Consider the following 126303-nt stretch of genomic DNA (forward strand, 5'->3'; position numbering starts at 1 on the left):
GGCCGTGCCCCTCCGATGGGGACGGCGGGCTTTCGCAGCGCGGAGCGCGCTCTGCCGGCGCCGCGGTTTTTGTTCTGCTGGTGATATTTTGACACAGAGTTGCTGCTAGGAGGTACAAGAGGGCCTTGTCACCGGCCTAGCAGCACGCCGTGCTTTCCTGAAGTGGGATCTGTGTGACGCTGAAGGACGCCCAGTACGAATCGTTCAGCTGATGTTAAGAGGTTTCACACCGCCAGCGGCACGCAGCCCTGGGAACGGCTTCACATCAGAGCTGCGGAGGCCACAACCCTGATGTTATCATGGAGCAGCGCTGGTTTGTGAAGGCACGGGAGGATGCTTCCAGTCTGGGGCTGTTAGAGGAAATCATGCTGCTTCCAGGGCTCTTCTTTTCTATAAATTCCATGCTGGAAAAATTGAGTCAGAATCATAACAATTCCAAACCAGGAAAACAAATCAAGAGAACCTTGCATTAATTGTTTGAACTCTCATGATTTCCAGGGTTTCACTGAGATTTCTGGATGGAGTTCAGAATTTCTAAGAGCTCGCTTTGGCTGGCTGCCAAGGGGTGCATTAAAACCTAAGAATAATATGCACCAGTTGAAGTTTCTCCTTATCTCTGCCACCCTCTTGAAAATCGTTTAATGTGAAGAAGATAATGCAGATGCTGTGTCAGGTAACACAGCTTGCTGGCCTGGCAGAGGACTGCTACATAGCCGTGCAGCTGTTCTCTGTGAAACTGCAGATCTGCACGTTGAGCGCTGGTTGAGGGCCGCTCTGTCCCGCTGCAGTTGGTCCTTACAATATGCAGGCTGCCGCAGGAACTTGTAATTCAAATCCATAATGTTCTCAAAGACTCAAAGGCAGAAAATAGCATGATAAAAAATCAAAGGCTGTCCACTGTACTTCATACGTGAGTTGTCTCTTAACTTCCTTGCAAGAGCACTGATTTTGCAGGTTTATATGTCCCCAGGTAGCTGTATGGGGGCCTAGCGATACACTTGCACCAGACAAAGCAGACTTTCAAAGGCTAGCAGACGTGTTTCATCTTAAGTGTACCAGGTAAAGTGTTTGTTAAGATCTGAATTTACTGTTCCTTGTTGATAAAAAGACCTCTCCCTAAAGGTACAGAGAGAGGTAAGATCCTTTTAGTTTAGGAAGACTTAAAAAAAAAAAAAAAAAAAAAAAAAAAAAAAAAAAACCAACCAAAGAATCAAACAACCGTGGTTACTCTGCACAAAAGCGAAAAAATCAGTAACAAAGGAAAACAGGCTTCCTTATCAGGAGATGAACTTCACTCAGTACTGAAGAGCATATCATAAAATAATTCCATTGTTGGATGAATTTGGTGGGATGGATGTTTTCACAGTTTTCCTTAGAACAGTAGTAGCGAGTCTTGGTTTGCTTCTATAAACAGCCAAAATATCCAGTTGGTTATGGCAGCAAATTGGAAGGAAGGAAGAGAGAAAGGTTGATACAAACACCACAACTGTGGCCCTGCCTGGCTGCTCTCACTGCTGCCAGCCAGCAGGTAACAGCATTGCATGGGGGACCCTCTGCACCACCAGTTTTCCCCACCTTTGCTCCCTTTCCAGCTTCTCTCTCTTTCACCTGCTTTCTGTTACAGCCGTGAGCTTGAGTACACAAAATTAACCTTTGCCTACAATTCTGAGAGGCTTTCAGCCAGCTTAAATGTGAGCGTATGAGTATAGGCTCAGATCCACAAATAGACTGGGGTGATGCAGCATGTGACTCCCACAGCAAAATCCAGCACTGAAAACGAGGCTTTAAAAACACCCAAATACGTGGAGCACTGCAGTGGCTGACAGAAGTTCAAAGCCTCCCTGGGCTACCAAGTGAGGAGCCACCACAACTTACCCACAAGTACTGAGGCTCGGAAAGTCTGGACTCCAGCAGCTGTGCAGGGCTTTGTCAGATCTTGCCTGTCGGATTAAACATCAGGTCAGGCTGTCTAGGATGCGGTTTGTGGTACAGCTTGGATGTTAGACTAGGGGGAGGCCTACACTCCACACTCCAAGTCTCTTCTATGGATTTCATCATCTGTTGTTTTTTTTTTTTTTTTTTGTTTGTTTTTTTGTTTTTTTTTCAATATGCTGTTAGAATATGTAAACAATAGGTAGCATGCTGGCATTGGTATCATGAATGTCTGTCAGCAATCTTTATTTATTTTCAGGCGAGCATTAGGTGTTCCTATTGTATGTGTGGCACTGGAAACTCACGTTTAGATGTTCACACAGCTACAGATAAAAGCATTAGAAAGAGATTGTCGTTCCATTAGAGGTCCCAGCCAGCTGCAAGATCTTACTCAGAAGTAGCAGACAGTTCAGTTTCAACATAGCTTGGAAGGAAAGATGGCAAGGAATTCTTTAACAGAAGCGTAGTAATAGAACAAGAGATACAAGCTTTAAAACAAAAGAGGGGAGATTTCAATTAGATAATGTGGAGAAATTCTTTATACTCAGAGGGCAGTGAGGCAGTGGCACTGCTGCCCAGAGCTGTGAGTGCCCCATTTCTGGAGGCACTCAAGGCTGGGTTGGATGGGCCTTGGGCAGCTGAGCTGGTGGGGGCAGCCCTGCCCACAGCACAGGTTGGGGCTGGGAGGGCTTTGAGGTTCCCTCTGACCCAAGCCATTCTGTGGTTCTGTGATTAACTACAACCCAGTGAACAAATTACATACAGCATATACTCAGAGTAGTGGCATCATCTGATCATTTGGTGTTCTGAGTATTAAACGCTGCAGAAGTATCTGAAATTTTCATGCAGTTGTAGGATTGCTTCTACCTCTATCTATCACATTGAAATATTCATTGCCTTTATAATTTAAAATGAATTTGATAATGAAAATAATCTTGTAAATTGGAAGCAAAACTGATCCTTTTTGAAAATTTGTTAGTAGTTGCATGTTTCTTCTATTGTCCTAATTTTTTTACTTTTTTTTTTTTTAAGACAGCAAACAAATGTTTAGACTTTGCTTCACATGAATGGCTGTGGTACCACCTCACAACTACTTTTTATTGGCTGCTCTTTATGCTGAGGACTTACACACCACCTTCTTCAGTCCTGAACGAGATGCAAGGCTGGGAGATCAGAAAGTCAAACTACACTTAACAAATGCATTGAAAGCATATTTGTAGTCTTGTAAAAGCAAACATCAGAATAGAATGAAATGGCTGGGCAGTGAGCATGTGATCCAGCGTGCTGCATGCTTGTATCCATGTGAACTCATGGCCCTGATGATTTGCCTCTCCCACTCTGCACCCGTTCCGCCTGCCTGTCTGCCATACATGGCGAGCTGCAGCCCTGCTCGTTTCCCTGTGCTGCTGGGGGACGAGTGCTGCCAGAATGGCCCATCTCCCTCCTGCAAATTCACCCATGTTCTATAACACAGCTCATACCACACCTCTTCCATGTTACCCATTTGCTTTTGCAATGAAGAAGCTACTGGTGCCTGTATTAGCAAGGGCTGCTGCCTACACGGCATTAAATAGGGGTTAGGCATTTACTGCACAGTGAAAACAAGTTATAGCATTTAAAATGTGTACAATAAATAGAAAACCTCATCCTGAAGGGCATAAGTGATAAGGATAGAAAGACTTTTATCCCATGGGGGTTGTTATCACTGGTAGAGATCTCTTCCCCAGGTTTCTGACACACCTGTTTTTAATGATGGTGGGAGCAGAATACAAGGCTCAGATCAAACACAGGTTTAGACCGGTTCCAGAGCAATTCCTCTGTTGCTCTGCTCTCTATCCTTAAAAGATAAAAAACAAAAAAACAAATAATGGTTTACATACAAAAATACTCAAATAACTGCAATTGGCTCTTACTGATTATTACAGACTTATGCACTTACCTTTTGCATTTTTGCATCTAATCTTTTTTTTCTAACCCTTTCAGGCTCTTCTCAAACTGTGAATGAGAATTAGTGGTGACAGATTTATTGATAAGGATGGAATTGACACTGATCAGGAGCTTCAGGAGCTCTGACCACTACTTGGCAATTACTTCTGCACATCCATCTCCAAATCAATCCAATTTACTCCCATCCACTCCCAAATCAGTCCTTCTGTCAGCCTCTTGCAATTCCCCCTCAATCAGACACCTGGTCTTTCTCCTCTCTGCTGGGAGGCTGCAGGTACAGCTGAGATCCTTTCCCTGGCTCTGAGCGGTGGGAGTGGAGAAACACAAATGACTCTTCATTCCCTGACCATTCCAGTGTAAGTTTCCAAAAATGAAAGTTTTCAGAATTTTCTGTCATTCTGACAGTTCTTCATCCCAAAGCAGAATGGGACTCTTTCTTAAGATAGATGGAAATTTTTCCTGATAGAGCAAAGAGGCTGCAGCCTCACTATAACTCCCAAGTCAGAGCACTTGTGAAAGTCTGGGACTATTGGGATTCTCCTACATATCTGGTTTGCCCCAGGTGTTCAACAGTTTTAGACACCTTGTAACAGGGATTAGAAAATGGAAGGGAAACCTTGATGAATAGATTGGAATAGTTTCTGAAGTTCAGGGCCAGAGAAGAAGACGTGGATATCTTGCTATCCCCAACCCTCAGGTTGTTTCTATCAGGTGCTGTGGTATTGTTACCTATTTCCTTTACCATAAACCAACAGACACTTCTATTTGGAAAGGAGCTCGTCCAGTCTTGGGATACTGCAGCCCAAAGACAAGTGGACCTTGGGTGAGAACTGTATATGATGATAAGCAGAACGCTCCTGGGGTGGCACCTTGCTCAGGGTGCTGACACTTCTGGGTATTTCCCACATTTCCGTGACAGCTGACAGAAAATCATTTTCAGTATCCGTTAGGTTGCCCAGACTGCAGGCATCCCATTAAAGTACAAATCAGATAATCAGATAATGGTAACAAAGGTTCCTCGTACCTCCTGGGTGGTCAGAAGCAGATTAACAGTGTTGTTCAAGATGTGTATCCACTGCTTGGAGAACTGCAATGAATTAAGAGGTGCCTCACGGTCACAGAATTTTCTCCGTGAAGAAACTAAGAAATCAGGCTCTATTGCAATTCTTCAATTTCTATGCAAAATTTTTGGAGATTTTTCAGCGAGAATTTCCCCTTGAGAATTTTACAGCTTTTATAACAAAAAGAAAATTTTCCACCTAATGTTCTAACAATTGCAGAGTAAATTGCTTAAAGACATTAGAGAAGCTTTAATAACAAAGAACATTTAAGCATCGTGTCTAGACTAGTAGGCAAATGTGAATAAATCTCACTGAAGTCGGGGGCATAAGCACAGCCCAGCATCAAGTATGGCTTTAACTGCAATCTCAGACCACAGGAACAATTAAGCTAATTAATGCAAACCTTGATGAGCTCTTGTGCTGGTTTTTCCAGTCAGCCTGGATGAACAACATTTACTTTGGCATTGCTTGATCTCCAAATGCTTAAGCTTGCATTTAAGCCAACTTTTATATTAAATACATTTATGTATGTACACATGCATGTGCATGCACACACACACATTTATATAGGCTGAGTTTGCTGATTTCAAGGGCTGAAGCACCAATCCAGCTCTCACAAGGCAATTAACACTCATGTGGGAACCTGGCTGCCACACTGTGCTTGTCTCATAGTTTTTGGACAGAGGATTAGGAGGCATTACAATCAAGGTAAAGCTAGTGGCGCAGAGAGGCAGAGAGCTTTCTCAATCTCACCCTCACTGACGCCTAAAAATAACATTACTGAAATGTCATTATGGTGTCACAGTTTGAGTCAGACTCACAACACAGCACAAAGCTAAAAAGTAGAGGCAGGGGCCGAGTTCATAAAATGGGCTGAAGACAGAGAAGGCCAGACACAGAGCATCTCTCACCTCCGCAGGCAGGGGATGCCAGCTGGGAGGACCTGCCCCGATCGTGTGTGTAAGGGTGATATGTGGGCAAATCTACTGTGTTGCTTTCTTTTCATGGAGATTTTCCAGTTGAAGAGTTTGTGATGTGCTCTTGGTGCACGCATGCTGCTGCCAGACCCGTAGCCCATGGCACAAAAGTAGGACGATGACGGGCTTGTACCCAGGAAGAGAAGCTTCAGGAGGCAACACTTGTGGGAACGTGCTTGAGAAAACCGTGTGCAAGCAGGGAAGAAGGCAGTCCTGAAGCAATAACAGTATGGTTTTTACAGACTCCTCACAATTGCTCAATCACCAAAAGCCTTTAAAAACAATGCTTAAAAAAGGAGCTCATTGGAATGAGCTTTGATGCTTCAAATCTCTTGCAGCAGGACCAGGCAAGTCTTTTAAAGTGGGATTTCTCATCCCACAGCAGTATTTTGAGCACCATCTCTCCTTTCTAATGTAAAACTGGCATAACCATTCCTCAATTGGGTTAATTTAGCAGTCTGCATTTCCCATTATTTGAACCCCACAATTACAAAAATAAACTGTAAATATGTATCTCCTCTGTAGCTCCCTAACGTCATCACACTTTCCATTCCAGTGTCTGTAAGCTTCCAAGGCAGAAGAGCAATTTAATTATCAAATAGACTAACTGGCACTGCTTATTCCTAGAAGAAATGCACATCAATGCAAAATACTTCAGTTAAGTGAAGAGAGACCGGGTGCCACACTTTGCAAACAGATCGCCTGTGGGTACTACAGGATTACTGCCAAAAAGAACAAGATGCTCTGTTTTCACTGTCCAACAGAAATCAGTACCAGGTGTCAGTTTATCAGCTGGAATTATACGAGTAAGGAAAAAATGCTCCTCTGGTCTGATGGTGGCACTTGGCTGCTGCCTACTCTCCTACCCAAAGGTTCAGTTCCAACTGGTGTGCAGCCAGGCTGTGAGCATACCAGACACCTGTAATGGTGGTGTGGGACCCGCCAGATCACCACTGGTTCTAACAGGAGAGTTAGGAAAGAATAATAACAGTGATGCCCTTACTTTCCTCAGCTTCTGAAACAATTAGCAGTTGCAATTGTTTTATTTGTAATCTAAATCCACTTTGGCATTAATGAGCTGAGAGAAAACAAGCACATACACACTCTAACACACCACAGCAGTGCTGATACACTTTTGCTTGCACGTTCTAAACAGAGATGTTATAAGCAGAGAAGCACTGCAGTTATGGTGCGGGCAAGGGCTCTCAAGCAGACAATCTCTGCACTTGGACCGAGAGGTCCAAGCAACGACTGATGATCCTGTGCCAGCTGCCTGCTGCTGTTATTGAAGTTATAACTGTGTTTATATTTAAGCCATAAACTGTGCTTTATACACAGTCATAAAAATACCGTCTGTATTTATCTCCTAAATTAATTCCAAAAATGCCTTTCAGCTCTGGCTCCAGTAGCTAAGCAGCTCACCACCAGGTGGCACATAGGTATTTGACTGTAAGGATCTCAAATGCTTTAGAGACACAAACGACAGCACGGATTCATGAAACAATCTGGTGTCCACGCATTTCAGAAAACCAAAGTGACAGCTTCGTGTTTGATGCTGCCGAGCGCCTATGGATGGATGCCACCGTGCCACACAGCCCAGCTTGTGCTCCACATGACAGTTCACAAGGCACAGTGTTGTCACACGTCTTAATCCTCAGGTGAATTCTCATTGGTTAAGAGAAAAATATCTTTTTTGGGTAACTGGAGGCCTTCCTAGAGAAAGAATAAACACTAATTGAACACTTGCTCATTTACACCTGCAATAGTCTACAGGCTAAAACCTGCTTGGGATGTGTTGTTTCTTAGCACCCAATTATTTTGGTTTGGAGTATCAGCGTACAATTGGTCTCCTGAAGCACTCATGGTTAGAATGAAAGGCAGAAAATGAAACCACCATCCAGGTTATTCATCCAGGAGTGCTCAATTCACTGAAGTTACAGTACAAACTGCAGAAGAGCAAAGCAGTGGGAGCAATTTCCACATTGGAGCTTTGAGAAGCGTGCCAGCAGGAACCAAGTAGGTGCAGGGGAAACCATTAAGTCAGTGGGCTCTTAGTGTGTGCATTAAGTCCCAACTGTCATAATTTTTCATAGGTCCTATGACATAAATGTCCTTTGGATAACACAATCTAAGATTTAGAAATTATTCTGTCACTCACTGCTGCTTCAAAAACCCTCAAGGTTGTCACAGTAATTCAAGACCTGCTCCTAATAGTTTTTGGAGTCCAGTATGCTTACACTATTTTTGTAAGCTTTGTCATTACAATTCTTTGCATTTCCCCCTGTTAATACTTGCCATGAAAAAAATATATACATATATATATATATATATATATATATATATATATATGAAGACAACTGCTGTTTTAGATTAGCTTCTGCTTGGACTGAGAGCACCCGGAACTGTTGATGCTGAGATTTATCAAATTGTACTTTGTTCCATATGTTTTAGAACCTACATTGATACTTTTTTCACTGGGCAATTGTGAAATACAAACAACAACAAAAAAGTCTTCGTATATTTCCAAAGCATGCCTCAATACGTGTTTGAAAATCAAATCAAGGAACTTCAAGATTAGACAAAGTGTGTACAAGGGATGCACTGATCTCACCCTATAACCTGACTGATGTCACTGTTCTGATTTAACACATGGCTCAGATGGGTGCCACATCGAGGCTCTCATTTCCCATGCTTTCTGTTCTGCAGAATCAAATTCAAACTGTTACACAGCCAGTGATAATACAGCAATAAAAAAAATGTTATTTTTAAGACTTACCAGATATCCACATTGAGTTTGTTTGAACACATTTGCCGTAGTAGGGCCACAAATGATCAAACCATCAAAATACATTTTTGAACATAAAACTGACACGATTAAAGGAAGAAACCACTGCAATTTAATAGCAACAATTTCACTTCACAACATAATAAAGATGGAAAATTTGCAAAGGAATCTGTAAAAAGAGAATATAATTAAAAATTGCAGATTTAAGAGAACATAAAGTTGAAAATTAAATAGCACAGTAATTGGAGTAGGTTGGAATTGTAACCAAATGTTCATTTGATACAGCATTCTGATTAGTAAGTGACACTGTATTACCAGCACTGACTGAAATCCGATAAATACCATCCCTTTGAAGCAGGCAGGATTTGGTGTTCGATGACCTTGCACAGACGGACAGAAGTTACCCGTAGCACAGAGCCAGTTCACATGTGGTCAGTAGCAAAGCTCCTGAACAGAACAAAAAGACCTGGAACGCACACAACCACCAGAAGGTAACTTACTGCCACTACGGAGATCTCAATATCTAACGCACTCCACAAATACAAATATTTTAGATTTCCTTCAGACATATACCACTGTCAAACATGAACCAAAACTAAGCGGAGGTGATGTAGTTTTGTGGATGGAGAGGAGTGCTGGACTGGGACCTATGAAATTTGGATTCAGCTCCTGGGTTGAGCCCAGACTCCCAGACTAATACATTCAGTAAGATGGAAATTACAAATTACACTGGCTTTGACATCTACAGAGAAAAAAAAAAAACAACAGTGAAGGCTTACTATTAAAAATTAAATAGGAACTATACAACACTTTCTCTAATCACCTTATAGATTACATTATAATTAACTTTATTAAGTGTGGCTGCTGGTAATGCTGAGTAAAAATAATGGAATGAAACATGCCTGAATGTAAATGAAGGACTCCACATGAGTAGAAGTCACACATAGTTTCTCTTCTTTGAACCTGATTCATGCCAAAGTCAGCAGTGCCCACTGAATGCAGGCACCCACAGGAATCTCAGAACAAAAACCGGCCCCACGAGAAGCAGATCCTACACAGAAGCCTGGTGACACCGGGATTTCACTTCCAAAGTCTGCCCTGATACTTAAGCAGTAGTGAAGGATTTATCAAGACGGAGGGTGGTGCTGTTATGAAAAGAGGTCTACGTTTCAGAATTGGCTGAAGCCCACTGGAACTGCTTAAGGAAGTTTAAGTGTTTATAAGTCACATAAGCATAAGAGAAACCAAAGCCTTTTGCTCATTAAATAATACAAAATAATGTGATGAACATAAACAGAGGAAAAAGCCCACAAAGATTTCTTTTTGCGGTTTATTTTCAATTATAATTTTTGGATAACCAAGCAGCTCTGTATGGAGAAAGCACAGAAGAGTAATTCTGGCACTTTAGGACAGTACATTTTTTTTTTCCCAAAAAGTTTTCTAGACACATTCAGTCCACTTGCTCGGCCTATAGTCCATTTAATGAGCATGATTAGCTCAGACGATTCCAGAGGAAGCTAACAATATATACAGTCAATGAAACTATCTTCTTGGCTACTCTGGGCCCTTTAAAATGTCTTCTAAGTCTACCCTGGCTAAACAGAATCCACAATATACATGATAGCTACAGAATACACTGTACTGAAATGAGAAATGCTCAGCACAAAAGGGACTCTTGGCATGCAGCTTAAAATAAAAGGTAGAAGTTCAGAAGTTTATAAAATCCCAAACGGGGTCAATTAAAAGGAGTTAGCAAAAGAAGGGACTGTTCATTGTTACTGTAAAAAAGGCACTTTGAGTAAATGGGACCAGAATTGGAGGAATCTTAGTCGACACAAAGTTCAGTTTGGTTTCATAAAAAGGCTTCAATGCTAAGGGATGCTACTCAAGTTTCCTGCAGTTTTACATTAAAATAAATTGCTGAGTAGTTTATAATAAAGGACATAAAATGTTTACAACCAACTTGTGAAATTAAGAAAAGCATAGTATAAGCAAAATATTACTAAAAGCAGCAATGCATAGCCTTTCATTGAGATAATGCACAATTTTGGACACCATGTGTCAAACTCTTGTTTTTAAGATACTTTCAGTAGCATTATCAACATAGAATTAGCCTACAAAACAAAAGCTTTACCAGCTCCCATTCTTAAGGAGATTGAGGTCATAAACCAACCAAAACGATTTGTCAGTATTTTCAACATCCTGGATGACCAATATCAAGTATATGAAATAACAATCACACTCTTTGTTCAGCTATCTCACCGGAGGCAGCTGCTAAATCAGAGGAATGATTTTAATTCTTTTTCTAACATTTACACAGTAATGCGTTTAAGTTCTTTCAAATGTTGCTCACCAGTTTATTTTTCTCTTTTCTCTCCACAAAAAAAAAAAAAAAGAAAAAAAAAAAAAAAAGGGAGAAAAAAAAAATCAAGCACTTCCACAGAAAGAATATTTGGCAATTTTATACTCCACTGAATGGTGGATTTTCACAATAGCTTACTTCAGGTTGAAAGTCATTAGTGGTCTTTCCTCTCGTTTCTGCCAAGGACTCTTCTTATCTTCACCTTGGTCATCTTCCTCATCCTCCTCATCCTCCTCCTCATCTTGACCTGACGTTCCATGCTCAGGACTAGTTAATGGCTCTGGTTTGGTATCCACAGTTCTCGTTTCCTCCTGCAGACTGGGCAGCTGCACACCACTTCTCTTACTCGTGCCTTCCAGTAGGCATCGCAGAGCATTGTCCTCAGGGCTACAAACCGCCGTTCCGCACTCGCTGCCACTTTGGTCCATATCATCCAAATACACAAGTTGGGTGTAAGCTGTGCTATCCGAAACCTTCCGCTCTCTCTGCTGGTGCTCTTGCACTGGTGGGTGACTCTGTGGTGCAGACAGATGATCTCCTCTTCCCTTTCGTGCAGATTTTGGTTCGTTCATGTCGACGCCAGAGTCCAAACTGGCATCGTTACTCCCATTCCTCCCAGCTCTTTGGAGATCGATGTACGAATGTCTAACGTGAGCATTTGAGCGTCCATCTAGAGAAACGAACCACGCTCGAGGATGAGGCAATGGCTTTCCTCCTCCTAATTCCATCAACGCCTTTTCTGTAAGAAGCTGCACTTCGCTGTTCATTTGAGCCAGGGATGCGTCATTAAGTGAGGCGGGGATGGAAATAGATTCAGACATGGAAGCGTTTTGTTGACTCCACTCAGCTGCACCTGCATCTTGCAAATGTTGTTGAGATATTGCTTGTGATGTCAACTGTTGGGGCTGCAACTGTTGAGGGGGGTGTGGAAAAAGCCGTGCATGAGGATTGGGAAGCTCAGCCTGAAGTCTTTCTAGATCAATGGGCTGGTCAGCGGGGACAACCAGCGGCTGGCTAACGAAAGAGTGCTCTGGTAATTTCATGTAATGACCCGGGATCACCAGTGCAGGCAAAACTTTTCTGTAAACACTGTCATTAACTTGGTCAACAGAATTGCAGCAGATTAACTGACCTGGTCGAGGGAAAGATGTAGGTCTTTCAAGGTGATCGACCGAACGAGACATCATACATTCAGTAGGTCTGCAGTCCAGCAGCTCTTTTTCAGGAGCCGAAGGTGTGGGGTATATTTGTTCCTGAATATTGTATTTACTTCCAGTAGCAATATGGTTCATAGATACTTGAATTTCTCTCTCTTGCTTTTCAAATAAAGGCTGAGATAGCATAGCATTGTAACTTCTCCTATATTCATCTTTGACGGGGGACTCATAGCCTTCACCTGTTTCTGTAGATTTTCTTGTCTTTAAAGGAAAACTATCTGCTGATTTGTGGTAGTCTTTTCTCAGAGACCCGCTGGGAGTCAGGTCATCCAAGGAAATTCTGCTCTTGTCTTTCTCCTTGTCAGAGAGCAGTTCCTCTCGGGAGCTGAACTCCTGGGAAGTACTGAAGGAGTGTTTGAGCATAGGTGTATGCATATCTGCTTCTCCACTAGGTGACACCATCTCCATGTGGACAGCACTGATTAATTCCTTCGCACCTGAGTTTTCAGTGTGTCCATTGCTAGCAACAGAGAGCCCGCCAGGAAATTCTGACTCACGGCGTGAAAATATTAAATTTATATGGGACATAGAGGTTGCTTGATCCTTCTTAGAAGTGTCCAGTGCTGTGGGAAGTTGCAGTTTCTTATGATGCTGACGAGGTCTTAAACATTTTCTTCTATAAAAGCCAGTAACAAAAGAGTTACACAGTTAGGACTATTGTATGCAGAAACAAGTACAGCAGGTGTGTGTCAAGGGGAGGCTTTCAGGCAGTGATTAGCGATGGGGGGAACTGAGCTTCTATTACTTAACCTACCAATTAAAACCTTATCTGAGCAGCAAGGATAAAATTACAGAGCAACTTATGTCAGTTGCAAGCATCTCAAGCATCAATTACAAATTGGAGCAAAATGCCTGCAGGAGGCATATACAAAATCAGTCGTTAACATAGACTTGCTGATAAAAGTTGAACATTCTTTTTAATGCAGGACTGATTTTAAAAGGTCAGTTGGCAAGTGCAAAACAGGTACAATTGCAGAGATCTTGGACCAATACCTGTTTTTGGATATGAAGTTTTAGAAAACACAGGTATAGATGTGCACATTCAGCTTTCAGATTCCTTTAGCTACCATGCTACCAGAGACAGGGACTGTATGTGCTGTAAGTAGCCAGGAACACATGAAATCTGATTTCAATATTTCTTTCCTTTTCAAAAATGCTTTCTTTCTTTTTTTATTCTAAGTACAAAAGTTTAAGCTTTTAATTTAATGAGTACAAAAAGAGCTTAATTTCCAACATGACCTAAGTAACCAGGACGTGAATCTTACCTGCAATAATACAAAAGGAGACACAGTAAGACTAGAAGTATGAGAGCCATCCCTCCTAAAATTGCCAAAAGAAACATGGTGTGATAGCTGGTAATGTCGTGTGTTACAACGGGACCTGGAAGGCCAGAAAAGAGAGTTTAGATGCGCAACAGCCTGCAAACAAGAAAAGGAACAATATAAACAGAGAGGGACAGCTTCCCTGGTTATCAGGATGCTAAGCGAGCAACACTGCCGCTCATAGCCCTGGTGCCTATTGAGCAAACCACCTCTGAAGAAGGGAGCAAGTTGTGGAGAAAGCGTGTGCTGGTTTTCATGACTGCAAGTCCAAATAGATCATTCTGTGGAAAAGCAGTTAGTTTAAATGGGAGCATGCATCAGTGAATGCTGCCTTCCAGGTCCTGATGCTGACACAGTGCACTAAAGCTCTCATCACTGGAGAGAAGTCATCACTGCATCTTCCAGCACTGTAATGCACATAGCAGCACTGTAGCTAACAACTTCTCTCCAACGTTTGTGTTGCTTTGCACTGATGAGTATGTACATTGCAGTACAGGATTCACTGGAAGATGTGTTGGTGCTCTTTAGTCTAGATCAAGCCAGCCACGTGGATCTTCAGTAGCTTAAAAAAGCAAGCCACTTGCAAACCAGTGTTGTAACTCCAGGTTTCAATAATGCTTAGCAAACATTCTGGCATACAAAGAAATGCACACGCGTGGACAGCATCTCTTCACAATTATGCATGTGTAACTCTGTTGGTTTGTAAAATCCTCCTCATGATTTTGAAATAAAAGCCCAAATTTCCATCTGTTGTTAATGAGGTACAGCACCAGCTGACAGAGTAACATGCATGTACTGTGGAAGACAGCAAAACTGAAAAACATTAAGGTTCTAGATCATGAGGTTTCTAAAACCTCATTTGTGGATCTTGAGTGGTCTGTAGAGCCACTGCTAGGAACACAAACCTCATTTTTGTCCATTTTTTCAGATAAGAAATCCAAACAGATTCAACAAGGAGACAAAATAAGTGAAAATACATTAGCCTAATTAAAAGAACATCAACTAGCTTACGGTTGGAAAACCTAAATATTTGTATGTGCTATGCCACTACTACCCTTACATAATTGATTGTTAATGTGGCTTCAGGAGATTAAGTAAAAGGGAGAAGAGAAAAATCATTTGAATTTTTCATGAAAACGTTGCTTTCGTTGGAACAAAGTGTTAGGAACTCTGATCTAACTGTCAGAAAGAAGGAAATGGAGAATACGAGCTGAAATTCTGCCATACAAGATAAACTGCAAGGACAAATGTAGGCCTTCTCCCGTCATGAGTTACAGGCTGCCTTCTAATTAAAGAATTAGGGGGCAAATGTCATGACTGGTAACTTCCTTACAAGCTGTGGCATTTGCTCAGAGCAGCTACCTTTTCTTTATGTACAGTTATTTTGCAAAATTCCATTACATTCAATGTGATAGTGCAGTGCAGATCAGGATAAGCTATCTAACCTCTGATCTACAGTATATCAGCTGAATATTCCATCAGTTTCATTTAATATAATCTTAAATAACACAGCTAAAGTCCCAAATCCTCTACATAGCATGTACCGACTACATGGAACATGCAAGCAGATTTTAGAAACAGAGTTTGTTTCATTGGTTAGATATAGTTTATTTAGTTCTGCACAGCCAAGACAAGAACGTTTTCATTTCTACTGCTTGGCTTTCATCCAGAAAACCTAACGCAGAAAATCTCTAAGAAGAAGAGTATTTTGTTGGATTGATTTATACAGAAGTTATCTCTGACTTGTCATGGCTGAAGGCAAGAAACTTAAGGCTGCCTCAGACAGGGAAAGGGAAGAGCAAACTGCAACATTAATCATCTCTGTGGGCACAGAAATACATGTAAAACACAGTTCAAAAGTTCTAACGTTATGCAAAGAGGCCTGCAGATGGCAACCAGTAAGCCCATCTACCAGTGTCACTCTGCTAATACACTTTCTGCAGCTTCTACCCTATGTTATTCATGGCATAAATTAACTAGTCATCAAGGTGATGCAAAACCTAAGTCATGGCAACCAGCATCTCCAGTATATTAAAAAAAAAAAAAATTACAATCAATTAAAGAGTAAACTTCTGACCCAGGATGATGTTGGTTTTGGGTGAACGCATTAATTTGGGAATTTTTGTACAGAAACTTCATAACAATTATTTTTCTGTCTGCTGGATGCACCAATGCACTGATGTTGCACTTCCCCTCGTTTTCTAGCAATGGCTCTACCAGGCAGTGGTGACAAACACATCAAAGCAGGAACACTTTAAAAAGCTTTCCATTGAAATGATTCAGAGATTAGCATACTCAAAACAATTCTGGAGCACAATGTTTGCCCCCCACATTCCCCAAAAGATTTTAGCCCTTTACTTTCAGATTTCTGCTTTCTAATAATCCATTATTGATCAAGCTGGGGCATCTCAGATGAGGTCATTCTGAAAAATATAAACATTATATATAAATAAATAATTACTCAACGTTGGACATACCAGTGAAATTCAATTCCTTCTTACCTGGGATAGTAGGTGACATGGCTGCAACCCAGTAGCCCAGCTGAGGGGCAATGTAAGTCCAAGTCAACTGATTTCCTTCCTGTTGCACAAGTCCCAAACTACTCTTCAGCCACGTCCCTGTAAATATAAAGGTTGTAGAAAGGCATTGCACATGTATCCATACCTTCCTCTGCAAACAAGAGGAAAACCAAATGGTAACCTATGGATGTGCTTTAGGAATTGCATGCATTGCTGTCTAGTTGGAGATCACAGCTTTCTGCCACTGGCACTTGAAGACTCCCTGTGGCCTTTTCAGAAGGTCTGTACACAAAAAAGCACTTGAAATTAAATAAAATTCAAAGTTTCCAAAAGAAGTTACGGAATATCATCATTATTAGATTCCACTTCTTTGAAGAATTATATTCCTGGAGCTGATTATATGTGAACAGCAGATTTAAAAACTATGCCAAGAGACAGCACAACTTAGACCACACATGAGTTCTTCACACCACCTTTCTATGTTGTGCACTGGCAAGAGATCAAGAGATGGAAAGACAAAAGAAAATTCCTCCCCAAAATGCCAGTTTTCTTGTACTGAAAACAGGCTTATGCGTGGCACTTGCAGTATATGTACAATGAGGTTTCATCTCTTTGACTTGGTGACGTTAGTCATTCCAAGCATGTATACATCAGAAAATAGTTTGCTTAGTAATGGATGATGAGTTTTCTAAAATACGTTTCTCAAAGGAAATACAATCGATTTTTTAGAATTAGCAAATGTATTAATCATGATGTTTAGTCAGCAGACAGCTTTACAGCAGTGTGTTCAAGTTAACAAAACTCTTAAATAATCCAGACTGAAGACCTGTACTAGTTAAGATAAATTATGTTCCAATCATTGAGCTACAAAAAACTTTATGACAAAATCAGCCGTTAATCTCTTCTTGTAATTGATTAAGACTTTTGATTCTGGGGCAATGAGAGAAAGAATCACTTTGGGCACCGGCACAGGCTGCCCAGGGCAGTGGTCACTGCCCAAAGCGCCAGAGTTTAAGGAGTGTTTGGACAGTGCTCTGTCATTAGGTTGGAATTTTGGATGGTTCTGTGTGGAACCAGGAGTTGGACTCAATCCTTGTGGGTCCTTTCTGACTTTGGACACTATAGCTCTACAATATTAAACATCCCTTATGGCTGTGCACTGCTAGGAGTTAAAGAATCAGACTGCAGATAACAGACAAGCTACCCACATGGGTATGTGTGACAAGTTTGCCCAGCTGCAAGAAAACAGGACTGAGTGTAGGAAAGATCTGAGGCATTTTCCAAAGCTGCAGTCCTGGCAGTGAGCATTGCACTCATGCTATTAATGCAAGTGAGATAAGGAGGTTCTCTGCATGCTTTGGTGGCCACTACCACTACTGCTATCTAATCTGCATGCAGAGAACCAATGCCTCAGCACTTCTGTAGGATCAGCTGTGTACTGCTGTCTGAAGGGAAGGCAGTGCCTTTACCTTACTCAGCTTCAAATGCTCGCTGTAAAGACGAGCTGCATCTTGCACTCACAATCACCTTTCTTTTAAATAGTCTCCTGTCTGGAGCTCCTGAGTTTTTTTTTTTAATCAACTGTCACTCAGGACTGAGCACAAGCATTAGGTGTGTGTCATCTCTACATCTAGCAGTGAATGCAAACGCATGGAGGAATTATATTTTTTTTAATACCACTGAGATCTTGATTATTTCCTCCATGGAAATAATTTCTTGGATTACCATCTGTGCAAACCCTGTACATGTGAGAATGACTTTTCTGATTATTTCTTCTTCACTGTTGATTTGTCCTGTATAAGTATACCTTTAAAGACAGCCATCTTTGGCTAATATTAAACCCATCTGAATATAGTGAAAGGCTGTTCGAAAAATAAGCATTTAAGAGGATTTCTAGATCTATGTGACTATCACTGCCACATACTGACTCTGCATTTGAAACCAAGCTGAATCTGTGACCAGCAGGACAAAGAAATTACTGACAATCTTCTGTTTTTCAAGTATCATTTTCAGTCAGTACACAGTAGTAATGACTTGTTACTTCATCCAGAAAGTCATGCAAGACATGTCATGCTGATTCACAGAGACCAAAATCTATATGCAGTTTTGCTTATATGGCATCCATAAACATTGTATGAGAACACCCTGACACAGCTGTTATTTCACCAAAAACAGAACTGAACTATCCACAGTTGTTTGTGGGATTTTATAGAAAAACTAGGAACATGAGATTCATGTTCTTCCCCTGGATGGCCACTTTCCCTGCAGATCTTCTACCAGTGCACTTTTACACAATGTGTCATACCAACAGCCCTGAACACAGCTGAAAAATAGCCCATAGGGTCACTTCTATCTTGTGCTTAAATGCTGTTTGGGAAGAAAACGCCTCTAAACTTCAACTCCCCCCCCCCCATAAATTCTGTGGACCAAATAATCCAGACTGAAATAGTGAGAAAACTGCTACTCCAGACACAGAATAGGCACCAACTATTCAAATACACAGCTATGCGGAAGAAACATTAAGAGATTCAAAAGTGCTGACTGAAAAGAAGAATGCAAGGACCCAGCTGATGCTCATCGTGCTACCTCCACTTCTTTTACAGTCTCCAAACCCTTCCGATTCACACACAAAGACATGCATATGTAGCACTGCAAAGTTCACTATCTTTGTAGTCCCTTTTTACAGTTACCTCTTTCAGCAGAAGCTATTACCGATTTCTTCACTAGGGGGAACTGGTGTCCAGCTTGCCTTACTCACATCACACAGCGTTCCAACGAACAGAATCCCTGTAATGCCTCTTTAAAAGTCTTTTGCTCAGTAATTCCCTGCCTGCATAATGCAGCGATCAAGGAGCTATCACAGGCTGCACTCTTATCGCAGGGAGCAGGGCTCAGCTGCCATCCTGCCAAGCAGCAGCAGCTCAGATTGCTCATATTTTAGAAACAAAAGGAATCCCAGTATTTGCAATGGAAACAAACAACAAAGTCAACTGCACAAGGTCAGCTGGGTTTCATGTTTGTCTCCTGCTCACTTAGATCACTTGTTTTTGTTAACCACTGGATACACTCAAGGAAATGTAATGGTTGTTATAGCACTTGCGAGAAAACTAGTTGCTTCCCTCTGTACACATAACTAAGTTTTAAAATCCTAAGAGATACATCCAGTATTGGATACCCTCAGAAAGTTGTACGAGGTTTCTGTTGATCATACCCTACAGGTTAGCATGTGAGGACAGCCAGAAGAGATTGATTTTTCAAGTGGCACTGACACAAGTTCCTTCACCTGGGCAATGCCAAGGGTGGGCGCCTGGGTGACACGGGTAAACAATTTCATCATCTGCCTTTCTTAATACTTTCCTTGTACAACGGTTTGCTAATAAGCTAGCCTCATGCTTCTGCCATCTCTCACCTACAGTTCACTAATAAAATAGCATCCTCTCACATGGTAGGATGAGGAAAATGAGGAACTCCATCTTCACAGTGGCAGCAGCAGAACAAGACGGAATGGAAGCAGCTGAAACACTGTATTGTTTCTGTGTGTGCTGCGCTGTATCGTTTCTTATATGATCAAATAGCTGGAAGCCAACACAGTATTATTGGAGGGAAATGACTTCCAGTATTGTGCAGTATTCTGCAGGTCCCTCAGGGCATTTCCAGGTCTCTCTCACATTTCATCCCTCATAGGTTTCTAATATCCTGGTCACTTTTCAGCTATCAGTAAACACCAAGCAGTGTTCTTGTAACTCCACGTGCAATACCTCATCATAATGGTTAACCTGGCACCTTCTACCAAGGCAAACACAATCACTCTGTACTAGTCATACTTGTAGCATTTCAAGCTGCTTTGATGAAGCACCCATTCACTGCTTTGCAGTGACAAGAATCAGTTCTTTACTGTATCCTGGATTCCTCCACACAGCAGGAAACACAATGTTCTCCTTCTCCAAAAGCACAGCTAACTGTCCTCTGTGTCCTCCTGTACTTTCTGGTATGCAGGAGCGAAAATTGAGAGGCAGAGAATAAAGAACTTCCATTTTGTCCTCTCCTACTCACTGGCTTGCAAAGAGAGCCGTATCCTACAGGTAGGACTACAGTTGCCAAAGAGTTAAGCAGAAACATTTAGGAGGGAAGAGAGGTCTTATCTCCCTGCATGGCTAAGTGTTAGGATATTTTAATTCATTATTCTCCAAACATTCTATACCATCTACTTCCTTTTTTCCCACAAGTCAGAACAACAGATTAGCTCTACTGCTTGCTCAGTTAAATACAATTTGTAGCAGTTGTTAAGTAGTAAACAATATGTGATTATAAACAAAAAACAGTACAAATGTAATGGAACTGATAATCTTTGTTCAAGATTGATCCTGTAGTTCCAAAGAAAACATACCAATGTATCTTTGGAGCAGAAAGAGCAACGTTAGTATGATTTGTCAGTGCTGCATGCCTTGGGCGAATTTGCCATCAATTCTTAAAGAGTGTCTGGTGCTTCATGGAAAATTTCTATATATAGACACATTCCTCCTTATAGATCATTTTTACATTTCTCTTCCACTTTTTCCTCTATTACTGCTCAGAGTAGCCAACATGCTGATCCAGGACTCAAGTCAGGGGAGCTGTCTACTGGCTCAAACTAATGGTAGGGGGAGAACAGAGAAGTTCAGTTTTTTGATTTTAACTCTTTCCTCACACAAACACAATATATACATATATATATACACACATATATGCATATAAATTGCATTTAGTATTACTGACACTGGAATTCATGTTATCATTTAACAAATTTGTTCTTAAAAATCTTTTAAAACAGCTGCCAGCACTCCTTCCTACATTTAACTTAAAATGAAGGCAAGAAAAGTACTACCATAGCATAATTCATTTATCATAGAATGGGCTGGGTTGAAAAGGACCACAATGTTACTCTAGTTTCAACCCCCCTGCTATGTGCAGGGTTGCCAGCCATCAGACCAGGCTGCCCAGAGCCACATCCAGCCTGGCCTTGAATGCCTGCAGGGATGGGGCATCCACAACCTCCTTGGGCAACCTGTTCCAGTGCTTCACCACTCTGTGTGAAAAACTTCCTCCTAATATCTAACCTAAACCTCCCCTGTCTCAGTTTAAAACCATTCCCCCTTGTCCTGTCACTATCCACCCTCATAAGCAGTTGCTCCCCCTCCTGTTTATATGCTCTCTGTTGGAAGGCCACAATGAAGTCTCCCCAGAGCCTTTTCTTTTCCAAGCATCATTAACCATCATCAGTACTACCAAGAATATAAAAAATGAGAGGACTTTAAGAGAAAAACAAATTTAAAAAAAATAATCAAATAAAGCTGATATTCTTCTGGCTGAAAAAATACCCAAATATCAGAGACAGGTTGAAGATTTCAGCAGAACAGCAGAAATAGGTTCTGCTAGAGAGAAGTATTACTTTGCAGCAACTTTGATTCTTCTGTTTGGCTCAGACCACTTTCCAATGGGAGCAAGAGATTCCTATCCAGAATAACTTCAACATCAAAAGGTTTTACATTAGATCTGCATTTTAACAAACATTCTGCGCTAAAAAATGTCTTTTTGTAATTTAATTTAGCTTACTTCCAAATAAGATTGAAAAACAGCACAGCCTGCCCCAGACAGGCAGCTATTGCAGAAAATCCTTTACAGAAAAGCTCTTCTGGACTATTTCTTTACTCAATCAGGTCACTGCACGTACGGCCAGTCCGCCCAGAAAAGAGATGTCCTATTGTCTTCAAAGACTCTATTCAGTGTGACAGCTTGCTGGCTCCTGACAGCACGAATGGGTCTGCTTTTGTAGTCTAGATGCATGATGCCTCCGAACAAGACACTACTTTCATAGATTTAAAGCTCGACCCTATTATTTTACATTAATCTGTAGTGAAATCCATGGAAACTCTGGCTTCCATGTGTGTGACCGTGCACGCAGATGATCACACGCTGCTCCATCTCAAGTAAATGGCAAACTTCCTAATGGCTTACGTGAGGCAGGACTGTGCTTAATGCAGGCAGAACTGCCACACACGGCCATCTGCTCTAGAGAGACACATGTGACTCCCATTAAAGTCAAGAATAAAGGAGACAAATGCCCCTCTTAGTCCTGTGTGCTGACTTCAATGGGAGTTTGCACACTGGCATCTGAGCACAGAACTCAGCCCTCTGGGGGAATGTGCAGCATTGCTTGCTTCGCACTAACCTTACTAAGCTGAGCGACTCAGAGCCTTCCAGATCGTTACTGCTGACTTCTCCTTACTTTGACTGTGTACTCTTCCTATCAGTGATCAAAATGATTCTGGTAAATGACAGAGTGCTGTAGTCAGCAGTTCCTCCTAAGGACAGTCATAAAGTCGGAACACCACCAGTCTTTCAATTTACGGTAGCTATGGTTTCTTCTCCATAAATTACTTTTCCATGTGAGCATTTGCTAGGAGCATTTCCACTGACAGAATACTGTTAGCTTTTTACTTTGCTGCTTTTAAACACCAAAAGGTATCAAGCAGGGAACCAAAACCGCGCCACTTACAGCACAAATTATTTCCTTCCAAGAGGTCTGACAAATCAGAGGATTTAATTAGCTGGAGAGCAAATTAAGTATAATCCCATTATATAAATTCATTTTTATTCACAAGATTATCTTCCACGGATAAAAGATTCTTGGAAAAAAAATACAGATGCTTTTAACAGTTCTATTTAATAGTATAGATGTTTTAAACATTTTCTAATGAGAAATGTTTTTCTTTCAGCATGGATCCCCTCTGTGATGTCTGTGCTGTCTGGTAGAAACGCCCTCCTTAAGCAAAGATTCATGGTGAAAGGGAGGTGTATGTGTCAAAAGGAATGAACCAGGTTATTATCAGACTGTCTGTGGGACTGCAAAGGATATTCAGAACACACTACCAGTGTTTCTAGAAGTAATTGATTTAGACGCTTCCAATGGCAATGTTATTATGGAGAGTTAATCAAGGTCAAGTTTGTGAAAACAAATTCTTGAAGTACGTTCTGACATTCATAAATTGTAGCTTTTCATTCTACCAGTTGAAAGCTGCTTATCGTGTTTCTTTTCCTGGCAGAAGATCACCTCTAGTCTGCATCTGCATAGCAAGTTTAACTACAAAAGGAGTTGTTTGGTTTTACTTTTGTTCTTCTAAGAAGCTAAAAATCAAGGAAATGGGCTGAAAACGTCATTCTTGAATATTGGCAGAGATTACTCTCCTCCTCTCCCTCCCCCCAATACATATGAGCTTAAAAATTCTTAGTATTTCAGTTAATATTACAATTTTGTTTTTGGAGTTGCTAGGCAACATCAAAAAATAAATGTCCCTGCTCTAAGCTCATGCCTTCGTTATTCTTCCACTGCTACAGAATTTGTAACTCAAGCCTTCCATTGCTCAGTTCTGCTATTGATTTAGCAGCACCATCTTTATTTGGTGTAAAGAAAACACACTTCCAACATATCTGGAAGATTTTTGCAAAGCCTAACAGTTTGATTTGTTAACTAATGGCTGTGAAGCTTTGTAATTTTTGCAACCTCTACTCATTTTTGCATTAAATCACCTGTCAAGTATTTAACAAAAGAACACGCAGTTTTCATTATCTAATAATTTTAATTGTGTCAGGGGAGAAGGCAGGTACACTGCACTCTCACTTCAAGAACTGCTTGAAGTGCTTTGGTCCTCTCGATATTTCCTTCCAGAATGCCAGAACAGAAGTGACTTGTTAAATAAAATACTTCCATACATTATTATTGCTTAGTAATTGTATTCCAAAAGGGAAAGCTTGGTCATGTTTGCCAGACCACCATCCTAGACCAATACAGTACCTGAAAGACGCTGCCTTTAATTCTCACTTTCTCACATTATTAATCACTTTCAGTCAGCTACTGACAAAATTACTAAAGCAATAACTAAGGATGAGTCAATTCAAAATAGTACATGCCTTTTCTTTCACTCAGCCACACACCACACTCACATTTTCAGGCTGGCAGTGGAAGCAGAAGCACCTTGAGATTTGATTTGCCATCCCTAGGCTGCAGAGGAGGGCTGCCCCACGTCTTCCTCAGCTTCTTCCAGTCCCACTGAGACACTTCTCTCCTGATGTTCCCTCCTGCTCTGCACTCCTGCCACTGTTTCAATTCTTCTCTAGCTCAAAATTGCTTACTTGTGCAATTGCTATTCTCCACTAAATGAATTCTGATGTCTATCTTGTCCCACCTTCTACTGCATGACTTCCATAGGTGGAGCTACAGAGCTATCTGTATGATACAACATCCACCATTAAAACCTGTTCCCAGAAGCAATGCTTCAAGTTTTATTTCCTTGACAACACAGAGGTTGATTATTTGCACATACCAAATTTTGGCACCACCGTCTGCTTCATCACCACAAAATGCCATACTATGTCTGCTCTGCCGCCACACACACAACTCAGACTGCACAAGAGGTGGGAAGAGGACCAAATAATCCCTTCACATCACCTGTACACTTAAAAACACCACATTCATTTAAAAACAATGTACGCATCAACAAACAAACTCAACCGCCTCCTCTGTTGTGCTGCACCTCTCCAAAAGGCACAGTGAGAACATACCTCAGTGAGCAATGCTGTGAAGCACTGGGGGAAAAGCTTCTTTTCCTTTCGCTGCTGAGCACTCTCTACCACTCTGTAATTATATCTGCACCTATTATGTAGACACTGTATATGGTGTAAAGCTGGTTTGGTAGCTGCCATTTCTATGGCAACACGAGATACAAAGTTCTTTGAAAGCAGTTAAAAATCTGTATTCCTCAGTGGATTTAATTTTTAAGAATAATCAAACCTTGGCAGTTGAGATAGAAAGGAATTCAAAATCAAATTGTCAGGAAACTTGCACACTATGCAAACAGTATAAATGCCTACTTTGTGGAGGCTTAGTTTTTTCCATGCAGTTTGCAAATGGATCTCTGTTATCAGTGAATATGATCTAGAACCAAATGTTCTGGATCTGGTTCTACTGCTTGTATTAAATCCTGACTTTTGGGGGCAGGGAACACATTCACTGTGTTCATAATAATAATGCATTTTTTTGGTGGGACTCAGGACAACACAAATGATAATTACAGTAATGGAGTTATGCACATTTCTCATGTAACAAACCCAGCAGAACCCACTCAGAGCACATGAAATCCCAGATGGCACAAGCAGCCATACGTAGTCCAAATGCAGTCCATCCAAGCCCAGTTCAGATTCTGCTCTCATACCCAGCATCAGATAGCCCACCAAACAAGACTGCACATATTTCTGTTAAATTATCCTATGTCTGTTGTGCAGTGTATGAATGTGGTGGCAGTGAGAAGTTAAGTCCATCTACAACAAAAAGGAATGCATTGTATTTTTATGAAAATGCAAGTCATCCTGTTCTTTGGGAGGATTCCTTTTACCACCAATGCAAAATTTAAATGACCTTTATGAGTCATCTTATTTACAAATAATAGACAGGTAGATGTACAGATGCTTACATTTTCTCCCTGACTGTAGCTGTTCCTCTTCCCTATGAGTGCTATGAACAAAAAGCAAGCATCACTTCACCTACATGATATGCAGCAAAACTATATTCCAGTCAAAAGGTTCTGGCAGTGTTTATACATTCATGCAACTTCTTTTGAGCACAAAAAATATTATCTTCATTTTGCTAAGGAACAAGCAGGAAACTTTGACTCTACAAAAATCAATGGAAATTTTACCACTGAAAGCAGTACGTCACCCACAAAACAAAAGTATCAGACTTTCCAGTGTATTTAGACATCTATTACAACATTAAATGCAGTCAGAAACCACTGACAAAGCACAGCAAGAGTACATGAAGTATTGTTCTTTATAAAACTAGTAAGAGCTCCCCAAGATACTCTTCTCCACATTCTGTAATCACTTTACATAAAACATGGTTGAGCTTTCAGGCACTGGAGAAAACCTCCTCCTCTGTGAAGAAGCTAACAACTTAAACACAACAAGGTCATGTCAAAGACTTACACCAAGAGTTTGGGGAGGAGCAGAAACAGAGAAATAGTATTCTGAACTTCCCTTACACATTAGTACACAAAAAGGAACACAAATTAAGGAAGGAGGAGACAAAGGATGGAGGTTTAACCCCTTCACACCACGAGTCCTTTGCATCCACTGTTGGAAACAGCGTTGAAAATATTGTCCTGTTTCTTGGTAGGATTAAGAATCAACCAAATGCATCAGAATTGTCACTGAATAACTAATGAACCTTATTTCTGTATTACACGCTCTGCATTATTTGGTAATATTTTTAAGTCCTTCCTACAGCTCCAGACATGCATCTACATGCAACATAATGCCTCCATACCACGTAGCATGAACTTGAGAACTTAAAACAAGGAGTCTTACAGTGTTGCTTAATGTTTCACATGAAAAAGCAGCACCTTAGCATAAAACAAAAACCATTCATATGGTGACAGAGGAGAACACAGCTGAACGACTGCCATGTTACCCGGCCTAGATGGTGGGAGCTGGAAAACACACAGGAGGTACCAACTTTCATTCCTACTCAGACCTGTGGTATTCATTCCAGTACTCACAAACGGACAAGGCTAGAAAGAAGTTCTGGACAACAATCTTGTGTCCGGGAACAAGAAGATTAATTACATTGCCATAAGTCCTACTGACGTCATGGCAAATGTACAAAATCACAATTCCAGCTATCCGTTTATGGATAAAGAAAAAATAAAAGCTTTTCATCCTCTTCAGATTTTGAGAGACATAAGACAGCACTAAGAAAATGAAAAACAAAAGCTTCACTGAACAACTCTGATGATAAAAATGAGAATCTGCATCTGTTCCGTTCAAAACTTTGCGTGAATGATGAAATAAAAGCACTCTTTCAGAGCTGCATGGAATACGAGAGAGAGGGGGCATACCACAGTGCAGAAAGATGAAGTTGTATTTTAGTGTATGTCTTCACAACACCAGTGCACCTACGCCTGGCATTACCAACACCAACACTTGCAGCAGAGAAAAGTGGCAGAGTACTTCCAACACAAGAACAAGGTTGTTAGGGTCAATACCACTTATTTATCCTAAAACTTCTCCATAGCATAGTTAATCGCTGTTTATGTCATTAATTATTCAAAAAGGTACTACTGCTTTAATTCCCGCTATGCACACAAGGCACTGCTAGGCAGTAAGTTTGTTTTGTAGTGAAACATCTCATCTGGAACAGCGTAAAGTAGATGCAGCACCTTGTCTTATTTTGATGTCAGCTTGCTTTTTCTGGCTGTTTCACCAGTGACAGTGGAGACACCGTCAGCCTCAAGCCCCTCTCTATAGCCCTTTCTCAGTGAAAAACTGGGAATCACAATTCAGATTGTTTATGGCAAACATCCTAAGAAGGTATTAATTATATTTAGCTACTGTAATATGAAAATATGCATAGTTTCTGTAGAAACCATGAAAACCTCTGCGCTTCCAGTCAGACACCACTGCGTTTATATCAAGTGCACCATGAGCTCAGCATAATGTATGTGATTATAAGAATTCAGACCCATTCCTATTACTTCTGTCCCTTTCTCCGCTCTCTTCTCCTAAAAGTGAAAAAAAATCTGCTTTCTAGAGCAGAAATTATACTTGATACAGTAATGATGACAACCACATGGATTCCGAACAAAAACAATGGCTTGCACGAACAAACGCCCACTGTACTGCAAATACGCCAGAGAGAAGCACTGCATTATTGTCTGGCAATACATTCATGGTTTTCCATCTCTGGCATTTACTCAATTTTCAGATACAAGTGTGAAAATTTAAGCCGCTGAAAAGCTATTAAGGACAGACCACAATGTAATTAGCTCTGAAAAAAACAGCTCCTGAAATGAAAGGCAAAAATCAGAATAATGAGGTTAGAGGGCCTATCCCTGACAAGGCACAGAGCTGGCAGTGCAAAAGGGTTGCAACAACTTACTTGCCTGGTAAGCATTTCTCCAGTATGAAGCCATCCCAGTCACAATCCAGCCTCTGCGCTTCAGATTCCAAGCACAAGAGGCACAGAGTATGACAGGGTACCCCCTGTCAGTGCTACATATGGCTAGTTTGACAGCCCTTAGGGTGCTAATGCAGCCCATACAAGATAGAGTAGCTGCTCTACTTATTAAATCAGTCTGTTCTAATTTAAATTGGTTGGGATGTGGCCAAAATTCTGCTAGAACTGGCATGCTGCAATCAGGGCTTAAATAAGTCTTTGTTTATCATCTTTGGTTGCATGGAAAGATGCTTACTTCAGCTGAAGTGTGAGCTGGAGCCTAAGGATAATGTCTTCTATACCTTCCTCTCCATGAGTTTGTGAAGTTAAGTGGCCTGACAAAAAACTTGTTTTGTTCAGTAGTCCTCATGCCTTCTCCTCCCTACAACACAAGTGATCCGTTAGTTTATCATGAACTTGTGTCCAGACCAGGAGCCTCAAGCTGCAGCAGTAATTAATTAACCCATATTGATCTACACTACATACTAAACACTGCACACTGTAGGGTAACTAGCTCTTTATATGCAACAGTAAAATACATCCATAGTAAGAGAGAACTTTTGTGGCCCACCGCAGGGGCATGGAAATTTGGCTGTAAATGAGAAAGCTCCATAATCAAAATCAGAGGGTTTTGACCAGCAGTGAGTAACTTGCAGTGAGGCAAGATTCAGATGTAACACAGCTGGCAGGAAGGATTAGGGATGGACTGTTTCTTATGGAGAAAGTAAACGTGAGCCAGTCTTACCAGCCTTGCCTTTAACAAGGGAAAACTTTCTAGATACTCTAGATACTAGAAATACTTTCTAGAATCACAAATCAAAATCAGTGTTAAGCAGAAGGTAAGTGAAATGTACTGCTAGGGCACCACAAGAAAACCAACATTTCCACTGTTAAGGGAAACTGTGAATCCATTTATCACACACTTTTTCTACTACCCAATTTTGTGCTGTATTCAAAACTACTCTTTATTAAATCCTACTGCTTTACTCTCTAATACAACTGATTCCCGACAAGTGATTTATCAGGCATGGTATTTGAAAAAAAGCCACCTATTTCAGCAAACAGAGGCAGGAAGGAAGCAATAACGTTATTTCCCCTTTCACCTCTCTCTTCCCCCCTCCCCTCCCCTTCCTCCAGCACAATGGTTTCAGGCTGGTTGTTCCACTTCTGGACGTGATCACACACTGGCTCAAAACCCGTGCCTTGCAGGGACAAAGCCCCATTGATTATCTGCACAACCCCACATTATCTGTTTCCTTTTTCTTCCTCTCTGCCTCACGTCCTCTGCCGTTCTACCTTCCAGTGTTCTTTCTTAACTCCTTTTTTGTAACAATCGTCTGGTATTACTTCAGAGGACGCAGTGAAATAACTGTGGAAGTGGAATTACCAGGACAAGACTTAAATGCTTGGTCCTTTACACTTTGAAGGTATAAAGAAGGCCAGCATAGGATACTAGCTAGCAATGGAAAAACAAACCCTTATTTAAAAAAAAAAAAAAAGAGAAAGACTAAAACACAGATTTCAGGAGAAATCCAGCTCACAATAGCAAGTTACCCTGCAGTGTAAAAACTGGACAGCATTTTACAGATTATACCAATTAGGTATTTTGTCATATCAAAGTGTTTTAATTCACCTACACGTACTTTCCTGATGGTATTAGTCAATCTCAAAGGGATTTAGAAAAGAAGTCACTATTATATTTCCTGTGTCAGACAGGAAACTGAGTGACAAAACAAGAGATGGACCAAAGGTCAAATAGCTGACTGGTGGCAAAGATAAGACTAGTTTCCATTTCTCCAGACTTCCAGTTCAATACTGCAGCTGATACAGTTCTCTGTTTCTCAGTGTCTGCCTGAAATCAAGTCTCTCAGGATAGTTTTATGTAAAACATTTAATAATTTCAAAATGCTACGTTTATGAATTTTTTTGTCAAGAAGTGGCACAGAATGCTACTCAAGTATATTTGCACAAATACTACATATTGCTTGAATAAAACAACTCCATCTTCTCTTCTTTTAGACAGAAAGCATACTTTTTTGTACACTCCAGTGAAGACTTTACTATGTAACATAACATAAGACAATAAATGTTAGTGAGACATTAGTTTCAGATAAATGAAGCCTTCTAGGGAATCATAATTAAATGTGACCTACCAAATTTTTGGTCAAACCTCCAGGCTGGAACGTGTGCATTGTGCTTCAAGTTGCTGTTTGTTGGCAGAGGCACTGTTACGTAGATGGGGCCATTCACTGGGACTGGAGTACCATCACTGCTGAGAAGATGGACGCTGACTGCAGCGACAGGGGTGAGGTCATACCTGGTGCTGTTTCCTGTACCAAGAGAATGAACGAAAATTATGACTACAGACTTTTCCAAAGTTTAAGACATATCCATTCGGCTCAGCAGCACAGCACCAAATGGATATATTTCTCGAGGGAAAGTAGCATTAATCTTCCCCACATTACAAAACTCAGAACCAACAAGATGCATATACTTCACAATTTTCCAAAATCAAGTGAAAAATACAGAAGATTAAAAAATCACAACACAAAATCTCCTGAATATACTTTTGAATCTTCATTTGCTGTAAAATAATAAATACAAGCATCACAGCCACAATTACAGGAAAAAAAAATCTCAGCACCTTATTTGTATAAACCTACATTACAACACTCATATATGCAAAGACACTGCAAACATGATTGCTCATGTTTAAGAATGCCACAATATATTTTGTCTGGGCTTCCACTGAGATAAACCAAGATAAATGGATTATTAGGACATTACTTTATGTATACAAGATAATAATTATTCTTTATGTTTCAACTGTATGCCAGTGGAAATTACTTCCCCACACATGATTTAAAGAAATATTATAACCCTGCAGGTATGTAACCAAATGAATCGATGACAGGAAAAAAATAAGGAAGATGTATGTATGTATTCAGGGGAAAAAAGGTTTCTGGTACTGTTTAACCAAGATCTGGAGCTCAAAGCAATAGCAGCGAAGACACAGACCGTTCAGTTCTGCAAGGGCTTGAGCCCATTTGAGCTCACACTGCTGCTAAAGCTGCTGCCTGCCCACAAGTGCTGCACGCTTTGGTTGTGCAGCTGCTGATCCTGGCACAAGGCGAATCTTTGTCTGCAGGTAAGGAAAGGAATGGGGGCGTTTGGTTGACAGTGAGAGATGACACCCTGCCTGTAACCCTGCCACTTTATGCCAGTAAACTGCCCGTAAAAGCACATTTTTGCCCAACACTCATCTGTCCATCAGCTACACCAAGTCACAACAAGGGGTCCTCAGGAACATACAGCATCTCACTGCCAGTCCTCATCAGGCCAAACACATTCTAGACACCAGTGGGAAAGCAGTAAGACATTTACAAGACCTCGTAACAGACGGCTTGTAGAAATGGTCCCTACCCAAACTGGATGTCCCCAGTGACAGCCAGCTCAACGAAGTTAAGACACCACCAGCAAAGGGCAGAAAGAGTGGAGGTGGCAAAAAGAAAAAAAGACAGAACTCCTCAAAACCCCCCAAAATCTTCAATTCTTTGAATTATTCTAGAGACACCAAGCTCAAGACATGGAAAATAACCACAAGTAACTCTGCCTGTGGCTTATTTACTACAGCATCTACTCTGACACATCTTTCCCACATTTCAAGGACAGCATTCCACAGCCAGCAGGCCAAGGAGGTTTGGAAGCAGACCCAAGTGCGCAGGTCTGCTTTGATCTCCTATAAACTGAGGAGCAGGAGGACTGCTTCCAGAGGGCCTGAACTGCTACCTGAGAAAACAGGTGCATGAAGATGGCCATATAAGAGAACCACAGAGGTAACAGAAAAAAATAGAAAATAAGGTCTGAGAATTCAAATACAGGACAGGGGAAAGATGCCAGCCTGCCCAAGAATGGATATTATGAGCTCCAACAGTGCATGGTATCACACGTCTACAGCCATACAACATGAAGCAAGAAGAGGGAATTGGTGGGAAAAGTTGTTCCTTTATACAGTTATTTAATCCACTGCCTCCCTGTGTACCTGTAACTGCTGTCCCACTGATGCCTGCCCCCAAGTCACTGCACTTGGGTCACTGAGCTTCTCAGGCAGTATCAAAGAAATAAATTCCTCTTGCTAATTCTTGGTCACTTTCTAGCTTACACAGATTCCTAGAGACAAATGTGTAACTTTAGATTTAGAAACCTTTAGATAAAACTAAAACTAGGTTATATTTTATACTGTATTTATTTTCAGATAAGGAAAGCTTTGAATTTTGCTTTCATTCCTCTCTTGATAAAGCATACCTGCCTAATATGAATATCCAGCCCCAGAAATGCATCCTGGTGATGAAACACTGCTTGCATCTTTTTTACTTAAGGAGCACTCAGCCTTTGCTCTGTACTGGGCAAAAGTTACATTAGGACATGAAGTTTCTGGAATCCAGGGATCTTTGGCAAGTAGAAAAAAAATCCTTCCGTTTGCCACCCTGTACGCTACGTAAATGTCCATTAAAAAGATGAATTTGTCCCCTTCCCATTGTGAAGGTAAATTAGAATCAATGCTTATGAAACTCTCACATGCTGTAAAACTGATGAGGACATGCACAGATTAAATGGGAATGGACTTCAATAAATGTCAGCTTTCATTTATTTGTTGCCATTTTTGACTTCTGGTGACCTGTAAAGAGCTCTAAAAAACATCAGAGAAAAATCCACTGTGACTCAGATGTGACACCCTACAAACCCAGCAGGAGAAATGATAATTAGCCAGCTTTGTCCGTTGTTGCATGCAAGTTTTCACCCAGCCTGGTCAAAAGGATATTTTGTGAAACCATCCTACTGTTCTCCAGCCAGTGAATACTACAGAAAACAAGCTAGCACTATATGGACTGATCACTACTTTCAGCAAAACGTTTGAACATAATGTTTGGAACATGCTTGGTCATGCAATGAATTTTTACTGGCCCATGTTACAACCTCAGCATCCATTTAGGATTTTGTAAAAAACTGCTGAACTCAGACAAAATGTTTTAGTTAGAGCAACTGTAAAGTCACTCTGGATAAATACCAGCCAGAGAACTGAGCTGATTTAAACAAATGAGAGAACCTCTTTCAAAGTCTACAGACGTACAAAGAAACTGTGATAGAACACAATAACAAACCATTAGGTAGAGGGGCAGCATTCAGCAAAGTTGGTTAGGAATTCTATAGTTTGTTGCATTTTTCTTCCTGCTTTGGAACAGAAAATTTTAAATCCCCAACATCTCATCTTTTATTCCTTCGAAAGTTTTTCAGGTGACATCTTTACCATGTCACTCAGAGATGAAGAAAAGGAAGTCAATCCAAGGTGAGGACTTTGTAGTTTAATGTTCTCACAGCTAGAGAAACTCCTACTAAAAGTAGGCTATCTACACTATAGTGCACATATGAATATATTCATAGTTTATACTATTCCATAGTAGATGCCACAGCATTCAGAAGACAAGGCTCTTTACAGTTTATTAGAACCCATTTATTTGCCACTCATTTTGGTCTTTTGGCACATAATTTTAACTGAAGGTTAATAAAGGTCAAATTAAGGCATCCATGCTCAAAAAGAAAGATCCCTTCATAGTCTGTGTATACAGACAACTACAAAGGGTGCATTAAGCTGTTTTGTAGGAGGCCAGGTGGTTAAAACAGGAGGAAAGATGATGCCCTGGTTGTGCAGCTCCTGCAAAAATTGGTCATGCCAAAATGTCACTAAATAAATGCGTGGGAAGCTGGTCTGCATAGCACTGAGAGAAGAATTGGGAGAGAGGAATTCTCCACACATTATCCAACAGTCTGCTCAGTGGGTTTAGAGATAAAAGGAAAGGAGGTGAGGAAGTAGACAGAGAGATGAACGTGATAAATACGTCCCCTCCTTTTAGAAAGAGATAAGAGATACAAGAAGATGTCTGAATACAGACAGCCAGAGAAAACAGAAGGTTGAAGATGAGAATGAGGAAATGACAGGTGAAGGGATAGGATGAGATGTACTCAGTGAAGCAGACAGAAGGATTGGAATAAGGTAGCAGACACATTTCTAATTGTAATAGAAAATGAGATATTCAGATATGTACAAAGGGAAGGGGAAGTTTATTTATTTTTTATTTTTTATTTTTTATTTTTTTCCACCCTGAGGGAAAACTAGAAAGCTCAGTCACACACCCTTTACTCGCATGACCTAGCATTCAAAGTCACCTAGATCAAAACATCACAAGTAAACGTATCCTGAGAAACAGCAGGGAGGGACCTCAAGGGGCTATTTAGCCTGCTTCAAAGCAGGCTCTGCTATGCCTATGCCATCCTGACAGGTGATTGTCTAACTCAGTCCAACAGCCTCAAGCATTTGATTCTAGAGTTTAAACAACCCACACCACAGCAAGGTTTTCCTCATCTCAATTGCTTTTGATGCACTGGAAGTCTATTAATTTCTTTCTAAACCAATACAGCCACAGAGAACACACAGTTCTTCCTTTTACAGCAGTTGAAGCATTTAAAGCCTTCTATGCCCAATTCATCTGTTTTTCTTTAGCCTACACAACACCAATTATTACAGCCAAAACTAACTGAGAAGTGCAAGAAGAATTACAAGCAGTTGCAATCACAAAAAATGTCTTGTGGCTCTGAATTTAACACAGTTTGTACTTTTCCTTTGGTGCTACAAGAATTGGCTGTTTTTGGCCAAAGCTAGATTCAAAGGTAATTTAAAAGACAATGGAACAACTCTTAGCTGAAACAACATTATGAAATCCTTGATAATTAGGATTTTTAGCTCTTTTTATATAGTGATCGAACAAGAAATGTTATCACGTCCTCAATATAAATATTCTCTTTTCTCCTTCACATTAATCTATTTTCATATGTGCAAATGCAATATGACAGATTTGGAGACTTAGCTCAAAACTACAAGTGTAACAAACTTCTCTGTCCTTCCAGGGTTGAGAATCTTTCTCTGTGTTATTCAGTCCTTCCATTTAGGAGGGACCTTGCTCTCTGCATTAATTTAAACACTGATTCCTACAACTGTGATTATCAGCACAAAAAACAGCTGATGTCAATACCACATGAATTGTGTTACATCAAAACTCCTCATTAGAACAGCATTTTGACCGAGCAGTTGAACCAATAACACCATCCAAATTTTAAAGAATGTTAATTGTAATGGGATGGAAAAAATTACTTGGTCAAAAGCTAGTTGGTTCCTGAAATCAGAGCAAAACCAAAGTGATGGGTTACCTGTTCCATTTCCATCCAATCCCTGCAAGTAAGGGAAACTGTCCACTTCCCAGGGTGAACTGGCTGCGGTCAGATACGCTGTCAAATCACTATAGCTGGTGTTCTCTGGTAATTTCACCGATCTTCTCTGAAAGTGAACTTGTGGCTGAGTCCGTGCACCTAAAAAAAGTTGAAAATGACATTATATCCAAGGTAGGCAGAAAATTTAGGAGTACATATTTATGGAAGCACATTAAGAGGTTGTTTCTTTTAAAGTAGAAATTGCTTGCGAAAGACAGACATCTGAAAGCTATAGCGTACATGGAGGAAAACCAGTACTTTTGTGTTTATTTTGCAATTGCCACTGTTTTCCTAGAAGCATCTCTGAGTAAAACCGTTCAGGCAGATTTCCTCAGATCACCTCAAATTTCATGCTTCTTTTAATGAATGCCACTGAAACGAAAACAAAATTTGAGGCTCAGAGAAGTATCCAGTTCACCATTTTTGTTTACGTTTTGTCTCTTTTGAAGTAGCAAGATAAATTTACGCTCTTTGAAGTGAAGTTCTATGAAACGACAATTCTACTTGCAGTCCCAATTAACTTACATAACTTCTGCACTTTGGTTTTGCATAGCTTTGGCTCTGTACTAGATAACAGTCACTTTTTATTTAAGCCACTGGATAAAAACATTCTCTTGACAAAGCCTGGGTGAAAACAGTTTCCATACGTTCCCATGCAATGAACACATATAAACACAAAGAGATTACTTAGTATGCAATTCCTCATTTTTCCTTCTTCTGGTACAGTTTTAGCAGTTCTTCCAAGGTTGCTAGCTATTAACTGGGGGTCTTTACTGCAACAGAATTTAGGACTGTTTCGTGTACTAGTTCATTTTAAGTCTCATTTGAATCCTGGGTTACAAAGTCAATGGATTTTCCAATGGATGCTTACCATTAATACTGTTCAGCAACACACAGCAAGACTCCATCTGCAAATTTCTGTGTGCTTCATGCAAATTAGTTTTTAAATCAGAAGCTATTGTGTTCTCCAGAGCTCACTTTGAACACTCAAAGAACACTCCCTCAAAGCACAAAATCAAAAGGCTAACATGTTTTTCCCCCTCTCTTTGCATTTGACAATGTGGTTCAAATACGTCAACTCAAAACAGTTTTACTTCTTTTCTCCTATTAGTCTGAGATTGCAGCTTTGACCTTTGTATAACTTCACTGAGACAAAGATTAAAGAGTTTGACTCAACTCCTGAAATTTACAACTACCAATGTCATCATCCAAGTGACTGGCATCTTTTCTTGAACTGTTTTCCAGCAGGAGCTCAAGCTATAAGAAAGAGATCAAACTTTGCACCACCAACAAAAAAAAGTCTAGTTGGCAAGCAAGTATCTCAAACAGGTGATCATTATTTCTGCCATTTCTTTGGTAATTCTGAAAGAATAAGCTGTACAATATTTTTTAAAAAATCTGAAACTTGGGAGTATTTACAGAGGGATCTTAAGACTAGCAGTATTCTTAAACATTTAAGATAGTCATTGAAAAACACATCAGTGAAGTGGGAAGAAATCTCTCTTAGTCAATGTCTAGGTTTAAACGGCAAATGACAACACTCTAAATGAATTGACTAAAGTCAACTCAGGGAAGGCTCATCTCCCTCCTGCTTTATAATATCATAACAGTTTGCTGTACTAAGGGACATAATTGTTCAAACTCAAAGATCACTGACCACACTGCTGTGCAGGTTCATAAGCCCCATACTGATAAGCATCCATAGTAACAAAAGAGAAAAAAAAATACAACAAAGAAAAGAATATTATTGTTATCTGTTCCATGTAAAATTTTAGGATTTTCTGCTGTCTAAATATCTGATTAAGAAAAACTGAGTTGCCAAAAACTGGCATTGTATTTCTGAAGATACAAGTAATTAAGCATTAAAAAGAAAATAACCGTTGTTCAATCTATAAACGCAGTAATTAATGGGCAGGCTTTGGAGTTCTCTATTTAAAAACGATTATTTTGTAGCACTGGGACAGCAAAAAGCTCCCAGGGCGAAGCAAGCCTCTATTTCTTCAATTCTACAGACAATGCAAAATGTTCATGGCTAAGTCCCAAACCTGACAGGAAATTTGCACGACACTGAATTTGGATGTAAATTCTAAGGTGTAAGCTACTCAGAAATGGCTTCCTGTGTAGATAGTCTGTGCTTATAGATACAAAGAATTAGTGCAGAATAACTCCTTAATTCACATCCTAGATTAACAAGCTGTTTGATATTGAAATGCCCCAAGGAATCTGGTTCCCTTCTATGAGGCCAAGTCTGGGACGTCAGACAAGCTGCTCATCCTTTGCATCTTGCTCTTCCTTTCTCTAAAAATAGGAACAAAGATATTCACCTCTCAGTGCCTCCCAGATGGTTAATGCATTAGTAGGTGTTCACAGATCTAGGTACAACAGTGAAGACTACCCAAGCAGGGCTTTCTTTACCCCGGGAACACTGCTTTCCCATCCAGCATACTGCTGTGCCTCCAGCACACTGCCCCAGCCCCCCAGCTGGCATCTCTCTCTACACTGCTAGAAGACACACCAATGCACTCTTTAGCAGAGGTCATAGGGCACATTAGGGCTTATGACTGGGAATAGATTTGTTGAAGGAATTAGAAATGGTAAAACACATTTATGCTAACCAGATTCTTTAACAGTATTTTTCAGCAAGTCAGTGCGTACCATGGGGAACAGGTCAATATTACAGCTTTTATTATTAAAGATGTCTAGTTTTGACTTACAAAAACAAAATCACACGCAAATAGACTTCACTACAAAAATGCCATGTGAGATCCCTCCACTCAGTGAGTGCCATCAGAGATAGGACTCTGAGCACTGATCACATCTGCTTTAGACATCCACTTGCCAACACGTTAACCATGATTTTAAAGCTGTTATTTCCCATTTTCCAGTGCACATCTCAAGGAGCTCCTATAAGGCATCCCCTGCCATGCAGGATGTGTGACACGTGGCACACACTGGCAGCTGAGCTTCAGTCTATGTGAAATAATATCTGATATACAATCAATTAATGCCCTGATTGCTCATATGTCAGAGACAGATAGAGGGTAGCAATACAGTTCCCACACGCTGAATGCAGAAGTTCAGCTCTTCACTCTTCTGGTGTTAAATGACTTAAATGACCCAGGGCTGGCAAGCTCTATCTCCTGCAATTACAGACAGGATGCTGCAGAGAATTGTAAGGCCATCATGAAAATGAGGTTGGCTGCATCAACACAAGCTTCTCAATTGCATAATAAGTTGCTTACTTGATTAATTATTCAAAAACAACCAGTAACTTACTGTACTAGACATGCCTTTCTTTTCCTTTGATTGGTGCTTCAAACACCAGTGTTCCCACTCTGTTCCTAGTATAATAAGTTCTGCTTTGCTCTCTTTTCTGCACTAAGGTGACTCCTGATCAACTCTTTTGCAGCAGCTTGAAATAACTGGGAAATAAATTGGAGAAGTTACAGAGAAAAACTAGGTCACAAGGATTTTGGATCAAGATTAGAGAGGCTTCATTCAAACGCTGGTACAATGTCCAAGCTGCCTTTCATCTAGGTTTCATCATAAGACAATTCCCAAGAAAAGGAGCGTGGGTTGGTACCATGAAATAGTTTTTACTGTGTAAAAAGGGGAGTTCAAATTCCAATTCTTAGAATACTCTGGGTAATATTTTCTTTATTTTCTTTCCCTGTTACACCATCATAATCAGTTATATTATTCTTATTTAAATATGTCTTAAATCAACTCACGGAAGGAAGCAAGATTACAAGGAAAATATTTAAGAGCCTCACTTGGCTGGTAAATGTCCCTCTAGCCCTTACATGTCCCTGCTTGGTTTTTGTGCCTAACTTTTTGTTTCTTTTAAGAAAGGAGATTGTAAAAATGAATATTTTTCTTTTAAGTGTGCTGTGTAATATTAGCACATGTGCATGAGAATTGAGTATTTACTTAATCTTGTTAGAATACTGTTAGCAAACAACGTTTTATGGTTTGGCCAGTGGAATCCCTTATGATTTAACATGGCCCACTGTCCATCTAATTTGTTCCATTATTTAATGTCACCTCTCAAGCAACAGAATATATGCACCACAGCTGTATTTCTCTCTAGCCCTTCCTGAGCATTCCAACAGCTATGTAATTTGTTCGGTGCTTTTTCAACTTCAGTCATATTTAGTGCTCTCATTAATGAAAAGCCCAATGTATCTGGATGGGTTTTATCCTAAAAATAGATATTAGGAAGTCATAATTGTATTATACTGCCTTAGCTATAAAATAAGGTTATCTCTTAGTATTACTAAAGGTACTATTTCCCTGTTTATTAACTATCTGCTAGAGTTTAACATTATAGTACTCTTAATCCATGTGAATAAGACAGTTTATGCCCAATTAGGAGCGCTCACAGGAAGCATGTCCCTTTGTTTTGTCTCATTAAGGTATCTTTGAAAAGTTCTGTTCTTTTGTTAACTTAACTCAGAGTTAACTGAGTTAACTTTTTGAGACTTAACTCAGCATATCAGGTCAGTTGTGCTAAGGGAGGTGGATCCCTGATGGACTAGATGAACATGTTGGTGACTTACTGTGTAATTCAGAAGTTGCACTGTGCTCAACTGACTGATAGTACCTACAGTTTCTTCTGTGTTTGGCCTTATGGAAAGGGGATCCAGGTTTTATTCTACTAATACAGTGGTTTCACTGTAATATGTGGGGCTGCAGTCAGTCTGCTAAGGGATTCACAGGAAGTAATTAAGGAAAGCAAGCTTATATATTAGCAACACACATGTGAGGTATTTCCACCTTTTCTATGCCTCTAGCACTCACAGCAGGGGACAAGAAAAATTAAAATCAGAGAAAATTCTTAGGCAATAAGAACACAAGAAAATGTTTACTGCAAGGATGATTAGATGAAGTTAGATGATCTAACATCTACTAGATAACAAAAGAAATTTAATCTCTAGTTCTCAAATGGCACACTGAAGTTCAAGCCTGTTTATTACCAACTATCTTGAATTCCCTAGTCACAGCAATTAGGGATGACTTTTCCTATTAATCGATTCAGTAAAATCACCCCAGAGAGAAACACTCCTCAGGGAACTCATAACAATTCCACATAAAATACTAGTCTCACCCACACTATAGTTCTAAAAGTACCAGACTGGCATCTTTTTTGTTTGAAATATCATTTAAGTTTCAATTACATCTTCCAAAAATCAGCATACCTTGAAATCCTGAGACTATCTGGACTACATCATCATAGACCATTAGAGTAGCTGAGCGTTCAGGAAGAAGGCCAAGACTCAGTGAAGAGAAGACTGTGGAAGAGAAGTCGTTTAAGTGAGATATATCTCACAAACAAAACTTGAGAACAACAGAACGCACAATTTTATTTTGCAAAAACAGGCAACCAAAACTAAAATCACATTATATATATGAGAGAAACCATGTGCATTTACCAATCTAAATAAAGTCATGCATGGTCAGCACAAAGTACAGAAGGGTACAGTGGAAAGCATGGTTTCAGGTTATATTCCCAGCTCCACAAAAAGACTTGTCATTACATAAAGATGAGTGAAACACTGAGTCTGACTGAATTAATTTTTCTGTGAAATTGTATACGTCTTACATAAGAAAAAATTTTAATGAAACTTAACTTATAAATACTTTGAGACACTTACATAAAAAGTCATAAGGAAATGCAATGTATGGTGAGTAAGTCTGAATAACTGGCTCTAAAATACAGCATGTCCATATTGAGTCACTACCTACAGTATGGAACCTCTACATATAACAGAATCAGTGTCATTCCATCAGGTGGTATGAAAAGGGATAGTTAAATGGCATTTGCTGCAAGAAATCTGCATGCCATTGGATGCAGACATTCCTTAGAAGGAGGGTGGGTGGGTGCTGGTGCGTTGGGAGGGAATATATGCATACATGCCCAGAGAGTGAAAATTAACAAACAAATTAATTCCAAACTTTCCAAACCCAGCAGACCTTAATTATACACAGAATTGGCCACTGACAACGTCTGATTCCTGCACCCATAAAAACATGTAACTATGAATACAGTAAGAATTAGAGCTTACTGTGCTTCATGCTTGGCTTTCAAAGATAGAAAGACAGGAGGAAACGAATACAGACTAGTCATTTTTGATACCTGGGCACTATCCCATACTTGCATCCGGGAAGTGCTTGTTCCATGCTGAGGTGACCACAAGCTCATGAAAACATTTCCAGAACTGATGAACAGACGAACAGCACAAGTTCTTCAGACTGTCATGTGGTTTTAAAATTTCCCCTCAGTAAACATACCTGCCTTCATTCCAGAGACAATGCAGGCAATCACCAATGGCATGAAATTTAGCAAGGATAAATGCTAGGTGCTGTGCAGGATGGAGCAATGCTTGCCACAGGCACAGATAGATGCTGAGTGGCAGGAGAGCAGCTCAGCATGAGCCAGCAGTGTGTCCTGGCAGCCAAGGGGCAAATCACATCTTGGGTTACACTGAACACAGCACAGCCAGCTGGTCAAAAGAGGTGATCATCCTACTGCATTTAGCATTGGTGTGGCCTCATCTTGAATTCTGCGTGCAGTTCTAGGCTCCATAATATAATATAAAAAGGATGTTAAAGCCTTTACAAGTGTCCAGAGGAGGGCAACAAAGTGGGTAACAGGGCTGGAAGGCCTGGGCTGTGAGGAGGGGCTCTGGGCACTTGGGTTGACCAGGCTGGGATGATCTCATCGCTATGTGCAGCTCTGGCAGTAAGCCGTGCCACAGGAGGTTCAGACCGGACACCGGGAAAAATTTCTTCACGGTTCAGGTGCTCAAGCCCTGGAACAGGCTTCCTAGCATGGTAGCTGGTGCCCCATGCCTGTCAGTGCTCAAGAGGCATTCATGATGCCCTCATTAATACTTTCTGGTTAGCCCTCAAGTTACTAGGCAGATGGACTCTGGTATGAGTAGGGCCCTTCCACCTGAACTATTCTAGCATAGGTGTTAGAAACAAAAAAGAGAGGCCACACTGCTGTTGCAATTACAGCTGAGAATTTTCTTTCAAATGCTCTACATGTGAAACATCTATGCAACATAAGTAAGGATGCCTACTGTAAGTAGCACCATGGTCACAAGTACAAAATTTGTTTGTCTTTACTTCAGTAGCTTAATTCGCATGAAGAAAGCTAATAAAACTTAGACACCCTGGGGATACAATAAACCACACCAACCCCATTTTTTGTATGTATGTACCCCATTATAATGCACAGATAATTCCTAAACTTGCCATGGGTTCTTCTGCCCAATCTTTTTTCAGCATGACAAAGATAGGAAATCATTGTTTTTAAGGCCAGAAGGACCACTGTGATGATCCACTCTTCTATGTAATAACAGCCTTTCCTGTTAATTAATTCCTGAATTAATACTGCTTCAGATCTAATTGCTGCACTTAGCTTTTCTACAATATGTTTTTCAGTTTATCAGTCTTTTTCTAAAGTGTCCAGTGGCGAAAAATACACCACAGCACCAGCATTCTAGCACTAATTACAATGGCTGTTAAACTATGTGTCTTTTTACCTAATAAAATGTATTGAAATTCTTCTCAATCAAGTCCTGCAGGATGAAAGACTTTTCTTACACACCTCCTTTTCTCTGTGCAGGTGCTGATGGACTATGAAAAATCACCTCAGGACTTTTCCTATGCTGAACCAAATAAATCAAGCCTGTATAAGTCTTTCCCTGCATGCCATATTTTTCAATCCTAAATCATTCTTGATATACCTCTGCAATTTTAAACATCCCTCTTGAATAGTGGATCCAGAATTAGATGTGCATTTACCAGAGAGGCTCCACCAAGAGAAAATGCTGAAATAGTATGCTCCATCTTCCTAGTCTTTATTTTACTTTATTTTACAGATTACTCTCTCTTCTTGCAGTGCTATATCAGAAGCTTATTGTCAACCACGCATCTACTACATCTCTTACATATCTTCTGCACAGCTACCATTTCCCAGATGAGGTCTCCTCCCTCACAAGCATGGCAAGCATTCTCTGATCCTAGGACTAGTTTTTCCCATGGTATGTGTTGGGTGACACTACCACTAGTCTGAATTGGGATAGCTCAGTAATTTCCCCCAAAAATCTGCTTAAATATGGACTACTAGTTGCAATTTTATTTTCTTTCAAATTATTTATAAAGAAAAATCTATGTATAAGCAAGAAGAAATAGAGGAGCACATCTTCCATCATGAACACTTCAACAACTCAAGTGATGTTAAATTAATGAACTGTTAATAAGTGGAGTCATGGCTCTGCTGATAAATAGTTTAATGGAAAAAGAGATCTTAATCTTTTCTTTCTACCATTTATCATTACGTAAATAAATAATCCTCCTTCTTAAGTGGTAAAGAGCTAGTAATCATTTTGGTTAATATGAGAAAAGTTTATTCCTGCTGAACTAAGAGGACAATCCTTGACATTAGGTTCTTAAAATTACCATGAGATCAGTGGCTGCACAATCTTTCAGCATAAAATCATAATTAATGTATATTGCCTATGATGGAAGAATTGTGATCCCTCAAAAAAAGTCCTATTGCAGTGCTTTAAACATTATCACCCTGCAGCTTTCAAAGCTACTCCCGGCTTGTGGTTATCATTTCCACATTGAAGTGGTGCAAATAAATCCCTGTATATTTAATTCACCACCGCATACAGGATGGCACAGGAGCTTAAACCACTGGTGTGGGTGGAACGCTGCTCAGAATGGCATATCTGGTCTGTGGGACGATGACTACAAGTACTGTTTTTTTCAGGAAATGAAGACCCTGCTGTAAGTGTGTACCTAGGATGTACACTGCAGAATCAAGATTTAAATATGCTGACTGTCCCCCATCACTGAACCCAGATTAAAACCACTAAAAACAAAATTTTCCATTTTCAAAACTATGCTGTGCTACTTACAAGCATAATAGGAGAGCGTTTAAATATTAATAGTAAGTTTGTTAAACACCACAGACTTTGAAGCTTTACAGTATAAAAAATAATAGCCTAAGTACTTAGGGTTTTAACTTCTATGTCACATTTCCAAGAACAAACCCATTAAATCAACATGAGGGGTATCAAGTTGTAACTTGTTGTTTCTTTAATCAAAGGAAGGATTAAGTTTAGGGTACAGAAAGGATTCTACTCCCAATTAAATCAATGGCAAACGATCCGCCAATTTCAATGGGGGAAGATAAAGGTGAAAGGAATCTATTTTCTGAGTAAAGCTCAGATTTCAGCTGTAGAAATAAAGATTTTGTGGAAACTGTATATAACTACAGCTCTTTAATCTTCAATGACTTACCAAAACAATACCATGCTTGAATCCCTTCCCTCAAAATCAATATTTAAGAAAAAGCAACAAGCAAAAAAACCTAATCAACAAATTCCAGGCCCAGGAAGCATATGCTGTGTTTGAAAGATCTATGGTGTGAGTGGTAAAGATATGAGACGAGAGACAAGAAAAGGTTACAGCATGTTCTAGCCGTGTATGATTGTGTGTTAAGGAGTATGTTAAATACACCAGGAAGCTGCACTTCATCTTATTTAAACAGGAGAAAAAAAATAACATTAAGAAAGTTTCTAAATAGAATAAGGTTGGAATGGATCTCTGGAAGTCACCTGCTTTAACCATGCTTTGGGTTGTCCAGTTGAGTCCTGAATATCCTTAGAGATGGACAAAATTTTGAGCCATTTGGACAAGAAATATCATTTAAGTATTATTATTATTATTATATTTGTCTGCTGATGAAATTAATCATGTTAATTATGTTAGAAAGAATCTTTACATCTGGATAACATAACTGCAGATTTAAACTGTCCTATGGGACATGGCCAAGAGCTGAAAGTCCAGGGCTGTTTTGTAAACTACAGCCTGCAGCACAACAGTTGTTGCTACACCTTGGGAGATAAAAGAACTAGTACATCACAGCTGTTGAAACAGAGCACCAAAAAACAGAGTTCCTATAAGGAAAAAGATCTGGAGTAGATTCATATGCTCTGTGGAGCTGTAAGAGCATCAACAGTTGTTTGAAAACTGACATATCAAGGAAAGGTAGGAGGAGTGTGGATCTCTGCACAGTCCTGATGCCACAGCTTAGCTGAGCAAAGAACCTCCCATTTCTGTGACTCACAGATAATATTCCTACCACCCAGGACTGCAAGCATTAAAATACATCATACAAAATTATAACTTCCTTTAGATGCAAAATCTTACCTCAGAACAAAAATAAAGATCTCTTACCAGGCAATCTTACAGGTTTCCATGGTGCAGAATTTGGCACATAGGCATGTTTACTAGCAGTCACTATCAGCTGATTGCCCAATTTATACTGAAACTTGAGGAAGGCAGTGCCATCTGCTCCTGAGGTTCCAGATGCAATGGAGATCTGGTTGGTAAAAATCTCAATGAAGGCTTCCGTTACTGGCTGATGTGTGCTGGCATCGCTCACTTGGACTTTCAGCGTTACTTCTGTAATGACAAACAATCATAGTGATCATAATCAGAGCAGCTTCTGCAGGAAGCAAAACTTAGAACGTGCTATCACAGCAACAGCCACCAAGACATGAAGTTAACTGCTAACCTCTAAAACTTTGGTGACAGTATGGCCTCTCTTCCTGGCCTGCAACTCTCCAATTCAGGCAGCTGCTCTTCAGAGGTTCTGCAGTCCTGAGGCTGACCATGTGCTGTGGCCCTAAATTACTGCCCTACTGCTAATCCTACCTTTTAAGACATGTATGTTGAACCTATTACACATACTCAGTTGGCAGCATATCCCCTGTAGCTGGCAATACTCAGCTGATGAATCACATGTCAGCCTCATGGTAGCATCCTAACTAAACACACATGCTGCCTAACATCATACTGAGCACAGGACCTTGCCCTGCTGTGCCTCTGCTCCAGCCTGCCCACCCCCCAGAGATGAGCAGCCCACCTGGGATGGGGAGAGGACACAGCTGGGAAGTGAGCTGTACTCTTACACTGCTCCCTAGAGACAAATCTCTCTGGCCAGCAAAAGAACACACAGAGGGTGGTGAAGTACTGGAACAGGTTGCCCAAGGAGGTTGTGGATGCCCCATCCCTGGAGGCATTCAAGGCCAGGCTGGATGTGGCTCTGGGCAGCCTGGTCTGGTGTTTGGTGACCCTGCAAATAGCAGGGGATTGAACTGGATGATCACTGTGGTCCTTTCCAACCAAGGCCATTCTAAGATTCTATAATCAGGCAGTCATGAGGAGTGAGAAGGGCTCAGGGGAATGCAAGCTGTGATACAGTCAGAGATTTTGAACCTTCCAGCTGGTACTGTGCTTCTCTGCTGAAGGCAAGGCAGTGAAACCCCAAAGGATCAGGTCCTTATCCTCAAAACAGGGCACAAACAGGTTGGATGTAGAGTGCTAGCAATGGGCAAGAGAGAAACACCTTGCCTGCCTCTGTTCACTTGCCTTGCTTCCAAAGGAGTAAATACATCGCAGCACCTAGTGTTAGAAGTGGCAAGCAAATATCACATGTGAATTAGCCATCCCCATGCACGACTGGAGAGTGTAAGTGGTGGAAAAGTGACTGTTAAGCCAGTCAGGAGTATCATACATATTGCAGACATACAGTCAGAAGCCAACACAATGAACTACATTTTACTTGAGTAATGCACCCTCTTCCCAGAAACAAACTGCTTGTTTAAATGTTTCCAGATGCACAGTATTTGTCCACTTTAAGACACTCCTGTGATTAAACCACACGTTGTGTCACAAAGCTTCTGCTGCACAAAGCAAAGCTAGTGCAAGATGGTCCCTCAGAAAGGGACCCTCCATATTGATACTTTTCCCTGCCTTCAATAGTTCCTCTGTCTTATGCTGTAAAGTAGCAGCTATTGCCTCTCCAATAGCTATGACTTAAATGCAATGCTGCACTGAAAAGACCCAGCAGTGCTCTAACGGCCTCAACCAGACCAGTCCTTGGATTGTTTCCTTTATGGTTGCCCCATTCTCCTAAATGAGTACCTATCTCTTTTCTCTTCTCTCCCTTTCTCCCTACACTCTTGACCTTGCATTCACCTTTGGAAATTATCTTCTTGCATGAACTTTCCTCCCTCAGCTTACTTCATCTCACAAGGTTGTGCTGCACAGTATTTTGTGAAATCCCTCTTTTTGGTGTCATGGAAATGCAGCCACTAACAAGCAAGATGTTCACACTCCATGCACAACTCATTTCTTCATGTTCTGCCCAGAAATGAGAACAGGACTTCATTTTCATACGTATTCAGAAACACATTAATTTCTATGGAACAGTATTGGGGATAAAGTTCTGTTATATTAATACTGCATATTAGGGTATTAAGAAATTATTTTCATATAAAACAGCAAGACATCACATCAAGAAGAACAATGGAGAGTTCAACAAAAGCTAGGTTGTGAATTTCTGTAGTGACATGACACAGCTGAGTAAGCTGAGAAACATAACACAGCACTATAAAATTTAAAAAAGGACATCATGATCTAATACAACCCTTCAAAACATCAGTACGTCTATCCTAAGGGCATTTTAGCTATAAAGATATTGGGTCCTTTAATAAGCAGAGACCTTCTGTCTAAATCCTAGAATACAAAAGTATTAATATCAGGCAGCCCAGAACAAAAACCCCATTAGAGAAATTCATCATCATCACAGCCCTTGCCTTAGAACTTGGCAGTGGATGATGCCAATTTGGTGGGGATCAGCATGAAATACATTTTAGCTATTAAAGACTCTGGACTTGTTCCCAGTTTCGCATTTAATAGTCAAAGAAAACAACCTGTATTGAAAAAACAGTGTACATACACTGAATATATACAGAATGCCCCCTTAGAAAACTTGCTTGATGACCAAAAAACTTGTGGGATTTCATGCATATGAAAGCCACAATACTAAAAGGAGGCATTCATGTGTATCTATGTATTGATGAATTCTATATGTATTTACAAACATGAAGACAAAAAGCAATACAAGTTTTTATTTTCATAACCCATAGGAACACTTAGATCTAAAGTCAGATAGCTACTGTGATAATATTCCCCAGAACAGATGTCGCTAAGAATAATGGATCATGTATTAAAAGAAAAGCAAGAGAGTAAGACGAGCTGAACATCATACATAACCAGTCTCAGTAACCTGTAAGTAAGCCTTTCCTAAAACAACCATACATAAGGAACCATGAAGCAACACTGCTCTCTCTGTTAAATAGTAATCAAGGAAAAAAATTAGAAATAACTCAAGTTTCAAACCTATTTGATTCCCTGTAGACAACATTTTAGAATAGGAACTATGACTAAAATTGATTAAGTGATGAAGAGCGGTAGCCAGCCATGAGTATCTCCAGAAGGAAATTCATTTCTCTTTCGTGCTCTAGTTCCCTATTACAAGCTTCAGCCTGCAACCATCTCTTTCTGATAAGGAAAGGCAGGAGTTTCCAAAATGCTGTTTCCAAATGACAGTGATGAAGGCCTGAAGAAGTCCTGATGTCCTGCTACTAAATCACTGGGGCTACTTCTCCTCTATTATTTAGATTTTTTTTTCCTTGAGAGAAAATCCTAGCAGCTTGAACAGCCTGCTTTCTTTTCATGCATTATCTTCACTGACATACACACAAAATGCACATCATTTGCTTAAATTAAGGTTTTTTTTTAAATATCATACAGCAGCTTCTTTTCCTTATCTAATGCAGCAGTGAAGTCATGAACACTGAACCCGCGTTACCACTTTGATTCCCACAGCAATACAATGACCACAAGCTTTAAACTGAAACTGTTGAAGAAAACTCTCTCTAAAACATTGACAGAGGTAAGAACTATCTATAAAGAAAGATTACCACGAAAACAAACCTCTGCAGTACATTTCAGAAGCGTGATGAGGAAGGTCCTGGAAGTTGGAGGCATATGGCCAGTGCTGGTGCTTCTTTGGTACGCTGCCAAGCAGAGATGGCTGAGGTAACAGATTCCAGGCTGGTGAATTCACAACTCTGACCACTCCCATGCCCCAGACAGGCCAGCTACATTCACAACAGGCTATGCCTATAGCTCTAACACACCTGGCTCCTGACCACTATGGTGTGAATGGGACTCTTTTGGACCTGAGCTGTCATGCCTGTGGTGTCCTATTGGCTCCCAGTACCACTTGGGCATGCACAGGTAGAGCCAGCAATCATCTGCCACCACCAGCACACACGTGTGCTGCCACTGTATTCTTACAGCAGTCTTTCATGTCCAGCGCACGAGCTGGTTGTTACCACTGCTCATTTCCACTAGTGAACATACCTTGCCTGAATGGGCAAAAAGAACGTGTGTCCCTGCCTAGCACTGCAGGCAGAAATGGGCCACCATTAAACAAATGGAGCTATTAAATAAATCAAGCAGCCTGGAAAACCATGCAACCCTATTTTTGGGAATTTCTAAACAAAGTGGGAAAAGTGGGTAAGTGGGAATGCAGCAAATACAGGGTTAAATCCCATGAAGATCAAGGCTGCTGTTTGTACATGGACAGGCAAGTAACTCTAGCCTGAACTCCTTGTATTTCTGTCTTCCCTCAGCAATCACTGAAAAAACTGAAAACAGTCACAGCTTGTTTTTCAAATGAGAGCAAACCAAAACTACCAGTTACAGTAAAAACAGCTGCTTAAGTGCAACTCCGTTTTCCTAGTACTAAATTTATTGTCATCTATATAAAGAAAAAAACAGCATCTCCAAGGTTATAATTTGGGAAAGTGAAATAGTGAAATAAAAGACAAAAAAAAAAAACCACCCCTTCCATGTTAGCATATTAATGCAGAATTCCATCTGTCCACTTAATCTGATTTCTGAGATTTTACTAAGTCTAAACTTTCCCTGAGCAATCCCCCTGTGCCATCTGCTTTATGAACCGTGCTGCCTCCCCTGAAACACAAGTAACCTTAAGACAACTACTTCCATAGTCAAAACCCCACTTCTTGGATTCCCAACCCTCTTTGTACTGCTGTGAACACAGTTTGGGGATGACTTAAGAACTGATATCAAAACTCCTAAGAAGTGAAAAAAAAACCCACACTGCATTTTCTTGCTGTTTTTCAAATAAGCCAGTAACATCATACAGAAAGAAAAACTCCCAGTGATGGCACACCGTCAAATCTCAAACACTGAAATAAACAGAATAAATGATGACAATGACTGAGAATCAAAGATTACCATCTTACTTAAGTCCCAATCTTACAACCTGGTTTCCGTGCACACGCTCCTCTGTCAGGCAGACTCCCTCTGATGTCTGCTGGACAGATGATCTCTCTTTTGGGAACAGGCTGACATAAGCAGCCGTTAGCACTTATCTTTTCCTCTGGAGGTCCCTATCCATGGACAATGTCAGGATATTACCAAAGAAAAATATTTAAGTTATCTAGTTTTGATTAGAGAAAGAAAACTTCCTGCCCATTAAAAACAAAACAAAACAAAACAAAGAAAAAAAACCAAACACATAAAAAACCCCACAGAAAACACTACAAACTTTATTTTAAAGTGTATCCTCCTCTCAGTTAGAGTTTGCTGGCAGCATGCCTGTTTTTGAATCCTACAAGCCAAACGTATAAGCCTTTCTGCCTCCTAACCTCTTGCCCATGTGCAAGGTCACCTCCTCAGTCAAACAATAGGATTTTAATTTATCTAAAGGAAACCATTTTCCTAGAAAAAGAAGTGTTCACATCCCCTAGCCACAGATGTCAACTCAAGCATTTACATATCTTTTTTAATGTATTTCATCACAAAGTTTCTACTGAAAAATGAACATCAAAATAGTAGCAAAGTACATTCATATGAGAAAAAAAGACATGTGTGTATAACATCCCTCCAGAAACAGAGACACTGGTCTTAACTGATGTGGTCCCCTGAAAGCATGTTGATGTGTACCCGCTCACACAGTAAGGTGGGCACACTTGTGGGACAATCACCACGTATTCAGATCAGGGTCTGGTCCTGCAGAGAACTTACAGAACATGGCACAGCAGAGCTTTCCCCACTGCACAAGTGACCAAGCTTTCATCAGGGCTCAGTGTCTGCCACCGACCTCTATGAAGCCAGACCACATCAAGGAAGGGATATGAAGGTCTGCTTCTACTGGTCACCTGTTTAGAAACTCCTGACAGCTAATTTCACAAGATGAAGAGCTATTAAATGGAATTACCACAGAATTAATGTGATTCTCTCTAATTGAAGAAGAACAACATCTACATCAAGTAGACAGATCTCCACTTCCCTCTGTCCACAGCACTGGTCTAGTAAGGACCACACGACAAGGCTCTGTTCTTAGGCCCTAACAGAGGAAACAGAGGAGTTCAGAGAAGAACTATGAAAAAATCCAGGAGAAAGAAGTTCTGAGACTGGCCATCTGAAGAGCCCAACCTCTTCATGCACTGTGAGAGAAGGCTGGATCACTGAGCACAACATGGAAACTATAGAAAATGACAGTCAAGGAACTTCCAGGTTTGCCAATCGAGATGCTGTATGACCCAGCAGCTGTACACTGAGTGTAAGCAAAATTCAAGCATAATTGCTTAGTGGGAAGAAAATTTGAAAAGAGAACAGTTTACTAGATGGCAGACTCACCAGGGCTGAAAGACTATGGGGAGGTTAATTTTCTTCTTTGAAAAACAAAACACTTTCAGTTGTAGATATTTAAGGATTGTAATTGACGTTTAACTCTAGAATTAATCAAATTGTTTAGTTCCAGAATGTTTATAAAGCTAGATCAAAAGCTTGTGGCAATTCTTTTAGCACTGCAATCTGAATTTAATAAATACTGTTCTGCTTTACATGGGAAAGAAGACTATCAGAAGACTGTCAGTACAGACCTCTGCAAGCTCTGAGCACTTGTAGTGCAAGATTTAATTATAGTTATCAGACCTTAAAGGGAAGATTTTTTTCTCCAGATACACAACTGACCGACCACATTTTTTTTCCCTGCCATTGCTCTTCTTCAGAAACAGCAGAGATCTGATGTACAGAGAGCTGCAGAGCCCGTTCTCACAGCTGGAGCAGACATCCTTTATGTCCATGAGATGCCTGACGGATGCACCTTGCTTGCCCCATCTCAGCAGACAATCAGGAGCTGGGTTGACCACTTGCTCGCAGACCTCACTCAAGGCCTTCTTGCCCACCTCTGCAGCACAGGATCATTCATCTATATTTTCATCCAACATTCCTCGCCACTACAAGTGCCTTGGGCATCGCTGGCACTGCTGTTTATTCCATAGTGCACAGGAATTTAATTTCCAGGGGACTGAAATGGTTTAGCCTAATTATAATAACTGAACGTGATACTCAATATTCAAATAAAGCACAGTAGTCTTATGTGAAGGTCAGGCAGGTGCCCTACTGTCTCTTCAGGTTTAAAAATCTATTAAACAAAGCATTCAAAAATTAAAATTGAGAAATACATCCATTTTTCTCAAAATACATTATCTACTAGTGCTAATGCACACATTTACATAGGATTGTCACAAAGGAAACTCTGCTATAAGAACTAGAGCACTTTACACAATCTCCCATGACAACCAGGCTGCTACATAACTACGTACTCAAGGGAGGGGCAGCTGAAGGATAATAAAATAAAGACATTCATCACACGAGTGCCCAGCATTTGAAAGAGGATTTGCATATCCTGACCTGCTAGATCCAAGAGTATTACCACCAAAATTAATTTCTTGGCAAAAAAAAAAAGTAGGAATTTGCTTTAATTAAAAAAAAAAGTGAGGGCTATATGCATAATGCCCAGATGAGACTCTGATACCCTATTGTTAAGTGATTAAAAAAAGCATTTATAATTAACTTGAACCTCACACGGCTATGAAACTCATGAATAGCAATAGTTGCATTAACAGGTCTGCCTTTGATCTCTACAGGAACCATGCATGACACAAACTAATTTCATTTCCAAAACCATGTATTTCAAACATGGAATTATCTAAAGATACTGTCATGCAGCGCAGACGGAAGTTGAGTTTCAAAGCTTTATCTTGCCACACACATAATGCATTCTTTACAAGACCCGAAAAAGTAATCCTAGCATAAAAACCTCTCTTTTTTCCTAATAGAGTACTTTGAAACTGTCTGGAGATCAACATGGAATGAAAAGTTCACACATTGATATTTTTCATTTGCTCAGCATTAGAATTCTCCCCTGATTCAAACAAGCCTGCAGCCGATTTTGCAACATCAGCTCTGAGACATTTTAAGGATAACAACACATTGAGCTCAACTGCTGCACAGCTCCCAGGGATTTTAAACCACAGTTCTACCTACTGTATTATCAGCAGTTTGAGGAGGGGGGCTGAAAGGGTTGTATGTGGCTGTACTGAATGGATGTGTTATGTCTTCTTGGAACGGCTTCTTCCTAATTCTATAAATAACAGCTGATGAAAACAATTTAAAGCAGATGTACTTCATGTTTAATTAAACCTGTGTATGCGTAATGGGGCAGGGAGAGGACAAGCACATTTTTATTTCCAATTCTAATCTACTTATTTCCTAAATTTTCCTGCAAACCTAGATGTCATTTTGGAAGAGCGCATTTTTAGTTTTTAGCTGGTTAGTTTTTAACAAAGCACTACCAGCTCTGACAAACCCGGCTGAAGGGACTCTCCACCTACCAGCAGAGTAAGCTGTGTTCCAGTTCTATCAGAGAGCTCCACTGATGTCAGCTAATAAACGTACAGGGACAAATTCCTGTGTTAAAATTTTATTACAGTTTTATCTAGGCACTTGCACGTTCTCTTTTTTTCAAGTGACTAAACAGTCAATTTATATGCAGTTCACTCCCTGAAGAGGTTATCCCCAGCTGGCACAGGCAGATGAAAGAGAGGTGAAACCACACATGCTAACAACCTATTGCTCCAGCCTAGCAGCTCTGAGCCCAAAGGGCTCTGCAGTTGAGGGCCAATGTACTGCAAAGCAAACTCTCCTGCCTCTACAGCACACTCTTCCTCTTTCTGCTGAGCTACCCTGCCGTCCATTGGATCCGTCACTGTGCCAACCTCATTTACTAACACAGCACAGCACCAGCCTAACAAAATGAATTGCTCTCTGCCAGGTTATCAAACCAAACTGCTGAAGTAAAGCATCCGCGAGTGCCAAAGTCAACAGACTGGGCAGATGCGGAGGTGGAAAGGCACCAGGTCTCCTGGCCAAGTGTAACAGTGGGGCAGAAAGGAAGGGGACCACCCCTCCTGGCTTCTGCACAATCAGATCACCTCAGCCATACCACCAACTGTACTTCCAGAGCCCTCCTCAACTGCACCTACACTACCACTTTGGAAGGACACCTGTCACTGTCCATATTTACACATCCCTTGGGTGAATATTTGGCATGAACAGTTTCAGCAGATCTGTATCTGCATTAATCCTAGATAATTGATGGTTTCTTACTTCAAGGGTAAGGTACCTGTACTACAACAGTAACTCCAGGCCCCCATAAGGACAAAGAGCTCATGACAGTGACAGGAAAGGGCTTGAAATGGAGCAGTGAAGCCTTTCCCAAGGGCTCTATGCAAGACTTACAACCTCTCCTGAACACCCAAAAGCCTCTACAGCCACAGTTGGCACTTGGGGGAAGGAGGTCGCTGGTGATTTCTCCTAAGCCCCTGACATACGCCTGCACTCTGTCTATGTGCCAGTTGCCATAGCTTCTTTTGGTTTTCTTCTCATCATGGCAACCAGGATTAATTGCCCCACTTCGCCTAGAACGCAAAGTATCTTCCAAAAATATTTATTATAACTCCAAGTTCCTGAGATTTTTCTGATCCACACGTTTACGTATCTTCTCTCAGAACAATCAAAAAAATTAACTTGTGACCCAGGTCTTCTAGATAATTAATAATGACTTTTCTTCTCATAAGGAACGCTTAGACACTGGACAAGTTTTCCCAGGGAAGTGGTGGAGTCACCATCCTTGGAGTCTTTACAGAAAAGGCAGATGATGTACTAAGGGGCATGGTTTAATGGTGCAATATTGATGGTAGGTAGATGGTTGGACTAGATGATCTTAGGGGACTTTGTCAACTTCAACAATTCTATGATTCTACAACACTGAATAAGAAAAGACCCCTTCCTCCTAATACCACAAAGTCCTCTCAGCTTGACACACTGTCATTTCTCACTGCCTTTTGTTTACTCCTTCATCCAACCTCAATCATGCAGAAGAAACCTCCTAATCCAAGTCAATAAATTTTTCAATTAACATTTTTGAACTGAGATGTTGTACTGTCTATATTTTAGCTGTGATGGCTGCATATATATATATACGCAGAATGCAACAACTGACTCAGCAATCAAAGCTCATTTCAGTTTAAATTATTGTAATATTGATCTCAATTCTTGGCAGGGGATTAATTTTATGGCTGTTACTATTTCATGAGAGAAAAATTACTAATCAGACTAACACTGAGAATTTTTAAACATTACTTTCCATTCCTCTATGCCTGAAGTCAATTATGTAAATCAGCAGTTATTGGCTCTTCTGTAAGCTCACGATCTAAGTACAGGCACAGTTACACTTGCAACATTCATCTTCCTTACAAGCTCATTTTCTATAGAAAATACAAAGCAAAACCAGAAAGTTTGACATGCTTTCTTACATTGCTCTCTGTGTCCAAAAAGACCACTAGGAGCACACCCTTGTATTTCTTGCTTACCTTGCAACACTGTGGTACTTATAACAGTCCCACAACTACAACTGCATCTGGAAGACAGTCTGACATGCTGGGAGTGCACAGCCCAGGCTTTGGGGAAGTGACTAGGAGGAGCAAAGCCCTCTGGGAAACTGTCGGCCTGCAACGGGCCTGAAGGGCTTGGTATTCCCCTGAAAGTTCTTGGTTTTCACAAACCAAAATACTGAAAAACAATGCACCACAACATAAGTGACTGATCAAACAAATCTATGAGTTCCGATTTCTCGAGAGATAATCTCAACACAAAACACCATTGTGACCATTACACATATGCAACGGAATAAGGCTCAAGAGGAGATGGGCAAGGATGATGCACTCATGAAGCTCAGGGAATAATGCAGGGTGTGCCTGACCACAGCTGCTGCAAACAAAGCTGAATTTATGTCAACACAAGCAGGACTGGAGGGCGGCCTTTGTTTCAGATAGACAGCTGTGTCAGTGGAATGGATCAACTGACTACATCATAGTTGAGTAGATGAAATGTTTCTTCTTGAGTTCATTTTAAAGTGCACAAATGTCTGTCACAGTTTGCCAGCCCAGTGTATAAAAACTGAAGAACTAACAAAAGAAATCTGAACAGAGCACTGGGCTTGACCTGGTTTCAACCCATGTTTTATTTTCCAGAGAATGGGGACACCCAGCATTGTGCCAGGATGCACAGAGACCAGTACCTGGGGTCACACTGGGTTAGTGACTGACCTATCTACTGCCACTGCCCTATTTTATTCGCTACCAGTAGCTTACAATTGTATTCTGATTTCAGTATATTTTGTAGCATTGCTATTTCAAGAATTCCAAATAGCCGTAAATCTCTCCAAATAAATACACGCATTATGAAACATACTCTCTCCAGGTGAAGCATCCAAAAGAACCCAGTCAGAGGACAGAAGTCTGATGAATGCTCAGACTATGTGCTAGGTTATCCATTTTGGCAAGAGGAAGGGGTTACTACTCACACTTCAGCATAAACCCACTTCAAATATTTATAGCTGTAAACACCGCTCTGCTTAAGCACTCTCCCACAACACAACTTCCCTCAGATTCCTTCACTTTGTGTCTTCTTTGTGCTTCTTATGATCCTGTTGGAAAACACACATCTGTTTAAAAGTAACACTAGCACTATGGCCTGCTGGCATTTGCAGTTTGACAAATACATTCACTTTCCCATTAACAAGCAGATTCGTGTAACTGAAAACATTCCAGTGGCTCTCTGCTTCCTTGGCACTGACATCAACATGAATGTTTTGTAGGCCATTTAGGCTATGTGTTAAGCTAACATTTTGAAGTATTATTCTGGTTTAAACAAACAGCTGTATAGTAGGAAAGAGTTCTACTGCATACAAGCAATATTTAAAGGGGAAGCAGAAGGAAAGAATTTCTAAGTAGCCAAGTAATATGACACTAAACTGGCATACAGAAGTTCTATTAACAGGATCCACTGGGTGAACTAATAGGCAAATGAAAGAATACAAATAAAAGAGCAATACTGACTTCTGAAAGGGCAAAACATTTTATTATGTTGTACCTAAGATGAATAGAAAGATGACAGGTTCACGTATGTTTGATGACCCTTACGGGTCATAAAGTCCAACTCCCCTGTAGTGAACAGGGACACATACAGCTAGATCAGGCGCTCAGAGTCCCATCCATCCTGACCTTGACTGTCTCCAAGATGGGCATCCACCACCCCTCTGGGCAACCTGTGCCAGTGCCACACCACCCATATTGTTAAAAACTTCTTCCTTATATCCAATCTAAAATTCACCTCTTTTATATTTCCCCTTGTCCTAACACAACAGACTCTGCTAAAGTGTCTCTCCCCTTCCTTCTTACAGTCCCCCTATACATACTGAAAGGCCACTCTCAGGTCTCCCCAGAGCCTTCTCTTCTCCAGGCTGAACAGCCGCAGCTCTCAGTCTGTCCTCATAGGGCAAGTTTCCCATCCCTTGGGTCATTTTCGAGGACCTCCTCTGGACAATGCTCTCCAACAGTTCCAGTCTCTCCTGTACTAAAGACTCCAAATCTGGACACAGCACTCCAGATGAGGCCTCATCAGTGCAGAGTAGAGGGGCAGGATCACCCCCCTTGCCGGGCTGGCTGTGCTTCTTTTGATGCAGCCCAGGACACAGTTGGCTTTCTGGGCTGTGAGGGACACGGTGCTGGCTCACATCCAGCTGCCACTAACCAGTACTTCAAGTCCTTTCCAGCAGGGCTGTGCTCCCTTCTTGCATCCCTCGGCTTGTACTGATAGTGGGGGTTACCATGACCCAGGCATAAGACTGCACCTGGATTTGTTGGACCTTGTGAGGTTCACCTGGGCCCACTGCTCAAGCCTGTCATGGTCCCTCTGAATGGCATCCCACCCCTTAGGTCTGCCAGCCACACCACACAGCTTTGTGTCATCCACAAACTTGTTGAGGGTGCACTTGATCCCACTGTCAATGTCATTGATGAAGATGTAAAAGAGCACAGGTCCCACTCAGTATGACCCCCAAGGTCACTCATCACTGATCTCCATCCAAACATGCAGTCACTGACCACCACTCTCTGCGTATGGTCTTGTAATCAGTTCCTCATCCATCAAACAGTCCACCTATTAAATACACATCTTTCCAATTTGGAGAGATGGACATTATGGGGGACCATGTCAAAGGCTTCACTAAAAGTCCAGATGGATTATATCAGTGGCTCTTCCCTTGTTTACCGATGCAGTTACACCATCATAAAAAGCCACTAGGTTGCCCAGGCAGGACCTGCCCTTAGTGAAGCCATGCTGGTTATCTCATTTCTCCTTCCTCTCTTACTCGTGCCTTAGCGTACTTCCAGGAGGATCTGCTCCATGATCTTCCCCTGATCTGACAGGTTCTTGAAGCTAAGGAAATATGTGCTTCACACGGATATACTCTGTGGGGCTTTTTTGTCTGCAGCTAATTCTGTTCTCACACTTATAAAGGAACTGCTAAGAAAAATAAGTAAGAGAACCAGTACATTTAGTCATAAAAACAAACGCAGTGAGGACTAGAGGAGTGCTAACCACTTTATAAATATGGAAAATATACATGCAGAGCCCTCATCTTTCCTTCTGAAATGTAACAGCTTTAGGAAATCTACAAATACAATTTTTAGCAATAAATTCATTATAATTTCATACTACATATTACTTAATTTGACATCTCCTTCCCTGAACTACAGTGTTTTATTTTAAAGTTCAGTTAATTTCTACATGTGCTGGGATTTGGAAAACTAACATTCCACGGTACAAAAACAAAGTATTTTTTCTGTTTCACTGAACATATGTTCTACATCAAAATTACTCTTCCTTCCCCCCCCCCTTCACATTCAGCCCTGGGAAAAGCACTGCACACACAACCAGTGCACATGTGTACATACACATACTCAAATCCCAGAGCAAGTAACTTTATTTACAGGAAATCTGATGTATTTATTTCAGCAACTGCTCTAATAACCCCAGTGGCCAGTTACTCTCTTGAGGTTACAAAATTACTTAAGGGAGCAGTAAATACCAGGGGATTGCTATTATTGTTCAAAGCCAGACAGAATTCCCGGGCAGCCTCACACTGCTGTACCAGCACTACGGGATTTCCAGCCATCAGTTGGCAGAGCTGCATTTTAAAGGACTTAAAAGGGAAAGATGCTAGGAAATCTAGCAACATTCATCCTGAGGGCTGCTGCTAGGATGCTGCCAACCACCTGAGCTACCTCAGATGTTATAAAGACAGGACTCTGCATCCATGGCTGTAGCTAGTTACCTGCCAATGCAGAAGAGCAAAACAGTGGCACTGTTTCTACCTTAGTGCAACAAAACTGCACAGGCACACTAACATTCCCTTCCGCGGGTGTGGGTGGAATACATCAGAGACAAAATTACTAAAAACCTATTTCAAATTGCCTTAAATGGCAATGCAAAACAGCACTTCCATAGACACAAGTTTTTCCCAGAAACGCCTGGGTTATGCTAACAGTGAGATGCTCAACGTGAGCATGAGGGATTTTCAATTCCGGGCCATTCAATCATTTGGCCCATTTGAATGAGCAGTGAAATAAAGGCTGGTAAGTAACAATCATTAATAGCTAATATTATTAAAGAAAAGCTTTAATACTTGAACTTAAGTTCATATTTCTGGCAATTAATATAAAACTTCGGCAGATTTTTTTTTTGTGGTTATGTCCACATGGACCACAAAATCCCTGAGATCTTAAATAGCATGTAATATGCAAGATAACACTCAGCTAAGTATAGACACTGTTGCTTTACTCATTTAAAACATAGTGATTCTTATGTTACCTGCAGTACCAAAGCAGCAGCAAAATACATTTTGTATTTTTTATGGGTATGCTTTTATATAAAACACTGCTGTCTCCTTTGGAGGCTGGTTTTGAAATTCATTTTTGTAGCTGTCATGTTCAGACTGCAGTGAGGGGGTGGAATTTCTTAAAGTCTCTTTTCAACCAGGCATCTCAGTGAACATATTTTGTAGAGTCAGCCCCCAATTCCTTTGCAAGAAGGGACTTTTACAAAATCAAATAAGTACCTGCAGAGCATAGGGGGTGAGATTTCATGAGTCACTTCTTAGGGATGCAGTGCTAAACTTGCAATTGGAACAAATGGCTTTGCAGGCCATAAGCTATTTTTGTACCATGTCTATACTCTTCTGTAAATTAAGGGGTTTCCTGGCAGAATTCCCTGGGGACCATCTCCTGCATCACCCATTACAACACCTACACTGAAGACACATGGCTCTAGCCTTGACATTATCCCATTTCTGCTGCCCAGGCTTTGCTGGAGAACATGAGTAGAAGGTGTGCAAGAGGCAGATGCCCTCTAGCAGACAGACCTGCTGCAGGGAGTCTTCTCCAGCCCACCCTTGTGGCACAGGGCAAGAAGCACAAAGCTGGGCCCTCACCCAGGCAGGGATCATGGCCTGGGTTATTCTTCACTCTTGTGCTGTGGTCTCACCTGGCTTAAAACTATTAAAACCAATTACAGCAAATGTTTAACAGCAGCTCTGCTACAGTTAAATAATGGAGATATTTCACATTGGTCTCCCTCTGCAATAGCTTGAGACAACCCTTCCTAAATTTCACACGAGGTTTTGTCAAATAGGAGAGAAAAAACTGGTTTCAGAAGGCCATCATACAAAGAGCACAGACGTTTCTATACATATGTATAAATATATATAGAATATATATATGTAAAATATGTAAATATATATATAAAACTCTTCAGTTTTCTACAGCTTCTTTGCTAACTGCTTCCAAGGAGTCCTATTGAAAATATACATCCTTTTTAGCCTGCTTATTTCAGTGGTAGCTCAGTTCTATGGTTATCAAACATTCTCCCAAATCAATAAAAGCCAAAGTTAAAAAGAAGCCCACAGAATTACACAGCACAGTATTCTGAATATTTGGGAAGTGCTGTGACCAAGAAGTTTAGAGCAGGGGGGAGGGCACCTTGTACACCAGTGCTGAGCCCCAAGTCCTGGAGCTCCTACACCAAGGGCAAGGAAACACAGGGTCTAGAAGACTCACAACAAAAGCAGCATCTTCCTTTCATTTTGTGTAGGCAGCCCTAATTACCCTTGCATATCATTCATTTGCAACAGTTAACAGATGGGTAACTTGACCTACTCTTTTCGAAGGAAAGCAATCACCCATCCACGGACCTGGTTAGATTTCAAGGCAGTGTTGTTTAGGCTTTGTGCCAGCCCCAGAAATTACAAATTAAACTGCGAAATTCACACATGACATCTAAAAAAGAGCAAGTCTTAAAAAAGTAAGCCATCAAACTTACCAGTGTTGTAATAACAATTTTATCATTACTAGGATTTGAAAATGATTACTGAATGATAGCTGAAGTCTACTTGGTTTGGGATTCTTAAGAAGTAAATATAAACTCTATTTAGGAAAAGAAGCTCCAAAGTGGAAAGAACAGTACAATATCAGAGAGTGAAAATGTTATACAGCAGGGCAGCATTTAGCTTTCACGTAAGTTAAATTAAAGCCTATGAAACTGTTTATTCTAGCAGTTTGGTAGCTTGCAGAGGATCTCACAAAGTTTAGCAGTCACCAGGACCTTCATCTCCTATTAGATGAAAACATAAGTGAAAGTATCCTTGTGTATTGAAAGACCTCTGGGCAGAGTTGGGGTGGGGGGGCTTCAATAGCAGAGGCAGAGACACAGTTAACATAGTTGGGATCCTTCCGGTCACTGCTGAGTCTGCCAGCTTGGGTGGGGTGAGAGGGGACAAGGAGACAAAGCAGAAGGTTGGGGTCCTGCTGGGGGCTGCCCCATCTCATGTGCCCAGACCTCCCACTCCAGCAACCTCAGCCAGAGTCACTCCTTGAAGACCACACTCACCTCAGACCCTGCAGTATCTGCTCTGGGCCAGAACATCTTGGCCTTTTGACTTTCATTTTCTCTTCTGGTTGGGATCATTTGCTACATTTTATTTATTACCACAGCTGGTGGTTTGAGATCCTCCTACACGTGTACAGTTTGTACATGCAAAATATTATCTCTCCCTGGATATGGGAGGACAAAACCCACAGCTAAGCGCTTCAGGCTGCTGCCTGTGATTCACAGAATGGCCTGGAAGGGACCTCAAGGATCATGAATCTCCAGCCCCCCCGCCACATGCAGGGCCACAAACCTTTCCATTTAATACTAGACTAGGCTGCCCAGGGCCCCATCCAATCTGGCCTTGAACACCTCTAGGGACAGGGCATCCACAAGCTCTCTGGGCAGCCTCTTTCAGCACCTCACCACTCTCACAGTAAAGAACTTCCCCTTCAACTTAAAGCCATTTCCCTTTGTCCTGCAGACAAAGTTGATATGTCCCAGCCACCCCAGTGTGGGGCCACATACAGTGGTGCTGTCACGGACCAGGCCACACAACAGGCAGCTCTGCTGGGCAGCAGGCACGCATCTGTTGTCCTGCTCCATCCTTTGGCCTCTTACCTCCCAGAGCGTCACCCTCACCCTGCCACCATACAGATGTCAGCTAGGGGGTACAAAGCTGAGGCAGAGATATGTGAAAAAATAAAAAGGAATAAGTTAACACTCTGCCTTCTTCCTTCTCACTAGTCAAGATAGGCTGTAAGAGACACAAATGCTTCCCTGCCCACACACAGCAATGCAGTGCTGCTCGGGGGCTGCGGGAACATAACAGCCTCTCCTCCCAACCCCAGAGGCTCAGGGTGACTCACCGAAGCACTGACTCCAGCTCACGCAGGCACAAAAGCAGCAGCAAGGTACTGGGGTGGGGGTAGGAACACGAACCAAGCTCTGCAGCAACACAACCTCCAGTCTTCTGCTGCAGGATCTACAGAAACCTCTTGGCTCTTAGATCTGGACGCTGCAACAGATCCCAGTCCCATACTGGGAGGAGACCTTGTAGCACGTGTCCCCTCTGAACCTTGCAACTTGCTTCCCACATGATAACATTTTGCAATAGCTGTCACCCCTCTGGATCCTGCCCTAGCCAGAACTGAAGGCCAGGCACCTCTCTCTCTGAAGCTTTGGCATAGCTTGTGTGACAGCACTCAGCATCTGAGGCATTTGCTGCAGATTGCAAGCAAGTTCCAATGAGAAAGACATCTAGCATTAACATGACTCTTGCTAACATTGGTGTAAGCCATGCATTCTGCTGCTAAGTGCCAGAAGATGATCTTCACATTGCTTTCTGGGGAAAATAAATAATCTAGTAGAATGGTGGTAGAGGACATCCATAAAACTTTGAATCACATTGGCAATTGGATATGAAGCAAAACCTAAAGTGAAACCTAGTAAAAAAATTGATACAATTAAATACATGTTTATGCTCTGTCCTTAAGTCTAAAAATCTTCATGTTTTTATAATGATAAATGACTACAGATTACAGACAAATTTGTTTGCACTGATTTCTTCATTGGCCATTAAAAGTTGCTTTACACTGAAATACGTTGCTAGAGAGGTTTATTTGAAGTGCTTATGGTTGCTGCAGAAGGCTGTTGGACAGTCACTTCCAGAACCTACTTCCAGAAGTGCAAGCATAAGTAGTCCTAAAAATGAAATTTTTCAGTCTTCATGATTCCAGAGGTTGTAGGGATTCATACTCCTATGTCACCAGCATACACTTTTGAGAAAAAGCCAAGCAACATTTAGACTAAAGGCTGGGCCCCTACTTTTGAATGCTCAGTTCCGTGTACATCTAGCAAGCTAGCTCTCAATTGTTCTTATGGTTAGGACATGGAGAAAACAATTTTTAATACGAATCCGATTTTCCTTCAAAGCATCAGAGATCATATGGAATACAAAAAGTTTTTATGAGACAGTTGTTTGGTTCTGCTCTCACGTCAATTGCCAGACTACCTTAAATCAGGACTAGGAAGGCACACTTCTACGGTACAAGCATATGGACAATAATAGCAAGGCCAGCTGCATTAGATATATCAGCAGCATTGCATATTATACCCAAGTTCTTGTAGACTTGTAGATTTCATTTTCATGTATTTCTGCTTTTGTTTTAATGGGATTTTTGAGATTCAAACACATTGGTGAGAATAGCTTATAAAAAAATGGAAAGACAATATAAGTCTTACAGTTGCTATACTAGAAAGACTCAATCAACCTGTGCTTATAAGTAAAGCATACCTGATAAATTCATAGTTGATAAAAGAGCTTTAGGAAAAAACACACAAAATAGGGTTCTAAATATACTCTTCTTTATACCTGATCTGAAGAATCCTACACTAACATTTATAATTCAGGTCTACTAAAAACAAGACTTCTTCCATTAAAGAACTTAGTCTTAAAAAAAAAGACTCCATCAACAGCAACAACCAAAAGACAAACCACAACCACCTGATGTGTAACAAAACCTAATTCCAAGAGTATTACTTTAGTAGTAGAATTAACATAAGAAAAACAGCTGTAAAGTCCACCAGCTCGCCAGACCCCTTCAATTTTCAACCTGCATTCTGCTCAGACACAGCAACAGTAAGGTTAGAATGGGAGTGACCAAGTTTTATAAGGAAGAAGACATTATGAACAGTCCAGGGCTGAGGGAACAGCCCACCAGCAAAAGTGGAGGAGGTTGCTCAGCTCTAGACATTCCTCCTGCTGTGAAGCCTGGCTGTCCTACAGGTCCACACAGTGCTCCTGCTGGGGAGGCCTCACAGAGATGCTGTGGTGTTACATGTGGAACCAACAGAGAGCCAGGTGATTGCAAAGGAACAGACCTATTAGCCTCCTCCTCCACCTTTTTTTCTGCCCTCTTTTTGATAAAGGACATGACATTTTGTGAACTGCGTGGTGACCACATGAAAGTATTTTTCCATTGTACCGAAGGGGACACTGCCTCCCCAGCAAGTACGCTCACAATGGCTCTTTCTTTAACTCAGAGCTAGCAGCCAGGCGAGTGGGCTGAGATGACAGCCTCCTGTGAGAACAAGCAGGGCTCTGGAGACACACTAATCGCTGCCCTGATTGTCACTACACAGCCCATTCTAGGCCTATTTCAGAATCCAGCTCTCAGCCTGTGTGCTGCTACAGCAACCCAGGAACCATCGTGTGGGAGTGCTGACAGTGGGCTCTTCCATGACTGAAATGCTGAGACCCAGCAGCAGAGCAGGAACCAAGCATCTCTCCTCCTCTGCCACCTTCCGTGCTCACCACAAGGCCGAGAAGCAGTCTGAGGCCTTCTCTGTACCCAGCCCAAACATGAAACATCTACCAAACACACCTCAGTTAACTTGATTTCTACAGTAATGTTGCAGGCTCAATTCATTTTCAGTGATTGGTTATCAGTTTCAGTGGTTTGTTATCGAATTTGTGGGCAAGGATGAGCTGCTATTCAAAAAAAAATATATATAATTAGGCATATATATCAAGAGAGTAATAAAGGAGTTTGTCTGGGTCTCTCAAACAGAAAGAAACATTTCCTTATGCAGATGTGTTCGGTGGGTCAGCCTCAGCAGCACACCGCAGAACCAGGCAAAGGAAACAGCCATCCTGAAGCCAAGGCCAAGACAGACAAGGAAAGTATTTTTGACTTCTCTGCTCCCTGGAGATCACTTCTTCCTCAGCATGGCTTTAGACTGACCAGAATAGCCACAAACTTAAACAGAGCCTCAATGGGAATCAAGGGTTCACACGTGGCTTTGGGCAAGCTTTATACAGGGGAGATGCTGCCTCTTTTTGCTTTTCAAATAGAAGCATTTGTGAAGGGCAAAGAAAAGCTGTGGGGATCAGCTGGACATCTAATTATGCTTTGCTTTTTCACTTGCAGTAGATTTGCAGCTTTTTGACAAGTCTACAAGGACACAAAGTTTTTAACTTTGCATTAGGAAACTTTCACAGTCAATAGCCTGACAGCTAGCAAAACAGACGATGGGTTGCAGAGATTTCTCAACTTAAACAATTCAGTCTGTGGGTGGTATTTTCAAGGGCTGCAGTCACCCTTCTGAGAGGTGGCTATCACACCTCCTTTGGTTACAGGGAGGAGAAGGAAGCAGTTTGCCATAGCAGGACTGCACTGACCGCCCGCTGTGGCATGCTGACTGCTTTTGTCACGCTCTGTGCCAGAGGCAGAGCAACACCCAGACACCACAGGAATTTGCTGCACTTCATTTATGTACACCCCCATACTGCTGTTGGTGAGACTGCCACATGGCATGTCTTAAAATTGTATTTTCCTGTGCAGCAGAAGGAAAGAATATTTTAAAAGGAGTCACTTATTAAAAGCAAAAAAGAATTACCTGGGAAGCTTATCATGTCTTCAACTTAATAAAGATTCCAGACAAGGTGGAATTGAAAAATCTGAAAATCAGAGTATCACCTAATTTCAGTGCCTCCTACAAAACTTTGTTTTATGCATTATATCCCCTATTCATTCCATCCCTAATAGAAGTGTTGGCTCAGATGCCTATAAGACAGAGAGGACCAACTTTCCTGCAGTTAAATTAAGAAACCTCAGTTTCCACTTCACGTGAGCTTTGTTCCAGGGCTAGAACACTTGATCATACGGTATTAATATACAGCTAAGAAATCCAACAAGAAAGGCCTATGATTTTTGTTCAGCACCATTCAGTCTGGTGGTTGCTTTATTACCAGTGGCATGCAAGATCTAACTGTATTGAACATTTTTTGGATTGAAAGGTTCTTGGTAGCTTAGCTCAAAAAGCTTAGAATATTTATTCAGTGCCATAGGACCACAACATGTCTGAGAATAACAATATCAGACCTCAGAACGGATTCAGCTACACAGTAAAGCTGTAGCTGAACCATCCCATTTCTGCACAGCATGGCCAAGGGTAAAGAATGATGCAAAAGCCCTCCAGCAGCACTCTGCAGCTAGCAGAACTCTGCAGAGATCTACATCTTCCTTGTCAACCAGATACTGCATGCCAGTGGTTGACTGAGTGCCATAAGCAGGACAATGGTCCAACAAGTGCTCTTTTACTCGGTCTCACTGGCATTTGGCTTATCTTTCAGGACTTCTGCTTTGTGCTGACTTCTTTTCTTTGCAGATCTGCAATTACCAGATAAAGCTCTAAAAGCATCAAAATCCTGATACTGGAGATGTAATGAGGGGTTTTTACATCACCTATTTTAGGCTGCCAGAAGCGTTTAAATCCAGTATCTCCAGGGAAGGTCACTATTCTCTCCAGTGACAACACACAGAATGCACTACTGCAATGCCCACACTACCTTAATATCAACACAGGAAACCGCTCCTCATATCACATGCAGCAAAATCAGGTAGCAATTTAAAAAAAACAGAGTTTATAGTCAAAATCACTCTCTGGGAAGTACTTGGTAAACAAAGGGAAAAGAGAAACTGATTAAGAGAGCAGAATTCCGTTTAGTTGACTTGAATTCAGCTGTACTCATTTATTTAACAGATGTCATAGATGGCAGACCATTATTTGTCAGTTCTAAATAATTTCACAACACAACATGTAATCCCCAGTGGTATTATCTCCTTTTTTCTCTCTGAGCACTATGAACCTGCTAAAAAGGTGGTTAATTGGCCTGTTATCAATACTGATAGGACTGTAAGGGTGAAAGCTACACATACAACCAATACTGTGTCCCACAGAAATAATCTCCTCATTAAGGGGACATGCTGAGACAATGAAATTAAGTGGTATTCTAGTTTTCAAATGTTCCAATTCCAGCTTGCCTAGAATGTTCACTAAGTCACTTCACAAGCATACTGATGCAAACAAGTCTGCTTGCAAAAGTAAGATTCCTGCATTTTACATGATCTCTCTTAGTTTCCGCAAAAGAAAGCATTAAGATTTTACTTGAGACACATACAGCCTCATATCTTGCAACTGTATGTTCTTTGCCTGCTGTCTGTTATGTTTACAAGAGAACACAAAGAAGATGCTGTATGATTTTATACAGCAAGAAACACTCCTCACACAAACTGTAGTGCAGTAAATTATCTCATTCTAAACCGTCCTGAAAGACTGATCTTACTGAAAGATGTCCTTTGAGAAAATACAAGAGAATATTATGGAAAAGACATAACACTCCAGCAGGCTGGAAACTAGTTTAAAAAGCAATCTGTTTTCCCTTCCATGCTCAACAAAGAGAATTATCATCTACGAACCACATTTTAAAATCAATTGGTTTCCATTTTCTCCTTGGTACACTCTCACTCCTGATGTCTCCTCAAGATCTTCCTAACAATGACTGCATTTGCACCTGGATTTCAGTTGACTTTTGAATTACCTTAAACATTAAATGGTGGCTGCGTGTAGAAGCACCTCGCTTAGCAGTTCCTATAGATGTGAATATAATGGCTGTATTCCCTTAATTACAGCTAAGCCTCCCCACACCCGCCCCCCCCAAAAAGCCCAACCACTTGCAGAAGCCAGAGCTGTAACACTGCGCTCGTTTACCATAGTGTCAGAAACAAAGCATAGTAGTGGGCAAGCTTTCAAAATACAAATTCTTTTGCTGTGAGAGCTCTCCTGTTTTCAATCTGTTACAGTTAAATGTGCGCGCTCATTAGAAGCATGTTTTGCACAAACAGGGCTTAAAGACCAGTGAAACGTGCACTTTCAAGTCAAGTTAATATGGCTGCTCACAAGTCAACATGATATAGCCAAGCAAAAAGGCAAAGTGGGGATGCAAAAGGAACACCATTTACCTGCCAAGAATAACATAATAATCAAACCCACACTGTTTAATCGTATTTTTTTCCAAATACTGCATATAATCTTTCACATTTAGTCTACTTAAATTGGCTCAGGTCTCTCCCTTGTTTTATAAGTGCCTTTTAAAAAATGATTATTACTTTTTAAAGCTGTTAGGTGACTTCAGTATTGTGATGACTGAAACTTCCACAATTTTGGTAAATATTCCGGAAAGTTTTGGATGGATGCCCTTAATTAGACTTTCTCAACTCAGAGAAGGCTCTCCGATGACTTTACTGTCTTCAGTGATCTGCATCAATGTTTGCCTGAAGGAACAGACTTTTTTCCCCAGGTATACAACACATAAGACGACCCAAACCCTCATCCCTGTGCATCTTTGAGCAGAGAAAAGGGAAAGGGACAAAAGGAAAGGATGCGCACAGCTTCCTTCTCTTGAGGACAGAAACCTCCTCTTTGTGTGCATCACTGGAAAACAGCTTTAATACAATTAATCACATGGTAGAAAATCATATAGTATCTCAAGGTAGAATTCCATCATTGTTCCATTTTTTAATCTACTCATGGTTTTTTTTGTTTGTTTTTGTTTTTTTTTTCCCCCCACCAAGGTATTACTGACAATTAAGTACAAATCTGATTGGCATTTTAAGCCACTTAACTCGCAATGGACAGAACCACATATTTCACTGTATTAGAATTATTTCATATTCCTTCTGTACACAGATACCACCTGATTTGGGACTCCAGATCACTGCAACCCCCCACACAGAAAGGACGAACGTTGAGGAAAGCGTTAAGGAAGCCTTTCTAATGGAAGTTTGGTTCAATCTAGTGAGTCTGCACGTCTCAGTCTAGCATCTGTCTTGCTTTGCAACTTCATCCACGCTATCTGAATACAGCTATACTGTCTGGATCAGAAGACAATAACTCTGTTAAGATCGTGAACGTTCATCACTACTTCAGAGATATTCCTCCTTGTAGCACTCTCCTGATCCTATTAAACAGTTCTCCAAACTTATAGGAAGTGTTGTTAGAAGGAGAGCTTTACATCTTGGATTTGGGATTGCTGCCGACTGTTACTTCTTCCAAGCCCTGGCTTGTACTAAAAAGTATGCACATAAGGGGAAAAGATGTAAAGGAGGAGAGAAAACTGCTATGAATCACAATGCTTGATGACTTTTCAATGAGCTCTGGATGAGATTCTGCATCAGTCTGAGGATCCTTTAACTTTTTTCCATAAAGATCTATTTCTTCTTTCCCTTCTTATGTCTACTTATAAGCACATAATTTTTTCCACCATTAGCAATATAATTCAAGCAAAAAGCAACAAACAGACAAACTATTCTAGTTTTGACCTCATCTTCCTTTATCTGGCTTGAATTCTAAAAAGAAAGTCCAAATTTTGTCATTTAGTCACACGTGTATTAGAAACAGACAATACGGTGATTAGTATTACTTTGGTACACGCAGTACATCCACCTACAGTAAGGCTGTACGGTTGCAAAGATGGGTAGATGCACCATCGTTACAAATAATACTACTGTAACTTTCATCTCAAATCCTTGTTTATAAGACAGAAGTGGCTGAAAATGTATCTGATGGAAGAAACCTTTGCCAAACAAAAACTTAGCAGTGTTCTTCATGTCTGCTCTTCAGGTTCATGTCCACGTTATGAATCCTGATGGTTGCTTCAGTGACTTTAAATATCAACTTCTCCACATCACACACACGTTCTAGTTATTTTACCAGTGAACATGTGTTCATCATATTAGAACAAGACCAAAATGAACACAACTGCTGAGGTATGAAAGATCTGGAGATCCCAGCCGCAGCCACTTAGCCTCAGGAAGGTTGTAACCTGAAAGGGGCTTTTACTGAAGATAAAACAACAGCAACTAAGATGACAGCCTGTAAGGTAAAACATCCTCCATGCAGTTCCAGAAGCGTCTGATATCAGCTTCAATAAATCGTTATCTTGACAGCAAAGGTAACATCCATAATGGAGCATGAACTATCAGCCTTCTCAACTAACAGATACAGTCTTAATTGGCCAGCCATCTCATATTTGTAAATATTTAACAAAAATGATGGAAAATATTAAAAATGAATTAACTGATACTGAATTATTTATTTACAAAAAATAGGACTGTACTGCACTCAAAACAAACACTGTCCAGTTCTTTCCCTACTAAATACAGGATAGAGAATTGACTATTCCATCAATTGCTGTTTGTGTGTTTGAGATGGCTTTTAGCCATATCCATTCAGGGTTATCCAAAGCCAGTGGGTAGGTACAGCTCACCTGACAGATCTTCATGACAGAATTTAGTCACTGCTTTGACTGAAAACAAATATCAAAGTCAAGAAATGATGTTGAACCACCACAGCATGCCTTCTGGCAGGTTTTTGTTTGTTGTTGTTGGTTTTCGTTTGCTTTTTTTTTTTTTTTAAGTAACAGCAAATCTTTCTTAACAGATCAGGGACTACCGAATGATATCTGGGAGTGATCCTGTTATCTTTTGTTAGGCTGCCAGTTACTGCAATGTACCAGTGCAACAACTCAAATAATTACACTTGTTCACCTGATTAAACCATTATATTGGCACTCGCAAAGGCTGTGCTTCTTTATGCATTTGGACACAGCTTAATCCATGCTCAGCCTCCAAATAGAAAATTATTATAAAGTAATTAACAATCTTTCACTCTGCTTTGTATTTAGATGAATCAGACACTTCCACAAAACATTCAGGAAAAAAATGGAAATAGGATTTTCCGCAGCAGATCAGACCACTAGTGAATCTAACATGGTATTTGCCTCTGGCACTGCCTTGATACTGCAGATCGGTGAGAAAAACTTAAGATGACCTTAAAAAAACAAAATGTAGAAAATAAAAAATAGAATTGCATAACACACGTATGAAAGAGCACAGCATAAGGGAAAGAGCATTGTCTTAACATTAACTCAGATAATAAATTATGCCATTTCCCAAGAGTTAATTCACTGTTCAAGGTCATAGTTCTGCAAGCAGTCCAAGGAATAATTAAGAACAACGCCAAAATATTCCTCACAAGCATTGCAAGTGAGAACAGATCCGGAAATACAACAGAAAATGGCATTTCTACAGACAGAACTCTGTCTGTCAAGCTCTAATATTTTAAAGCAATTTTAAAAGAATTGATGGGGAAAGTTTCCAGTGGGCACAAGAAGCAATTCCAGAAGGGAATTCCAGGGAAATCTCTGCAGCCTTCAATTCCCTTCACTTCTCCACCAGCACAGGCTGCTACACAGACTCTAGCTAAAATGATACCTAAGAAAGGATGGTCAGTTTCTGCCCAGATCAAGTCACTGACTTGGGGCAGTGGGTGGCAGTGCTGTCAGCGCAGCTGGAAGGTGGTGGGGTTGGGGTTCTGAACATTCAGCTGTACCCTGATCTTCACATATGCAGGAATGTCAGTACATTCACTTTTCTTGCTTGATTTCGCATTTTTGGAGATGAGAGAAGTTGCTCACAACATATATCATTTAAGACATTTCATGTTTAACAAGAAACTGCCCATGAGGGAGCTATGTTGATATTCAGGAAATAATCCCCCATCTAGTTCATTTCAACTAAACATAATTTTCCCAGGCAAAGAACTGCTCAGTCCAGACTGATTCGGATCAAACCCCCACCCTTGTAGACACAGCAGCTGTGGGACAGCACTGTATGTTCTGCTGTGTGCCAACCAAACCCTAAAGCAAAGAATGAGGAAAAAAAGGAAGAAACCCACTTCAAGAAAAAGGATAAAAATGAGATATTGCTCAAGAAAACTATCCAGGCAAAGATCAACTTGCAGGAAAACTTCAGCAGGCTCTAAGTACCACGCTGGAGCAGTAAGCAAGACAGAAAATGAGGCAAGAGAGCAGAAGAACCTGGGTTCCACTTCTGCAACTTCACTTGGGATCACTTTCCAACTAACAATCAATTCTGGCAAACCAAATGTTGAAACAGAACATTCTTTGGATGAATAATAATTAAAACAGTGAAAATAGATAGTTACTTGCAGTAAACTTGGAGAATTTTAGCTGTGGGGTACTTCCTGGAAAAGGATACTCCATAACCCAAAGCATTCTTGCAAAAGAACAGTTCCCAACAAGAACCATGTAGAAAAAACTGAGCCAAAAAAAAAAAACCTGATTGATTTGAAAATGTGGAAGTGAAATAAAGGCAAAGGATCGTGCAGAGTACATGAGATTTCCCAGAAGAAAGCACATTTCACCAGGAAAGGCTGACATTAGCTATTCATGATGTCATGGTTTTCTATAGATAGAAACTGGAGACTGCAGTTACTCTCCTGTGAAATGCAGCAATGCAGCCTTCCCAAGTGCAATACCCAGCTTTGGCATCGTGGACAGCAGTGAGCAAATGACTACAGAAAGCTTCCTGAACGAAGCCTGACTGCTATCCCTCAAAAGCAATGTGACTTGTATACCAAAAGAACTGATCATTACTAAAGCACTGTACATTTTGTACCAGAGTCTATTTTTTCTACAATTATTACCTCAGATGTTGCATATAACACCACACCACAGTGTGTGCTGAGGAACAACCTCCTTCCTTACAACTCGTTCCATCAGCTCAGTTAGGCCAGCATCTGCAGCAGTCACACCTTGGTGGGGTAATGGCCAGAATAAGGGCATTTAACAGCCATTTAACTTTCCCCAAAATTAGGGGCTGCATTTACAAGTTTGGTCTGGTTTGCACATTCCTTTTGCTATCCAAAGGTGGGTTTTGTATTAATGACTAAAAATAACCAAAACCACCACAAATGAAAATTCTCTAATATTTAATATTCATTCAAACCAACACTGAAATTTGGTTAGAAGCATTTTTCCTCAGTCTCTTATCCACAGGTTAATAATTTTACATGTGTACTGAGAAGAAAACAGCAACTATTTTCAATGGAATATGAGTTCTCATTCAGTAAGTGGGGACAAAAAATAAGAAGAGAGTGATCTGTACAGAAATTATGCAGGTATGCTAACATTCAACCCTTAATGTACTGCAATATAAATACAAAAGGAAGCATAAACCTCAAGACGTTACAGTCAATTTTTTTTTTTTTTTAAATTTCTTTTGCTGGTTTTGTTTTTTGCTTTTTTATTTAAAGGCTGGGTAACCTCAGGCCATTTTTAGAAAAGGATTTTTCCAGTATTCCATTTTAAGAAAGCAGCATAAATGGAAAGGCAAAACCATCTTTGCTGGACCTTCACTATAGTGCCACATGTTTTGTGTTTTTATTTTTTCTACCATTTTATTCTTAGTAGGAATATTTTAAATAAGAATAAAGGACACAAAGGAATTCTGTGGGTAGCCAAATCTAGGCCTTTGCCACCACAAGAAACATACATAATAAAAAGGCTCAATCCTTTCAAGTTCCATCTCAAAGGTAATTACACATCTCCTGCCCCCACGCAAAAGGATGCTGTGCCAGAACGCCATTCCTCAGTAGCCATTTCTGTTCCTGCAGAGTTTTCTTACAGTCAAATTCCTAGGTGTTACTCTTGTCTTAAACAGGTCTCGTCTTCATCTTCATTTTGCTGAGACAAATTTCTTGGTTCATCTTTTTGTTATCCCCTAAGTACGGCACATCCTAGACTGATTTATCAACTTAGCAAGTATTTCCAAATGTTTAAACTCATCTTTTCCAAATAGGAAAAAGATCTGAAGCCAAAACTTCAGTGAAGGTGCTGCCAATGTCTTCACAGCAGTATTAATATTACCATTTCTTCTGAGAACAACTCACCCAATACTTTCTGCAACATCTGCTTTTTCCATTGCAGAATCACCACAAGGCCCATAAAAAACTGCGATCGACCAATGTTCCTGTGTCTTCTACTTCCTCTGCAACTGATGAGACTCCAACTTATACATATTGGTCCCTAAATACACAACTCCATACTGTAATATATATAATTGCCTCACACTGTAAAGAAGGCAGTAAAACTAAAACTTTATGTATGTTATTGTAAGAACTATGAATATGAATAAAATACTCACTATCTCCTCAAAAGGCTAATGTGCTGGGTCACACAGGAACGCTTTTACAATGCCAAATGCAAAGCAGAATCTTTATGAAACACTACTACCAGCTTTCTTACTGCAGGTACAGCAAGATTTGGTCTTTATCAGACTAATACTGGATAGGATAATAGCACTGGTCATATTAAGTTTATCTGCAATTTTAACATGTTAAAGATTCAAAATATCTTTCCCTAGAGTCTGTCGGTCAAGATTTCAGCTTTACAGAAAATAGGTGGAAAACTGTCAGAAATGTTCAATGTTACAGCCATCAGTGAGATGACAAAAGAAATGCAAGATGTTTTTCCTACCAAAGAAAAGTAAAAGAAGAAGGTACTATTTCTGGAAGTCTAAAAACAATCTGCAGACATGTTGAAACCTCTATCAGGTGGAAAGAGTTAGAGTACAAGTAAAAAATTTAAAATTCAGACTGCTAGCAATCCTGACAAATATGACGCCTTTATGGGTTATTGCACCATGGAACAGCTTATTTCAAGGCCAGTAAGGTAATAATACGGATATGACTGTGTATATCTACTCTGTTTAATATTAACATTGTTATGATCATTTTCTGATTGCCACTAACAAAGTGACAACAAAGCAAGCTTATACTCTTCTGATAATCAACTTTGTCAAGACAATTTCAACTCCAAAAGAAGCACAACTGTTTCTAAACACACTTAAATCCATAGAGGGGCAAGGGCAGTAAGGTAAGCATTGCCTACCAACTTGGGTACTCAAGCACCTCCCACAATCCAAAACCTTTTCCAAAATTTTGGAAGACAGGGAGCAGGTCAAATGGGAATAACCTGTGGACAGCATCATGAGTCCTGTAGAAAATCAGCCCAAACAAGAAAACTTGAAGACTTTCTCTTCCACACACCTTCCACCTTCTCCCTGTTTTGGGTTTTTTTTTGTGTTTGTTTGTTTGTGGCGGGTACTGAGACACAGCATCAGGTCACAGGAAAGTCAAAAATCACACACTGTTATACTCTGAGATGCTGAAATATATACAGTGATTGACATAAGCAATCTGTATTAAATGGAAATCAGTTAACTATGCCATGAGGAAAAAAAAAAGCGTGACTGAGCGAGTTCATCTACAGTTCACAAGCTAGGTATCAACAAACAAGGCAGAAGCTGGAAACAAAGTTTAATAATCCATTTATTATCTCCAGTCATCACACATTGATGTTTAGATGATTACTCAGGGCCTGAAGCGCCTGTTTCTTCCTTTCTGGGAAAGGAGAAAAAAGCCTGAATGTGATGGAGCAGTGCCAGGTGGCACAAACAGACCTGAAGAGAATAAAAACAGCAACAAGTGGTTCTGGGAGGTGCTGAGCACAGGCAAGCTACAGCAACTTTTCTCTACAGGTACATAGCATCAGCTTCATAGTATCCAAAAGAATAAGGCAACCTCTGAAGGGGACAAGATACTGTTAACACAGCTACTTATCCTGGATACAGTGCATGACATGATGTAATCACAAACATCAGTAAAGCTGAAACCGCTCATACTCAAGCTGCCTTGCACCATCTCTCACTAGAGTACTATTGCTCTTACACTTGAAGAATTGCAGAGAATTATTTGAGCACATCCAATCCAGTGCAGAGGTGGCCAGCTGGTGACTCAAACCACCACTACTGCTGATTGAAGAGGAAAAGAAATACAAATTAAAGTTATCTGAACTGTATAACAGCAATCACTCAGTAAACGCTGTAGAAAAAATCAGTTTAGAATGTTATATCTGGAAGGAAAATATGATCACTTGACTGTGAGGAAGAAGCAGAATAAGGACATGTTATAAAACTGTTTATCAGATAAGGATTAGATGCTCACACACATGGCCCTGTGAGCAGTACTACCACAATTCCCTGCATCCTAAATTACATATAGCCAAAGGTACAGATGCAGTGTTAAAACACTGTGAATGAGACATTTTAGACCATAGACAACTATTAAACACCCAAAGTTTCTACCTGCCCACCCTATATTTTAATTAATGACAAGTGCTATGAAAGTAGTAAAACTCCACTCAAAACAACTTGGCAGACTACTCACCGCTTCCTGGCCCTTGCATGGAATTAATGATCTTGTGGAAACAAGCAAGGCATGATTTCCGAGATAGATATCTTTTAACAGATGAATAATTAGTAAAAGCTTGGTAATTTTTCCAACACAGAAGTATTTTCACCCTTTCAGGTCTTATCAGTAACACCACCTTCCAATTAAGTTTAACTTGGAAAAAGCTGCTTTTAATGCGGCATAATTACGAGTCACAGGTTTTCCTCATATTCTCCTTCACTGTGAAGACAAGGCCAGGCTCCTTCCAGTGGTGCCCAGTGCCAGGACAAGAGGCAGCAGGCACAGACCAGAACACAGGAGGCTCCCCTTGAACCCCAGGAGCAGTCTGTGCTGTGTGGGTGCCGGAGCACTGGCACAGGTACCCAGGAGCTGTGTGTGGGGTCTGCTCTGGAGATGTTCAGAAGCTGCCTGGACACGGCCTGACCTGGGCACCTGCTGTGGGTGGCCCTGCTGCAGCAGGAGCTGGGCCCTGTGGCCCCTCCAAACCCAACCACTCTGTCACCGCCATCCTTGCCTCCTCCAGTGTTACTGTCTTGCTTTTCTCAATCTGATGGATGTACACTATCCTTTTTTTCCCTTTCAGCATGTCTCAATAATAACTAAATTAAAGCCAGAGCAACAGTACTGAGGTATGCACAAACCAGAAATTGTCCAACTGAATGTAGCCTGCACAAATAAGTCTAGAGAAGGAAAGCATGAGGTATCACCAGGTTTATACTAGCTTAATAGTGCAGTGCCGTTACTTAAGTTCTCCTGAACCAACCAGATAGGAATTAAGCACTTCATCTTCCAAATACTCTCTACTTGCATTTTCTGCATCTCTTCTGGCAACAACCCTGTGAGTTCAGTCTTTGGTTTGTAAAGCATTCTTTCATTTCTTTCTTTGTATAAGTGCTAATTTCAGCATGTCAGCCAGCAGGATCAAGCTTTTGGGCCACTCATGAACTGAGGCGTCTCACTCAGCTCCCAGTTGTTTGGCATGCCAGCACCCAAGAGGAGAAACCAATCACAGACATTTGCTTCCCATATTCTGCAGGTAATAACCACTCTGCACTCCGAGGAAATAAAAGAAAAAAAGGGAAAAAAAACACAATAGTGATCCAAAAAATCATGTACAGGCTATTGCTGGTGCCTGCAACAGCTTTCAGAAAGTCAAATAAACACAGATGACTAGCAAGGAAATCTCAAGTTTATGTAACACACAAAATCTTGAGACTATTACTGAAAGTTATGGAGTGCTCCAAAGATTACAAATGGTCCCCAAGGAAATAATTGTAAAATAATAATAATAAAAAAAAATTAACCAGAAATCACAAATTGCATTTGTTCTGGCACATGACCTGTATATTTCTTGGAATTAAGTATCTTTCTTTTTATTAAAAACATCCATGTCTGTTCATGCTGGGTTTAAAACATGAACAGAAGACATTTGCTAGATTAACACCCTTGCTATCATGTTTTAACTCTTTAAAGAATGACACAATAAAAACTTTACATCTGATTCTCATCAGAGCTCATGATGTAGTTCAAATTTTCTCAAAAAAATATTATCTGTGTTGGTCACTCAGCATGAAAAAAGACAGAAAGTAAAGAGTTAAAGCTGTTTGGCAGCTGTTACTTTGAACACTTTGGGCTTTATAATTTGCAGAGCATGTCAGTTCCTCCATCTTGGAATTTTTATTTTTTTTTTTTGAAAGCACCCAAGCAGAGGAATGTCACAGCGTGCTCATCTGCTGTGAGTACAGCAGTCAGAGATAGGATGTAGCAGGGGACCTTGCCTCTGAATCTGTCAACTGTAGTAAATGATGGAATAGCCAGAAGATGACACAGACTGAATAAACAGAAAACTCAAAACTAAAGGAGTGTGTGGAACTGGACATGACCTATATAGAAGTGGTGCATAAGGGTGAGCAGAGCAGAGCAACATGACTTCCTACAGGGAGAAGATATGTGGAGAGGAGGGACAGGGACAGAGCCAACCAGCTTTCCACAGTGAGCAGACAATCGAGTACAACACCTCAAGTGCTCCTATTTCTTGTTCAGAAGATAAGGACTAATGTGTGGTACCCAGCCACAGTAAAACCAAAGCATGCAGAAAACACTGATCTCATCTCTGATCAGTTACCAGAACTGAAAGACATGTGGCACACTGAGTTTGAAGAGAACACCTACAACTGAACCTCTTGCACAATGTCAGCCTTTGGCAAGTGAGGACAGACATCCATTTCACATACAAGCAAGGATACATTCATGTCTTCTTCATTTAGAAGAGGCATTCAAAGTCAGCAAGACATACACGTACTTTTCACATATCCTCATCTGTTTACCTCTTTCAGCTACTCCCATTCTCATATGAACTTTACTCTCTTGTTTCTACCTTTCTTTCTCTGCCACAGTGCACAGCTTGCAGCATTAAGAGGGACTGTAAAGCACAGTTTCTGCTGTTTATCTCCCTGTGCAATGGAAAGAGGAAAACAAATTCAACGACATGACAGGTTACAGCTCAGCAGAAGCCCAGGCGAAAGCTGGGGCCCTCACGCACTACAGCTGTTTGCAGCAGCTAGGACCCAAGTAAGAAGTTACAGTGGCAGTAGGCAGTGTTAGTCCAGCATCTGCCAGCTGCAAGCACAGAGCACAACAATGAGACATTTGTTCCCAACTCACACAGCAAGGCAAAAACAACTATACAGCAGCCACCATTCTTCTGAATAGAAGCCAGTAAGATGACTTTTAACATTATTTTTATTTTTAATTTCTCCCAAAGAGTTCAGAAAATTCTCCAAAGAGTGATTCTTTCACTTTTATTACTGCATAGCTCCATGTAACGTGGCAGCAGAGCTCCCTAGAAAGCAGCTGCAGGGCTGCGGTAAGCGGGACAATTCATCAGCACAGCCTCCTGCTGCCCTGCCCTGCCAGCCCAGCGTGCCTGCAGGAGCTGCAGTATGGGATCCTCCAGGCAGGAGGCCAGCACAACAGGCCTACGTCTGGCTGCAGCATGTCCAAAAGAACTCTCAGGTCTGGCTGAAGGCACAACAGGTAGCAGCCAAGAGATGTTGCCATGATTATCATTTAACCTGGCTTCCCTTAAACTGGAGTGACAAGAGACACTGCTCCAGCTATGCTGCCATCCATGCACATTCCTGGGTGCTAGCAAAGACCCCTCCAAAGGGTCTCATTCCACCTATATGCTCAGAATCTCTCTGCAGAAACCACTGAGCACCCAAACCTGTTCAGACACTTCAGATGGGGATGGGAACCTGGGGCAGAGCACAGGGCATGGAGCAGGGCACAAACTGAAACAGCTGTGCTCAGAGCAGCCCAAGCCACAGTCTGAAATGCTGCCAAGGACAGCACACATGGGCAAATAGACGGGTAGTGTAACTGCAGCAACACAGTTTGAAATGCTGCTTGGAGAAGCTCAAGTGAATCTGCCAAAGCATGAAGTATCTCTGGAGTTACCATGAGGATGGACTGCCTCCAGCAATGAGCAGCAGCAAACAGGTAGGTGACAGCCACTGCACTGCAGGGAGGTACTACCTGCACTAAAGGAGCTCGGAATCAAGGACCTGCTGCAGTTCCACAAGTATCAATTTTCAGTGATGTAATTTGCAGAATAAGACATGATTCTGTCACTCTCACCATGGATATCAGAGATAACCATAGAACTCCCATTCTCTTGTTACATGGTATTGTGGCTTTAAGTGAATGTCTTACATAGTCATCAGGCCCATATAATCTTGGAAGTACAATATATTTTTTCCTTTGGTCACTATGCACCCACACTAAAGTCACTCACCACCTAGCACAAAGCTGAGAATTCAGAATTCACTGGCTCTGTGCAAATATCCAATTCAAGATGTAGTCAGTTTTTAGGATACCTTATCTCCCTCTTGGATCCTGTTTACCTTAGTTTAGACAAAATGATACAAAGTGGGTCATGTTTCTCTTTTTTACTGCTAAGCATATCTGTCTTTCAGAAGGTACAATTTATATGTGGTATTGAAAGCACTACCACACAGTAAAGGATGAATTTTCTTGAGCTATTAGAGAGAACAGGGAAAAAATTCTAAGCAATATAGGCTTATAAAAAGATAACAATTGAACAAAAACATATCAAAAACATTAAAAAGTCTAACATTAATATCCACTATTCCTAAGAAAGCTGGAAATTTGTAAGACTTGACAATATGCAAGTAGCACGAAAACTGCAGGATTAGATGACATGGCAGCAGCACTGCTTGATTAGAGGCCTCAACAGATTGTTTAAAATGCTAGAACACGGAAGTACACATCCTCATACACGCAATTAGCTCACATGCCTTCTATCTGCTAGCAAGGAATTCTTTCAAATTTATTTCATGAACAAGGAGAGAACAAACACATCTGCACGTGTTTGCAAGCCAAAGCTGCTTTGAGCAAAGCAAAGGAGCAGAAAAGGAAGAAGACAACTCCTGATGACAACACCTGGCATTATAAAATAGCCACAGCAACCCAAGAATCAAATTTAAGCCAAGTATCCTGGACAATACATTACTTTCATAGAACAATGATAATTTACAAAAGACAACCACTAAAGTTTTTCAAAGTACAGCGTATCATACCACAAACATATAACTGAAAATGGTGGAAAACGCATTACATTTTTACTACCATGAGGTAAGGTTTGATTTGTACCATATGGCCTTGCAAGACAGGCATGTGTGCACGTCTCCATGTGTGTGCACAAAAGCCAAGGTCTCCAATCCACAACCGTACCCATGCCAGTACTCTAGCAGCAGCGAGAAGACAGGAGGATTCAAGCAAACACAAAACTCACATTTTTCAGACCTGCAGAGGAAAGCTAATCATAATGATTCACTAAGTTAGTCTCAGAAGTCTGAGAACTAATACAAACTGACATAAATTCAAGCATGAATGTAATACATAGCTATGTTTATAGTTCTTCTCCCTTCTACAGTGCTTTAAAAAAAGTAAAGCCTAACAACAACCTATTATAGTGGTGTCTGTATAATTCATGATAAGAAAAGGATCAATAGACATATCGTTAAGTTCTTTTCCTCTCCACTATTCTGTTTTGCACCATGTTAAACACGCAGCATTTTACTTGCGCCTTGGGCAAAAAGGCCCAGTTAACACAATGTATGGCTGCCCCATAAAATTGTATCTGAAGCCATCAGTCTGAGTTTAAAACAAAGAATCTGAAACCAAATATTATACGAGGACCACAGACAGCATTGCTTACAAGTTCAATCAGTTACTGGCATACTTCTCTGAAATCAACGTTCCTTCACATTACCTCCTTCTGAGACAAAACATCTGCTTCTTACAGTAGTTTCTGCACTGTTAAAAAGTGAGTGCTTGTTTGTAGTTACAACACCCTGAATTTGAGGTGTTTCATCCCCCTGCTGCTTAAGAATACAAAATGAGACTGATGTTAACAACATCAAGGTTGAAGTATATTTGAAACAGAGATTTGTTTATATGTCTACTTCTGAAAATGTAGGTTGTTTTCTGGCAGATTGAAGTAAAATTAAAAATAAAGCTTGACTTGATAGGAAGAGGAAGGCAAAGGAAGGAGCACAAGGCAAAGAAAGAATGTTCCTTAGTACTCATACCTGGAACAAATCAAATTTCATTTCCTATACAGAATGTTTTACACGCCCACCTATAATCTTTGCACTATTTTTTTTTTCTTACTTTTATTATATAGATTCAGAAGCCAGGCTTGCCATCCACTTGGGGGACAAGCGACTTTGTGTCTATGTACAGAAAATAGCCTCAAATTCAAACAGAAATTGTTGCTGAGGTGGCCGCTGTCTGCTTCCCCAGCAGGTTGAAAGGCAGTCCCAGCTGCAGGAGCACAGCCCCATGCCACAGATCCCAGGCCATACCCCATCTTCAGCATTTGCCCATACATTCACGCAAGTTTAAGAAAGAAAAGCACAAAGTCAAAGAAAAGCACAAAGCACAAAGAGCCAAGAAAAGGGTGATTAAATCTGAAAACAACTTCATGATGGTTTTACAAGGTCCCTAATGACTGAAATACACAAGGCAGGGCTTAAGACCTTAGAGTCAGACTCTCACATAGTGTGGGTTTACGACCCAGCCTTCACCTGGACAGTATGCCATCTTGGACCCTGTGCTTTCTCTGTACTGCTCAACTTATCCTCTGCTCAACAGAAGCATCTTCCCTAGCCTGTGGAGAGTAAGCTCTCAAAGCAACAAGCGTTCCTTCTGTTTCAAAGATATGCCTTTTATTAATGGAATCTTTTTTTTTTTTTTTTCCTTCACTCAAGATTCCATAAGAGAAACTTACAGACACAGCTGAGCAATAGAAAATGCTGCTCCTTTTGAAAAACACACACATCTCCTTCAAAGCCTTTGGGCTGCCCAAAGCTCTTCTGAATTTTAAGAAGACTTGGACTAACAAAGACCAAAATGATAGACCAGAAAGTAAGCCTTCAAACTGATGTTGCCATATACTATTTATGGTCAGCCCCCAGATCTCCAATAGCTCTTTCCCAAGGGATTATTTAGAATACAACCTTATTAACTGCTGACCTGTTTAACAGTAGACAGAATGGCATAAAGTAACAGAAGCAGTGAAATTTCTGCCTATCAGCATCAGCATCATGGTCAGAAATACTGCTGTGCATTCACTCTTCCAGCAATTCAGCATGCAATTCATTCACCACAGTTTTCTAAGGCACAGGCATGCATGAGCAGAAAAAATATCATCTGAGAAGGAGTTTGGCATGATGTTAGCTGTAAAAATTTGAGCTTCGGTATTTCCCACCATGCAGCTAGGCTGGAGATAAGGGAAGAAGATAGTACTTGATCATTCTGAGCAGCCAACTGATGCGAGACTCCTAAGACTTGAATGCATCAGATATTAAAAAGCATCTTTGTTTATGTGCAATCATCCATGGTAAACAGATTCTCCATTGCACTGACCAAATCTACTGAGCTATTACTTATTTATAAGTTTGATCTTAAGAGCTTATGTATATTCCTTATTTTTTCTTCACCACAGAAAAATTTCTCAAAGTTTAGACTGCCCACTTAAATTATGCATTAAGGGAGTATAAACATATTCCCTTGTACAAGGAAAAAACATTACCTTCCTAGAACATCACCAAAACAACAGCTCTGCTCTATTACTCAGCCCTCACCTCTCGAGGCCCAAAGATGTTTCTGTGCACAAGGTTAACGTGTGACATGACGCAGTTAAGTAAATCAACTTAGCAGACATCTTCAGAAAAGGGACTGAAGGAATCTCTTTGCAGCAACAGTAAAATGTACTTTAGAAGAGTAGAATTAATGAAAGATTAACTACACACAGGTAAAATTACTAATTAAAACAAGATCTCCAGCAAGATTCTGACTGCAGCTAAGGAGTGCCAAGAGTAGATAACTATTCATTATCTGATCTAAAGAAGGAAGTCCTTGGAAGTCCTTATCTAGTCAAATGTCTGGAAAAGCAGAGTGTTCAACATGATCTTCAGTGCATCAGGTTCTCTTCCTTCAACAACTGATTTTTAAAAGTGTTTTTACCAACTTAATATTCCAAAGCTGGCTGCAATTATAACAAAATAGCTTGCAGCAATACAAAAATTTGAAATGCATCCCATTAGAAGCTCTTGCTCACACTGCTCACACTACTTTGGGCTGCTTGAAGCAAGTGTATTTTTTAATTTTCACACAGACTGCTAACAACAATATTTACATGGAGTGAGTCTAGTGCCATAATTCCCCTCTAAAAAGTTTTAACTAGCAATACACTCAAGAATGAAATAACTCTTCTGGTAAGAACAAAGGAAATCTTATCTTTTGAAGAAAATGAGCTTCATCATATTAAAGCTTTAACAGTGGGGAAAAGGGCGGGGGGAAGAAGTAACACTTCCCCCACACAGGCATCCCTCAAAACAACAAAAATACAGCTCTGGTTTCAAACATCTGTGTTTCTGGCTCCTGTAAATCATACATCATGAACCCAGAGACTGCCTGAAACTTAAGTTATTTACCATGAGCTTGACTGCAGCACCAGGCACTGAAATGAGCAGAGCTGCAAGAATACTCTGGGTACTCACAGAAAAGCTACAAGAGCAAGTATATTGCTGTGCTTCACAGTGTCTGTCAACATTATTACCACAAGTAGCTTTTTAAACTACTGTAATATTTGTCCAGGTCAGCATGCCACTCAGCAGGTTTCTGAACTTGCCAGGAGCACAATTTACAGCAAAGCAAAGAGAGCAACTCCTGCTGTCTGGAGCCGATGCCAGCCATTCTGCAAACACAACGTGAGGCCAGACGTGTCCATTGCCCAGCCGCCCAGCAGCGTGTTCCCACCTTCCTGCCTCGCCCTGTAGCCCAGCAGTCCTGTTCCCAGGGCTCCCAAACCCATTCATTTCCCTGGTATTGCCTGCACAGCTCAAACATAAATAAGGAACTGCCTCAGCACTCCCAGCAGACCTTCCTGTCATCCCGCAGTCACGGCACTCCGGCCTTTCAAGATAGCAGAGGGCCACGCAGGGACAGAAGTAGGGTGGGATAAGAAATGAAGCCGCCTTATCTTTCAGCAGACGCCCTAAACTAGGAGACATCAGTGCAAGAGTGTAATAACTAAGGAAAGCAGGATCATTGTCTGGAGGAAGGTGGGAATTGCTCTAGCTGAATGACAGCTGAGTGGCAGCGCCAGGCACCAGTTACTGTGCACTTACAGCACACTGATAAAAATTAACAGAATGCGATGTTAAGTGCCCAGTACTGCCCTCTTGCATTTCTTCAGCCAACGTGCATCACTGCATCCCAAGCCATTAGGGACAGGCTGAGAGCAGAGCAGAGATGACTTGGGCACTAATCCGTATGTTACACTGCAAATAGCAGAAAAACCAATGGGAGCTACACATCACGGTGCACACTGTCTTACACTGTGGGAGAAGCTGTTCCGATCCCATGCCAGGTACAAATCAGAGCAGCTGAGGCAGCCAACCACCTGTCTGGCCAGAGAAGGAGATGGTTGTGGCTGAGAGCACCTCTGAGCATCTACAAGTACAAGTCCAGGGCTGCCAGCATTTGCTGTTCAGAGCTCTAAGACAGTTTTTTTCATTGTATTTTGGGCAGATTAGTTTAAGAAATTATTTTTACCTTTCCTTTGAGAAATGAGGCAGTATGACATTTTCAACAACCATCACCTTCAAGCAGTAACTTCTAAAACAGCTCACTTGCTGCACGTTGTGCCCTACATTTCATGTGCAGATCTACAATCCATTTAATCCTGCATCAACTGGCACTGTTGCCACAAAGCCTTCATTTTCATTCACCAGTTCCTCTGAACCCAGCAATGTTTGTGCAACTCCCTGTGAATCCAGCTTGGGAAGCAATCCAGGTGAAAGCAGAGCTGGTAAGTACACAAGTCTTCAGTGGGTCACTTCCTCCATGTGATTTACCACACAGCTACACAAATGCCAGAGAAAGAGAAAAGAGACAAAGGTGAGAGCAACAATACAGCCTAACCCAGAATAAATCAACTCTTGGGAACACAAAACTAATTAAATCTGTGGGAAAACCAACACGTAGACAAGCCCAAACAACTCTGTAACTCTCCCTGTTTCCAAACCCTTCTTTTAGCTTATTTACCCTTGGGAGGAAAACACTTAGACTCATAAATGTAACACCATAAAGACAAATGTTTTAGAAATTTAAATAGACTATTAAGACTTGAATGAGTTGTTGTCTGAGAAATGCGTGATAACCCAACCAGGTCACCCAAGGGTGTGCACTCATTTAGCAGAACTACATGGTATGCAACCAGTAGCTCTGAGGCTGACAGTAACACTGTCCTGATGAAACTTCCAGTGATGGTATCTAGGAGAGGATCCATTGGGCTAAATGGCAGTGTAAACAGTGCTGGCTGGACCACACAGCCAGAGGATGCTGCAGCATGATTCATCTGACTAGATGTGCAAACTCTTGGTAATAGGAACTATGCTCAGCTCCATTAGCCAAACAGATCAGATATGCGTGTCTGTAAGCAACACAAATGACCAGCTGAGATGAAGACATCTAAACATGCAGGATGCACTCTACCCTAGGTGACAACTGCACATCCTCTGCATGGGAAGAGTCACACTCAAGTAGCATAGAAGCACAGACTTACAGGTGAGATGCTTGGACCTTTGACTTTGCACAACTGTCTGTCTGACCCATATGGTGCAGAACAAAAGGGCAGGATAAAACTGCTGATAGATTTCCACCCAGCAGCAGCAGCCTAAATACAGCAACTATCTTGCTTGTTGTTATTATTTTATAAATCAAGGAAGCCTTACAACACTACTTGAGAAACTCTTGATGCCATATCGGTACATATCCATGCCTCCAAAGGACGAAAGATAACATTTTTTTTCCAGTAATGACAATCAGAAAGGTAGGACGAAATAAGACAGAGTACCCTACACTGCTGTCATCTCTAGAAACTGCTCCAAAAAGAAAGGCCTCCATTTGTTGTGTTTTTTTGTCTGCTCGTTTTCTTCTTGCTTTGTTTTAATCAAAGCATGACTACCTTACATCTCTATCTCTTATTTACCTCAGCTTCTACACACTGTCAAAATAAAAGCCCTTTTGCTGTCCAACCTCACTCACAACTATCACACAGTACAACAGTTCTCAGCACAATTGCAGGTAGGGCTATCTTGAGAAAACTCCAAGCATTTTGCACTTCATGGGACTCAGTTCCATCATTACCCCCTGCTGAAAGGATGCTGCTACTTCCTTCCTTCCCTTGGCTTCCCTATGCCTTCCTCCCTGCTGCTCTGTGGCTCCTCAGAGCCAGGTTCCCAGAGGGAACGTGCTGAGGGTGGCCCCTGTGGAGTCATCCCATGTCCAACACGGCTAATGGGATCCCTCCCAGACATTAAATGTTCATGCCACCCTGTCTGAAAACATCCAGTGCAGCAGCAGAGCAGTTTTCCACTGGTGCACATCTAGGCTCCTATTGACAGTGACAGGAAGCCTTTCCCCCCCGGCGCACAAGGAGCACAGATAATGGGTAAAGACAGGATTTCACTCTGCTACACTTCCATGGCATGGTACAGTGTCAGCCTGTAGCTGCAAAAACTCAGAGTAGGAACAATTAAAAGATCTTCAGTGTTGGATTTCCAGAGGGAGATTTGTGCCTTGCCTGCATAGAGATTGCTTCTACCTAAAACACACTTTATATTAACAGCAGTTCTGTTTAAACATACCCAATCCCCCATGCAGTTAAGCATGGGAACCAAATTTACAGACCATGCTTTACATAATTGAAATTTTACTTCAGATCATCTTCAAATTCACTGCTCTTCAAATAAGCAAAATGGTGAAATGGGTGCATCTGAACCAGAACATTTTACATTATTTGACTCAAAACACTGGCATTTCACATGAAATGAGAAATAGAGCTTTATGCAGAATATATTTAAATACTACTTTCAAAGTCACAGACTTGCTGTATGTCAAATAGGATTCTGTGTTAATATTTTAAAATGAAAGATTCAATGCATTTACTAAAAGCAACAAGAAATGACAGAATGTTCACATACATCTTTCCAGTTTCCAGTAAAACTAAAGATGTGTTCACAGAAAGCATGCGTATTAGGCATATTACCCATTCACAACAAGCCAGATACTACATTAGCTGAAAACTTAATGTAAACCAGCTCATAGGAAAATGTTTCTGGAATTTCTGAAGCAGAAAACTCACTCAGTATTTTCTTCTCTTTGGTATTTCCTAAACCAAAATCTCTTAGGTATGTATGGTAATTCCAAAAAAGCATTGTTACAGGCAGGTTGGTTTCACTCGCAGAAACTTGTCAGAACAGACAAAAAATTACCCCCCCCAAAAGGTACATTAATATAAAATATTTAGCATTACTTATTTGTTCCAGAAAATACAACTCGCTTTATGCAGGCTTCTCATCTTTCTTATTTGTGCTGCCTGACAGGTATATGGTAAAACCACCAAGAGTTGTGGGCAGAACAGCAACACTCTGTTCTGACAAAAGCTACTGCTCTTCATATTTGAGGGCTGAACCAACGTATACTTCACAAAGGGAAATCCGTCTTACAAAAAGTGCAGTACAGGGGAATCATTGGCATCATGAAAAAAAAGTACCCACGTTGTCACCAACAGCAGGGACTCCATGGGCATTAGGAAGGCTGTGTCCACGTTGACAGTGGAAGGTATGCCTGAGTAGCAACACCACGGATAAACAGTGAGTGTCCTCCAAGTCTCCCAGGTGATCCAATAGCTGTTTATGACTGCTGTGTTTAAGGAAGCATATCCATTACTTTGTCAGGAAGTTTAATTTTGTCTTTAAGGAACCTCTAATGGTTATTTTCATTACAATGTATTTCATCTTCTTTTTTGCAAGTGCCTTTGTAAACAACTTCTTAGAGTATGCTATCACACCAAGGTGATACCCAAGGAAACGAAGGCACTAGAAGCATTGTATGGTCTCTGCAGCCCAGAGCCACGCACAAAGTCTCCCTGCCATGCATTTTGCTCCCAGTTCTTGCAGGCAGTAACACTGTCAGCAGTCACTGCCCATTCATGGGAGAAAAGAACCCACCTAAAGTTTGCAATGGCAGTGGGCAGTGACACTCTTACCCTGCAACACAGCAAAGCCACTGGTCTCTCAAGCTTTCCAACAAACCTAAAAGCTCAGTTAGCCTTCCATCCCCACACATATATACAGACATGCAGGCTTTTGTTAAAAAACCAGGCATATAGTCAAGCTGCATTTCATTGCTCCTGTAGAGCGTTGACTGCTATTCGAGATCATTCACTTGCCAGAAGTTGGCACTGCAGCAGTCCCTAAAAATGCCATGGATCAGGTTTCTGGTCACATATAATAAGAGGAGTCAGTAGGAGGTTCAACAAAAGAGAACCAAAAACACAGAGAGGGATCGAGGGAAGGAGGGAGCAGGTTGCTTTAGGCTGTGCGTTAGGTAACACCTAGCAATTAGCTCATCTCAAGGCAGAAGCAAACAAGGGACCACAGGGAAGCCGTGTGTGTTTGCCATCCCCTGACAAGCACATCCATGGTGCTTTGAGCCATACACAAGGTGAGCTGAACAACTTACTGCAAGGTTCTGCAGACTACAAAGGTGAGTATGATCATCCCCTAGAAAGGCTGCAATTTTACACCACTCACTCATAGAGGTGATTGCTCGTTTGTTCCAGCTCTAGACATGCCATTTACAGGCACTAGTAGTTTAAGCATGAAAAAATCTACTATTTCTCCTGATCTGATAACTGATAAAACCAACCAATACATCCCCTTCATTGACATCTCACAATACTATCTAGCACTAAGCAAACATTTTGCTCCTTCACTAAAAGAAAGCAACATCTTCTGTACTGCTTTAGAGCAATTTACTTTACGCTCTGATAAGTCCATTTGTGGTCTCAATGAAATAGATGTTAGCATGTGAAGGACATCAGCAATTTACTAATTGAGAAGACTGAGAAGGTGAAAAAGATTGCTATTTCTACATCACCAAATCTTTATCGCTGTGGCCAAAACTGGAAGCTCAGCAAAACCATCTTAGAAAGAAGCCAAGAGCATGAGGGTCTCCTTGCAGCTGTTACTGAGCTGTCCAGAAAAGCAGCCTTCATAAAATGTCCAGCTGAAGCATTGTGAAATCAGCTTTCACAATGTCAAGTCATGTAATGGCTGACTGCAGGCAGGCAAAACCAAACAGTAGCACTCAAGCATCAATTTCCCTATTGTCCAGGCACACAGAGGGAGAAGGTAGCACATTCTAAGCAGTGACAGATGAACCTCTATTCATCACCACACTAGGGAAAAAACATCTGCTCTATCTTATCCCATGGTTACAAAGGTGGGACAGCCCAGGCCTATGCACCCATCGGTAGAGCAGTCCTTGAACTGGATGCTGTCTGTTATTCAAATGCTTTATTTCAAAACTTTTCAGGTTAGAATAACTAATAAAACATAAAGACCAACGAAGACTAATTGAAACCAATACTTTTTGCATCAGACAAAAAACATATAGGACTTCTGCACTACAACATAGCAGCCAGTATTCTTTTTAAAAGATCTTTCCTAGAATCTATGAATGATACATCATCACCTACTGCAAAGTGAAGTTCAAAAACAACAACGAAATTTAAGCTCTTCTCCAATCACATTGGTTTTGTCTCAGTTCAGCCTGAGTTAGCATTACCCCCTTACACAACTACTGAATTCCTGCCTTGCCAGGGCTCCCAAAGTTGGAAAGCATCTGTTCATACGAAGAGAACACATTGAGCAGTTTGTCTGTACTCAGGCAAATGACCAATTCATCATAATGCAGCTTAAAGGGCAGCATGGGGTCTTTTGTATCTTTTTGTTTGTTCACAAGTTCTTTTTTTTGCTGTTGTTTTCATTTAAAATAAAGATTTCTATATATCCATTTTAGCATGCGTTCAAACCACTTTCAGCTTTGGGACACACAATAGAACAACTAAGACAAATACAATTTAGACCTCACTTGAAACACTGATCAGGCACAGGCATCTGAGAAAAGTTAGAGGTCTTATCACTCCTTAAATGTATCTTCCTGGAATTCTAACAACTTTACTCTCAAGGTGCTAAATTTCAACAGTGACAATAATGAACAACTTATCTGCATGTACTTTACTGTATACATTAAGAAAAAAAAGTTATTTCACTTGCAGAAACTTACAGGTTACCTCTGCGACCTTCAGAGGTCGCAATGCATCTGCATAATGCACTAAATAAGGTAACAGCCTGCCAAAGTCATTCAATTTTCTAAATAGGTACTAAGTGCAGGCCTTAATTACCAGTACTTTCCATATTCACAAATTATGTAATAGGCCTGCCCAAGCAGATTTTCAAGCTGGAACTGCCTGAATGTAAGGCTGAGAGCAGCAAGAAAAAGAGAAATACCAGATGCAAAGAGTGGCACCTTCCATCCTTAACCAGAACAGCAGCCACAGGCCCCACGCTCAAACAGCTCCAAGACCAGCACATTATGTGGCCTGTTGACACAGGCATAGAAAATCTTGACTGGGTGTCATCTAACGACTCCATCACAAGGAGGCCTGTACCCCGATCTCTTGTAATCTGCTCAATATTAAATGTTTCAGTTGAAGCAATTATTCCACAATGGCATCCTCTGGTTTTCTCACCTCCACTTTTACTGTGATCCCTCGATATTCTAGACTCTTCCCAGACACGAGGGGTAGGAAAGAACACCCTCTGCATACATCCCTAAACTTTGGCAACAGTGCCCTTCACCTGTAGCAGTAATTATCACCACAGTGCTAAAAGAGCAGGGCAGAAAAACAGTTGGTTTAAGCTGTATAAGCATTTACCACTTACTGTGCTCAGCATACAAACAAGGAATGCGACTGGCACTACAACCCCATCCCCCAGACGTTCACACCTTATGACTATGCCAACTACAGTTCCTTATCTCACTTTAAAAAAAAACAAAAAAAACAAAAAAAAAAAAAAAAAAAACCAACCCACAATAAGGAACTGGTAACTAATTATCACAGCTGAACAGAATTCACTTCAGCACTGGATCAGTTTGATGTAACCATTATTAATGTGCAGTTCCAAAGCTCATCATGGGAATTTGGAAAATAATCCTACCTGTGAAAAACCCACATGTTCTTACACTGAAGATAAATTTAGACCATTTCATCTAGATATAAATGTTCTCAACTCACTGACATAGCTGCTATTACTTAAATAATCAGCCATCAGTTCTGATGGGGATGTAGCAGCTATGAAGATAAGCCTTTCCATATACAATGAATTGAGCTTGACAGTAGATGACAGGATCAGCACGGCAGCTGAAAAGCACTAATTCTGCTTATACTTTACCATTCTGACCACAAATACAAAAGACTTCCCATGTGATACAGAAATTACTGTACAGCTTGATATCTAAAGAGCTAGCATCAAGGGATGCACACAGTTCTGCTACTCCCTGGCATGTCTACCACTAAAATACTGCCCTGAGTCTAACAGCCCTTATTCAGTTCTTATTCTGCAAGTGCCAATGTCATTAAAGATGGTTGAACAGGATATCAGACTGCCGAGAGTGCTAGGTTTTGCTATAAGATATCAGTACCTTCTGAATACTCTGTACAAGAACACTGGTTCACCTACATCTTACCTCACCACAAATACAGCTGTGTAAGAATCGAATTAAGGTTCCAAACATACTCCTTTTCTTGTTGCAAACGTTGCTCACCGGTTCTTAATGACACATAGGACAGGCAAGCTTAAAGGACACAGGACATGAGCACACTCTTCACACAGTGTCCTTTCCTCCCAAAACAGTGAGAAGAAAGCTGCTAACCCACCACAAAGGCTAAGCTTCCACCTCAGATGACAGCCGTAGCTACTGGACAACAGGAGCTATGAGGCTCACGCTGACCACACTGGAGATGTTTCCCTCAGCAGTGCTGAGTACCATTAGACAGACACGTTTTCTACCTTCTGTCACAACTGCGGTCCCGGTGGGCACGGTGCTGGCACCGGGCCCCCGATTGAGAACTCCCACCACAAGAGGTGAGGCAAGGGGACGCGGGCACGGAGCAGTATCTCCCCATCCCAACCCGGGCTGCGGGGCACAGGGCAGGTGCACCTCATCGCGAGGGCACGCCGTGTCGAACGTACGCGTGCGGATCGGGGCAGAGCAGCGTGCTGGGGCTCCGGCCGGGCCCAGGAGGGCCGCAAGTTGCTCGGGGCCGGGGAGCCGCGTCTGAGGGGCTCGGGGGGCTGCCGCCGGGGTTCTACTCGCGCCCCAGCGAGACCGCAGCGGCTGCGAGCGCCGGGGCTCGCCCTGCCCGCCGCCCAGGCCCGCGGGCAGCCCACCGCACCGAACAAAAGGCCCGACCGATGCTCGGAGACGTCCCGCCTGCCCGGGGTATGAGCCCGCAGCCCCGGGCCTGCCGCCGCCGCTGCCCCTCGTCGCCGCGGCGGGATGGCCGCCGGGGGAGACGGATGCGGCGCAACGGCTCCGGCAGCGCCGGGGGAAGGGGCGGCACAAAGGGGCCGGCGGCAGCCCCTACCCCGCCGCTAACAAAGCTCCCGGCCCGGGGGTCGCGCCGCCCCCGCTGCGGGGCTTCCATCCCGGCGGGGCCGGGGCTGCGGGCGGGGGCAGCCGCGCCCCACGTCCGGAGGGGCCCGGAGGGCTTTCCCACCGCCGCACCCCCCCCCGCCATCTCGGCCCCCCCGAGTCGGCCGCCCGCACGACGCAGCCACCCGGGGCTGCGGCACAAAGCGGGCCGGTCCCGCCGCCGTCGTCCCCCTCCCCGCACCGACCTTGAGCCGCCTCCGGCGCCCCTAAGGTTTTGGTCACCGCCTTCCACACGTTGCAGCCCAGCAGGCAGAGGAGAAGCGCCGCCGACCTGCTCATTTCCACCCGCCGCCGCCAGCCGCCGCCAGGGAGGAAAGCGCCGCCGGAGCCGCTGCCCGGAGGAGGAGGAGGAGGAGGAGAAACAGCCGCATCAGGGGCCGGCCCGCTCCGCGCCTCCCTCCATGTTGCCGCGCTCTGCCCCTCCTGCTTTCTCCGCCCGCCGCATTGTCGCCCCGCCGCGGCTCCGCGGCCCGCGCTGTCCCCGCAGGCCGGGCAGGAGGGAGGAGAGGTGGGAGGGCCCCACTCCGTGCCGGGCGCGATTATTTCATTTCATTTTTTTCCTCCTCCTTTTTTCCGCCCCCCTCCCTCCCGTCGGGGCAGCCGGGCTCTGCCGCCCGCTCCTTAACCCTTCGCGCAGCCCCGCGCCCCGCCGCGCGGCCCGGCACCACAGCGCCCCCTGCCGGCCGCTCCGCGCACCTCCAGCCGAGGACCGCGCTCCCCACCCCGCTGCCAGCAGCCCCCCCAGCTCCGCACCCTGCGGCTCTACGGCCCGGCACCCCCCGCGGGGCAGACCGCCCTCCTGCCAGGTGCTGCGTGCTTACCTGCCCGGGGCAGGAAGAGGGGGCGGCTCCTGCCTGGCCGCGCAGCGCCGCCGCGTTCCCTCAGCAGCTGCAAAATGGCCTCCTCGGCGGCACTGCCCCCCGCTGCAGCCCGGCAGGGGACGAGGCGGGCGTGATGGCTCACGGGGGCCCGCGGGACCCACGGCCTGCCCGCCTGTTGCAGGAGAAGCGCTTTTTAAAACAAACAAACGCAATAGCAATCGAAGACCCACCGAGAATGAACGTATCTACTGTTTCTGCTCTCAAAACTGATTAAAAAAAAAAACTATTACAAAGAGGGGCGAGAAAGGAAGGGCGAGTGGCTGCAGAGCAGATGCCGAAGGCTGAAGTTGTAGTTCTGCTCCCTCTGGGCCACAGCCTCACAGAGCCCTGGGGATGCAGCTCAGGAGATCGCGGCTGTCCCTCCGAGGCTCCCTCACCGGTTTGCATTACTCCATCCCTCAGAGCATCCTTTGGTGCACTTCTTCTCCAGGAGACAGAATACAGTGCCGCAGCACTCACTTCTTTCTCCCTGGCTCTGCTGAGCATTGTGCTTCCTTGGGGAGCCAGGGCAGAGCTCCTCATGTTTCCTCACCCCTGTCAGGGACAGCTATTATGGAAGGGCTTTACACAGCTGTGCAAAGCAAAGCCTCAGCCCTGTGGCTCGAGGCTTTCCCATGATCTGGTCCCTGTGCTGCCAACACTTCAGTTTGCCTGTACAGCTAAAGTCTGTGTACCCTCACAGGAGCATCTCGTGGCTTCAGGTTTTACTTGTAACATAATTCTAATTTTAAATGAAATCTATCATAAAAACGTGCTATGTATTTATTTGTAGAAAGCAATACAGTCATATACTACTTCACTGTTTAACCAGAGTAGCTACACCACAAGCTGAAGGCTGCTCCTTTTCTGAATTTTGTGGAACTCATTTCTCAGATGTGATACAGCTGACTTAGCAGTGCTCAGATATATTCCATTTTGTTGAAGAGAAGCTCCAATTGATCATAATATATTTTACCCTAATTTTATTCTTAAGTTGTTCAAATGCATCATCTTAGATTTGAGAAACATTGTGTAGACATCACAATCCTTTTTTTGCTGTTTTTTTTTTTTTTTTTTTCCTTTCCAATAATTTGAAAGATTTATTTGTAAAACTTGGTCCTATGAGAGAAGTAGGTACAGAAAGGCAATTCCATTCAAAGAAAAGAGCAAATGAGCACATACAGGTCATCTGACCTAACTCCAATTTATCATAAAACAAAGACTTCAATATCATATTATCACATCCGGACTGAACAGCATGGTCTCAATAGCCCGAAGGATTTATAGCCTGGGGACTATTAGTCACTGTGACACATTCCTTCATAAAGAACAAAGTTGGGCAACATGGTTTAAAACAAACAAACAAACAAACAAACAAAAAAGCACTTAATCTACCATCTTTGGACACCCGTGGAGCTAAATTAAGCAAAAGTAAGATGAGCTCGTAGCTTGAGAGTTATGCACAAGATTTCTCTGTCCCTGAGGAAAGCTAGACCAATTTGTTACAATGAACTAATGTTCTATTATTTTCATAGTAAACTGGCAGTACAGCCTTTGCAACATCAGTTGTTGACTATTCCAAACAAAACTATTATGGCTATATGAAAATAACGTTGGTTTAAATTTAAAGTAAACTCAAAATCATCTCAAAGGTGTTATTCCACCAAAAAACTACCATCCTCTGTCTCCAAGTTATCCATTTCAATAAATTACTACAGCTGCACATCGAAAATAAATAAACAGGATAGGAGTGCTTTTCCAGATCTGATCAGTATGTCTGCTTAGTTGTAGTAATGAAAACAGCTTTTAAGTATTACGTAAAAAATGCTTCACTTTCTGCAGAGCAAAACTTAGCAACATTCAAGTCTTTGCAAGAGAAAGTTGAAGGAGGGCGGAAAGTACTTCTGTGAAGTATTCTATGAAGCTGGATGTTTATTATTAGGGTTCATTCATATTTTGCTAATTTTGCTGTCAAATGCTGGCACTGAATACTTCATAATAATTGGGGCTGGAAAAGAGATGGGATATTTTACCAAGAAATAGTGTATTGCACTGAGTTTTGTCCAGAATTTACATCTACAAAAACAAAAAGCTCTTTACATAGAGCTTGATCATCTTTTTCAAAAATAGAAATACCCACTTCTTCGCTAGGAAACAAATAGTTGTTTCAAGATTCAGCTATGGCTGCATTTGTTCACTTGGCCCATTGTGCAGTGAATTTACATTTCAAGAAAAGGAAGTTTCCTATTTCATAGTAAAAGTTACAAGTATAATGAAAGGTTAACTTTGTTTTTCAGTCCTTGCTGTCTTCCTGTAAAGAAGACAGACATCTCGAAGCCACTTACTGAAGCACTTTCCCCTCTCTTGTGGCTGTAAGTTGAGAACTACCACTCTCTGGAATTGGAGAACTCATTGGAATTCTAGACTGCTTTTGCCTTACTGCGTTGCAATTTTTTGCCTGACTTGATTAAGCTACTTTAAAGTTATAAAAGTTGGATCAGAGGAGTTTCAGGTTGGGTATTAAGAAAAATTTCTACCAGAAGAGTGAAAGAGCATTGGAACAGGCTTCCCAAGGGAGCGGTGGAGTCACCATTCCTAGAAGTTTTCAAGAAAGCTGTATGTGTCTCATCTAGTGGTGGCGAGTTGATGTTTGGACTACATGATCTTAGTGGTCTTTTCCAGCCTTAATGGCTCTATGATTCTATAAAGTCAACTTCATTAGATCAGTGCTCTCACAGCTTTGAGGTTTTATTTAGCCTGGGAATACAGCTTACCTGTGTGAACTACATGGCTAAAGAATGTCACTGAATGCTACCACTTTGCAGAAGCCAATTAGGTATGAAGAAAGGACTTTTCACCAAGTGTTTATTCACTCTCATTTTTAAACAACATACAAGTTAATTTGTAGATATTGTGAAATATTCGACTTAATGATAACTATTCAGAGGATGAAAAGAAAACCGGTGTTTTTCATTGTATCCTCATAAGTAATTTGACCTACTGAGATGAGATGCAGATACCTGATCCTAATTAGGCTATGCAGATTTTAAAAACTCAACCGGCATATTCATTACCACATAGTGCCTACATTAGCTCTCTTACAGAGCTACACTTATAGACTACGCTGTGCACACAGGACTTGTCTCTTTCCGAAATAAGTTAGATACACATATAAATATAGTTATATGGTAGCACTCTCATATATGCACCCATTCATGTCATGAAACAGACCTAGTCTTCCAAATCTTGAGTCTGTCCTTCCACCCTTGTTTCAGTGAGCACTGAAGCATCTAATACTAACATATTGTTAATGCCATTGATTTCTGAATGAATACTCTCTGTGACATATGAGATAGCTCATGTTTAAGAGCTCAGTTTAATTCCTTTTCATACTTAAGCAAATATCTATTATGCTCCAGTCTTGTCTTTATGCCTTTTTTTTCCCCCTCCAGTACCTGTTGGCTGGATGTCTTCAAAAGAAAAAATGAACCAATTAACTGCAGCTTGAATAAATAATGCAGGACAGATGTAAATAATATTTGAATACAATAAAATACCCTGAGACAGGTTTCACTGAGATCTTAGCTCTAATTCTTGCTGTTTCTGTTCAGAAAGGATATTTGAGCTCTAGCAGTGGTGGTGCAGTGGGGCAGGACGGCTAGATCTATTCCTATCCCATGCCGGGAAGGAAAAATTCCCCTTTCTACAGCATTGTGTATTTCTCCAGTCTAAGCTGAGGCTACACATTATATGTTTTCACATTGTATGAACAAACACCTTTCTAAATAGTTGAGCATTCAAGTCTTGCGTACTAATGTACTCACATGATTAGTTATTACTGAAGCTGTCAGTGCCAGGCATCAGAACACAAGTACTCAAAGAATGTCCTGGAGTATGTGCTTCACTTTGAGTTTAGGCTTAGAGTTAACACTTTCAGTATTCTATGGTGAGTAGTCTCAGAGATGCTTTGGAATGGCATGTTGAACATGCTTATACAAAAAACAAGGTGATTAGTTATTTTCTCTCCCACATCTTCTAGCACATTTTTTTTCAGGTGACAATGTCTGAGCAATGCTCACACAGCCAATGACAAATCCATAATGTATTAACAGTTAAATATTTTCCACGTATCAAGTAAGTTCAATGATCCAAAAGGTACAAATATTTGTCATAAATGCAAGAAAGGCTACCCAGCCTTTCTTATTGGCAGTACCAGTCTGTGCATTTGAGAATGGCTTTGAAGTATTTTTATCATTTCTAGCAGAGTTGCAGTTTACCAGTGTGCAAGTTACCTTACACATGCAGGATCTCACAAAACTAATCTTAAAAAAATAAAGTGAAAGTCTGAATACAAAGCCCTGAAAAGTATTTTGCAATGCTCCTGATAAGTGGAGCCAACTACTGATTACTCATCATTTTCACTTGGACTCTCTAGGAGATATCTAGTCTTGCATCTTTCGGAGAAAAAAACAAAATTTCCCAGCCTGGACAAGAATAGCTTCTTATCCTTGCTACAAATATGAGAGTGTTTGGATACAACTGTTGTTTTAGTTGCATCCATGCTGAGTGTGGATATAAAAACATAATGCTATCTTTAGCATAAATATATTCAACCCCGAGGATCTCAGATCATTTCAATATTGACATACACATGCTGTGCTATTTATATGAAAGTCAACGAGTACCTGTATGTGCTGGTAAGGTGAAGAAATGTTTACTGAAGCAAGACCTGAATGTTTGTTTACGTAGGGAAGTTCAGTGCAAAATATATCCCCATGCCTGACTGCACAGTAAATTCCTCAATAGTCAACAGGATACAGTCCAGCTCAAACCTTCAGTAAGCATTAAAACCAAACTATATGTTATTGCCCAAATTACATATTAAATAAATGAATACGTGTTTTGTGGCAACTACCAGAATAGGACAAGGCTGAGATTAGAAAAAGAAACGTATAAGTATTACTGATAGATTGCAGAATGGAGAGTGTCTAGGAATTGGGGCGACTAGAAATCAAAGTGAGAGTTTTAGAAGGCTGCGCTACAGCAGCTGCAAAAGCTCTGGGAGGCAAAAGTAAATCTGAAGCAGAGATGAAAGGATGACTAGGGAGTCTTTTGGAAAGAGAAAGGAAAGGTGAAGGAAAGCCTGGGGTGGGGGAAGGAGGGGGGGTCTGTGGAGTTTGTGGTAACTACAGGGGACCGTGTAGCTTGTACCTCTCCTCCTAGTATGGTCTGCTCAGAAAATGTTGTCTTCCTTCTTAGATTCCTTCCCTTTCTTAGCAGAAAAAGTTCAGGGTGAGGCATGAAGATGCAAAGCAGGCTCAGGGTCAAGAGCAGTGGCAGGGAAGAGCAGAACTGATGCAAGAGATGGGAGAGTAATAATTGCCAGTGCTAGAAGATCATAGACTCCCCTCTGAAATGGGGAATCTTCCTTTTACCATTTTCCATCTTTTTACAGGAACAAGGAGCAAGTCTGGCCCTGTGTATTGCCACAAAAGCTGAAGTTCACTTCTAGAAGCAGCAACCAATCCACCACCCCCTTGGAAGGTGGGTTATGGGGTGTATAATCAATGAATATTCAGATGTTATAATTAAGAAATATACAGGAAAGTTAGGCTAAGTAAGATTAATGCAACAGGAAGATAATAAATGGAAAATGCTTACTGATGTTGTAGGTTCACAACATTCTCCACGAGGAGTGATCTACAGGAAGAGATCCTTCCTCTGTGGCAGTCAGTTCTTAAATGGGTCTAGGAGAGGTGGAGCCAGGCTTCACCCCTTCCGGTACCACAGGAGAATTGCCTTCACCTGTGCTCCCGTGGCTGACTCAGTGCTTGTCTTAGGTGATCAATCAGAGGTTCAGGCCATGATTCAGCAGTTCCCAATACATGGGGAAACATCCGTTCTTCACTGGAGGAAAACATCACCTGGAGATTATCTTGCACGTAGACAAATGGACTGAGATAATTAATGAAATAATAATAAGTTGTCTTAGAAGTAAAAAGAGTCTGGACAGACCCTCAATACTGTAAGGAGCCTAGGGCACAGGTTTTCAAAAAAGGCTTAGTACACTACAGGTTATGGTTTCACACAGGAAAGTGCAATTTCAATAGTACTGTGCCTTTCATTTTTCTGAAGCAATTCATATGTCTGCTGGAAAAACATTTGGTGGAAGCATATGATAAAAAAGGGATTCAGATATTAGTCTGCCAGTCCAGCACAGAAATTCCAGTCTTGGTGCTTGTCTAAGCAAGCCGTGCACTAATACTTTCATTTGCTGTTATTGAATTAGAGCAGAACATATTCAAACGTGCAGCAGCTGAAGTGTCTCTGAAAATATGGAGATATGCTAAAATCAGCATATGGAGATATGACCAAAGTATTATATACTTGTCTAAGACATTTATGCAGGGAATAGGCCATAGAGGGCATATTGGCTTATGGGCAGCTTACTAACAGCAAACAAGCCAGAATCCACTAGTGCTAGGTAGAAAGGACTTCATTTAATTGAATTAATTTGAAACAAACAAAAAATATTGGAGTCCCATGCGAACCCCTGTCATTGAAAGCTAAGGATTTAGTAAGTCCACATACAAAACAAAATTCCCGATATAATAAGAAAGGTAACAACACTGATGCTAAGAATTATTATAAGATGGCTATGATGAAGAAGTAGCGTCCATCTCTAAAATCCTTTTCCCCTTTAGTGCTATTTGTAGCTCTCTTTAGCTGAAGGGATGATGCCATCCTTCTGATATGGGCTTGAAGATCTTAAAAGTTTCTCCAGGGAAAGTTCGATTTAAGCACTGTTGGACACTGCTTACGGGATTGAGCTGCCAAAAGCAGTTACAACACAACAGAAACGATGTCAGATATTAACAAGCCAAACTATCTTTGTGCTACAGTGAGGGATGCCAAAAGCAAACAAATAAAACAGGACCTTTCTAAAGCAGCATTTTCATGTAATGCCTTATAACAACTCAACATCTTTCCTAAAACTCTCAGTGGCTTTTGACCGGTTGTAAGGGCCTGACTTTCTGTGCAAACCATCTGATGAAGTATCCCGAAGGAGCTTAGATCTAGTCATGTGTTGCTCCCAGCCATCTCCCCACGTGAGGCTGGTGGTGCAGCTCCATGGGAAGGTGAGGGGGTGCTCACACCCAGCCAGGTGCAGCTCTGACCTGGAGCCACTCAGCTGCTTTGTCCTTCCCAACGGAAGTTCCTTGTGTTCCCTCCCTGCAGTTCAACTAAAGCAATGTGCAAGAGTGTTGCCTAATGACCCTGAGCTGTCGTTAAGATCTTTTGTGTAGTTCTTAGTCTTTGGAAAAATAATGAAACCATTTTATAAATCTATAAAAGAACCTGTCATACATTGCTTGCAAAAACCATAATTTTGAGAAAGATAAAAAAAACCAACCTTGATTTTCACAGAAGTTCTCCGAAAATTCTATCAGTCACCTCCTTTCTGTGGCTGCCCTCCCCCTCCCATCTGCCTGTCAGCTCTGCTTTCAGCCCTCCTCTCTCTCAGGACACTTTGCTTTTTCCTCATGGATTCAGCTACATTACCAGTCATTTTTCTTCTGTTAGGTTTTTTTTTTTTCTTACCTGAGTATTTTAAAGTATGTAAGTTTTGCAGTTGGAAATTATAAACTTTTCCTTTCCTTTATCATATTTGAAACCAGCTTACTGTTCCCTCACCCAGAATGCTAAATACAGAACTTTCTTTTTTCCTTCCTTCTCTTTCTTCGTATCAGTTTTTTCCCATACATGTAACCCAAGAAATCTTTCTAAACATCACCCCTTACTGGCCATGCTTACTGCCATACTCCTGCTCTAGCAGCCAAACCCAGTCTCAATTACAACTTTCCCAATAACTCTAACCTTCCTGCTTCAGCTTCTTCTTCATTCAAAACTTAGGAATGTTTCTTTTGACAGAGCCGACTTCAGTGCTTATCTTTACTTTGTGCCAGTTCATCTGCTGACTCAAACAGCCAGCCTGACATCCAATTATTTTTTTCTATGTAAGTAATGGAAATATGTTTTTTAAAGCTACAGCTCAGGTTTTATTTTAAAGGTAATTATGCAGCAGCATAAAAATAATTGAAGGTTATCAGTAATTTAAAAAGGTGGAGAATTATGCTACAATACTGGAACCTCCAAAATATATGCCCTTCCAGGGTTTATCTGAGCTTGATGTTAAAAATATTTCAAGCTATTCTTTTCACCATATCATACCACCATTACCATCAGCCATTACTGAAATTAATTTTTGGAATATCTCACTTTTATCAACCTGTTAAAAACAAAATATTGAGGCAGTTATTGGTACTATTTTTCTCAGATGACTGCTCTGCTGCAGCTGATTGCCACACATCCCATCAAACCCTAACAATTTCTGAGACAACCACAGCTGTGCCAGCAAATGCACCTAGTTCCTTAGCTCCCCAGGGCCCAGCTTTAAATTAGCTGCTGCTAAGCAGTGCTCCTCCCACTGCAATTAATGTGATGTGCACTGTAAGGTTTTTTTCCTTCTGTCACTACACTCATGCTCTTTTTACAAACGTCAAACTCATGCACAGTTTGCTACTAAGTTGTCTTACGTGATGTATGTGGATTAATTTCTACAATATTAGTATATAGAAGCTGCTTGGTTTTTACATGTGTTTTTTCTTATAGGTGATCTCAGTGGTTTACTTACTTTTATTCTGATTCTCACAATTGTGGCTGTCCTAAAGCTTGATGTCCTGAGAAGCACCTTTGTGTACCTGTGCCCTTTCCTTGTTCTACCATCTCTCATTATTTCAGAAGCAATAAATCAGAGCCAAACCCATCACCCATTTGCTGCTCCCTGCAACATATGGAAATAGAAGCAGACACAGTCCTGCTGAGATTCCAACTGCACCCATTCTCAGCACATGGCACAGAGGAAGGAAAAAACAAAAGGAGAAAAAAGGCACAAAGCAGAGTAAAGATGTGGGAAGGCAATGTCAGAAATCTGCTGGAAGAGGATGACTGAGGGATTGATGAGCTTTGTAAGCGTTCTCTTTGGTGAGATGGCAGTGCTCTCTATGCTAAACTTCAGGAGAGAATTTAGTCCTCACCTTAGAGAAAAGGAGAGAGCAGGTCTTTACCTGTGTGTTTAAAATACAAATGACAAGAGAAAATGAAGGGGTTTCATCTGAAGACTAAGAAAATTGAAAGACTACTAGCTGTTATATTGAAAAAAAAAATAAAATAAAATAAAGAGTATTTAAATATGATTCACTGCTTTTCTTTTCTGAGTGCACCGAGACTTAACACCTTTTGTAAACTAGTTGCAGCCAAGAAATCATCTTTATACATCTGTGCTGGGACTTTTTCAAGTCAGGTTTTTCATATCGTCCCCTGTATTTCCCTGCACACCTATTAGATATGTACAAAATTCCGTACTCTTCTCTCTTTTCCATTGTATTCCTGCATTTGCCCAGAGAATGTAGGTGTGGCTGAGTAGCCTGCTCATTTGAACTGCAATACTTTTCACAGTAAGCTGGAGGCATACTTGATGTACTGACTGAAGCGTAACTACAGAACCCATCACTGACTGCTAATTGCACCTGGCATCTGTCCTGTTGATTACAAACGTACCAGAGTTGAACATTTGCTGATACCTCTATTATATGACATTGAATAGATAGAACAGCTACTGTTTCATTTGCTGTCTGAGAACGAACTCTTCCCATTCTTCTTTCTGAGGGCTCTGTCTGAAGCAGATGCCACCACAGATTTCCAAGAAGGAGAGTGTGACTGAGAGATGGAGCATCTGCAGGTGATTCCACCTGAATTATTCATCTGGAAATGACTGTGCTTAAGCAGCATGCAAGATAACAGAGTAAATGAGAAACACTGAAATGATGGGCAAGACTCTATTTAATTTGACTCATGAAGAGTCTGTCTTAATTCTTCCTAAAGAAGACTGGGTGGGAGGAACCTGTTTCATGATTATGCAGAAAAATACTGAGTTTTTGCAAGATGTGCAAATATAGGTGGTGGGGCTGAAACACTGCTAGACTGCTTTTGTGCTGGGGATTTGGAACCCCTTTGGAGACTGCCCTGGGCAGGGCTGGTTCTGCAAAAGGAGAAGCACACAGCTGCCTATGGAAGGAGAGTCCTGGGAACAACAAACTCATGGCTTTCCCAGACCCTTCCTCTCAGCTTTTCTTGCAGCCTGACGTGCCGACACATCATATGCCTGCTCTGGTTGGGGTTTACTCATCTTAATCTTGCACCAAATCCTGTGCTGCTTCCTGAGGAGCATTCGCAGCCCCTCACTGAGCACTCCTACACACCTGGCCGCTCCATGAACTTCCTCCAGCTTGAAGTATGCTTTCAGTAAAGGGAGATAAAAAGTGTTATTATCAGTCTCTGCATCCAACACAGAGTAAATCTATCAAAGGCAAACAGTGTGTGCCCATGTGTTGAGAAGACAAGGTAGAGACTGAAGGGAAATATTACTTTCTTCTTCTTTTTCTCCCAGAGGGAAGAAACATGGGAGTATGGAATAATCTCCATAAATAAGAATACTCATATGGTGTCTCAAAGACAATGTAAAATAAGATACTCTGCTTCTTTTATAATCTTCATACACTGCAAAGGAAAAAGACAGGAGATGGGAACTGGCAAATTGTAATAAACTCATTCTTTGATAGAAATGGTATATCCACCAAAGAGGTGACAGGACCTGTGTGCCATGACAGGCGAGATGGAGTCTTTCTGCTGCCAAGGGAAAACTTTGGGACAGCTAACAAACATCTATTTCAATGTTAAGGAATATAACTCTTCTGGATAAACCCTGTGCAAGGTGGGCACTCGTGTATCTTACACTGCTGACATTTTATCTACTTTGTGGAAAATTAAGAAAAAAACTAGAGATTTTAGCCCAAGGAAAACAGGCCCCCAACATGACTGCCTACATTCAGAGTGCAAAGGCATCCCCATTAAAATGAAGGACTTGGGATGATCGTAACCTATGCAAATAACTGAGATGTTAACCATAGAAAGTAGGAACTGTTTAAATGTTGCATGCATGCACACATATGTGGATATGTAATAGTTACTGAAAATGGAAATCCTATAGTACTGACATGGAATTTGTACAGTTAAAGTATGCTTTTCTTATATTTCCTCTCCATGAAAAGCAGAGTACTGGTCTTTTTAAATTCTTGTGTGTGTAATGTTAATAACAATGTACTGTTATCAAGATGCAAAAACATATTTATTTAAATAGAAATGTATCTGTGAATGCCACTGGTAGGCCTATCTACATATATACTTACATATTCACATAAGAGAAGTGTTAACTTAGTAAGAAGCTTTCATTCATTGTTCACTTTAACATCTGCAAAGCTGGTAACATTTAAAAAAATGGCTGTATTGTATAGTGGTGCATAAACATTATGTTTTCAGCAAAAATAAAAGTACATTGGTAAAATTTTATAGCTCATGTTCTTACATTTCAGTCACTGTGAAATGCTTCAAAACAGTGTCATGATCTTAGAGGCAAAGCATGAGGATGATTGGAGTACAGCTGATGAACCCTGCTGGGATTATCAGCATCACCTTCGTGCTACTGCTCTTGAGACAACTGAGACGGCACAAGGAGGAAACCAGTAGAGGAAGGAGGAAAGGGTGAGACCAGCAAAGATGAATTCTAGGGGCTGGGAAAGTTGAGAAGGGGGCTGTAGGGAGTTCTGGCTGTGGGAATGTTCAGAGAAGGCAATCTGTGGCCCCAGATGGACCCTAATGGAAAAGTTTTTTTTAAAGAACTACGAAAAACTTCATTTTTCATAGGTTGCAAATGTCATGTAGAAGGCAGAGCATTTGTCTGATATGAGTTATGTGGTGTTTGTTCACTGTATTCTTCCTGGAGCTTAGGGAACAATATGAGAGCTCTCCTATGGCCAGCAGACACCTGCAAACTTCCTGATTGCAGTCAAAGACAAAGCAGCCAACTGTGTGCTGGGTCTGCTTTCTTGTTTAATGGAAGTAAGTTGTTATTACCATGTTATTTAATGTATCTCCAACCTGAGTAATTCTATGATTCTATGATTCTATCTACAATATCAAAGGTGATCCTGGCACTGTGAGCAGTAAAAGATGAAAAAACATCTATGGTCTTAGAGCAGACATATAGCAAAGTGAAACAATGCAGTAACAAAGGCTTGTAAAGAAAATAGCAACTTATTATCTTACATTGCTCCACCAACACTGGCAAGATACGGTGGGTGCACTGAAGAGGTGGCCCTATGGAGCACTTTGTGCAAGGCATCAGGCTTGTGGAAAGGATGGTTCTGAGCTCTGGTCTGTGGTTTCACTTGCAGTGCACACACTCCAACACTGAGCAGGTGTGGAAATCTGTGCTCTGACCGGACAGTTTTATGGACCCCTGACGGAGGTGTGGATGCTGCACTAATTACTGAGTGACAAATAATCACGCCCAGCAGCATTCCTGTTAATCCTGTCTACCACTTCCACTCAACTCCAGCTCACTCAACTAATCCTCATCTACTTGGTTAAAAGCAGTATCAGACCAAAAGGATTCAATAACACAAGCAGAGCTGGCATGTCACAGTGTTCACTTCCAGGTCAACAAGAATTCCAGTATAAAATTTCTGTTTGCTACAGATGCAGGCAAAGGAGTTATTTGCAGTCTCCTCAGAAAGGGAGCTGCTGATCTGAGCACACAGTGTCTAGAAAAAGCTAGAAATAGAATGACTGCTCATACAAAAAAAAAAAAAAAAAAAATCCCTTTTAAATTAAGAAATTTATAATCAATTCGGCCTTACAGAGACCATGAAAATACCATGCTATTTTTCATTTATGTCCCCCATGATTCTACTAGATTTTAGGCTCTTGTATTTATCTATTTTCCTGTATTGTTCTGTCCTTTCCAGGCATATTCCACACGTGACAAGCTCTGACCGTACTCTCTGCAGTCCAGCTCTTCGTGAGAACGACAACCGCGATGAGCTCGAAGCAGCTCGGCAGTGCAGCCGGCGGCCAGCAGGTGGTGGTGCTGCATCACCCCGAGGGCAGCACCCAGCTTTTGGATCGCTGGCGCTTTGGAGACCCGTTACGGCCTTCGATGGAGATGATCAGGGTTTTATCTCATCATTAAGAAATGAGACATGCTACAGGTCTGCTTCTTTTGAACTGTGGAGAAACTTCTTTTCTTTTTTTTTTTTTTTCTTTTTTCTCCATACGCCAATCAAAATGAAAGAAGCAAGAACAAATATTATAAAGGATACATAATGCAATGGCAGCACTGCTGTTTACCACCTTAGTTCCCCTTTCATGTTGCTGCTGGCACAGTAGAGTGTGTTTCAAGGTGAAGAAAGAAATGAAGGAGCCGGTCTCAGCCTCCATCTCCTAGGCAGGTAGGACAGAGGTCAGGCATGCTATTTTATAGTAGCTTGTTCATGCTCAGAATTCTGCCATGCCTGCGTCTCAGAGGCTTGATCTGTTTTCACTGCCACAGGGATTATAGCAATCCTTCCTAGGGATGTATGTGGCCAATGCATCTGGATCCGGTGTATTCATCATGATGATGGAGGTGTTTGAGCCCACAACCTGATCTGGTGGGTGGTAACCCTGCCCATGACAGGGGATTGGAACTGGGTGCTCCTTGAAGCCTCTTCCAACCCAAGCCATTCTGTGGTTTTGTGATGAACCATGTTGAGCTGGAACCTCTACTGAGAACGGAAGAAGTGGATCCTGTTCCAGGACGATGAGTGTGCCTCTGAGCAGTACTGGTGATGAAGATTTATAGCAGGAACTTAGGAGAAGTATGCTGAAAGAAATATCTAAAATGGCTTAGACATGGGGAAATACTTTTTCAGTTACTTGATCACACTGCCAAAAAGAGAAAGAAAGATAAAGATGCTGACTAAGTGACAGATACATGCACGAACAACCAAAGCTAAATACTAATTTAATTTGGGCTGAGTGTAAAGCCTATTATGGAGGTAAAAACACGTGTAAGTCAAAGCTGAACTAGCACTTCAGAGCAGGATGAGGGAACACAAATGTGCACAAGAACTTCTTTACAGTGAGGTGACGGAGCACTGGAACAGGCTGCCCGGGGAGGTGGTGGAGTCTCCTTCTCTGGAGATGTTCAAGACCTGCCTGGATGCCTACCTGTGTGACCTGGTGTAGGGAACCTGCTTTGGCAGGGGGGTTGGACTCGATGATCTCTGGAGGTCCCTTCCAACCCCTACAATCCTGTGATTCTGTGAACTGATCCTAACTATTTCCTTTTGTCAGATGTCAGTGCCAGAAGAAGAATCTAATATTAGAGAGGAGAATCGAAGGGGGAAGACTTGGTTGAAAGCATCTTCTCACAATGTTTGTTCCTCTTGAGAAGTTTTGATTTGGGTGCTCTCTTCACCCAGGAACAGAACTGCATTATGGAGGGGATGAGACTTTTCCTTATCTCAAAAACACCATCAAAGGCTGGGCAGTGAAACAGAGAAAAATGTGCCCAGAGGCTAACAGAGCAGAAACAAGAAACGACCTTTTAGAATTTTCCCACTACATCTGGTTATCGTTTTTTTTCCCTTTTCCTTCCTCTCTAATTCACTATATTTTTCTATCACCTAGGAAATACAGGAAATGCTTGCTTAAAGATGTAATATAGAGAGTTATTCCCACGCTGCTCCTTTTGGATTTGAAAGCTGGTAGGAATTTGTAGCTCAGTATGTTAAACTTGATAATTTGACATTTCTGAGGGCAATGGCTATCTAAATGCATCTTTATACTGTCTTTGGGGTGCTGCTGCAAACAAAAAACTGTCCCCAAGGGCAATGATTTCACCTTTTTGACTGAATAAAAACAATGGAAAACTATAAAAAAAATATTTTATGAACAGTTTCTCCTTTATTATGTCCTGCAAAAATCTGTATAGCTTCAAAAAGAAAAAAGCGAGGAACCAGTGAGAAATTTCAATAACTTTTTAATGATAACTTCAAATACTAAAAAAGGAATACAATAAAATACAAAAGCATTTCAGAAACAAATCTCTGTTCAGAAAGAATTCATTTTGTGCTATGAAGATATCCGTGTAAAATCATTACCTGTGTTAGACAAAATCAAGTCTTAAGACAAATTAATATCTTACAGAAAAATCATATTACAGCTTGTACTGCAATGCTCAGCCATTACTAAAGTTATTTAATATAGACATTTCATCATGTATTGTAATTAAAATGATAAGTTAATCACAGTTTTGGCAGTTCTTCCTTGATTAATGTATATTGTTCTTACAGGCTGGTGGTTTCCCATCATAGTGTCATGAACTCTTGGCAAATTGAGCTTGGAACCTCCATATGGAGGGACAAGATTTTCAGTGGGAATGGAATTTCTAACCCTTCAAAGACTTAAGAAAATTTACCTTCCAAAATTTAAACATCTCTGATAACTTGATGGAGCAAATATAAGGACTATGAAGTTCATGAACACTGCAGAAGGCATGCAATTGATATAGTCTGACCATCAGCTATCATACCTATCCAGGTGATCTCCCTAGTTTCCTTTGATAGGTGTGTCACAAAGGATTCAGGGGAAGGCAGTACCTAAAAAAACCATCGTTGTCATCACAGCAAAAAATATCAAATATCTTCACGTCCCAGCTCCTTCACCTGGCAATCCGATTTCAGTGTCCTGCCTGTCCAGAAGCACTTTCTAACATCTACTCTCAATTTTCCTCAGTGATATAAAAAACTCCCATTTTTGTTTCATCCAACATAAGCATGGCGAGCAGATTATTCCCTTCTTCTTTGCAGCAGTGCATTTTTACATTTGAGGGTTATTGCCATCTCCCTCCTCAGTGCTCTCTTCTTTCAGCTCAGCAACCCCATTTCTGTCAATCCTCCAAGACAGCTCATCATTCTTATTGCTCTCCTTTGGAGCTTTTCCAGGTCATCCACATTTTTCTCAAAGCAACTGGGATTGCCAGATAGCCTTTATAAGATAGGACTTCCCATATTTAAGCCTCAAATCTCAAGTGCTGTATTAAAAACATGTGATGTATTGCCTGCTCTTGTATCGCCTCTATATTTTAATAGGGGACACACGTTGTGAGGTTGAAACACAGAAAACCCTGCAGCTGCTTTCCTGCCCTGTCCCTAGAGCCTCCTTTGGGAGCACGGAGGCACAATCCAGTTGGTGGCTGCGACAGGAGTGAGAACTGGAGCAGCCCTAAGGAGCTGAGGAGGGCAGCAGGGCAATGAGCACACTGAGGCACCAGGAATGCACGTCGGTGTACTAAAGTTCAGAATGCAGCAACTCCCCCCTGCTGCCCCATATCAGGTGTAATTGATCCTCCTGCCAAGGACTCACTAATGTGATAAGAAAATTGATATTTTTGTTTTGTAGGCAAGACTTTTGCTTATACAGCTCAGGAGATAGCACTCCTGGTCAGTAACTTAGGTTTGGCTTGGGATTCTCTATGATTTCTCCTCTAAAAGATACTAGCCAGCTAGTCATGCTCTGTCCCACATTTGGCTACTTGTTCTCACTAAGTACCTTGTCACCTTGTCTTTACTGAAGTTGACCTTTTTTTCTCACCAGAACACTACTCAATTTGGCAAGATCATTCCGATTTCAAGTCCTGCACTCCATTGCTCTTGCCATTTCTCCAAGCCTGGTGTCATCTATGCGTTTAATAAGGCTACTTGCTTTTAAAGCATACGAACGTTAAAGAAAAAACTAGAACCAGACTTTGGACAGACCTTTGAACTGTATGTGATGTATCTTTAATTTCCTCAGAGAAGCATCTACTCTGTTATTTGGAGCAGTTCAGCAGCGGAACAGATTCCCACAGGAAATTTCCATGGATACTACACAACACAGAGGTCTAAGCTTGCTTCCTCTGCTTCCAGATGTGTGGAATTACTGCGTTGCTCACAGCATCAACTCTTGTCTCTGGAAGTAAAGTCTGGAAGGCAGCCCGACTGTCCTCATCCTTCCCGTCCATGGCAGTTCTGCAGACACATGCAGATCTAGCTGGAGCAGAAGATCAACACAAAGGAGGAACAATCTCGGTCCTGAGAATGCAAAATATCTACCACAGAAGGCAGCAGTGGTTTGTCTGGGGGTCCCCATGCAACTTGGAAATACAAGAGAGATTATCATTGCCTTTTGCAGCCTATGGGATTTGTGGCAGTCAATTACAGCGATGTCCATTACTCCTGACAATGAAAACATTTTTTTTCTACTACTGGCACATCCCAACTGCATGAGAAGTGTTTCTTTCAGCATCACCAAAGGCCTGGGATATCTCACTTCATGAATCACGTTAGATGCCTTCTTTTCCCAACTTTGTATGACCATCTGTGAATCTTTCCAACCCAGGTTCCATCAGGAGCAGTTGGAAGAGATTTGAGGTCAACTCATTTGATCCTTTTCCTGCTGCTCAGACCGAAGATATTTCAGCATAAAAGGAAGCTCTGAGCTGGTGCTGACTGCTCTTTCTCTTCTTTTCAAGGAGACCTTGCAAGCAGTGGCAAATTCATCCATATGGAGTCAGGATGTCCTTGCAGGACCACTAATAATCTTCCTGGTAATACAGTTGCAGCGTAAAACTTTGGATGACTGAAGCAGGCAGGAGGGAGGAAAGAAAAGCAACCCAAAGTAAGTTTTCAAGTTCCATTTGTTTACTTCACACTATTCCTAATTTAATTTCTAACTATTGAACAAATTGCCATAAATAGCTAGATCATTAAAAAACAAGCTTGTCAAAATAGAGAAAGCAGTTTAAAGACTCATCAGTCAATAGTGGGAACAGAGGTGGTTGGAAAGCTCTAACCTGTACAGCCTGTGCCGATAGAGCATGGGCTCACGGGATTTATATGCGCCCAGAACTACTCACGGGATTGCTCTGTGCCTGTGTGGCCAGACCTCCGAATGTCATGGAGTAGTTTTGCTTTGCAATGATGCAAGAAGGTAATAATTCCCACATTTTTCTCTTTGTGTCAGAGGGAAGTTATCCTGAAGAGGAGGAAGGCTGGGGATTGGGACCTTCAGTTTCTCTAAGGTGATATTTAAAGATTGTTTAACTCCAGACGCTTTGTGTTACTAAGCTCCTTGAAGATTTATGACCTTTATGACAATCATTTTCCTCTGTGAAATTTCCCTTCTGCTTAAGTATTCACAGGAAGAAAAAGTTTTCCTTCTTTTCCCCTCAAGGCAGCAATGCTTATCCTGTGAGGATTTCTGAACGAAAGGGAGGATTACCGCCTTAGTTCAGTTTGGAAGCATTTACGAGGCTTCCTGCCGTGCCTCCTGTCCAGCTGCCCTGCCTCTCTCTGTGTGCGACTCTTCAGCTTTATTTTGTAGGAACAAATTGGGGAAAAAAAAATCCACTAACAAGCTTTGAGATGCTTACAAAATCCCACTTGGGATACCATGGTTTTTGAGGAAAAAAGGGAGCTTCACATAATGGGATTAAGGAAATTCCCATCTGCTTAGAGCCTCCTTTTCTCTGCCTCTTGTTGACAGGGAAAGAAGTCTAATCACTGTAATTGCATTGTAGGATGATGGCTGTTGGCTCACTGCACAAGACTAGCTTTATCACCTTTTGGCTACAAGGGGCTGAAATGTATGGAGGCAGCCAGTGGCACCCAGGAGTTTCTACTATGACCAATCTCTCAGCAAGACAGAGGATATTTATTGCGGTCCTTAGCTGCACTTTGATGGATCTGCATGACAAAACTCCCTCAAAACTATTTTATTAGTTGAACATGGTGGAGATACTGCAATCCATGTTGTGCCATTACTAGGCTTGCCTGGAGAAAAGAAAGCTATGGGGTGACCTCACTGAAGCCTTCCAGTACCTAAAAGGAGCCTATAAAGAGAAGGGGACCCAACTCTTTGTAAGGGTAGATAATGGCAGAACAAGGGGAAATGGTTTTTAAGTTGAAGGGATGAAAATTTAGGTTGGATGCCAGGGGAAAGTTCTGTTCACAGAGGGTGGTGAGGTGCTGGAACACCTGCCCAGAGAGGCTGTGGCTGCCCTGTCCCTGAGGTGTTCAAGGCCAGGTTGGATGGGGCCCTGGGCAGCCTGATAATATATATGGAGAGCGGTGGCCCTGCAAGCAGCAGGGGGTTGGAGCTTGATGATCCTTGAGGTCCCCTCTAACCCAAGACATTCTATGATTCAACATAATTCTGCAGATGTATTCTTCACATGATTTTTTTTAAAGTATCTTGCACTAGCTCATAGTTTAATAAAATCCTGTCCATTATTGTTTCTAAAAAAAAGAACAAGTCAGAAATCATGGATTTATACAATCATGAAGCTTGGAAAAGACCACTATGATTATCTAGTCCAACCCACTGCCAAATGCTGTTATATTTTTAAGAACAGATCAGTACTTAATTATCTGTTGATATATGAATAGTTATTCAAGCACATTTGCAGTTCAACACTATCATTGAAGTTTTCTGAGAAATTAAAGACATTCTTTAATTAAAAGGGTACGTGCTGCAAGGAACTTATGAAAGGTCACACCAAAAGGAAAGGATGCAGTGTTCATTAGCATGCCTTATTTCAGTCTGAGGCAAACACATATGACTATCTGTACACTAAGAGGTTTTCTACTTTGTTTTACTCTCTAAAGTCTCTTTCAGATTTTCATTTCTCTAGCAGAGACGTTTGGGCAGCCCCATCCAAATGGGGGTCTGTTCTCAGAGACATGGTAACCCCACATCTGGGTGAGCCCTGGGCTTCTTGCCAGAGTATCCCACTCTGCTTTGAAGCACCTCTACTGTGGAAACCCCCGCACACACTCAGCATCCCTTCACTTGTGTGCCTGTGTTAATGCTTATGATTTCTGTGTACATGCATTTCATTTTTAGTTCTTAATTCAAGTTCTTAATTAAAGCAAAATGGTGCTTTTCTTGAGGATGCCAGAATTTTTCTAGCTGAACTTCCTGAAAACTGGATATATTTCTTTCACTTCACACATTTTTAATGGAAATTTTTGTATTTCCAAAAGAAGCATAAAAACATTCACAGAAATTATTTTCAGTAGAATGAGGTATTTTCTTCTAAATAATAATTTTCAATTTTTCCTACAGTCAAAGACACTTCTCTCAGAAATACCAAGGAAGCTGAAATTAATGCTCCTTAATTTTGCCACAAGCCTTTAAGAAGCCTCAGGGATTTTTATTAGGAGCTCTGGCACCTCAGTTGCATCATTTTTTACGTAAATGAAGCTCTTGTTAAATGTTAAGCAAAGTTAAATCATGCTCTGCAGAGACTGCTAAGCAGTATGAACGAAATTGCTCTTTCCTCTTGATCACTTGATTTCCTTATGAATTTGCCACTTCTCTACCTCTCTCGTTGCCATAGAGCTTACACATCTCATTGAAATGAGCCAAAAATTCCCAAATAAAATAAAAACCACAGCAATGTAGAACAGTAATACGGGCAAAAATGGCACTCACAGGGTAGGTAGAAACATTTCTGTAGTGCTATCTGTAGAGAGCGTATCCCTTTTTTCTTTAAGAATTACCCAACACTGTTATGTTTCGAAGATTCCCTTAACACATTACATTTCAATTATACCTTATTATATCATTTCACCATTTTTCCCAGCCTTCACCAACACACCTGCTTGAGGGGCCACAGGACTCCAAAGTTCATCAGTGCTGTGTGAAGCACTGCTGGACAATGACATCAGAAATCCATCTTCAGGCTGGCCTGGTTCCTCAGCTCCTGCATCACTAAAGCACAATTTGAATCCAAATATCTCTCAAATGTTTTGATACAAGACCTAAAAAAACCCCATTTGTCAGCTCCCTGAAGACTTCATAGACCATACGCTTATCAAAGAAGTCGTCATGCTATTTTACTTTTTTTTAAATGACTGTTGGCCAATGGGAAAACATATAACCAAACAACTTAGGTTACGTCCATATGGAGAGGTTGAAGATTTCATTAGATGTTGAATAACAACATTCGCATTCAAAGCACTCAGTTTCCATTCTGCATCAGGCTTAGTCTCAGTCTCCCCAGAACACAATTGTGACAGTAGTTTTTGTTTGTTTTTTAGACAGATGTGACAGTAGTTCTCTATGTAGAAATATATTTGGCAAATATGTAAACCCTCCAGAGCATCCCTTGGGAGGCTAAAGAAATTTAAACTCCTAAGTCCTGTGCAGATCTCCTTTAAGGTGTTATTTTTCCCCCCTAAATATCATGTTGAAGTTCTACTTTTAGCAAGTTTAAAACTGGAAGCTACATTATGTTTTCAGAACTGAAAAAGAAATCTCAGTGAATAAATAAATCTTGAGAAGTACAGCTACAGGGAAACAGGCACAGACCTTGCACCATTTACAACTTTAAAAAATAGTGTTTGAGCTTAGTAAAGCCAGCATCACACACAGCAAATTAAAAGGAGGGCGTGCTCTCCCCACGAACTTGTGGAAAGCCCACACGTTTCAGGAGTGCATAACTCAGCTGTAAAATGTTAACAACTGTTTTCCAGACTTCGCTTTGGTATACAAAATTCAACCCAGAAACTCTTCCACCATTTCACAAAGTATGGATCAAATTAAGGGGGAAAAGAATCCTTTACATATATTTGCTGCATATTTTTTCCACAACACTTGAGTTCGACCAAAGCAGGAATCTTCATAAACCATAAAGTATGAATAGTTATTTTAATTTATGCAAATTGGATGAGCAATGCTTATTAGATGAATGCTTACATCTGTGTAGACCTTTTTAGCAGTAGGTTTCAAGAAGATAAAGTATGAGAAGCTTACTTCAGAACCAAAGAAATGAAGAAACATTGTAAGTGACATATCAGCTCAGCTACCAGACTAGAAGCCAAGCCAGGAGAAAGGCAAAGGAAGGGATGCACACACTAAAAGCCTTCAAATTATGCCAGGCTGGATTTTTTTTTCTATGACAGACAATTATTGTACAGTTATGGTATTCTAGTTAACAGGTTAAATTACAGTTTTTGCAATTTGTCCTAAATATGTAGGTACCTAGATATTTAGTCTATAGTTTCATGAAGTACAGAACCTCAGTTCACTATGATCCCCCTGAGAACAGGACCAACCACCATTATCCTTCCCCTGAACATCTCTGGTGGTATCAGCTTTATGAAATGTTCCTGTGCAGTGTCTACTAAGTATTAGCATTGTACACGTCATACAGTGATGCATCACCTGTGAAACTGTCCTCTGCTGCAATTTTTGTTAATTACCCCATCAAAAACGTAAAAGAAAAAAAGATTTAAGCTCATAAAAAGGAGTAAATAATACAAATCTGTAGTTTGATTTCTTGCTGCAATACAAAGTTGGAAATTCAGCCTTCAGTAACCTGTGAGCTATTCCATATCCCCACACTTTTGTGACAGTACTATGGGAACGTCTATCTACACAGCACACAGTTATTACCCATTATGAAGAAAGCATCGGAATAGAAATAATTACAATAAGTTTAGCACCATGGATTTAACAATTTGACTTCCATTAGCAAACAGGGGAGGGAAACTTAGAAGGCAGATAAAATCTATAATAGACAAGGACCATATAAATGCCTATTTCACACTTAATCTCCCAAAGGCACTTTGAGAGAAAAGAGTTGTTTCTTAAAAGCAAATGTACTGTTTGAAGGCACTCAGAGCAGTATTCAGACACTGTCTCAGGGAGCCTGTGTTAAGGAGAGCCCAGAGCAATTGGGACAATCTGCTATAAAATGTCAGGTTGAGGGCAATGGCTGCAGCCACAGTGCATGGATAGCTGCACACATGGAGGGGTGGATGCATGGCTGGAGATGGATGCAAGGCCACACTGCCAAAGAGACTGGCCTCATCCTTTGGGCTAGGTGTAAAGGCAAGACAATCCCAATCTGCAGCAAGACTAATCAGAAAAGAAGATATGGGGAGAAAAGTGATGGCTTTGTCATTTTTCTGAAAAATCAGAAAAAACCCTCCAACTTTGCCACAACCAAAACATTTCTTCTGTGGAAAGAATTCAAATTCAATTATTACCTGAATAACAGATTGCTCCATCTCAGTCAGAGGCTGTATGTGAAAGCTGAAACAGTGAGAACACAGCTAGAAAATATTCTAAATGCAGCCTTCATCCAGGGCTCTCTGAAGCACAGTCTACATCAGAGACAGCAGAGCAGGAAATATGCCCTCAGGTGGAAAGGTCTGCTACATACCTGAAAAAATTGCCCTCTAGGACTTGAGCCTCTTTGTCTAACAGGGTACAGCTGAGAAGCAGGTCCCTGCACTTTGGAACACTGCTGTTAGAGAAGAATTGATGAATGGCTTTCAGTCCAAGACTGAACAGTCAGTATTGACAAACTCTAGAGTAGGCAGCAGGACTCTGCTTTCATGAATCCATTTATTGCATAGCCTGAAGCTGGAAAAGCTTCAATTTAAATCTTACTGCTAACAAAATAGAAAAAAGCTATTGATTTTAATAATCTTTTAGCACGCAAGGTATTTTTATTAATCATTAATAACCATTCCTTCACTATCACAGGATATCTATATTTATATTTCTCTTGTTAAAATATATAATTTAAGTGTAAAACCTTTCACTTAATTCATCTCTCATACTACTAACCTTTTCTTACTTAAATCTGTAATGCAAATCTATGAAGATCACCATCAGTTGTAACAGATGAGTCCATTAAAAAGCGGTGGCCCAAGGGATGGCTCTGACCTCCTGATCTTTCTACCACACAGCCAGGATTCCTTTGTCCAGATCAAACCTTTCAATAAGTGACACTGATGATCAGAGCGAAGCAGCTCTCCCTCATCGCTCTGGACATGGCTTTCAAGCTTCATTCCATCTTCAAAGGATGAAACAATGATCAGCATTTGACAACTCTTTTCATGGCCATCTTACAGTTCCAGTCGTGGTCCCCCCCAGGAACCTGTAGCATGGGGGGTCATAGAAATCTCATCCTGTTCGCCCTAGATACTTTCAAATATTTCCACATCAAGTAGAGTACACATGGCAAAACCAAACTGGGCATGCACAATCACCTGTACAGTTTCTTCATACAAGGCCACCTCAGAGATGCAAGAATAATAGTCTAGGAGAAGTTTTAGAGATCTTTTTCCTGCCAACATACACAAATCTAGTTACTTTGTTCGAAGGAGCCAATTTCATCATACCACATTGTTAGTTTATTTGCCCTAAAGGCTGGCCAATTTTTAATACAGCTTCCTAAGGTTGCTATTAATCTGGGGCAAGTATAAAGCCTACTTCTTTCTCCCCGCTTGTTTCATTCTCTGATTACATTCACATATTCTGCACAGCACAGCTGTGAACACTTCAGGAGCAGCCATCCTGCTGATGGAGACTGACCATCCAGTACAACCCACTCCATCCCAAAACTCTGATTTTCTTTCTGGAGGGTTTCACCATTGGATGTAGCCTTCCCAAATCTCATCCAGTCTGCATTCCAAAATCTGATTTATGCACCTGTATTTATTCATTTTTTGCTTGGCTCTGGTGTAATCTCTGTCTAAAAGCAGAGATAACATTTGTACTTCTGACGGCTCTCAAAAGTTTATACATAACTTGAAAACCATGCACTTGCAGATGGATAAAAAGTAATCTTAGTGTTTTAATTAAAGTGTTTGCAGTGCAACAGTCAGTGTTGGCAATGGCAACAGTCGGTTACAGCTTATGATGCCTTTTGGTAAAGACATTAAGCTGTTTTACTCATAAACCAATCTCTATTAGCTTCAGTAATTACTGCTAGCACCTCTGGCTTATGTGCTGCTGGTGTTCAGTCTTTAAGCTACTGATGTGTACTGTTCTGGTAGTTGGAGGCTATTTTAGACAGCAAATGAGAGTGAGCCCAGTATGCCTTATTACTGGTTAATCTCCCCAGATTTGGGAAACATCAGTCACACATTTTCCATGTTAGCTAGCCGTTGTTTTGCCATTCCATAGATAAACTTGTTTGAAACCACTTCAAATCACAAATTCATTGGCCAAGTTCCTATTATCCTCAGCAACCCTGTATTAGGACCCATGTGGCTCAATTAATCAGGCAGCTAATACCAAGCAAGTCTAAAGACAGGGATAAATGAAAAAGATCGTGGGGGACAGCTGTACAGGAAAATTGAAGTCAAAAAGGAAGGTTGCAACAGAGACCACACTGGGACAGAGGAGGAGCTCCTAGCTGTGAGCTGTCTGCAGCACCAGGAGCTCTGGCTTTGCACTTTTTGAAGAACTGCAGCTGCTGATACTGTCAATAGTCCAGAAAAAGTAGCAGCTGCAAGAGAAGGAGGGAGAAGGACTGGGTAGGACTTTCTGACTGACCTCACACTTCTGTAGCCCAGATTTTTCTCCCTCTCTCCTGCCATACCTCACCCAGGAAAAAATTGGTTACTATGATTTCATACAGGTGGGGGGAATTTCACTTTCATGGCCTCAGAGTTGTTTCATTTTCAGATCCTAAGGGTTTCCAGAGCTTGGAGAGATCATGGGTGTGATTTTTCAAGTGTGGGGCTTGGAGACACTCAGTGTTGGGACCTGCATTTTTACTACAGAAGAGATTTCCTAGAACTTGAGGATTGAAAACGATCAAATGAACATCATAAAATGAAATACAATTTTTACAGAAAATGGTTTCTCTTTGTCAAATTTCACGTCTGCTCATTATAAAAGCATCCTTCTAAAACAAAAAAAAATTAATCAGTATTTAAGTTATTTTGTGTTAAAAGACAAAATATTCACTAAAAAGCATGACACTTTAAAGCCTCTCACTTACTGATTCTTGTCTTACAGAATAAGGTAAGAATCCTCAGCATGTGAAATGACTATAAAATAAAAACTAATTCCCCATGTAGTTTTTCCTTTCCTGAGACCTTTTTGGTTACTTACTGTAGCTCCAAAGGAATGCATTATTTTAGTAACCAAATACTTCATTAGGTATTTCTCTAGCAAAACAATTCAGAACTTCCCATTATGATCTTCTGTACAACTACACTGATGGGGCATATAATTGGACATAACTTTTTGCAGCCATGTGATTAAGGTTTTTCTTCAATAAATAATTCTTTTTATTACTAAAAATGTATTAAATGTATCTCATAGACAACTGTATAGCCATTTTGGAAGACCTATAGTAAGACCTAGTAACGCTATAATAAGATGATAATAGCAGAGTGACAAAGTCTTCAGCTACAGCAAACAAGAGTGAGCCCAAATGCAGCAACCACTGATAGAAATGAAGGAAAAAAGAGCTACTTACTCTTGGAAGGCCTCAGATAGGCAGGGATCTCTGGCAAAAGATGTCCTCATCTCCACTGCGAACCCTTAAATGAGGTCTGGGGAGGGGTGGATCCTGTCTGCACCCCTTCCAGTCATTCAGGTGCATTGCATACACCTGAGCTCCTTTGGGTTGGCCCCTGCCTTCCTATCAGGAGCTCAGCTGCTGTTTCAGGCCATGACTTAGTATTCCCACTACAGACCTAAAGCCCTTCATGTCATGCATTATGCTTTAGGGTCTCTGTGGAAGGTTGCAGAATGAGAAAATCCATCTGAGGTTATAACCATGGGATATCAGGACCACAGAGTCATCTTTGTTGAGCCATCTCTTTTTGAACTGCTTAGATGGATGTTGCTCCCAGCTGGGCCACAGCTTGCAGCACTGCCAAGTCTATGAATGGCTTTTTGACATAGGAAGTCTGCTAGCAGTAGAAGAGCTTGGGGTTGGTATCTATTATATGATCTAAAGCTAGGTCAGAAGAGATGGATATGTGAAGGATATTGAACCCTTATTGTGGAATGGGTTGGAGTGTTCCAGTTTTCCTTCTCAGAAAACAAACAAGCTCTATAGCAAGAAAATGGACTGGTAGGCATTTTCCTTCAATTTTTTCATTTTCTCCTGCATCTACAAGTTTCAATCAGTCCTTGAGAACAGAACCAGGCATTTTTCACCCCAAGCCCTCCTGGCTGCTGCTCACAAAGGACAACCACTGCTCCTTGGCTTACCAAGTCCGTATCTAAAGGCAAGTTGTCCCAAAAGCTCTCTGCTGAATAAAAGCATTCCATCCATCACACATGATAAAAATGAAATAGAGGGACATCAGACAGCAAACATAAACACTCTCACAGACCTATTGCCACTGTAAAATAATTTATGGGGTTGAAACTACATTGGCATACTGTTGCTGGTAATGTTCCCACTGGCTTACCAGCACCTACAGTTTCTTTGTCTGTTTGCAGAACAATTCCAGCTCTGGTTCCTGCTCAACAAGTAATATTATTCCAGTCTGGCTCTTAAGAAAGACTCAGATGTGACCAGCTGTCCCTCATTGAGTGGAAAACTGTGTGGAAAACTGTGTTCAACTGCATCAGAGTAGCCACAGGTAAGTTTGTTTTAAGCTTTGGGGCTTTTTATAGAATAATTCCAAGGAAAAGGTATAATTACTACTGCCTCATTTTTGTCCTCCTCAGACATCTCAAACAAATCACTGCAAGAGGTCAAGGCAACAAAAATCTTTCTTACAAGACGACAGCCTTTTATTACCACAGAATCTCCCAGGGAGCAGCTCTAAAAGAAAATGGAAAGCTTCAGGCAGAAAGTAAAAGAGGGAGTTCAGAGACTGGGCCACCACCAGAAGCACACAGGTATTGCAATTGAAGATTCAAAGTCACACAGTAGTAAACTCACAATGGCAAATATTTGTGCTGAATTTCCTTTTTGAAGGTTTTTGGGAGGATCATTGCAAAGGACTTTATATTCCCATAGGGACTCAAAACCTGTCAAAGTATTTGAGAACAAAATGTCAACAGAAAGAACTTTTCTGCTTAAACAGTGAGTATTCATGCTAAGACACTACTTAAAGGCTCTTCTCATCTCTAACATAGCACTGGGCTTTTATGAACATAAATCTGATGGATACAGAATACAGTGCTCATTACAAAATCTACATCACATGATTTGGCTGCTCTTTCCTAGCTGTGCATTTCTCTCTTTTTTCACTATTACAACAATGTGGCTGTATTGAGAAGTTATACCACTGAAATGAATTGCAGTGCGTATGATGCCTACTACTGTACCACTGCAGACTTTTCCAGCACTAGCTGGAGAATGCTAGAATGAGGGTCCTAAAGGAATTCTGTACCTTTATAACTCATAAATTTAGAAGATTAATTCTTTTTTTGCTCATTGAGATCAGTTGCAAAAATATGGCTGAGTTGAGTGTGTTGGATAGGGGGTAAAATGCATTGGAAACATGTCATTGCAGAGAGTGCTTGCTGCACCAGAACAGCCTTAGGTGGGAGGTGAGAGACACGGTAGATAGAGGACACAGGGAGGGAGAAATACAAGCCATTCAAATAATGGAGAATCTGCCTTCTCAGTAAAAACTCTTGTCATTAAAATCACTTCAGTTCAAAAGGGAAAAATAATGATGGACTATATCCTTAAAGAAAGTCACAATATTTGAGTGCAGTTACCTGAAAAAAGCAGGATAAATTTGGAAAGCTTATGGTGTCAGATATAAGAGCCAGCTTGCATGGAGCTAAGACCAGAACTTCCTTGCTGATAATAAGGGCAAATAAGGTAATACTTATTTGAACAAGTGTGGCTTGGGATTTTTTTCCTGTTTGCATCTCTTGAGTCACATAAAGTCACATAAAAATACACTGACAGTTGAAAATTGGAAAAAAAAAAAATCACAATAATGGTTTTATTTATAAAGCTGCCACTTCTTCTGCCAAGTCATTTGGAATGTTCTGCAGCAAAATAAACATATGGTGAAAATATAAACACAGAAATATGAAAACAACCTCTTCACATTTAAACAAGAGTCATTTGAGAAAAATGCCAAATTAAAAAAATAAAAAAAGGAAGAAGACAGAGGAGAGAGTCAAAATGATAAATTGTCACTCAAATGTGATGTAAGTAAAATACCTTTGAAGCAGATTGCAAGGAAATCCAGTAATGTCCTCTAAGGTTAAGACTTATGACAAAGTGTATGAGGGGAAAGCAGTGACTGAGGCCAAGGCAGATGCCACCCAGCACTAGAACTCATGAAGAAGAACCACAAATGTCTGCATGGCAAGTTGCACCTCCGTCATTCTGAGGAAAAAAAAAGAAATGAGAAAAGATGAAAGTTTTCTCCCCTGCATATAAGACCTGGCCCACTAGCCTGCACTTCAAGGATGTGCTGGTGCCATAGCAGATGAAGAAGCAGCCTTCATGGGACAAACCAGCATCTTCTGTGGCTCAGCTCCAAAGGAAAGACTTATCTCAAGAAAAGGGTCCCCACATGAGGGGCACTGTGTGGTCCCTTAGCCTTATCTACTCTCTATTCCTTTTTCCACCTTAATTTGTTACCTGCAAAGGGTCATAGGAAAGGGCATAGTCTGAATCAGAAAATACCCAATAGGAATTTGGATCTTACAAGAGACTGGTGACAACAGGTTACAACAGATCATAGTGTTGTCGTCAGGTAATAAATCCATGCAGCTCCTAACACTGCTGAGGCTCCTAAGGCAAAGGTAATCTACCAACCTGCTTAGCATAGCAAACAGCATGCTGAAGGCTTCCTATAACAGAGCTCCTGGTGCCATGGATATAGCACCAGTATGATGATACACAGGAGCTACCTCTGAATTACTCATGCAAGTGCCTAGAAACCAGTTATTCATTTCTAACTTTTGAAATCAGACTTGAAAGGAGAAACATTAAAAAACAAACAACACATGCACTTTCTCTGTTTGTATAAATCTTTGCTTTTCCCTTTGTAACTTTAAGTCTCCAAAATTACCTAGAGTGAGTTCCTGGTCAGGAATAGGCTCCAAGCACTTTCATAACATTTCACGCCTTCACAGTCACCTTTCCTTAAAATAGAAAAAAACCCTACATGTCTCCCATTCAGTTCTGTGAGACCAGAGGGCCCCATCTCACAAAACACTTAAGCACTTAATTTTAAGCATTTAAACTCAGATGAAGCCTGGAGAACAATGTAATTCAATCCCTTTTGTGCAATAGAAAAAAACAATATATTATTTTGGTAGAAACCCCACCAAAGAACAAATTTTTAATTGGAAAATGAAGAAATATTTTGAAACTAAATTAAATCCAAATCAGAACTTGATTCTGTATTCAGATACATAATAAATCTAATTAATGAGAGCATAACACTGAAATCAGAGACTACGTGGAGATTGTTTAACTTTCTCAGAAAAGAAATTGACAGTTTCCTGCCTTCCCTAAGTGAGCATTGACTAAATAAAGTTGTCCTTGTTGGTAGTAAAATACCAAAGCAGAATAGTGTGTTGAATGACATGTCTGAGCTGTGGATAGAAAAGCCTGATCAATTATATTTTTATAGAAGCCCTTTGAGCTCTCTTTAGGGGAAACGTGGGGTATTAAATGTACCCAGGACTGTACTGAGCACAGTGCTTCTGGCTTCAGAATGCACCTCTTAATAAAAAGTTAACTACACCCTGCTCGTTGGCAAAGCCCTGAATGAAACCCCTAGGCAGCCTGAGAGTCTGAAGATACTTATATCACCGCATAGTGGTGTATATTTCTGTAGAAGGAGGCTCCACAACCTCTCTGGGCAGTCTGTTCCAAAGCTCCATTACATTTACCATAAAGAAGCTCTTACTCACATTAGCACAAGCTTCCTATGTTCAAGTTTTAGGCTATTACTGCTTGTCCTAATGCTACACACCACTAAGAGCCTGTCTCATCCATCTGGCTCCCACCTCCCTTTAGAAGTTTAT

At 41.1% G+C, this 126303-nt stretch overlaps 1 protein-coding gene across 2 annotated transcripts; it reads right to left on the minus strand.

Moving 5' to 3' along the window:
- Nucleotides 1-11035: 11035 nt before the first annotated feature.
- FAM171A1 (family with sequence similarity 171 member A1) lies at nt 11036-94968 on the minus strand. 2 transcript variants are annotated; one of them, XM_042817590.1, is made up of 8 exons: nt 94861-94968; nt 45728-45955; nt 40669-40761; nt 35411-35569; nt 30301-30477; nt 16105-16221; nt 13547-13661; nt 11036-12897 (listed from the first exon to the last, which is right to left on the minus strand). In XM_042817590.1, exons 1-8 carry the CDS (start codon nt 94952-94954, stop codon nt 11199-11201), a joined length of 2682 nt encoding a protein of 893 aa, XP_042673524.1. In that variant the 5' UTR covers nt 94955-94968; the 3' UTR covers nt 11036-11198. The 2 variants fall into 2 exon arrangements, with proteins under 2 accessions (XP_042673524.1, XP_042673525.1); XM_042817591.1 differs by lacking the exon at nt 40669-40761.
- Nucleotides 94969-126303: the final 31335 nt, after the last annotated feature.

The sequence above is a fragment of the Centrocercus urophasianus genome, unplaced genomic scaffold (assembly GCF_019232065.1).
Source record: "Centrocercus urophasianus isolate 14NV4802_14NV808 unplaced genomic scaffold, USGS_Curo_1.0 seq_16, whole genome shotgun sequence".
Taxonomy (NCBI): Eukaryota; Metazoa; Chordata; class Aves; order Galliformes; family Phasianidae; genus Centrocercus; species Centrocercus urophasianus.

What these genes read in the sequence shown, in the direction of transcription:
- FAM171A1 (XM_042817590.1), bottom strand. Translation starts at nt 94,954, where the DNA reads ATGAGCAGGTCGGCGGCGCTTCTCCTCTGCCTGCTGGGCTGCAACGTG. An exon ending in GATAGTCTCAGGATTTCAAG is followed by an intron (nt 35,570 to 40,668) that starts GTATGCTGATTT and finishes AACTTTTTTTAG; the next exon opens with GTGCACGGACTCAGCCACAA. An exon ending in ATTGGATGGAAATGGAACAG is followed by an intron (nt 30,478 to 35,410) that starts GTAACCCATCAC and finishes CTCTTGGTACAG; the next exon opens with GAAACAGCACCAGGTATGAC.